The sequence below is a fragment of the Cynocephalus volans genome, chromosome 12 (genome assembly GCF_027409185.1).
Source record: "Cynocephalus volans isolate mCynVol1 chromosome 12, mCynVol1.pri, whole genome shotgun sequence".
In the NCBI taxonomy this organism is placed as follows: Eukaryota; Metazoa; Chordata; class Mammalia; order Dermoptera; family Cynocephalidae; genus Cynocephalus; species Cynocephalus volans.
Genome location: NC_084471.1, coordinates 64,204,460 through 64,348,638, shown reverse-complemented (window position 1 = coordinate 64,348,638; position 144,179 = coordinate 64,204,460). Strand labels below are relative to the sequence as shown.

At 38.6% G+C, this 144,179-nt stretch overlaps 5 protein-coding genes across 5 annotated transcripts; 3 read left to right on the top strand and 2 right to left on the bottom strand.

Annotated features, from left to right (window-relative positions):
* The first annotated feature begins 16,539 nt into the window (after window positions 1-16,539).
* Window positions 16,540-17,475, top strand: LOC134391677 (olfactory receptor 6C2-like). Its single transcript, XM_063115661.1, has one exon. The coding sequence runs from the start codon at window positions 16,540-16,542 to the stop codon at window positions 17,473-17,475; it is 936 nt and encodes a 311-aa protein (XP_062971731.1).
* Window positions 17,476-57,395: 39,920 nt separating this feature from the next.
* LOC134391676 (olfactory receptor 6C2-like) lies at window positions 57,396-58,367 on the bottom strand. The gene has a single exon (XM_063115659.1). The coding sequence runs from the start codon at window positions 58,365-58,367 to the stop codon at window positions 57,396-57,398; it is 972 nt and encodes a 323-aa protein (XP_062971729.1).
* A 16,778-nt stretch (window positions 58,368-75,145) lies between these two features.
* LOC134391675 (olfactory receptor 6C4) lies at window positions 75,146-79,130 on the top strand. The gene is made up of 2 exons (XM_063115658.1): window positions 75,146-75,161; window positions 78,175-79,130. Exons 1-2 carry the CDS (start codon window positions 75,146-75,148, stop codon window positions 79,128-79,130), a joined length of 972 nt encoding a protein of 323 aa, XP_062971728.1.
* Window positions 79,131-95,903: 16,773 nt separating this feature from the next.
* Window positions 95,904-96,842, bottom strand: LOC134361093 (olfactory receptor 6C2-like). The gene has a single exon (XM_063076027.1). The coding sequence runs from the start codon at window positions 96,840-96,842 to the stop codon at window positions 95,904-95,906; it is 939 nt and encodes a 312-aa protein (XP_062932097.1).
* A 37,161-nt stretch (window positions 96,843-134,003) lies between these two features.
* On the top strand, window positions 134,004-134,933 carry LOC134360700 (olfactory receptor 6C4-like). The gene has a single exon (XM_063075391.1). It carries the CDS (start codon window positions 134,004-134,006, stop codon window positions 134,931-134,933), a length of 930 nt encoding a protein of 309 aa, XP_062931461.1.
* Window positions 134,934-144,179: the final 9,246 nt, after the last annotated feature.

Here is a 144,179-nt window from a genome sequence, read left to right as displayed (position 1 = left end):
AACTCAGAGACAAAGAGAGAATCTTAAAAGCTGCAAGAGAGAAGCGTCAAATCACCTATAAGGGAGCCCCAATCAGGCTAACATCAGACTTTTCATCACAAACTGATTCATCTGAATTACAAGGAATCATTCAAGTCTACTGTAAACAACTATACGCCAACAAATTTGAAAATCTGGAAGAAATGGATAAATTTCTGGACACACACAAGCTCCCAAAACTGAACCATGAAGACGTAGAAAATTTGAACAGACCAATAACAATAAAGGGGATTGAAGCTGTTATCAGAAGGCTCCCAACAAAGAAAAGCCCAGGACCAGATGGATTCACAGCAGAATTTTACCAAACATTCAAAGAGGAATTGACACCAATTCTTTACAAACTATTCCAAAAGATTGAAAGGGATGCAAATCTCCCAAACTCATTCTATGAAGCAAACATCATCCTGATACCAAAACCAGGTAAAGATATAACCAAAAAAGAAAACTACAGGCCGATATCCTTGATGAATATAGATGCAAAAATCCTCACTAAAATACTAGCAAACAGAATACAGCAACACATATGAAAAATTATTCATCACGATCAAGTGGGATTCATCCCAGGGATGCAAGGTTGGTTCAACATATGCAAATCAATAAATGTGATACACCATATTAATAAAGTCAAACACAAGGACCATATGATCATCTCTATAGATGCTGAAAAAGCATTTGATAAAGTTCAGCACTCATTCATGGCAAAGACCCTCTATAAGTTAGGTATAGAGGAATAGAATCTCAACATAATTAAAGCCATATATGACAAACCCACTGCCAATATCATCCTGAATGGGGAAAAGCTGAAAGCTTTTCCTTTAAGAACAGGAACTAGACAAGGATGCCCACTCTTACCACTCCTATTCAACATAGTGTTGGAAGTATTGGCCAGAGCAATCAGAGAAGAGAAAGAAATAAAGGGTATCCAGATTGGAAAAGATGAAGTCAAACTGTCCCTGTTTGCAGATGACATGATCCTGTATATCAAACAGCCTAAAACCTCTACAAAAAAACTCTTGGAATTGATAAATGATTTCCACACAGTAGCAGGATACAAAATCAACACACAAAAATCAGTAGCATTTCTTTTCTCCAATAGTGAACTTGCAGAACGAGAAATCAAGAAAGCCTGCCCATTTACAATAGCCACCAAAAAAATAAAATACTTAGGAATTGAGTTAACCAAGGAGGTTAAAAATCTCTATAATGAGAACTACAAACCACTGCTGAGAGAAATTAGAGAAGATACAAGAAGATGGAAAGATATCCCATGCTCTTGGATTGGAAGAATCAACATAGTGAAAATGTCCATACTACCCAAAGTGATATACAAATTCAATGCAATCCCCATCAAAATTCCAAAGACATTTTTCTCAGAAGTGGAAAGAAGTATCCAGACATTTATATGGAATAATAAAAGACCACGAATAGCCAAAGCAATGCTGAGCAAAAAAAATAAAGCTGGAGGCATAACACTACCTGACTTTAAGCTATACTACAAAGCTATAATAACCAAACCAGTATGGTACTGGCATAAAAACAGACACACTGACCAATGGAATAGAATAGAGAATCCAGAAATCAACCCACACACTTACTGCCATCTGATCTTTGACAAAGGCACCAAGCCTATTCACTGGGGAAGGGACTGCCTCTTCAGCAAATGGTGCTGGGATAACTGGATATCCATATGCAGGAGAATGAAACTAGATCCATACCTCTCACCGTATACTAATATCAACTCAAAATGGATTAAGGATTTAAATATACACCCTGAAACAATAAAACTTCTTAAAGAAAACATAGGAGAAACACTTCAGGAAATAGGAGTGGGCACAGACTTCATGAATATGACCCCAAAAGCACGGGCAACCAAAGGAAAAATAAACAAATGGGATTATATCAAACTAAAAAGCTTCTGCACAGCAAAAGAAACAATTAACAGAGTTAAAAGACAACCAACAGAGTGGGAGAAAATATTTGCAAAATATACATCTGACAAAGGATTAATATCCAGAATATATAAGGAACTCAAACAACTTTACAAGAAGAAAACAAGCAACCCTATTAAAAAATGGGCAAAAGAGCTAAGTAGGCATTTCTCTAAGGAAGATATACAAATGGCCAACAGACATATGAAAAAATGCTCATCATCACTCAGCATCCGGGAAATGCAAATCAAAACCACATTGAGATACCATCTAACCCCATTAAGGATGGCTAATATCCAAAAGACTCTGAACGATAAATGCTGGCGAGGTTGCAGAGAAAAAGGAACTCTCATACATTGTTGGTGGGACTGCAAAATGGTGCAGCCTCTAAGAAATATGGTATGGAGGTTCCTCAAACAATTGCAGATAGATCTACCATACGACCCAGCTATCCCACTGTTGGGAATATACCCAGAGGAATGGAAATCATCAAGTCGAAGGTATACCTGTTCCCCAATGTTCATCGCAGCACTCTTTACAATAGCCAAGAGTTGGAACCAGCCCAAATGTCCATCATTGGATGAGTGGATACAGAAAATGTGGTACATCTACACAATGGAATACTACTCAACTATAAAAACGAATGAAATACTGCCATTTGCAACAACATGGATGGACCTTGAGAGAATTATATTAAGTGAAACAAGTCAGGCACAGAAAGAGAAATACCACATGTTCTCACTTATTGGTGGGAGCTAAAAATTAATATATAAACTCACACACGTACACACACACACAAAAAAAAAAAAAAACCGGCGGGGGTGGGGGGGAGAAGATATAACAACCACAATTACTTGAAGTTGATACGACAAGCAAACAGAAAGGACATTGTTGTGGGGGAGGGGGAGGAAGGAGGGAGGGAGGTTTTGGTGTTGGGGAACAATAATCAGCCACAATGTATATCGACAAAATAAAATTTAAAAAATAATAAATAAAAAATTTTTTTTAATTTAAAAAAAATATATTGTTGCTCAGAATTCCTTTTCAGACATTTCAAGGGTTTCCTGCTGTGTTTGTCTGGTCCTTGAGAATTACTGTATTCCTTGAATTGCCTGTCTGTATTATATTGTATCTTTCTAATTTTCTTAAGATAATTATTTTGAATTCCTTTTCAGGTGACTAGTAAATTTCCATTTCTTTGGGATCCATTACTGGACAATTATTGTGTTCCTTTAATGTTGTCATGTTTCCTTGCCTTTTTATATTTCTTATGTTCTTGTGTTGATGTCTACAGTCACTTTTTCCAAGTTTACATAGTGACTTTCGTAATGGAAGACTTTCACCTGCAGATGAGGTAAGCTGGTGTGGTGGCTCTGGTTGCTGGTGGGCACAGTGGCATCATCTCCATGCAGCTTCAACATCAGCATTGGCTGTGGGTGCCTCAGTAGTCTGGGATGCAAGAGTTTGTGGTATTGGCAGTGGCAGCATAGGTAAGGTTTTTATGGGTCTTCCTGTTTTTGACTTCTTCACAGTGAAAAGTCTTACCTGAGTGGATCCCTCTTGGTGTTGCATCTGATACAGCCCACAGGCAGCTACAGTGGCAGTAGGATCCAGGGCACAGGTGCTCAAAGCAATAGTGGAACCAAGGTCCTGACCTAAGGGACTTGTAAAACTACTGTAGCACCTTGGAATTGAGGCATAGGTTCATTCTCTGGGGCATAGGTCACTGCATTCTCCTACAAAGGTTGGGTCTATGACTCTGAAGCACACACCAATTCAGACCTAGTGGGTAGGGATGTAGATGTGACTCTCACCCTGGGGGTAGGGCACAGCAACAGAACAGCTCTGGGGAAGGATGAATGCTCTAGAGGTTTATACCCTGGGGATCAGTGCACAGCTGCTACTTAGATACTGAAGCTAACAGGGTACCGTGGCCGCTCAGGCCACAAGGAATGAGGTACCATGCAGTGATGACTCTGGACCCAGCAATGGTGGGACACAGCAATAGCCCAGGCTTTTTGAGGGCATATGTAACAGCAGCAAGAATCCAGGAATGATGAAATACAGCTTTGGCTTGGGCTTTAGGGGGGCAGGGAGCAGCAGCACAGCAGTGACTCCACTCTCCAGAGAGGTGAGTTGCCTCAACAGCTCAGACTTTAGGGAGCTAGTCTAGTTTCGGGGAGGGTGTGCACTATGACTTTCAGCATGGAGGGCAAGGTGGCACAGCTCAACTAAGGCTCTGATTCTCTGGGATGTGGGATACCACATCAGCTCAGCCTCAAAAGGCACAGCTAATGGGTCCCCAGGAGCAGGGCACTGTGTCAGGCAAGACCCTCAAGGGTGTGACTGCTCCACTTTTCCAAGGCTTTGAGCCCCCATGGGATGGGGCATAACATCAGCTCAGGTGCCAGGAGATGCAACTATTTCCACAGACCAAGGCTCCAGGTCCCCAGGGGGCTGGGTGCTGCATCACCTCAGATCCTAAGGGGTATAACTGTTCCAATCAGCCAGGGCCCTGGGTCCCTAGGGAGTGGGGTGCCACATTACCTTGGACTCTGAGGGGCAGAGTACACCAACAACTTGGATGGGAGGAATGGAGTTGCTCCACAGCACCTTGACCACAGGGGGTAATCCACAGCAGCAGTTCAGCTCAGGGGTTTTATGCAACTGGGCAGGCATACCAAAGTGGTGAAAGACCCTCAGAGACTGAGAGGGGATACTCAGCCTCAGAGACTATGAAGGGATACTCACCCCCAGGACACAGTCTAGCAGTGGCTCTGGTTTTAAAGTGGCACAGCACAGTAATAGCTTGAGCCATGAGGGGGAAGGGCACAACATTGGCTCCCACTTTGGGGGTGATGCAGCATGTGGACTCCGGGCAGCTTCCTCAGCTGGGCTCAGAGTCTATTAGGACTGCAGGAGTCTACAGTGGTGATGGGGGGTTGCTATGATCCTCTTGCTTACCTTTTTGTGACAGGGAGAAGTCCCTCCCAGTTCTGAATTGATCCTGATTGGGGGATGGGCTAGTTAAGGCAAAGTGTTTCCTTCTCCTCTTTATGCTGCCATCCTGGATTTTGGAGCTGTACAGGATTTCTGATGTTATTTTGCTGCCCTCCAGTGCTCTCCTTTGGTTATATTAGTTGAAATGTAGTTATTCATTCTCTGTTTTGTGGTTTTGCTGTGGGGATGGAGGGTATTACTAGTCAGCCATCTTGCTAATGTCCTGTAGAGCTTTTTGTATGTCAATCATACCTCAATAGAGTGGGGTTTTTTTTTTAAGTTATGAAGTATTAATACATGCTACAAACAGAAATAAAAAAATAACTTCTATAATCTGATAAACCATACTCATATCCCCACAAATCCTAGCAAACATCATATATAATGTTGAAATATTGATAGTTTACCTCTGAGTTCAAGAACAAGACAAGGATATTGAATGACATCACTTCAACATTTTACTGTAGCTCCTAGCCAAAACAACAAATCAAGAGAATGGAATAAAATATATGGGAATTTTAAAAGAATGTACAAAACTGAATTTATTTAGAGATGAAATTATTTTTATGTAGAAATGCAAAATAATCCAAGAAATTTTTTTTTAATTTATCAGAAAACTTAAAGTTCATGGATACAAAGTCAATATACAATAATTAATTTTTCTTTTATATACTAGAAATAAAAGATTAGAGGATAAGGATTTTAAGTGATTTCCTTTACAGCAGCACCCAAAAACAATAAATCTAATGAGATTCATGTACAACAATTCTAAACACACAGATGCACATGCACACAACAGCAAAACCTATAAAATATTGAAAATAATTAAAGAATAACTAAATAAATATCGCCATGCCAATGGATGGAAGAAAAATGTGTATGGAAATGCAATGAGCCAAAACCAGAAAAACACTCTTAAAAAATTAAAACTATATTGGCAAGAGTATACAAAATAGATCAGTGGGATAAAGTAGGAAATGCAGTAACAGACCCATGTGAAAGTTCTTTGCCTTGGTTTCTTCAAGCTTGTCTGTCTCTGCGTTTCTGTTTCCCTTGGTCTTTCCTTCCCTACTTCAGCCCATATTTTCCCCTGCCCATTATGAACCCCAGTATTGCTGCTATTGGGGGCCTGTCCTCCTCTCTGTATAGCCCCATATCCATAAGGTAACTGGAGGCATTTCCACAGTAAAAGTGATTGCTGCAATGCTATCAGGGTGTATGGAATTATTAATACTCTTCTTGGATGATGAGAGTGTCTGACAGCCAACACAGGCTGCGTGCACATGTTGATCCTCTGGCTCCATCTCAGACTTCCCAGTTCTTAGCTATTGGACTTTATGAAAAGCTGGCACTTTTGATCATCATGGAAGTATAGGGGTGAACTCTGGATTTATGATTAAATGGTGGGAACTGAGCACAATTCAAGTAAGCAAAATGACATCTTTGAGTTTAGCAAGATCCCTGCACGTTTTGAGTATAAAATAACAGTGATTAATTAATATATGAATACTAATTTGTTCCACCTTAATAGGACCAGTGAATGAACTATAAGATCAGCAGAACAAAAGAAATAAACATTAATTCTTATGATCAGTGAAATAAGACATTTTAAGAACTAATAATAAGATATCTATGATGGACTGACTTGAGTAAGACATGTAAGTGTGTCCTGTAACAGATAAATCATCAGACGAACCCCAGCATTTCCTCAACTAATTTTCTCCTGAATTTAAACTAAGAAGCCAATAGACAATATAAAGACAACATGATGAGAACAATATTGTCACTTTATCAGCTGACATTTTTTCTGGGCTGCGAATAATGCTATTGTTGCATTTCTTAGCTTCTTATCTCTGTGGACATTGTCTCACAGGCACTGGTTAATTTTTCTTTTTTTTTTTTTTTTTTTTTTTGACAAAGTTAATTTCACTATAGATACATTAGGGGTTTGAACAGGGTCAACAGGGACATTTTTGCTTTTTCACTCAATTGTTCCCTGTGCACCCTAAGCACCTAAAACTGATAAAACACATGTCATTTATATTAATGAAAATTCATGAAGAAACCCATTTGTTCACACAGAAGATCAAGCCATCTTCACTCCCAAAGCCAAGAGTTGCTAGGATTTTTTTTGCCATTGTTTGTCCATTCTTTCAGCCACAGAATTAAGGAAAATATTATTTAGTAGTTTAATGAAAGATGGGAACTTTTATCAGATTCCATTTTAGACTTGGTGATGGTAAGAACAAAGGATGCTATTCTCTATGCCATTGCAGTCAGTGGTAATCTTGCATATTACCTTGCATTTGCAGGCACTCTTACCCTGGAAGGGCATGTGGGGCTTAACATTGTGTCAAAGTTAACTCAAAAATATAACAACTAGCATCCAGTGTTTCTCAGATTCAAGAAGGAACTTCAGGTTAAATCTTCCAAAAAGTGACAGCAAACCACCAGAAGGTAAGTACAAAATGGTTGACGTATATATGCCTACATGTTTAGGAACTGAAACCATGGAAGTTATGCAAAAGATCTTTCTGCCAGAAAATATGAGCTAGGAAGTATCTTCATGCTCAGGGAAGTTTTTTGAAAAGTAATCTCTGAACTGTCTCTTTGTTATATATGACACGAAAATAAATCTGAACATGACTCTTGTGTAGTGCTCTTGAAAGGGATCAGAATTAAGGACAAGACCAGTTTTTCACACAACCAGAGAGTGTAGTCACTGGCATCGTACAATGAGAGGGAACAAAAGGTACAAAAAATATATATTTCACCCTTTTTCATAGACTCTTAGAACACGAGGGTTAGAAATAACTTCAAAGGGGAAACCACGATTTTAAACACTCTGCTGTATAGTCTTTTAACTTATTCTTGAACATTTCCAGTCCATCCTTTAGTCTGCCTCAGTCCTAAAAGAATCCATAATAATTAAACTCATGTTAATTATGTTAGACTACATTCCAGGGTTTGGAGACTCTGATATTCATTGTTCTTTTGCTTGTGTGTTCAATCAAATACATCACATAAAAATGTAAAATAAATACATGGTTTTTATTAATTTAAAACTTTATATGATCAGAGCATATAATGGTGATGATTTTGTAGCAAAATGACCATGTACAATAAAGTGGTGTACATCACTTAATGAAACAATTAAGTATCAGTTATGACTATCTTATTAGTAAAAAGTATTTAAAATATTACCCAAAATAATAATATCCAAATCCACAAGTCTTTGGGAAACAGGAATTCATACTTAAAAATGATAGGAATATATTCTGGGACACATTTTGTAAAGGACTAGTTTGGCCATAAGTATCAGAAGTCCTTGATTTACCTTTTTTTTTTTTTCTGTCCAGCTCTTCAGTGTGAAATCAGGTTAGATGTGTACAGAAAAATTTTTATACAAAAGATTTTATATTGTTGTATGAATTTATTACAGACCAAATGGAAGCAACCCGTGTTCAATATTAGAACTATTAATTTTACAATTTTTATTCTTGCATGATGAAATATGATGAGCAAGTAAAGTTTTGTTTTAAATGAATATTTCATAACATGAGAAAAATACTTCATAAGGACTTTAAAAACGATTTAATGGATAAAGTGAGGTTTGGTGAGGAAAACATGAAATATTATTTACAATATATTAATTTTATAAAACAAATAACTGCATAACATAATTATATGTGTACAAACTAGTTATTAATAATGATGGACTCTGTATGGTGTGATTGCAGGAGATTTTCCTTTATTTTAGTTATCTATTGATTATAAATGAGTGTGGTAAATGAATATGTACTCATTTTATTTTGGAGGATTAATGCTATTACCTTTAAACAGAAAATGATAAATATTAGGCTTCATAATTTAAAAATATCCTTGATATCAGGAAGTGAAACAGTAATAGCCTAAAGCTCCAGTGTAACCATTCAAACAATGATGTGAAGTTATTTATAAATTTCATTTCAGCTATTTCCTCCAAATTGAGGACACAAGATTATATATTTTGATGATAGGTAATGGTGTGTCACTCAATAATATTAATAAGGGATCATTGTATTGGCCAGCAAGAAAGCACTGGCTTATGCAGGAAGAAAGAGCTGAAGAAAAAAACATTAGAGACACTAAGTGGAAACATTAGTTTTAGATTAGGAGGGCAATCTCTGCCTGCACATGTGTGATTTAAAGGCGGCCAGCATTGAAGAAAACCACTTTTCCCATAAGCCTAGATCAGCAGCCTTTTTCTATGGAGGTCTTTATAAACTCTGTCACACTATAAAAACTCCTAAACAGAAAAGAAAAAAAATAGTGCCTTCCTTAAGCACAGAGGGGAACAACACTTAGGATATTTTGTGGGGAATATCTTTTTTTATTTTTTTATTTTTTATTTTTTTTTATTTTGTCAATATACAATGTGGTTGATTATTGTGGCCCATTACCGAAACCTCCCTCCCCCTCCCTCTCCCCCTCCCTCCCAACAATGTCCTTTCTGTTTGCTTGTCGTATCAACTTCAAGGAATTGTAATTTTGTGTCTTCTTCCCTTCCTCCCCCAAGTTTATTTGTGTATTTATTTATTTATTTTTAGCTCCCACAAATAAATGAGAACATGTGATATTTCTCATTCTATGCCTGACTTATTTCACTTAATATAATTCTCTCTAGGTCCATCCATGTGGTTGCAAATGGCAGTATTTCATTCTTTTTTCATAGCAGAGTAAGATTCCATTGTGTAGATATACCACCTTTTCCTTATCCACTCATCTGATGATGGACATTTGGGCTGGTTCCAACTCCTAGCTATTGCAAATAGTACTGCAATGAATACTGGAGAACAGGTATACCTTCGGCTTGATGTATTCCATTCCTCTGGGTATATTCCCAGCAGTGGGATAGCTGGGTCATATGGTAGATCTATCTGCAATTGTTTAAGGAACCTCCATATCATTTTCCATAGAGGCTGCACCATTTTGCAGTCCAGCCAGCAATATATGAGAGTTCCTTTTTCTCCACAACCTCGCCAGCATTTATCAATCACAGTCTTTTGGATATTAGCCATCCTAACTAGGGAGAGATGGTATATCAGTGTGGTTTTGATTTGCATTTCCCAAATGCTGAGTGGTATTATGCATTTTTTCATGTGTCTGTTGGCAATTTGTATATCTTCCTTTGAGAAATGCCTATTGAGTTCTTTTGCCCATTTTTTAATTGGGTTGCTTCTTTTCTTCTTGTAAAGTTGTTTGAGTTCCTTATATATTCTGGATATTAATCCTTTGTCAGATGTATATTTTGCAAATATTTTCTCCCACTCTGTTGGTTGTCTTTTAACTCTGTTAATTGTTTCTTTTGCTGTGCAGAAGCTTTTTAGTTTGATATAATCCCATTTCTTTATTTTTCCTTTGGTTGCCCACGCTTTTGGGGTCATATTCATGAAGTCTGTACCCAGTCCTACTTCTTGAAGTGTTTTCTTTAAGAAGTTTTATTGTTTCAAGGTGTATATTTAATTCTTAATCTATTTTGAGTTGATTTTAGTATATAGTGAGATGTATGGGTCTGGTTTCATTCTCTTACATATGGATATCCAATTATCACAGCACAATTTGCTGAAGAGGCCGTCTCTTCCCCAGTGTATAGGGTTGGCGCCTTTGTCAAAGATCACATGGCAGTAAGTGTGTGGGTTGATTTCTGGATTCTGCATTCTATTCCATTGATTGGTGTGTCTGTTTTTATGCCAGTACCATGCTTTTTTGTTTATTAAAGCTTTGTAGCATAGTTTAAAGACAGGTAGTGTTATGCCTCTAGTTTTATTTTTTTGGCTCAGAATTGCTTTGACTATGCATTGTCTATTGTTATTCCATTTAAATGTCTGGATAGTTTTTTCCATTTCTGAGAAAAATGTCATGGGAATTTTGATGGGGATTGCACTGAATTTGTATATCACTTTGGGTAGTATGGATATTTTCACAATGTTGGTTCAAACAATCCCAGAACATGGGATATCTTTCCATCATCTTGTGTCCTCTTTAATTTCTCTCAACAATGGTTTGTAGTTCTCATTATAGAGATTTTTCACATCCTTGGTTAACTCAATTCCCAAGTATTTTTTTTTTTTGGTGGCTATTATAAATGGGAAAGCTGCAGATCCTAAGATGGTGGTGGCTGCGGTGGTTGGCACGGAGTAGCTGAGGTGGAAAAGGCGGCCACTGGGCCTTAGGCAGCCGGGAAACTTGTGGACCTTCCTCTTGCCATCTCTTAAGGGAGGACCGCTGCTGGTGGCCGGTCGTGGGGGCTGACCGCCACTTTGCCCTTGGCAGGAAAGGCTGCCTCATTTACAGGCAACAGCTTTGAAGTATGGAGCAGGAAAAGAACTGTTTCTTAGCTGCAAAAGCTAGTCTCTAAAAAGGGAACACAGCGCCAGGGCCACTGTTGACCCTGCCAGGATCCCGGAGGCCGGGGCTGCGCAGAAGGCGGCCAGCTGCCCTATTCAGGATTCGAGGTGTCAGGCCGGCATAAAAGAAGATTCCTGGGAGCGCCCGAGCCGCACCACGGGATGGAGTGAGCAGCCCGAGGCGGCAGCGGCCAAGGACGGGGATCATGATGACGCAGAGGCAGAGAGGGAGCCACCCGACCCGGCACAGCCCTGTGAGTGACCCCTGGCCTGGCCCTGCTCAGGGGGCGGTTGCCCGCCCGGCTTCTGCCTGCCCCACCAGGCCACTCACCAGCCCCAGGGCTGCCTCCATTTTCTCAGGTGGTGGGGGCTCCAGCCTGGCTCAGCCAAGCCTGTCCTCCTCGCCCGGCTCAGCTCCTCACTGAACTTTCCCACTTCCTTGCCCCAGCGTGGGGCTTCCCAGGGCCTGCGGGCTGGCCTCCCCTCCAACTCCCTCTGCAGTTCTCTGGCGGGGCTGGTGGCATGGGGCATCCCCGGCCAGCATTGGGAGGGCAAGGAAGTATGGGCTGGGCCGACTGTCACTCCACCGCACCCTGGGCTCCAGTCCCCGGTAAACTTCCTGTTACGGAAAGGCAGATACCATCTCTGTGGCCACCAGTTTGGAAAAACGCCTAACCGATTTCTGGTTAGGAATAGCGTGGTCAGAGAGTTCCCGAGTTCAATGGAACCTGCCGGAGAGCTGACAGTGGGTGGGCACCGGAGTCTGTCCGCGCTGGGGGGATTCAAAAGTGAACCGTGTGTGGCAGGCTCCTCCCCCAAGGAGCTCACTTTCTGGTGTGGGAGATAAGAAAATTACACAAATAACCGCGATACCAGGAGGAAGGTGATAAGTCCCGAGAAAGATCTACACAGTGCTACAAAGGCACACAGAGCGACCGGTCGCCTGCGCCTACCAGAAACCTGGTAGACTTCCTGGGCGAGGCAGGGCCAAGCAGGGTCTTGAAGGCCCAGCTGATAGACGAGGGTTGCAGAAGACACATCCAAGCCCAGCCCAGTGCGCACAGAGCGGGGAGACATCCGGTTAGGGAGGCGGAGACTCGACAGAAACCACACACCCTGTGGGGCCGCCACTGCGTGATCCAGCAGCCCAGGCCAGAGTGCATGGAACAGGGAGAAGTCCTGCACGGGAAGTGGAAACTCAGCAGAGACCACATACACTGCGGTACCGCCCCATGATACAGCAGCCCAGCAGAGTCCAAGCTGACCAGAGAGGTGGCTCCCCAGAGAGGCCCAAGACCCAAGGCAACCACACACACAAGGCACTAGAGGCCAGCTGAGCAGTCACGGAAGTAACGATTCCAAATTGGCAACCACAGCAACATCTTAGTTAGTCAATAGTCTCAAACTAGTGGACTCTGAAACCCCCTGCCACAATGAATAAACATCTAAAAAAAGATACCAGAAATACAAAAAATCAAGAAAGTACACCACCAAAAGTTAATAAATCTCAAACTCTAGATCCTATAGAACAAGAAGCCCTTGAAATGACTGACAAGGAATTTCGAGTGATAATTCTAAGGAAACTGAATGAGATACAAGAAAACTCAGCTAGACAACATGATGAAACGAGAAAAAGTATACAGGATCTGAAAGAGGAAATGTACAAGGAAATCAATGTCCTGAAAAAAAATGTAGCAGAACTTGCCGAACTGAAGAAGTTATTCAGCGAAATAAAAAACACAATGGAGAGTTTAACCAGCAGGCTTGTCGAAGTTGAAGAGAGAACTTCTGAATTTGAAGATGGGCTGTTTGAAATAACACAAGCAGACAAAAAAAAGAAAAAAGAATCAAAGACATTGAAGAAAATCTGAAAGAGATATCAGACAACCTTAAGCACTCAAATATCCGAGTCATGGGTATTCCAGAAGGGGAGGAAAACGGAGATTGCATTGAAAACATATTCAACAAAATAGTGGCAGAAAACTTCCCAGGTATAGCAAAAATCACAGATCTTCAGATCCAGGAAGATCAACGATCTCCAAAGGTATTCAACCCAAAAAGGTCTTCTCCAAGACATGTTATAGTCAAATTGGCAAAACTCAGAGACAAAGAGAGAATTTTAAAAGCTGCAAGAGAGAAGCGTCAAATCACCTATAAGGGAGCTCCAATCAGGCTTACATCAGACTTTTCATCACAAACCTAAAAGCTAGAAAGGAATGGGATGATATATTCAAAATACTAATAGACAAAGATTGCCAGCCAAGAATACTCTACCCTGCAGGGCTATGCTTCCGAAATGAAGGGCAAATAGTATATTTCTCAGACAAACAAAAACTGCGGGAGTTCACTACCACACGACCACCCTTACAAGAAATCCTCAAGGGAGTACTGGGTTTGGTTCCTCAAAAATAACTACCACTGCCATAAAAACCCAAGAAAAATCTAACCCCACTAGTATAATAAAAATGGCATTCATGAAGAGAAAACAATCAAACAAAAGTGCTATCTACAACCTAAGGAACCAACAAACACAGAAACTAAACAGTAAATCATAAAGCAAGGAACAAAAGACACCTAAGACAACCAAACAACCAATAAAATGCTAGGAATAAATCAACACCTTTCAATAACAACTCTTAATGTAAAAGGCTTAAATTCCCCAATCAAAAGACACACACTGGCTGACTGGATTAAAAAGGAGGACCCAACTATATGCTGCCTACAAGAGACCCACCTCACCCATAAAGATTCACATAGACTAAGAGTGAAAGGATGGAAAAAGATTTACCATGCAAACAGAAAAGAAAAACAAGCTGGAGTAGCTATTCTTATATCGGACAAAATAGACTTTAAACTAAAAACCATAAATAGAGACAATGAGGGACACTATTTAATGATAAAATGACTGATGCATCAAGAAGATATAACAATCATAAATATGTACACACCCAATGTTGAAGCAGCCAGATTTATAAAACAAACTCTATGAGACCTAAAGAAGGAAATAGACACTAATACCATAATAGCAGAGGACCTGAACACCCCACTGTCAATATTGGACAGATCATCTAGGCAAAGAATCAGCAGAGAAACACAAGATCTAAAAAATACTCTAGACCAATTGGACTTGGCAGATATCTACAGAACATTCCATCCAACAACCTCAGAATATACATTCCGGGCTGGGGATCACTTTGTGGGGAATATCTTAAAGCATCACATAAAAACTATTCATGTCATAAAATAATTATTGTCTCATTGGCAGGTTTTGTTCTAGTAATTTATTAAGGAAGCCCAAATGCTCTAGATATAATGTTTGTGGCTAGAAAATATTTGAAAAGCTAACATTTTAATTAATTGGTGATTATTAAAATTGACTAAGGATGTGCAATTCGTCAAATTGACTAAGGATGTGCAATTCGTCAAATTCCTAAAATTAAAGGTTTCCTGGAAATGCTAAAGCTTTGGATTCAGTTTGATCTGGGTCAAATCTCAGCTATGATGTTTCTTAGAAGTACAATATTGCCCCATTGCTGGGAAGGGTGAATGAATAGGAAGAAAATGTGAGAAACAAAACAGTACTCAAGGGCTTCCTGGAAGGTGGTGACACAATCCTCAGAAAAAGCAACACAGGGTGGCAGTCTTATAAGGTACCTCATTAGGAAGGATTGTGATATTTTGGTTTTTGTGAATATCCATACCTAATAGCCAAGTTTTAAGTTTCATGTCATATTTAATCCTTGTCAGCTATAAATGCCTGGTGATAACCGCTCTCTGTGGGAATAGCACAGTGTCTGATTCCATCCTTTCAGCCACAGTGCTGAAAGGCAGAGAGATGCCCTGAAGCAATGTAGTAGGGGCAGTAGTTAGAGACATTGCCAAGAGCAATGCAAGTCTTTGGAGAAAGGAATAATGACAAAGAGGTCAGCTCTTTCTCCAAGTGGTATTCTCCCTTCTCTGCCCAACTTGGAGGATGTGCAGCAGATTTTATGTTATTAATGGAGCTGGTAGGTGGCATCAGAACACATTTGGGAACTGAAATATCTATGCATAAACTACAGAACTCCAATAAGGATTATGAAAACATAAGGAAAGAATTCTGAGAAAGACCATCATAACATCCCATTTGTCAGTATTCTGGGAAGGCATGGAATGGGTGGGACATAAGGCATCAGATGGATATTGAAACAGAAATTTAGGAAAGGAAAAAAAGCAGAGGCTGTTCACACTGATACATAGGAGGGACACAAACTCAAGTATTTCACTTTATTATCATAAAAGGGGAACAAAGCAGAAATTCTGAAGGAGCATGGGACTCAGAAAACTTCATGGTAACTATGGGGTACTGCCCCAGGTCAACCAAACAATAAATAGAGTATCCCAAACATACTCTAGTATGTGAGGGAGATTGAGAAACTATATTCCTGGCTGCCTAGGGCTATGGGTACAGGGAGATGGGGGTGACAGCTGAGGGGCATGGGATTTCTTTGTGGGGTAATAAAATTGTTCTACAATTGATTGTGGTGGTGGATGCACCATTCTGTAAATATCCTAAAACACCATTGAATTATATACTTTAAATGGGTAAATTGTATGGTATGTGAATTGTATCTCAATAAAGCTATTTTTTCCAAAAAAAAAAAAAAGGAAAAAAGGCAGTATTTGAAGGGAAAAATGGTTGCAAAGAATGGAGGTGGTACAGGTAAGCCACTGGGGGTATCATTTTATGCAGGTTTGAGAACAATTTGCTGATATGCTGTCTTGACAGTTGGAGAAATAAATTTTTATACATATTTTTTCTATCAACACTTATAGATTCCCTACTCTACACCAGGGATTGGGAATGCCATGGTGACTGCCCTAATGAACTGTGAGATCTCCATGGTACTTTCTGTCTACTTTAAAATTGGTCCTATAACTGGGCTGGAAATGAAACTTCAGATGGATATTTTCCATAAACTACATTTTACGACCATAGTGAAGCAGAGTCCAGGGAAATGAAGTGTGATGTAATCACTTCTGCACCAGTGTTATTGATGATCAACTGAAAGTAAAAAAATGTGCTTCTGACCTGTTTGGATTTTCTCTATATACCATATTGAAATATTATTTTCATATTGTATTCCTCAGGTTCAAAGTTCATGATTTATTAACACAGGCTGATTATATATCTGAAAACAGTGATGAAAAATCATTCTACAATAACAATATTCGTCCTCCTAGGATTAACGGATGACCCACAACTACAGATTTTTCTATCAGCATTTCTGTTTCTCACCTACTTTCTCACTGTTGCTGGAAATCTAATCATTATCCTCCTCACACTAGTGGACTCTCACCTTAAAACACCCATGTACTTTTTCCTTCGGAATTTCTCCATCTTAGAAATAATATTTACAACTGTGTGTGTTCCTAGATTTCTATACAGCATGACAACTGGAGACAAAAGTGTTACTTATAATGCTTGTGCTATCCAATTATTTTTTGTCATCCTCATTGGGGCAACAGAATTTTTTCTTCTGACGGCTATGTCCTATGACCGCTACGTGGCCATCTGCAAGCCACTGCACTACACCACCATTATGAATGAAAGGGTATGCATCATTCTTGTCTTTTGCTGTTGGCTGATTGGGTTAATTGTCATACTTCCACCACTTAGCCTGGGAGTTCAGCTAGATTTCTGTAATTCCAATCTCATTGACCATTTTGGCTGTGATGCATCTCCTCTTCTCAAGATTGTATGCTCGGACACTCAATTTATAGAACAACTTGTTTTAATCATGGCAGTGTTGACCCTCATATTCACATTAGTCTGTGTAATTGTGTCCTACACATACATCATTAAGACTATTTTAAGACTCCCGTCTGCTCAGCAAAGAAAAAAGGCTTTTTCCACCTGTTCTTCACACATGATTGTAGTTTCCATCACCTATGGAAGCTGCATCTTCATCTATATTAAACCAGCAAAAGAAGGAGTGGCCATTAATAAGGTGGTGTCATTGCTCAACACCTCAGTTATCCCTTTGATGAACCCTTTCATTTATACTCTACGGAATAGGCAAGTCAAACGAGCCTTGAAGGATTCAATTAAAAAGATTGCTTTTCTTTCAAAAGATTAGGCTACTAAAAAGATTTTTTAATTAAGAATATATACATATCAATACTTCTTTTTTTACTATGCATTCTAATTCAAATCTACAGGATGGTCTGATTAACCCCTCAAAAGCTACCACATATCAAAATTTACATTTTACACCTTCATGCTCATGAAAAATCACTATCCATTATATTATCCCAATTTGAAAACAAAATCATTCTGCATTACGTAGTGTCCACATCCAAAGCTTTAGTGATCAACTTTAACTTCAGTATTCCCAGATATATTGACTCATCAGTATATCTCCCTGCTGTCTCTTAATTACGAACTTCTGAGTAATGTCTTGCCTGTACCACTCTGATCTAAATATCACGGGCTTTGATATATGAAATACTTTTTATCACCATAAAGAACAAACAGACCAAGGAGTGCTGGAAATCACCACAGGCATATTTTAAATTTAGAGATCAGTAGACAAAGTTGTGGAATCACAAAGGAAAAACATCAACATTTGTCTTATTATGCCAGATATAATTTCAGATTATTTCATAACTCTCATACTTCCTCATGAATGAGAAGTTTTAGAGTTGGAAAACACAATGAAAGAAAATATTTTTTAAATTGCACTATGGAAAAGAAACCTATAGGTTCATTTTCACTTTAGTTATTGTCAATTTTGAAGGTTAACTCATTAATATAAACTATACTCAGTCATACTTTCATTAATTCATTCAGCAAATATTTATTGAAGAATTACAGCTTTAGAAAAGTGGATGTATCTACAGAAGCAGAAGTCTGGATAGAGCCACAGTGAGAGAATCAGAGAAAGAGACACTAATCAGCCTGCGTGCAGCACCGGCTCTATCCCTGCCACCAGGGCCACTTTATTCATCATCCCATTGGGAAAAGACAGGGGTAGAAGGAGAAAGAGGCTAATTGATTACCCACAGAATGGATAATTTGATCCACCTAATTTTCAACTTCTTTCTTTGCTGAGGTTGCTCTTTAGTGAATATGTACATGGGACAAAAATATATTCACAATGCTGTGTTCGTTTTGAAGGATCTAACACATGCCTCTTAGTTATCAATTGCATTTCTAAATGAATATACAGAACCTACTAGCTATTTGTTTTAGTCCATTTCTGTTGCTTATAACAAAATATTCAGAACTAGGTAATTTGTTAAAAAAACAAAATTTATTGCATACAGTTTTGGAGGCTGGGAAGTCCAAAGTCCAGGGAACACATCTGAGGAGGGTCTTCTTCAGTGGTGACATTACAGCAATGCTGGGGTCTCACATGGCAGAAAATGATGGAGCAGAGAGAGAGAGACTCTCATGTGCTCTCCTTTTAAAGCCCTCGGAACCACACCCCCAATCACCATTATTAATCCATTCACTACAGCCTTGTCCTACAATCTAATCATCTCTTCAAGGCCCCACCTTTCAGTTACCGTAATAGGATTTCCCACCCTCTTTACATTGTCACAGTGGGGACTAAGTTTTGGGGGTACATCAATCCACAGCATTCCACACTTGGCCCCCCAAATCAAATGCCCTTTTCACATACAAATACATTCATATTGTCCCCAAAGTCTTAACTTGTTCCAACTCAAAAGTTCAAAGTTCAAATTCCCATCTGTGAAATCAAAATAAGTTATCTACTTCCAAGATACAATGGTGGGACAAGCATAGGTTTGGGGCCTGTGAGGACTGGTAGACTCTTGTAGCAGGGATTGCTGGCATTTGTGGTGGCAGTGGAAAAGCTGGGGTTTTTCCTGCTTACCTCTCTCTGCCTGACTCCAAGCTGGTCCCTGTGGGGAGACAACAAGACATAGGCTGGATGCCTCGCTCTGCTCTCTGTGGTGCTATTCCAGTCTTCCATGCTCTACAAGGATTTCATCACTCCCCTGGTGCTCGGCAATGTATTTCTTCTTTCAGTCCGGTTAAAGATATACTTGTTTATTTATCATTTTATCTACTTTTGTGTGGGGAACAAGCATCAGACAACTCCAGTTGGCATCTTGGTCCACTCTCCTCTCCCTTTTTAAGTGTTTTTTAGTAAACAGTTCAGTGACATTAAGTAGGTTCACACTGAAACCGTGCCCTGATGAAAAATGTAGGGAAACTGGACATGGGTGTTTATAGCGTGCTTTTCACAGTATTATTCTTTTATCTGGTGAACGGCCAAATGTCTAGTTATGTGACCCATGACCAGGGGGTCCCTCACACAGGAAACTTGTTTGCACTAGCAGATGCCTTTGTGTCTCTTATACAGCCTCTGTCCAGTTTATGCCTGCCTGACCATTGCTCTGGTGTTGAGAGTTCAACCCTGTGCTCTCCCCAGCATCCCAGGAAAAACTCAGCCTGGAGCAGCCCCTAGCTCTTCAGGTGGAAGGTGCATATCCAATACACCACCACAACAGAAAATAAATTCAAATATTTTTACTACAGATCCTGGGCAAGTAGGGCACAATGAGTCAGGAGAAAAGTTCTCCATCACCCGGTCACTCAAGGTAGAAATAATGAGTCAGGAAGAGAGAGAAAGCATGTGGCAACTAGCAGTATATATATATAATAGGGTGAATCACTTTAAGTTTGCGGGCAAATGCCTGAATGAACTGTTTAAAGGAAGAGGCAGAAAAGCAGAGAGCCCAGACTGCTAGGTGAGAGAGTGGCCTCTAAGTTATTATCTCTTGCCACTGGCTTGAGCTATTTGGGTATAGCGTAGAACTAGAAACTTTCAAGGATGATTGAGCCCTGCTCCTGGTATAAGAAAATTAAACTTGTATTCAAAATGGATGCTTAAGTAATGTAAAACTATAAAAATTAACTACATCACCATTCTACTTTCTGTCTCTATGAATGTGAATATTCTGGGTCCCTCATGTAAGTGAAATTATACAATAGTTGTCATTTTGTGTCCGGTTTGTATCACTTAGCATAATGTCTTCAAGGTTCATGCATGTTGTAATGTGTTACAATTCCACTCCTTTTTAAGACCAAATACTAGTACATGGTATGTATATACTACATTTTGTTTATCCAATTTCTTGTTAATGGACATTTAAGTTGTTTGCACCTTTTGGCTACAGTGTATAATGCTGTTATGTACATTTGTACACAAATATCAGTTTGAGTCTTGGCTTTTATTAATTTTTATAGTTTTATTTTAAATTGACAAATAATTGTATATATTTATGTGACAAGGTGACATTTTGATACATGTATACTTGTACATTGTGAAATGATCAAATCAGGCTGATTAGCATATATACCACCACAAATATTCATCATTTTTTGTGGTACAGTCATTTAAAATCTTCTCTTTTAGTTATTTGAAATATACAATACATTATTATTAACTATAATTACCTTTCAATTCTTTGGGGCATAAACCCAGAAGTGGAATTGCTGAATCATATGGTAATTCTATGTTTGATTTTTTTGAGGAACTGTGGTACTGTTTTTCATAGTGGCTACACCATTTTACATTCCCACCAGGAATGCACAAGTATTCTAATTTCTCCACTATTTTTATAACATATGTACAAGTGACACCTATGAGAACAATAGTACAAAGGTCAGGATAGAAGTCATACACATATGATGCTTAATCATATATGAAGTGAAAATTGACAAGCTATTAGCAAGTCTAACTAAAAAAGAAGAGAAGACCCAAATAACAAAAATTAGAACGGAAGGAGGTGATATTACAACTGATACCTCATAAATGAAAGGAATCTTTAGAGCCTACTATAAACAACTATACGCCAACAAATTTGAAAATCTGGAGGAAATGGATAAATTTCTGGACACACACAAACTACCAAAACTGAACCAAGATGATGTAGAAATCTGAACAGACCAATAACAATAAAAGAGATTGAAGCTGTTATCAGAAGGCTCCCAACAAAGAAAAGCCCAGGACTGAATGGCTTCACTGCAGGATTCTACCAAACCTTCAAAGGAGAATTGTTACCAATTTTCTACAAACTATTCCAAGAGATTGAAACAGAGGCCATTCTCCCAAACTCATTCTATGAGGCAAACATCACCCTGATACCAAAACCAAAGATACAACAAAAAAAGAAAAGTACAGGTCAATATCCTTGATGAATATAGATGCAAAAATCCTCATTAAAATACTAGCAAACAGAATACAGCAACACATTCAGAAAATTATACGCCATGATCAAGTGGAATTCATCCCAGGGATGCAAGGTTGGTTCAACATACACAAATCAATAAATGTGATACACCATTTCAATAAACTCAAAGACAAAAACCACACAATCATCTCTATAGATGCTGAAAAGGCATTTGACAAAATTCAACATTCATTCATGATAAAGACTCTCTACATGTTAGGTGTAGACAGAAAGTATCTCAACACAAAAAAAGCCATATATGATAAGCCCACTGCCAATATCATCCTGATATTGATATAAGAACAGGAACTAGACAAGGATGCTCACTCTCACCACTCCTATTCAACTTAATGTTGGAAGTACTCGCCAGAGCAATCAGAGAAGAGTAGGTAATAATGGGCATGAGGGGTGACAATCAGCTTTGTATGTCATGAATATTCATAATCAATGAAAAAAATTTTTTTTGCAAAAAAAAAGCCATAAAAAATAGGATATTACATTGGTCATAAAAACTTCCCATAAAAGAAAATCTCAAGACCAGATGGATTCAGGTGTGAATACTACCAAACATTCAAAGAAGAAATGACACAAATCTTTCTCATATTTTCCCAAAAATTAAAGAGGAGAAAACACTTACAAACATAATGTGAAGCCTTGATACATAACCCAGATAAAGATACTCCAAGAAAAGAAAAATAAAGGCTAATATCCCTGATGAATATATATACAAAAATTATTTATACTTGTGAACCAAATTTAATAGCACATTAAAAAATATATACATCAAGATCAAGGGGGGTTTATCCATTATATGCAAGTATGGTTTAACATATGCAAATCAGTAAATGTGATGCACCACATTAACATGATGAAGGACAAAAACCATCTGATTATCTCAATAGATACAAAAAACATACTTAACAAAATTCAAGATCCTTTTATGATAAAAACTCTCAACAAATTATGTATTGAAGGAATGTATCTCAATGCAGTAAAGGCCAGTATGATAGGCCCACAGCTAACTCCAAACTCAATGGTGAAAAGATGAAAGATATTCCTGTAAGATGAGAAACAAGACAGGAATGCCCAGTCTCACCACTTCTGTTCAAACTAGTACTGAAAGTTCTAGCCAGAACAATTAGTCAAGAACAATAAAAGAATCCAATTTGAAAAGGAAGACATTAAATTGTCTTTATCATGAAGATGACCTGACTTTATGTATAGAAAGCTCTAGAGCTGGCTGGTTAGCTCAGCTGGTTAAAGTATAGCCTCATTATGCCAAAGTCAAGTGTTCAGATCCCCATACTGGTCAGTGCCAAAAAAGAAAAAGAAAAAAGAAAGTTCTAAAAACTCCACACACAAAAAAATGTTGTTAGAATTACTAAATGAATTCAGTAAAGTTAAACTATAAAAGATTGACATACAAAAATCACTTGCATTTCTATACACTAACAACAAACAATCTGGAAAAAAAATCAAGAAAGCAATCTTATTTACAAGACCATCAAAATAAACAAAATACTCAAGAATAAATTTAACCAAGGAGGTGAAAGATCTGTAAACTGAAAACTATAACACATTGATGAAAGAAATTGAAAAAGATACAAATAAACATAAAGATATCCTGTGTTAATGGATCAGAAAAATTAATACTGTTAAGATGTTCATACTACCCAATGTGATCTATATATTTAATGCACTCCCTGACAAAATTTCAATAGCATTTTTCACATAAATTGAAAAAACAATTCTAAACTTTGTATGAAACCACCAAAGACTGCAATTAGCAAAAGCAACTTTGATAAAGAACAAAGCTGAAGGTGTCACACTTCGTGATTTCAAACTATATTACAAAGATGCAATAATAAAAACAGTATGGTACTGGCATAAAAACAAACACATAGACCAATGGAACAGAATGAAGAGTCCAGAAAAAACCATGTATACACAGTCAACTAATATTTGACAAGAGCGCTAAAAGTGCACAATGGAAAAAGGATAGTTTCTTCAATAAATGGTGCTGAGAAAACTGTATATCCATATGCAAGATAATGAAATTGCATCATGTCTTACATCACTCAAAACTTAACTTCAAAATAGATTAAAAATAGGTTAAGACATGAAACCATAAAAGACACAGAACAAAACATAGAGAAATGCCCCTTTGACATTGGTCTTGGAAATTATTTTGGATATGGCACTAAAAGCATAGGCAACAAAGCAAAAACTGGACAAATAGATTTGCATAAAACTAAGAAGCTTCTGCACAGCAAGGAAACAATCAACAGAGTGAAAAGGAAACCTACAAAATGGGAGAAAATATTTGCAAACCATATATCTGATAAGGGGTTAATATCCAAAATATGTAAGGAACTCAATGGTTAAAAAAAATATTACCCAATTTTAAAATAGGCAAAAAATCTGAATAGACATTTTGCCAAGGAAGACATACAAATGGCTAACAAGTATATGAAAAGGTGCTCAACTTCATAATCATTAGGGAAATGCCAATCAAAACCACAATGAGATACCAATTCACAATTGTTAGAATGGTATCAGAAAGACCTTAGATAACAAGTGTTGGAGAAAATATGGAGAGAAGAGAACCATAGCATACTGTTGGGAATGTAAGTTGGTTCGGTCTTTATTGAAAACAGTATTAACTTTCCTCAAAATATTAAAAATAAAACCATATGATCCAGCAATACCACTTCTAGATATTCACAGGAAATAAAACCAGTATCTTGAAGAGATATCTGCATTCCCAGGTTTATTTCAGCATTATTTACAATAGCCAAGATCTGTAAACAACCTAAATATCCACCAATAGATGAATAAAGAAAATGTGAGATTATATTTTGTGTGTGTGTGTGTGTGTGTGTGTGTGTGTGTGTGTGTGTGTGTGTGTGTGTGTGTGTGTGTGTGTGTGTGTGTGGAGAGAGAGAGACAGAGAGATAAATGAGGACAGTCCTCACCACTGGGGACCCCTGGAGTTTTCATAGGCACTAAGCGCAGCTGAGGGGGCTGCCTGGAGTCCACAAAGCTGTGCTTCCTCCAGAAAAGAAGCCAAACTGTGACCCACTCTCTGTGGCCTATGTGGCTAGTATGCTACACCATCTTGGAACTGAAACTACTTCTAGAGTATGTCTTGTTCCAGGGGTGAGTAGCCATAGAACCTTTTTATTCCAGATGTTAAGCTGCTGCCAAACCACAATAGCCTGGTGGCCCAACACCTCCAAACCAAGCGCAAGCTGTTGAAGCCAAGCTGTGAGTAGTTGTTACACCTGTGGAGCTAAGCAGCAGTGGAAGCTCTCCACCAATCCCTTCTAGTTGCAGCTATACTCCTCCCTCATGGGCCAGAACTAAAGCTATGTACTCTCATTGGGAAATCAGTACCTTGGTAGAGCCACTCTATACTATTCCCAGTTGCTGCTGTAACCTGCACCTGGGAATCAGAGCTAACACTCCCCGCTGCTTCCTGGGATAATGGGGCTTTGGAGGAACCACTCTATATACCCCTCCAAGTCACTGCTGCAGCCTACCCCTGGGAATCAGAGCGAGCATGCCCCATGGCTTCCTGGGATAATGGGACTTTGGAGGAAACATTCCATATACCCCTCCCAGTCACTGCTGCAGCCTGCCCCCTTGTGCCAGAGTTGAAGCAATGCCTGGCATCCCAGGGAAACAGTGCTTTGTCCATCCAGATCGATCACATCCTCTGGACTTGAATGAAGTGGTACATTTTCCCCTGGGGAATTGGTGCCTTGGTTGAGTAGCTGCTTGGCTGAGCCAAACAGCTACACATCTCAGGACTGAGCCGATATAGTACCCCATGCCCCAGGGAAAAAGAGCAGAGGCTGAGCTGAGACATCTGCCCTACAAGCTGAACAACTATAGTGTTCTGCTTCCCTTGAGCTAAACCAGTTCCCTAGAGTATGAGCTGCAGAGACACTTCTTTCTAAAGGGAGTGGAGTCAGTGGTGTGCTGCTCCCTGCCCCCAGGGCCAAATGTCAGCTGTGCTCTGCCATTATGGGGTCTTTGATGCTGCTGCACCTGGCCTCACAGAGTGGGATATTGCCAAGTCCCACCATCACATCATCTAGAGTCACCACTACACAGTGCCTCATGCCCTGAGACCCAACTGACCACTGAGGTTTATTTGCTCTGGTTCCCAAATCGCAGGCATATCCTGCTCCCTGGGCCAAAACTTCAGAGCATCCCTTCTCCCCAGAGCTGTACCAGTGTGGTTCCCTGTCCACCCCCCACCCACCCACCACCCACCCATCCCCCCACTCAGGTCAGGGTCACAGCTACATTCTGGCCCAGTACCTGGAATCCAACACTGGTGCAGATGCTTGTAGGTTGGATCATACCCAACATCAGGAGGAATCCCCTTGGCAGTCTCCCCACTGTGAGGTAAATGAGAATAGGAGGACCATAAAAGCCCTTGCCACTGAAAAATTTAACAACCTATACTGTTGCCACCCCCACTGCAATAAACATCTATAGCCAGGTCACTGAAGCACATACAGTTATTGCTGACTTTGGTTACTGCTAAAGAAGATACACAGAGACTACACCACTGCCTCTATGTGACCACACCCTTCCCAACTGGCACAGTAAGACTCATCTTTGGGTGAGAGACTTTTCTATGAAAGCCACTTTGTGAAGTTTGAAGGAGGCAATTGTTCCACTGGATGTACAAATATCAATACAGGGTTACAAGAAACATAAAAAAACGAGAAAATATAACACCACCAAAGGAACACAATAACTCTCCAGTGACAGATCACAAAGAAGAAAAAAATATATAAACCATCAGAAAAGAAATTCAAAATAATGAACTTTGAAAACTCAACAAGATATCAAACAATACAGATAGGCAACTAAATGAAATTAGGGAAAAAATTCATGATATGAAAAAGAAATTTAGGGCCAGCCCTGTGGCTCACTCAGGAGAGTGCGGCACTGGTAGCACCGAGGCCATGGGTTCCGATCCTATATAGGGATGGCCAGTGCGCTCACTGGCTGAGCGTGGTGCGGATGACCCCGTGCCGAGGGTTGCGATCCCCTTACCGGTCAAAAAAAAAGAAAAAGAAAAAGAAATTTAGCAAAGAAATAGATACTATAAAATAGAACCAAACAAATCCTGCTACTGCAAAATTCAATGAATGAAATTAAAAATACAGTAGAAATCTTCAACAGCAGACTAGATCAAGCCAGAGAGAAAATCTCTGAACTTGAAGATACATCATTTGAAATTACCCAATCAGAGAAAGAAAAAAAATGAAAAAGAGGAAGAAAGCCTATAAAAATAATACAGCAGCATTAAGCAAATATTTGCATCATGGGAGTTCCAAAGGGGAAGGAAACTGGAAAAGGCATAGAAACCCTATTTAATGAAATAATAGCTGAAAACCTCCTAAGACTTGGGTGACATATGAACATCAGATCCAGGAAAATCAAAGGTTCTCAAATAAATTCAACCCAGAAAGGTTCTTTTCTAATCTTATTATAGTCAAACTATCAAAGGACAAAGGGAGAATGCTAAAAACAGCAAGAGAAAAGCATCAGGCCGTGTACGAAGGAATTCTTATTAGACTAACAACAGATTTATCAGCAGAAACCTTACAGGTGAGAAGAAAATAGAGTAATATATTCTAAGTGCTGAAAGCAAAAAATTGTCATCCAAGAATACTATGCTCAGCAAAGCTATCCTTCAGAAATGAAGTCTTTCCAGACAGGCAAAAACCGAGGGAATTTATCGCCACTAAAACAGTCTTAACAAGAAATGCTCAAGGGTGTTTTACATCTGTGACTAAAAGGATGATAACTACCATTCTAAAATCATGCAAAAGTATAGAACTAACTGGTAAAGTAGATACACAGATGACAAAAAGAAAGAAATCAAACCTTTTCACTACAGAAAACAACTAAACTGCAATAATAAAAAATATGAGAAGAAAAAAAATGATCTACAAAACAACCAGAAAACAATCAACAAAATGACAGGAGCAAGTCCTCACTTATCAAGAACAACTTTGGAAATGGACTAAATTCTGCAGTTAAAAGATATAGGCTGAGTGAATGAATAAAAAAAATAAAATACAACTATATGCTGCCTACAAGAAACTCATGTTACCAGTAAAGACACAAATAGACTGAAAGTGAAGTAATAGAAAAATATATTCTATGAAAATGGAAACCAAAAGCAAGCAGGAGTAGCTATACTATAAAAAAAAAAGACTTTAACTCAAAAACTGTTTAAAAAAAAAAAAAAGCAAAAGAAGGTCATTATATAATGATAAAGGGATCAATTTAGCAAGAGCATATAATAATTGTAAACATATATACACCCAAAATTGGAGCACCCAGATACATAAAGCAAATATTTTTAATATGTAAAGAGAGAGATACACTCCAATACAGTAATAGTTTGGGACTTCAACACCCCACGCTAAGCACTGAGCAGATCATCAGACAGCAAAACAACAAAGAAACATTGAATTTAAACTGCACAATAGACCAAAAGGAAATTAAAGACATTTACAGAATATTTTATCTAAGAGCTGTAGTATACACATTCTTTTTATCAGCACATGAGACATTCTCAGGACTGACCACATATTAGGTCACAAACAATTCTCAACAAATTTTTAAAAACTGAAATCATGTTAAGTATTTTCTCTGACAGCAAAGGAATAAAACTAGCTATAAATAACAAGAGGAAGATTTAAAACCATACAAATACATGAAGATTAAATAACATATTCCTGAATGACCAAAGGGACAAGAAGGAAATTTTAAAATTTTTTGAAACAAATAAAAACAGAAACACAACATTTAAAAAGCTATAGGATACAACCAAAGCAGTATTAAGGGGGAAGTACAAAGCAATAAACACATACATCAGAAAAATAGAAACATTTCAAATAAACAATCTAACAATGCATCCAAAAGGACTAGAAAAACAAGAATAAACACAAAAAAGGATGAAAAAAGAAATAATAAAGATGAGAGCAGAAGTGAACAGAATTAAGACAAAAAATACAAAAGATTACGCAAATAAAACTTTGTTTTTTTGAAAAGATAAACAAAATGACAAACCATCAGCTAGACTAACCAAGAAAAAAAAGAAGACTCAGATAAATAAAATAAGGCTTTGTGGAGTGGACTTTATGAAGAAGACTTCAAATCACAAGCAATAAAAGCAAAAGTAGACAAATGGGATTATATCAAACTAAAAAGCTCTGCACAGCAAAGGAAACAGTCAACAGAGTGTAGAGACAATCTGCAGAACGCAAGAAAATATTTACAAACTATTCATCTGACAAGTAATTAATATCCAAAGTATACAAGGAAGTCAAACAACTCAACAGCAAAAAAAACCAAATTATCAGATCAAAAAACAGGCAAAAGAGCAAAATAGATATTTCTCAATAGAAGACATATAAATGGTCAAAAAGTATATGAAAAATGCTCAACATCACTAATCATTAGGGAAATACAAATCAAAACCACAGTGAGATATCATCTCACACCTGTTAGGATGGCTATTATCCAAAAGACAGAAAATAACAAATGCTGGAAGGGATGTGGAGAATAGGGAACTCTCATACACCATTGGTTGAAATGTAAACTGGCACAGCCATTATGGAAAATGGTATGGCAGCTCCTCAAAAATCTAACAACAGAACTACCATAAGATTTAAGAACCCCACTTCTGGGTATATATCAAAAAGAAAGATTATCAGTAAGTAGAAGAAATATTTGAACTCCCACATTTATTGCAGCACTATTCACAGTAGCTAAGATATTGTTACCAGTGCTGAAGTTTGGCTGCTCTCTACTTAGAAACAACAACTCAAAGAGTCCCAAGTGTTGCATAGATAGGAAACAGGCAGGCTAAATCTGTCTCAGAGCCTCAGGTTTTCAGAGGGGTTTACACAGGAAAAGGGACAAAGGGAGATGTGTATTAAAAATGACCCAGGGATGGGGTTGGTGACTATATGCAAGTCAGCAGGTCTTAATCTCTGTCTTTATGCTCAGTCCTGTGAAGCCTGGAGTCAGACTTCTTGGCTCTGACTTTATCTCCTTCCCAGAACATCTGCAGCCTCAGAGAGAAACTACTAGTTCTGCAAGTCACCAATATATGATTTTGCCTTATTATTCCTACAAGCTGAAGTGATTTTTCATTATTCAAGCAGAATTCCTTCCTAAGCAGTAAGTTCTAACATGGCTGTACTTGTACTAAAATTTACTATGCTCTCTCAGTATGGAATCACCCTAACTGTCCATCAACAGATAAATAGATAAAGAAAATGTGATGTATATACTAAAAGAAATACCATTCACCCATTTTAAAAAGGATAAAATCCTGCCATTTGAAGAAACATGAATGAACTTGGAAGACATTATGTTGGGCAAAGTAAGCCCAGAATAGAAAGAGAAATATTGTATGTTCTCACTCATATGTGAAAGCTAAGAAAGTTGATTGCATTGGAGTAGAGAGCAGAATAGTGATTACAACAGGCTAGAAAGGGGAAGGGGAAGGGAGGATAGTGAGAGGTTGGGTGCCTAATACGAAATTACACCTAGATAGGAGAAATAAGATATAGTGTTTTGTACCACTGAAGGGTGACTATAACTAACCACAATTTATTGTATACTTCCAATTAGCTAGAAGAGAGTATTTTTAATTTTTCCAACACTAATAATTGACAAATTTTTGAGATGTTGGATATGTTTATTAACCTGATTTGATCATTAGAAATGCATCAAAATACCATACAGTACCCCACAAATATGTACAATTATTACGTGTCACAAATTTTTAAAAAAGAAAAGAAAAAGAAAAATGGGAGTAATAGAAATCAAATAGTGTTGTTTTGGTTTTTTTCGCAAGAGGATGAACTAGAGGTGCCCAGTGCATGATCCTCCTGCAGAAGGGGTCCAGAGCAAGGAATGGACACCTAGGATTGGTACAGGAGTAATTATCCCTTGCAGCAGAAAGAGTCTACTCAGCCAAGAGAACTTTCCAATGGTAACTCTCCTATTGCTTGTGTCTCAGCCCACCCTCACCACTGGCATGGTCACATGCATCATTGTCTAGTCCCAGGGCCATGGTCCATCTCCCCCACAGAAGTTCATCCCATTCCCAGCAGCAGCCACTAGTGCACCCTGCTATATGGCTCACACTGCCTACAGCTTCAGCCCCAACTACTGGAGCCCCATACTGGGTAGACCCAGCCATGGCCATTCTGTGGCCCCCTACCACAGCCACCAGAGTCCCACACCACCCACCTACAGCCTCTGGAGCCCCACCCTGTGTGGCTACAGCTACCAGAGCCCTGCAACACAGGACTACGTCCTCTGGATCCGTGTCCTGCATGGCCACAGCTGCTAGAGCCCCATGACACCTGGCCACAGCTGCCAGAGTCTCACATACACACAACCCTAGCATCTAGAGCCTTGCCCCATGTAAGCATAGTGGCCAGAGTCCCATGCTATACAGCCACATCCTCTGGAGCCACACCCTGCATGGCCACAGCCTCTGGAGCCCCACACCATGTGGCCGCAGCCAGCTGCCCTTGTACATAGCTGCTCTGAGCCACAGGCAAATCCACCAGTGTCCCCGGGAACTACTGAGTCTGCCCGGAACACCAGACTCTTCTCAGAACTACTGCAACTGTAGAGACTACCCAAAACCAAAACTAAAACACCCCATCCAACAGCTAATATAAAACAATTCTGCAGGAGGGAGTCTTTCTCCTCAAAAGCCACTCCAGACCAGACCCCCACCCCACCCATGCAGAAAGCAGCACCCCATGATGCAACACACTGCCACCAATGGGGGAGACACCCAGGAAGAGAACAGGTCAACCACATGCCAGACCCCTACCCTGCCCACGCAGAAGGCAGGACTCTGCACTCTGCCACCACCAATGGGGGAGGCACCCAAGCAAGCAAGAGAACAAGGTAGCCACCCACCCAGGCCTGCCCACACAAAAAGAAGGCAGGAACCTGCATGCCACACTACTGCCACAAGGCTTCACACAGATTTAGTGGAGGTAGTCCACAATAGCCACCACCACAACTCATAATGTTGCAAGGATGATTCACACCTTAATAATATCCATGACAACTGTGCAGGTGGCCCATTACATATCTGACTTCACTGACACAAGGAGAGTCACTGGACAAGCCTGGGAAAATCTCCTCAAAGTCCACTCCAGAGTAATAGAAGAAGCAACTGATCTATCTGATGACCAAAAATCAATGTAGAGATACTAGAAATATAAAAAAGTCGGAAAATGTGACACCACCAAAAGAATTCAGTAACTCTTAAATATCAGACCCTATAGAATGGGAAACCCTAGAAATGACTGAAAACAAATTTGGAGTAACTATCTTAAGGAAAATCAATGAGATAAGAGGACTCTGTAAGACAACACAATGAAATGAGAAATGAGAAAAAGATATCCAGGATATGAAAGATGAAATTTGCAAAGAGATTAACACCTTAAAAAAGAATGTAGCAGAACTCCTGGAACTGAAAGACACATTCAGTGAAATAAAAAACACAACCAAGAGCTTAAGCAGAAGATTAGAACAAGCTGAAGAAAGAATATTCAAACTAAAAGATGGTCTTTATGAAATAACTCAGGCAGACAAGAAAGAAAAAAGAATTTTTAAAAAATGAATTTCTAAGACAGCCTTAAGCACACAAACCCAAATCATGGGTGCTCATGAATGGGAGCAGAACAGTAAAGGTATTGAAAATCTAATCAAAGAAATAATAATGGAAAACTTCCCAATAATAGGGAGAGATACAGACCTTCACATCCAAGAACCGCAAAGATCCCCAAACAGTTTCAATCCAATAAGATTCTCTCCAAGACAGTTTACAGTCAAACTGGCAAAGCTCAAAGACAAACAGAGAATCCTAAAAGCAGCAAGAGAAAAGCATTAAGTCACCTACAAGGGAGTACCCATCAGACTAATAGCAGACTTCTCAACTGCAACTCTACAGGCAAGAAAAAAATGGGATGATATATACAAAATACTAAAAGAAAAAAACTGTCAACCAAGAATACTATACCCAGCAAGGCTACACTTCAGAAATGAGAGAGAAATAGTCTTTTTCCCAGACAGACAAAAACTGTGGGAGTTCATCACCAAATGACCAGTCCTACAAGAAATCCTCAAAGGAGTTCTGCATCTGGAATCTGAAAAACAATAATCACTACCATGAATAACAAGTAAGAATAAAACCCACCAGTAAAACACAAAAGCAAATGAGAGAGACAAAAGAAACTAAGTCTTACTACCTCAAAAATAACCCACAAACATGGAAGACATGGGAGAAGAAAGGAACAAATGATACTCGAAACATCTAAACAAAAAGCCATAAAATGCCAGAAATAAGTTAATACTTCTCAATAACATCCCTAAATGTAAATGGATGAAACTCCCCATTCAAAAGACACAGACTGATGCACTGGATCAAAAAGCAAGACTCAGCTATATCCTATCTTCAAGAGTCTCATCTCACCAATAAAGATGCACACAGACTAAGAGTGAAGGGATGGAAAAAGATATACCACACAAATGGAAACCAAAAACAAGCAGGAGTAGCTATTCTTATATTGGATAAAATAGACTATAAACAAAAAATCATAAAAAGAGACAAAGAAGGCCACTATATAATTATAAAGGGATCAATCCTACATGAAGAAATAACAATCATAAATATATATGCACACAACACTGGAGCACCCGGATATATAAAGTAAACACTATTAGATCTAAAGTAAGTGATAGACTCCAATATGATAATAGTGGGGACCTGAATCCCCCCCTTTCATCATTAGAAAGATCATCCAGGCAACAAACCAACGGAGAAACACAGGATTCAAACTATAATTTAGAACAATTGGATCTGGCAGATGTCTACAGAACATTTCATTCAATGACTACAGAATATACATTCTTCTCATCAGCACACAGAATTTTCTCCCAGATAGACCACATGTTATGTCACAAATCAAGTCTCAACAACTTTAAAAAAATAGAAATCATCTCAACTAACTTTTCACATGACAATGAATTAAAACTAGAAATTAATAAGCAAAACTCAGGACTCTATACAAATACATGGAAATTAAACAACAGGCTCCTGAGTGACCAATAGATCTAAGAAGAAATTAAACAGGAAATCAAAAAGATTCTAGAAAACAACAAAAATAAAGACATATCATATCAAAACGTGGGATACTATAAAAGCAGTACAAAGTGGGAATCTTATAGCAATAACTGCTTACATTTAAAAAATAGAAAGATTTCAAGTAAACAACCTAAGTCTACACCTAAAAGATTAAAAACAACAAGAACAATCCAAACCCAAAGTTAGTAGATGGAAAGAAATGATAAAGATTAGGGCAGAACTAAATGAAATAGAAACCAAGAAAAGGTACAATAGATCAATGAATCAAAAAGCTGTTTTTTGAGAAGATAAACAAAACAGACAAACCATTCAATGGGTTAAAAAAAAAAAAACAGAAGACTCAAATAACAAAAATCAGAAAAGAAAAGAGGCATTACAATTGATACCAAAGAAATACAAAAAAATTATTAGAGACTAATAAACAAGTATACACCAACAAATTTGAAAACCTGGAAGAAATAGATAACTTTCTGGACACATGCAAACTACCGAGACTGAATCAAGAACAAATAGAAAACTTGAATATACAAATAACAAACAACAATATTGAAGCTGTAATCAGCAGTTTCCCAACAGAGAAAATCCCATGACCAGATGGCTTACTGCTAAATTCTACCAAACCTTTAAAGAGGAATTAACACAAATTCTCTTCAAACTATTCCAAAAAATTGAAACAGAGGTCACTCTCCCAAACTCATTCTATGAAGTCAGCATCACCTGTCACCAAAACCAAAGATTGAACAAAAAAAGAAAAATATAGACCAATACCTCTGATGAACATAGACATAAAAATCCTCAGTAAAATACTAGCAATCAGAATACTACAACACATCAAAAAAATTATACATGATCAAGTGGTATTTATCCCAGAAATGCAAGAAAGGTTTAACATTTGCAAGTCAATAACTGTGATACATCACATCAACAAAATCAAGGACAAAAACCATACACTTACCTCAATAGATGCAAAAAAAGCATTTGACAAAATGCAATATTCCTTCATTATAAAGACTCTCAACAAATTAGGTACTGAAGGAAAGTATCCAAACACAATAAGACCCATCCAGAATGGGGAAAAACTAAAGGCTTTCCCCTAATAACAGGAATGAGACAAGGATGTCCACTCTCACAACTCCTATTTAACATAGTACTGGAAGTACTAGCCAGAACAATCAGGTAAGAGAAAGAAATACAGGGCATCCAGATTGGAAAAGATGAAGTTAAACTGTCCCTATTTGCAGATTGCATGATCCTATACATAGAAAAACCTACACAAAAACCTCTTAGAGCTCGTTAATAATTTCAGTAATGTTGAAGGATACAAAACTAAGGCCCAAAAATAAATTGTGTTTATATTTTCCAATAATGAGCTAACAGAAGAAGAAATCAAGAAAGTAAGCCAATTTACAGTAGTAATCCAAAATATAAAATGCCTAGGAATCAATTTAACCAAGATGGTAAATGGTCTCTACAATGAGGACTACAAACCACGACTGAAAGAAGTTAAAGAAGACACAAAAAGATGTAGAGACATTCCATGATCTGGGATTGGAAGAATCAATATTGTTAAAATGTCCATACTACCCAAAGCAACCTACAGAGTCAATGCAATCCCCATCAAAATACCAATGACAATCTTCATGGAAATAGAAAAAAGAATCCTAACATTCATATGGAACAACAAAAGACACCAAATAGCCAAAGCAATTCTGAGAAAAAAAAAAAAAAGTTGCAAGCATAACACTACCTGACTTCAAATTATATTACAAAGCTATATTAACCAAACAGCATGGTACTGGCATAAAAATAGGCACTTGGACTACTGAAACAGAACAGAGAACCCAGAAATCAACACACATACTTAACAGTCAATTGATATTTGACAAAGGAAACAAAAACATACATTGGGGAAAAGACTGCATCTTCAATAAGAGGTGCTAGAAAAATTGGATATCCATATGCAGAAGAATAAAACTAGACATGCACCTTCACCTTATACCAACTTAAAATGGATTAAAGAATTAAGTATAAGACCTGAAATTGTAAAACTACTTAGGAAAAATGTAGGGGAAACACTTCAGGAACTAGGGCTCGCAAAGACTTTATGAACAAAAGCCCAAAAGCACAAGCAACAAAAGAAAAAATAAACAAATGTTACTATGTCAAACTAAAAATTGTCTGCACAGCAAAGGAAACAATCAACAGAGTGAAATGACACCCTACAGAGTGGGAGAAGATATTTGCAAGCTATACATCTGACAAGGGATTAATACCCGGAATATGCAAAGAACTCAAGCAATTGCACAGTAAAAAAGCATATAACCCAATTAGAAAATTGGCAAAGGAGCTGAATAGACATTTTTCTAAGGAAGACAAACAAATGGCCAACATGAACTTAAAAAAATGCTCAACATCACTAATCATCAGGGAAATGCAAATTAAACCATATTGAGACATCACCTCACCCAAGTTAGACTGGCTATAATGAAAAAGGCATAGAATAACAAATGCTGGCAAGGATCTGGAGAGAAGGGTACTCTCCTACACTGTTGATGGGACTGTAAATTAATACAACCACTTTTGAAAACAGTATGGAGGTTTCTCAAACAATGACAGATAGATCTTCTATACAATCCAGCAATCCCACTTCTAGCTATATACCCAAAGGAATGGAAATCATCATTTCAAAGGGACACCTGCACTCTCATGTTCATCACAGCTCTATTTACAATAGCCAAGATAGAGAACTAACCTAAATGTCCATCGATGGATGACTGGATAAAAAAATGTGGGGTGTGTGTGTGTGTGTGTGTGTGTGTATTATATATATACACATACATACCATGGAATACTACTTTGCCATAAAAAAAGAATGAAATTGTGCCATTCACAGCAACATAGATGAGCTTGGAGAAAATTATGTTCAGTGTAATGAGCCAGGCACAGAGGGAAAAATACCACATGTCCTTACTCATAAGTGGGAGCTAAGAGAGAAAGAAGGAAGGAAAGAAAGACCAGAGTAGTGTGTTGGACTTGCAGAGGGAGAGAGCATACCTAGGGTTGCAGAGTTGGGTGATGAAGGGGGGATGGTGGAGGGGGGTGGGATTAATTGGATGGTGGACACAGGGAATAATCTCAATTTGTGGCAGTGGGCATGCTGATAGTATTGATCTGGCCATCACATCTTGGGCACAAGAGGTGATGCTCAGCTTTGTACTCCATGAATATGCATAACCAATAAAAATTTTTAAAAAGCCACTCCAAAGTCTTAGACGAAACAACTGCTCCACCAGATAACCAGACATAAATGCAGGGATAGTAGAAACATAAAAAAATAAGAAAATATAACAGCACCAGAGGAATACAATAATTCTCAAATACCATATCCCAAACAACAGGAAACCCTTGAAATGTCTGAAAAAGTATTCCAAGAAACAATCTTAAGGAAACTGAGTGAGATGCAAGAAGACTCAGATGACGCGATGAAGTGAGAAAAACAATCCAGGACATGAAGGACAAAATTTACCAAGAGATAAATGCCCTAAAAAAAATGAAGCAGAACTCCTGGAACTGAAGGACTCATTCAACAGAATAAAAACTTCAATTGAGAGCTTAAGCAGCACACTAAAGCAAGCAGAATAAAGAATTTCTGATCACAAAGAAAGACTTTTTGAAATAACCCTAGCAGAGAAAAAAGAAGAGAAAAGAACTTAAAAAGTAAGAAAATCCTTGATAGCTATCAGACAACCTTAAGTGCACAAACATCTGAATCATGGGCATTCCAGAAGAAGAGGAGAAACGAAAAGGAATTGAATACCTATTCAGCAAAATAAGCGGAAAACTTCCAGCTGTTGATAGAGATACTGACTTCCAGATCCAAGAGGCTAAATGAGCCCCAAACAGATTCAATCCAAAAGGATCTTCTCTGAGACACATTGTAGACCTACTGTCAAAAGTCAAAGACAGAAAGAAAATCCTAAACACAGCAAGAGAAAATTGTCAAGTCACCTGTAAGGAAGTCCCCATCACATGAACAGCAGACTTCTCAGCAGAAACCCTACACACCAGATGAGAATAGAATGATAGATTCAAAGTACGTAAAAACAGAAACCAAACAAACAAACAAAAAAACCCAGCCAGCCAGTACTTACTGAGTACTTACTATAACCAGTAAGGCTATCCTTCAGAAATCAAGGAGAAATAGTGCATTTCCCAGACAAACAAAAACTGAGAAAATATCACCACATGATCAGCCCTATAAGAAATCCTCAAGAGAGTCCTTCATCTAGAATCCAAAAACTGATAATCACCACCATGAATACATGAGAAAGAATAAATCTGAATTGTAGAGCAGATATGCAAAGAAGAAAGAGAAAAAAACTATATCATACCACCTCAAAAAACAATGAAAACTGAAGACAAATGATACAATGGAAAGAAAGGAACAAAAGATTTTAAAAACAACCATTCAAAAACACTTAAATGACAGTAGTTACACAATAACTTTCAATAACAACCCTAAATGTAAATGGATTGAACTCCCCACACAAAACACATAGACTGGCCAGGTAGATTAAAAATCTAGACCCAACTATATGCTGCGTACAAAATCCCAACTCACCTGTAAAGATTCAAAAAGACCAATAGTGAAAGGATGAAACTGTAAAACTATTAAAAGAAAACAGGGGAAACACTTCAAGGTGTGGGACTGGGCAAAACTTTATGAAAACAACCCCAAAAGCACAAGCAACAAAAGGAAAAATAAACAAATGGGATTATATCAAACTTATAAGCTTCTGCATGGCAAAAGAAACAATGAACAGAATGAAAAGACAAGCTATAGAGTGGGAGAAAATTTTTACAACTATGCATCTGACAAAGGATTAATATCCAGAGTATACAAGAAACTCAGACAACTTTAAGAGTAAAAAAAAAAAGTAACCCAATTTTTAAAAATGGGCTAAGGAGCTGAATAGGCATTTCTCAAAGGAAGATATATACAAATGGCCAAGACACATGAAAAAACGTTCAACACCACTCAACATCATGAATGTTTCATCAATGAAACAATAATTAGTTTTTTGAGAAGATAAACAAAATAGACAAACCATTAGCTAGTCTACCTAAAAAAAGAAGACACAAATGACAAAAATCAGAAATGAAAATGGACACATTACAGCCAATACCACAGAAATACAAAGAATCATTGGAAACTATTATGGGCAACTCTATGCCAATAAATCTGAAAACCTGGAGAAAGTGGATAAATTCCTGTACTCCTACAAACTACAATGACTGAACCAAGAAGACACAAAAAACCTTAGTAGACCAATAACAAGCAATGAGACTGAAGCAGTAACGTCCAGTCTGCCAACAAAGAAAAGCTCAGGACCGGATGGTCATCACATATTGTATACAGCATGCATAGTCAACTCTGTACGTACCCCACAAATATGTATAATCAACTATGTTTCGACAATAATTAATTAAATAGTTAAGTTAATACCAAAAAAAATGTATAAAATTTTATTGACTTAAAAATGTAAAACAAATATGTGCATAGAATTATAACCTTGCACTATTTGCATCAATTTTTAGTTTTGGGTGGACAGCAACTGACCTTTATGTTTAAATCAAACATGGAGACTTTCTATCAAAATCGTGGAATAGATGGTACCCAGCATCACCCTCTACCACAATCAAGCAATTTACAACTAATAAAAAGCAATGACTGTCAAGCTGGGGCCACTAGATCTCAGGGGAGGTGGAGGAGAGACCTGCAGAGTCCATGAAGGTGGGAGAAGCCATGATGAGAAAAAGAAAGGATTCCTCTGACCATTTCAAGCCCCAGCCACTTCAAGGCTGGCCCTGGTGAGCACATTGAGCAAGAGTTGGTAAAAGCTGCTGCTGTGCTCTTCATGTGATGCTGCTTGGAGACTGCAGGGGAGAAGAGGGCCTTCGTGACCCCCAGGACAGCTAGACCACTCACAGGGTTCCCATGGACCAACATAGGATTGAGGAGGCACAGACAACTGAGAAAAAGGAGCCACTCAGAGGCCAGTGAGTCATCACAATGGACCAGCACACAATCTGTCGCACGTGACGTTTTTGGAGTGCAGGTGGTGGGGGAGATTGGCCCTTGGGGAACATTGGGGCACAGCAGGAACAGCTGATCTGCCCTCCGGTCAGCACAGACAAGTCAATGGAGACTGGTCAGGAATATAGAACTGCAGCGGTATAATTTGCCAAAAAGCCTGATGCCCAGACCAGAGTTTCTACACAACCCAGGTGTACTGGACCTCACAAGACCCAGAAGAGCTTACAAGGTCGACAATTAAAACTTGAGCTGCACAAAAAGCCTTCCCAGAGAATCAGCAGCAAAGCAGCAATTTAGGTCAACGACAGGGCTCAAGCGCTGGTACCCAGAGGAAGTTCCCCCATTTCAGAAGTAACCAAAGGACAACAAATTAGTTCCAGTGCAGAGTTTAAGTGGTGGGAATGGCTGACAATCCAAACCAGAACTGAAAGGAAAAACAAAAAACCCACAGATCAGAGACAAAGTTCTGATATTAACCAGTAAAGGTCTAACACCACCAAAGAAGACCTATAGAACCTGGAAGGACTGGAAGCCCCCTGAGCTCCCAAGCCCGAGTGGAGAAGGCCTTGGGCCTCAGCCACGCCCCCCCAACGTCCACCTCCAGCCCAGCAACAACCACCAGGCTGCCACCAAAAGCACCCTGAGCTCCCAAGCCAGGACAGTGGGAGACCAAGTGCCTTAGCCATGCCCTCCACCAACATCCACACCCAGCACAGCAATGACCAAGCCACTGCTGGAAGCACCCCAGACTGCCAGGGTTGGGGGCCAAGGGCCACAGCCACACTCCCCACAAAGTCCACATTCAGCCCAGCCATGACCAAGCCACCAGTGGAAGCCCCCTGGGCTGCCCTGCTGGAATGAGGAGGGTTGCCACAGGCCTCAACCATGCCCCCCTTCTTCCTTCTCCTCTCATCCTATCCCTGTTCCCTTTCCCCTCTCCCTCTCCCCCCAACTGGTCCACAAGAACATCTTAGAATGTAAAAAATAATCATAATAATAAATAAATAAAATTTTTAAAAAATAAATTAATAAATGAACTGTGGAAAAACTGAACATAAATTCCACTAACTATTTTTGATGTCTCATATGAAGAATGGTCACCAGGAGAGAAAGCTGCTCAAAATAGAGATAGAGTGACTGTTTTTTCTGTGGCTTGGGATAACAGGACTTCATCCAACTCTGGCTTCCCTCAGGGAATACTGAGCACTTCCTCCCCTGAGTTTAACCAAAATATCCTTAGGCAATGTGCAGAGAACCAAGACTCTTGTCATCTGATTCTTATTGTTTTGCTCATGACCTATTGTTTCATCTTCCTGTCTCCAAAGATACTCTCCCCACTGACATATGTTTAAAGCTTTTATGTGAAAAAGTCCATTCCAGTTCATTACGCTATAGATTAATTAGTGACTTTTAAACCTGGGCTCCTAAGAGACTCTTTGGTTTATTCAGTCAGTTGATTCATCCACACCTGTTGCAAACTACATGGATATATCTATTGCTATTCATGTAAATGTAAAATTTAATGGGAGACCTGCCTGCCTGTTCAGAAAGGCATATTTTTTCCAACCTGAAGAGAGTTCTTATCATTTTCTACAGTCTTTCCATTTTCTAAGTTAACCACAATACATGGACATTTTTCCTCCTAATAGGGTAGAACAATTTATATGGAATTTGTTTCTAGTAAAGTTCTTAAGAGGAAAAGTGACAAGCACTTAATGGGTATTGGTTACTAAGGAGAATTTTTCCACTTGCAGAATTTTTGTGAGTACTATTGGGGTGCACAAAAAGAATGTGGTTAGGTCTACACTTACTTGCTTCCAGTCATCCATTTCTGCCCATCTTTGAGTCACACTAAGGACCATTGTGGTTCAAGTGTGCTCAGAAACCATGAAGGACCATCAGGAAGGTGAGTATAATTAAGTTTGTTATGACAGATATCCCCTTAGAGGATCAAACTCAGGTCCTAAATAATGTTGATTAATACTCCAGAAGAGGAATCAGATAATTCTGAAATATCACCTTGTCCTATGACATGTGACATGACTTTGAACAAGATCTTTGATTGATGTTCATGGTAGGGAGAAGGATTAAGAGCAGAAACAAATGATTTCTAGAGGATAAAGTCTATGAAAGGTCTGAGAAAACCCTCTTCTTCTCAATCCAGTGAAAATGTCTCCCCCCCGGTGATTTGCACTACACAATTTGAATCACCAAGTTGAGTATATAACCTTCTTTAATGGGCTTTATTTTTACAACACACTGTCCCCATTAGACTACCAATGGACACATTAATTTAAAACTTTTATATTCTATTGTGTAAGAGTTTATTAATTTCTTTTCCTGGTAATATTGAGATATGGATAAAAATTCTGACTGAGAACTCTGCATTACCTGAGATGGAACCAGCTAATAGGTAACAAGAGGCAGAGGCAGCTCCAGTTCCCTGCTGTGTTGTCTGAAAACACATAGCAGGGGCATGGTCCATCCCTCACTGGAAAGGGAAAAGCCATATTTTCCTAGGCTCAGGGGAAACACACTTCAAAGCTATTTGTGGGAAATATTTTCTGAAAACCGAGTCAAAACCATTCTTGCAAAAAACTAATAGGAGTCTTCTGGGAGGATCCTGTCCCATTTAATTAATGGAAGAAAGAAGGAGCCCTGGAGACTTGAGTACAAATGGAAAACATTTGAGTAGCTACAATGTGATTAATTATAGATTGTTAAAGAACCATTGTTTGCCTGTTATTGGCCCTGATTCAGATAGAAATAATTGACAGATACTTTAGTCAGGCAGTCAGAGGTGGCACCATATAAAAGACTGATTATCTCCTTGGAAGATACGGGAAACAAGACTAGGGAAAAGTCAATTATCCATGTCCTCACCATTTGTCCAATCATGAAAAGCTTATATATGGGTAAAATAGACAGGTAAAAGGGCAGTTATTTTGAAATATTTAGGACTAAGTCTCTACAGTCAAGCTGCTTTCTTGCATCTCCCTACTTTACCACACCCTACATGGATAATATTTGAGGTAGATAAGTTTCAGGTTGCCTAAAACTTGTGAGCCTCGGGTTTCTCACCTGTAAAATGTGGATCATAATACTACATCCCTCAGAGAGTTGATGTGAGGATTATCCAATATAAACCATGTAAAGTGTTTAGCACAGTATCTAGCGCATAGTAAATGTTCCAGAAATGTTAGCTGTTATCCTAGTAAGATCTGCAAATTAATCTGAAGAGAGGAAAATAGATCTCCTTATCCAGAAGCATCTTTTATCAGATGGAATTTTATCATCAGAAATGTATTTTTTGATTAAAAACAAAATATCTCTAGAATCAATAGTTCAACATTATTGCCAAGTTTGAACACTTAGTATTGATCCATTTTTCAAATTTACGAGAAAGATATCTGACAACAGCTTTCCGAATAATAAGGCTCATTCATTTATTAAGTGGATACCCTTTTATTAAGTAAATTACTCATTTATTAAGTTTTTCAGAATTGTATAGACTGAGGGACAGAAATAGGTAAGCTAGTTATCATCAAAAGCTAGAGAACACATTTGAGTTAGAAAATATGATAATCAGAAAACGGACTCAAAGCTTTTTTTCCTACATTTGTATAGTATAGAAAATATGTAATTAAGATTCAAGAGAATCTTATTTTCCATTTATTTTCCTGCCACTAGTAACTTCCAACTATCTGTTCTCAACTTCAGAATAGGGGGATTGAACAAAATGGTTGACAATATCAGCTGCATTTAAAATTTTATCAATCTGTTCATAATCTGGAAGAAATAGCTAGATTAGTAGGGCAGTTTAAATGGAGGTATCCTGAACTGGCACAATATTTTAAAAGGTCGGGGCACCAAGACAAGCCCAGAAGAGAATTTGAAGGCTGTGTGCAGTTGAGGAGTGAGCTCAAGGAGAGATGGATGAATTAAGAAATTTTGTCAGGATACCATTCTACAAATTGCAATGAAATGACGAGTCTAAATATATTTGGAAAGAAGGGAACACACAATGTATTACAGCTATAAGAGCTCTATTAAGGATGAATAGGCTTGCCAAGGAAGCACTACTTGTGAAATTCAGGAAGTCTTTAAAATTTTGAATTTAGTTGTGAGTAGACAACCTTAGGGACATCTTAAAGAGATATTGCAAAGGGCAGAGCTATGATTGCAGTAAAGGAAAGAGTGAAAAGGAAACCAAACTTTACTTAACCTAAGAGGGTAGGATATCAGCACTATGGCAGGAACAACTCCTGTTCAAGTTAAAATGTCCAGCCTTTTTGTAATATTGATAATGTGTCAAAAACTAGGCTAAAAGCTTTGTTTTTAATATTATATAATCCTCACAACGATTCAATGAGGAAAGTGGTATTATTTACTGCAGAACCATTATTTGCATTCTGATCTGACTGATTCCAAAGCCCCAGACCCTCACCACCACCATTTATAAAACAGCCTAAGCAATTGCACTCTGCCTATCCAGTAATTAACTTTCCAGCAGCCTCAACCAACCTCCTGGAGAAGAATTACGGTTGTGGGGCTCAAGGGCTGACATGGACCTCATGAAATCCAACCTTCTAGCTTCTCATTTCCACAAAACAATTCTGCACACTAGCCCATAAAAATGTAAAAATTAAGTCTGATTTACTCTTAGACCCAGCCAAAGAGACCTGGTGTCAGTTCAGGAACTCACTCCCAAAAATTATCTTTTTATCTTACTGATGCCAAAAATAGCTTCAATAAGTTTAGAACCTTATTGGAGATAAGTAACTAAATGGAAATAGGTGAATAATGCAAGGCTTCCAAGTGAACGTGTTTCAGATACAGTGTAATCAGCCAATTGATTTTTACACATAAAATGCTTGGTCATACTTATTTACTTACCAAATATTTATTTAACTCCTCCAGAATACCAGACACATTGCTAGGCAATGCATTGAGAATAGTGAATAAAACAAGCAAGGCCTGTGTCCTTTGAGACTTGCAATGTAAAGGGGACAAAAATTAACAAGCTGAAAAGAAAATACATAACTACAAAGAGTAAAGGAGTGCCATAAGAAAAACATAAGAACACAGAACTGGAAACCCAGAGTTTGCAGGTGTTTTTCAGAGAACATAGCCAGGTGGGACCTTTATGTAGAGGTCACAGTCATGGTGTCACCTAAAAATTATAAAGAATAGGCATATGTGAAGTTGGAGGAATGAAAAAGGCCACTATAACTGGGACATGCTCAATTAAGGCAAAGCTGATATGGGAGTGGTATGCCGGAGCCAGATCATATGGGAATTTGCAGGCCAACGTAGGGAGTTTGGCTTTTACTCGAAGTATGGAACAAAGCCATTGAAGGGATTGAGGCAGGGGAATGACATCATTCAATGTATCTGTTTAAAAGATTACTTTGGTTGCTGTGTAGAGAGTGAATTTGAGATGATGTTTTGTTTTGTTTTTCCAGTTTTGAAAGTAAAGTGACAAGAAAGGTAATGGTTATTTTAAATTATTTTAAATGAGTATATTTGGCTGCACTGTTGAAAAAAGGCAGACTAAGAGGAGAAGCTTCAGAAACTTCACATCTTTGTAATCAACTCTTTATATTCCACTGCAAGAAGATACATACACAGCGAGGCACACCACGCCAGCACCTCGTGGCTTGCCCAGGGACCCACGGCATGGAGAAGGGGACCAGACTGCCCTCCCTCAACCAGGCACACTGAGCCCACACCTTGGGTCCTGCCCAGTGACCTGAGGCACAGAACTGGGGACCAGACCCTCCTCCCACAACCAGGCACACCACACCAGCACCTCAGGGCCCACTCAGAGACCTGAGGCATGGAGAAGAGAACCAGACCCTCCTCCCACAATCAGGCACACGGCACCAGTGCCTCAGGGCCCACCCTGGGACCAGAGGCATGGAGAAGGGGACCAGACACACCACACAACCAAGCACACCGCCAGCACCAAGGAGCATGCCAAAAACATCACGTCCATGTGGGTGGCCCACCACAGCCACTACAATAACCATGGCTGTTGCAAAAGCAGCTAGACATCACAATCACCATGCAGGTAGTCCGCCAGCCACTGGAGTGCATTGACACAAGGAGAGTCACCAGCAGAGACAAAGAAAAGAAGAGGATGTCTCTTTCCACAAAGCCCATTTCAGAGTGACAGAAGTATCTGCTCTATGATAATATTGGGGGACCTGATCACACCTCTCAGCATTGAACAGATCATCTAGGCAACAAATCAACAGAGTAACCATTATTCTTTCAGAAGGAGAGAAGAAATCTAGGATAATTAGAGGGGGAAGAGGGGAGGGAATGGGGGAAGGGGAAAGATTGGACAAGAGGCAGAAAGAATAACTATGATTTGTAATAATACATATGCTAGTAATATTGATTCGATCAACGTATCTCAATGTTTGACCCCAAAAATATGTATAATCGATTTTGATTCAATAAATACGACAAATTTAATTTTAAAAAGAAGATACATAGTATTTATGACTAGAAAGAGTATTACCCTTAATTCTAAAACTCTGTATGTGAGGTTTTCAAGATGGCGGTGGCTGCGGTGGTTGGCGCGGAGTAGCTGAGGTGGAATAGGCAGCCACTGGGCCTCAGGCAGCCGGGAAACTTGTGGACCTTCCTCTCGCCATCTCTTAAGGAGGACTGCTGCGGCTGGCCAGTCGTGGGGGCTGACCGCCACTTTGCCCCCGGCAGGAGAGGCTGCCTCATTTACAGGCAACAGCTTTGAAGTGTGGAGCAGGAAAAGAACTATTTCTTAGCTGCAAAAGCGAGTCTCGAAACAGGGAACACGGCACCAGGGCTGCTGTGGATGCAGACAGGATCCCAGAGGCCAGGGCCACGCTGAAGGTGGCCAGCTGCCCTATTCAGAATTCAAGGTTTCAGGCCGGCATAAAAGAAGATTCCTAGGAGCGCCCAAGCCATGCCACGGGACCGAATGAACAGCCCGAGGCGGCAGCGGCTGAGAATGGGTAAGGCGACAAAACAGAGGCAGAGAGTGAGCACCCGACCTGGGACAGCCCTGTGAGTGACCGCTGACCCAGCCCTGCTCGGGGGGCTGATACCCACCCGGCTTCCGCCTGCATCACTGGGTCACTCACCGCCCCGGGGATGCCTCCATTTTCCCAGGTGCTGGCAGCTCCGGCTTGGCTCGGCTTGGCTCCTCACTGAGCCTTCACACTTGCTTGGCCCGGCGCATGGCTTCCCGGGACCTGCGGGCCAGCCTCCCCTCCCACTTCCTCCGCGGTTCTCTGGCGGGGCAGGTGGCGTGGGGCATCCCCGGCCAGTGTCAGGAGGGCAAGGAAGTACAGGCGGGGCCGACTGTCACTCCACCACACCCTGGACTCCGGCCCCCGGTAAACTTCCTGTTACAGGGAGACAGATATCATCTCTGCGGCCACCAGTTCGAAAAACTGCCTAACCAATTTCTGGATGGGAACAGTGTGGTAGGAGAGTTCCCAAGTCCGCTTGAACCTGCCGGAGAGCTGGCTGCAGGCGGGAGCTAGACTCGGTCCATGCCGGGGGGATACAAAGGTGAATAAGTCCCAAGAAAGACCTACACAGTGCTACAAAGGCACCCAGAGCGACGGGTCATCTGTTCCTACCAGAAACCTGGTAGACTTCCTGGGTGAGGCGATGCCGAGCAGGGTCTTGTAGGCCCAGCTGATAGACGAGGGTTGCAGAACACACGCCCCAGCCCAGCACGGTGTGCACAGAGTGGGGAGAAGTGCGGCCAGGGAGGCGGAGACTCGACAGAAACCACACACCCTGTGGGGTTGCCACTGCACGATCCAACAACCTGGGCCAGAGCACACGGAACAGGGAGAAGTCCTGCACAGGAAGTGAAAGCTCAACAGAGATCACACACCCTGTGGTACGTGATCCAGCAGCCCAGCAGAGTCCAAGCGGACCAGAAAGGTGGCTCCCCAGAGAGGCCCAAGACCCGAGGAAACCATACACACAAGGCACTAGAGGCCAACTGAGCAGTCACGGAGGTAGCCATACGAAATTGGCAACCACAGCAACATCTTAGTTAGTCATTAGTCTCAAACCGGTGGACTGTGAAACCCCCTGCCGCAATGAATAAACATCAAAAAAAAGATACCAGAAATACAAAAAATCAAGAAAGTACACCACCAAAACTTAATAAATCTCAAACTCTGGATCCTATACAACAAGAAGCCCTTGAAATGACTGACAAGGAATTTCGAGTGATAATTCTAAGAAAACTGAATGAGATACAAGAAAACTCAGCTAGACATCATGATGAAATGAGGAAAAGTATACAGGATCTGAAAGAGGAACTGTACAAGGAAATCAATGTCCTGAAAAAAAATGTAGCAGGACTTGCTGAACTGATGAAGTTATTCAGCGAAATAAAAAATGCAACAGAGAGTTTAACCAGCAGTCTTGTCGAAGTTGAAGAGAGAACCTCTGAACCTGAAGATGGGCTGTTTGAAATAACACAAGCAGACAAAAGAAAGAAAAAAGAATCAAAGACATTGAAGAAAATCTGAGAGAGATATCAGACAACCTTAAGTGCTCAAATATCCGAGTCCAGAAGGGGAGGAAAATGGAGATTGCATTGAAAACATACTCAACAAAATAGTGGTAGAAAACTTCCCAGGTATACCAAAAATCACAGATCTTCAGATCCAGGAAGCTCAACTATCTCCAAATGTATTCAACCCAAAAAGGCCTTCTCCAAGACCTGTCATAGTCAAACTGGCAAAACTCATAGACAAAGAGAGAATCTTAAAAGCTGCAAGGGAGAAGCGTCAAATCACCTATAAGGGAGCCCCAATCAGGCTAACATCAGACTTCTTATCAAAAACCCTAAAAGCTAGAAAGGAATGGGATGATATATTCAAAATACAAAAAAGACAAAGATTGCCAGCGAAGAATACTCTACCCTGCAAGGCTATCCTTCCGAAATGAAGGGCAAATAGTATATTTCTCAGACAAACAAAAACTGCGGGAATTCACTACCACACAACCACCCTTACAAGAAATCCTCAAGGGAGTACTGGGTTTGGTTCCTCAAAAATAACTACCACTGCCATAAAAATCCAAGAAAAATCAAAACCCACTAGTATAATAAAAATGGCATTCATGAAGAGAAAACAAGCAAACAAAAATGCTATCTACAACCTAAGGAACCAACAAACACAGAAACCAAACAGTAAATCAGAAAGCAAGGAACAAAAGACACCTAAGACAACCAAACAACCAATAAAATGCTAGGAATAATCAACACCTTTCAATAACAACTCTTAATGTAAAACGCTTAAACTCCCCAATCAAAAGACACAGACTGGCTGACTGGATCAAAAAGGAGGACCCAACTATATGCTGCCTACAAGAGACCCACCTCACCCATAAAGATTCACACAGACTAAGAGTGAAAGGATGGAAAAAGATTTACCATGCAAACAGAAAAGAAAAACGAGCTGGAGTAGCTATTCTTATATCTGACAAAATAGACTTTAAACTAAAAACCATAAATAGAGACAATGAGGGACACTACTTAATGATAAAAGGACTGATCCATCAAGAAGACATAACAATCATAAATATGTACACACCCAATGTTGGAGCAGCCAGATTTATAAAACAAACTCTATTAGACCTAAAGAAGGAAATAGACACTAATACCATAATAGCAGGGGACCTGAACACCCCACTGTCAATATTAGACAGATCATCTAGGCAAAGAATCAGTAGAGAAACACAAGATCTAAACAAGACTCTAGACCAATTGGAATTGGCAGATATCTACAGAACATTCCACCCAACAACCTCAGAATATTCATTCTTCTCATCAGCACATGGATCATTCTCCAGGATAGATCACATATTAGGTCACAAATCAAGTCTCAATAAATTCAAAAAAATTGGAATTATCCCATGTATCTTCTCACACCACAATGGATTAAAACTAGAAATTAATAACAAATGAAACTCTGGAAACTATACAAACACATGGAAATTAAACAGCATTCTACTTAATGACATATGGGTCCAAGAAGAAATCAAGCAGGAAATCAAAAAATTTATTGAAACTAATGAAAACAATGATACATCATACCAAAATCTGTGGGATACAGCAAAAGCAGTATTGAGGGGGAAATTTATAGCATTAAACCCTCACTTCAGAAGAATGGAAAGATGGCAAGTGAACAACCTAACACTTCACCTTAAAGAACTAGAAAAACAAGAACAATCCAAACCTAAAGTTAGCAGACGGAAAGAAATCATTAAGATCAGAGCAGAACTGAATGAAATTGAAACCCAAAAAACAATTCAAAAGATCAATGAATCAAAAAGTTGGTTTTTTGAAAAGATAAGTAAAATTGACAAACCATTAGCATGGCTAACAAAAAAAAGAAGAGAGAAGACTCAGATAACGAAAATTAGAAATGAAAAAGGCGATATTACAACTGATTCATCTGAAATACAAGGAATCATTCGAGACTACTATAAACAACTATACGCCAACAAATTTGAAACACTGGAGGAAATGGATAAATTTCTGGACACACACAAGCTCCCAAAACTGAACCATGAAGACGTAGAAAATTTGAACAGACCAATAACAATAAAGGAGATTTAAGCTGTTATCAGAAGGCTCCCAACAAAGAAAAGCCCAGGACCAGATGGATTCACAGCAGAATTTTACCAAACATTCAAAGAGGAATTGACACCGATTCTTTACAAACTATTCCAAAAGATTGAAACAGACGCAATTCTCCCAAACTCATTCTATGAAGCAAACATCATCCTATTACCAAAACCAAGTAAAGATATAACCAAAAAAGAAAACTACAGGCCGATATCCTTGATGAATGTAGATGCAAAAATCCTCACTAAAATACTAGCAAACAGAATACAGCAACACATACGTAAAATTATTCACCACGATCAAGTGGGATTCATCCCAGGGATGCAAGGTTGGTTCAACATACGCAAATCAATAAATGTGATACACCATATTAATAAACTCAAACACAAGGACCATAGGATCATCTCTATAGATGCTGAAAAAGCATTTGATAAAGTTCAGCACTCATTCATGACAAAGACCCTCTATAAGTTAGGTGTAGAGGGAAAGTATCTCAACATAATTAAAGCCGTATATGACAAACCCACTGCCAATATCATCCTGAATGGGGAAAAGCTGAAAGCTTTTCCTTTAAGAACAGGAACTAGACAAGGATGCCCACTCTCACCACTCCTATTCAACATAGTGTTGGAAGTACTAGCCAGAGCAATCAGAGAAGAAAAGGAAATAAAGGGTATCCAGATTGGAAAAGATGAAGTCAAACTGTCCCTGTTTGCAGATGACATGATCCTATATATCGAACAGCCTAAAACCTCTACAAAAAAACTGTTGGAATTGATAAATGATTTCAGCACAGTAGCATGATACAAAATCAACACACAAAAATCAGTAGCATTTCTATTCTACAATAGTGAACATGCAGAACGAGAAATCAAGAAAGCCTGCCCATTTACAATAGCCACCAAAAAAATAAAATACTTAGGAATTGAGTTAACCAAGGAGGTTAAAAATCTCTATAATGAGAACTACAAACCACTGCTGAGAGAAATTAGAGAGGATACAAGAAGATGGAAAGATATCCCATGCTCTTGGATTGGAAGAATCACCATAGTGAAAATGTCCATACTACCCAAAGTGATATACAAATACAATGCAATCCCCATCAAAATTCCAAAGACATTTTTCTCAGAAATGGAAAATCTATCCAGACATTTATATGGAATAATAAAAGACCACGCATAGCCAAAGCAATGCTGAGCAAAAAAAATAAAGCTGGAGGCATAACACTACCTGACTTTAAGCTATACTACAAAGCTATAATAACAAAAACAGTATGGTATTGGCATAAAAACAGACACACTGACCAATCGAATAGAATAGAGAATCCAGAAATCAACCCACACACTTACTTCCATCTGATCTTTGACAAAGGCACCAAGCCTATTCACTGGGGAAGGGACTGCCTCTTCAGCAAATGGTGCTGGGATAACTGGATATCCATATGCAGGAGAATGAAACTACATCCATACCTCTCACTGTATACTAAAATCAACTCAAAATGGATTACGGATTTAAATATACATCCTGAAACAATAAAACTTCTTAAAGAAAACATAGGAGAAACACTTCAGGAAATAGGACTGGACACAGACTTCATGAATACGACCCCAAAAGCACGGGCAACCAAAGGAAAAATAAGCAAATGGGATTATATCAAACTAAAAAGCTTCTGCACAGCAAAAGAAACAATTAACAGAGTTAAAAGACAACCAACAGAGTGGGAGAAAATATTTGCAAAATATACATCTGACAAAGGATTAATATCCAGAATATATAAGGAACTCAAACAACTTTACAAGAAGAAAACAAGCAACCCAATTAAAAAATAGGCAAAAGAGCTAAGTAGGCATTTCTCTAAGGAAAATATACAAATGGCCAACAGACATATGAAAAAATGCTCAATATCACTCAGCATCCGGGAAATGCAAATCAAAACCACATTGAGATACCATCTCACCCCAGTTAGGATGGCTAAAATCCAAAAGACTGTGAACGATAAATGCTGGCGAGGCTGCGGAGAAAAAGGAACTCTCATACATTGTTGGTGGGACTGCAAAATGGTGCAGCCTCTATGGAAAATGGTATGGAGGTTCCTTAAACAATTGCAAATAGATCTACCATACGACCCAGCCATCCCACTGTTGGGAATATACCCAGAGGAATGGAAATCATCAAGTCGAAGGTATACCTGTTCCCCAATGTTCATCGCAGCACTCTTTACAATAGCCAAGAGTTGGAACCAGCCCAAATGCCCATCATCAGATGAGTGGATACGGAAAATGTGGTACATCTACACAATGGAATACTACTCAGCTATAAAAACGAATGAAATACTGCCATTTGCAACAACATGGATGGACCTTGAGAGAGTTATATTAAGTGAAACAAGTCAGGCACAGAAAGAGAAATACCACATGTTCTCACTTATTGGAGGGAGCTAAAAATTAATATAAATTCACACACACACATACACACACACACACACAAACCGGGGGGGGGGGGGAAGAAGATATAACAACCACAATTATTTGAAGTTGATACAACAAGCAAACAGAAAGGACATTGTTGGGGGGGAGCAGGGGAGGGAGAAGGGAGGGAGGTTTTGGTGATGGGGAGCAATAATCAGCTACAATGTATATCGACATAATAAAATTTAAAAAAAAAAAAATGAAAAAAAAAAAAAAAAAAAAACGAATGAAATACTGCCATTTGTAACAACATGGATGGACCTCGAGAGAATTATATTAAGTGAAACAAGTCAGGCACAGAAAGAGAAATACCACATGTTCTCACTTATTGGAGGGAGCTAAAAATTAATATATAAATTCACACACACACACACACACACACAAACCGGGGGGGGGGGGAGAAGATATAACAACCACAATTACTTGAAGTTGATACGACAAGCAAACAGAAAGGACTTCGTTGCGGGGGAGGGGGGAGGGAGGATGGAGGGAGGTTTTGGTGATGGGCAACAATAATCAGCCACAATGTATATCGACATAATAAAATGTTTTTAAAAAAAAAAAAAGAAAGGAATTAGAGGAAATAAAAAAGATGCAAAGGCAATTTATTGGAGATTGGATAGTCTTTTGAACAAATGGTGCTGGAAATGTTAGATATCCATGTGCAAAAACAGTTTGACCAGTACCTCACAGTATGTGCAAAAGTTAGCTTATATAAATGAGAGATCTAAAAATAAAATTTAATGTTATAAAATTTCCAGAAAAAAAAAAATAGAAGAAAACCTTTGTAATATTGGGTTAGGCCAAAATTTCTTGGATATGACACCAGAAGCATAATGTGTAGAAAGAACAATTTACTAAAAGGCATAAGTAGAATTAAGAACTTCTGTTATTTGATAAGGACTGTTAAGAGAAAGAAGACAAGCTATAAACTGGGAGAAAATCATTGCAAAGCACGTATATGATAAAATATTTGTATCCAGAAAATACAAAGAATTTTCATTTATTAGTAATAAGGAGAAAAAAACTCAATGAAATTAGACAAAATATGTGAACTGACACTTCATCAAAGAAGACATACAGATGGCAATTAAGCACATAAAAGATGCTCAGTATCATTAATATTTATGAAAAGTCAAACTAAAGCCACAATGAGATACCATTTACACATACATCAGCATGGCTAAGATTAAAAACAAAACAAAAAAAAACATGAGCCAACCATTTCACTCTTAGGTATTTATCCAGGAGAAGAAAGGCATATATCAAACAAAAACTTGTACACAAATTTTCATAGCAGCTTTATTTTTAACAGCCCCAAACTAGAAACAAACCAAATATCCCCTGGCAAATTAAGAAAAAAATTTTGGAATTACACACAATTAAATACTATTAGCCAATAAAAAAGGGATGAAATAATGATATACACAACAACATGAATGAATCTCAAAATAATTATGCTAAGTGAATGAAGCCAGACAAAAAAAGTATACACTGTATGATTCCATTTCTGTAAAACTCTAGAAAATGTAAACTAATGTATTGTAACAGAAAGCAGATTAGTGATTGCATAGGGACAGGTGAGTAGGGAGGGATGAGCCCGAGGTACTACAAAGGGGTACAAGGAAGCTTTGTTTTACTATTTTCATGTGGTGATGGTTTTGTTGGTGTTTCCATATGTCAATACTTATGATATTTTAAAATATATACCTCAATAAAGCTGTTAAAAATACTCAACAGGTCTTCTTGACAGGATTAGGGAGACAACAGTGGAAAACTGAATCCTCAAGGTAAATGCAGGAATATTATTGCTTCCATTGAAGCATCACAATTTGCTCAAATCCTGAAAACAATAAACGGTGAGAAAAATCAGTAATTTGAACTCCACTTTACAGAGGACATCTACGCTTCACAAGATCTGTGAGGCACTGTATTTCTAAAAATGTATCAAGGATATTATTATAAATGACAAAAATGAGAAAATTGCAATGGGAATTTCCTGTTAGAATTTGTATTTTAGAACTGAAAATTACAGAGAAATAATCACCAGATTTTCTGGATCAAGCTGTAATAATATTGTCTTTGGGATATACAATCTTTTGCACTTGGTATGTTCTTATGCAGAAGCTTCATGATATTTCTCCACTTCCATGCAAGTCAGTGACTTCTGGATCAATGCTCAGGTGAGTTTGTTTTGAAATCTGATGAATATTCAATTTTCAAATAGTCATAATTAGGAGAGTTCCAGATAAAGCCTCTTTCCAAGATATCAGTGAATACAGTATGCCATTTCTATAAGTAATCGAAATTTTTAGCATCATAAATTATTATATTAAATAATGTTAATTTGTTAAAGTTTCTCTTAACATTTGCATGATTTAAAACATTCGGTATTATAAATAAAAATACATTTTCTTAAGATGTTCTTTGAGGTAACGTGATAATTATGTGTGCAATCCTGAAAAGGCAGTGCCATGTCCTAAAGCAATCACAGACCTGGAATCATAAGAAACAGGATTGAACCCTGGCTCCAACACCTACTACCATTACTTTGTATTCCCACACCTCAATTAGCCTATCTATAAGCAAAGATTAAAGGCAAGTTTCAGGGACTCTTGGAAGATTACCCATTATAATATTAAGCACATATTATACATATATATGTACTGTACACATATATATGTATTACACACATGTGTACATATAGAGAGATATAAGTAAATATATAAACTGATGATATTATAGATATGAATAAAGTTGGCCTAAATTGATTGCTCATAAATTATAACTCTTGTTAATCTTTGTCATATCAAAATATAAATTAAATCTGGCAGGATAGTTAAATCCTGTTTCAAAATCTTTTTAAAATATATAGCATATCATATCAATTTGAATCTTTTATAATTTTTTATGTCAGAAATATTTTTCTTCAATAAATAATTTTTTGCCAGGGTTGTGAGACTTTTTTATTCAATATTATTGGAAGGTAATGTATTCAGTATCACTTATTTACTAGGTTTTTTTAATACACTGCAGGGCATAAAAATAAAGTATTTGACTTTATGGCAGATTTTAGATATACAGTACAAACAAAATTTAAGTGAGATTGGTGCTATAGAAGAGAAAATTTATGTGAGAACAGCAGGTATGATACACAATTTTTCTAGACTGGGTTTGTGTGCTGTGTGATGGGGGAGGAAGAAATAGTCTTTAAGTAGAAATGAAATTTAAGTTGAAATGTAAATGAAGAATAGAAATAAGATGGAAGAATGAAGGAAAGAGCATTTTTTACAGAAGTAACAGCAAGGGTAAAATCTTGGAAATACCAGAAGAGACCATTAGGCCTGCATCCCAGAAAGAGGGGAGGAAATCTATCGGTATCAAAATTTATTTGATAATTTTATGAGCTCTTTCGAGAAAAATTGATGGACATCTTATGTTCTAATCTATAAGCCATTCATTTCACGAAAATTTTTAATTAAACTTTAATTATACCTTTTTATTTGGACTTCCTGTTAAATTATCTAAGAGTTCCATATATTGCTGGTTTGGATTTTTTGATTTCTATTAAAATTGTTAGTTTCCATGATATACCAAAATTTATTGTTTAATTTAGCTACAGTTTGAGTTAAGTAGTCCCATTCTATTTTAGCAACTGGATTTTCTTCATTGTTAATAATTTAATTCTTCAACTGCATTAACATTTGACATTGAACTATAATTTCATATCCTTTTAGAATAAAGCCTTTTCTCAACTCATATTTAATCTGTATGATCTATGAATCTGTTAATTCTAAAATTTCAGCATTTTATAATGTGTATGTATATGTATATGTATATGTGTATGATTAAACCTCAGGATCCTAAACATCAAATTCTGCTTCTATTTCAAACACATTTATTTGGACATACATTTGTTTTTGTTTACTTTTCAATTATATCATGTTACTTCTTGATAATGGTGCTTTTAAAGACAATTTAGATATATAGGGGTATTATCAAATTTTTTTGTCTTTTTCTGAAACTTGGCTTGTTAAGAACTAGGCAGCAAACAAATTTTAATTTAATCCATTAAAATATTTAGCAATGTTTGGACCAAAAGGGTAACAAGAAGTTTAAATCACTTATTTTCTTGCAAATGAAATTATGTGGTGGAGGGTATTTGTTCTGTGTGCTATTAATGTTTGAGAAAGTTAATGAGGGAGGAATCGGTAAGGGGATACGAAAATCGACTACATTGTATATTGATAATATTTTTTAAAAATTAAAAAAGAAAAAAAGAAAGTTAATGTGAATAGAAAACAGATCAAGAAGAGACAACAGATTTAGAACTGAATGATTTTTGTTCAGCTCAATGTTTTATTTCTAAACTTGAACATTCTCTTACGTCTTTGAAACCAATGCAATCTTTTGAAGGAGTCACTGAATGCTTGTCTCACTTGTTTGTTTCTCAGGGTGTAAATGAATGGGTTCAACATGGGAGCAATGGATGTCGTTAACAATGACACACCCTTATTAATAGCCACAGATTCCTTCGCTGAAGGTTTGATATAGATAAAGATACAGCCTCCATAGGTGATGGAAACCACAATCATGTGAGACGAACAGGTGGAAAAGGCCCTTTTCCTTTGCTGGGCAGAGGGGAATCTGAGAATGGTCCTGATAATGTAGATGTAGGAAAGAACAACACACAGAAGGGTTGTGATGAAGGTCAGCACAGCACAGAAAAGCACCAAATGCTCTATGAGCCATGTGTCTGAGCATGAGATCTTCAAGATAGGAGATGAATCACAAAAAAAGTAATCAATGACATTGGAGTCACAGAATTTCAAATTTACGAAGAGGCTAAGTGTTGGGAATATGATCAATAAGCCAGCCAGCCAACAGCCGAGAACAAGCCTCCTGCAGACTTGGCGGCTCATGATGGTCACATAATGCAGGGGTTTGCAGATGGCCACGTAGCGGTCATAGGACATGATGGCCAGAAGAAAAAATTCTGTTACTACAAAGACATCAGCAAAAAACACTTGAATTATACAAATATGATAAGAAATTGACCTGTCACCTGTTGCTATGTTGTACAAATATCTAGGAATACAAGCAGACGTAAATGATATTTCTAATAACGCAAAATTTTGTAGAAAAACGTACATTGGTGTTTTCAGATGGAAGTCCACTAAAGTCAGAAATATGACAGTCAGATTTCCAGTTATACTCATTATATAAGTAAGAAATAGAAAAACAAAAATTGGAATCTGAAGTTGAGGGTCATCTGTTAGTCCCAGCAAGATGAAGGTTGTTATTGTGTGGTTTTTCATCTCCAACTACTGAATTTTATCAATCTTGATGTAAAATTTAGAGATATTTTACTTGAGTAGAGTGGTACCAAAGCCAGATAGCAATAAACAGTGACTACTAGAGACAGCTAACTAAATTCACAAATAGTTTCTTCTACAGGTAGTGATCGATATCGCTTATACTCTATGGGCTTGGCTACTCAACTGTTTTTTATTTTATTGTTTTGGTAGTTTGTGATAGATTTTTAAACATATTTTAAATAATTATTCGTTCAATCCAATATCCTCCTTTATGTCACATTTGTAATCTACACCCTGCTGAATTTTCCCATGTTTTTAGATTTGATCCACAATGTGTTGTGTTTCAACAAAATTATGATTTCTTTTTATGTCTAAGATTTCTTCTGTATTTTAAAGGTGAATATTTAAATGTAATCGTTTTCCCATGTCTTTCCTGGAAGATTTGGTAGTTGATAAAATTATATTTGTTCTAACTCATTTGGGCTCCATGCACAGGCATCGTTGATTCACTTACAACTTGTAATCTTTTATTTTACCACTGTGACCAAGCAGGTGTTTATGTTGTTTTGTTTAGTGTTTTAAAATGCAGCTCCCACATTGTTGGCTCCCTCCTCTGATTCTCCTTATGCTTCTCTGCTAGTATGTAATTGATACTCAGTGTCCCCTAGGATACACAATACAGGGAGTATTCTCGTGCACAATTTATTTGCTAAATGTGAAGAAATGTTCAGTCCAAGGATATACAGCTGGAAAAAAAAACATAATTATTTTATGAGTTCAGTCTCTTTAGTTAAATATGAAAAATACTCTGAAAACTTGCTGTCACTATCATCAGATTCAAAATCAAATTTAATATGCTAAATATACTCTCCAGAACTGCCTGTGTACAACTACTTATTTATGATTTTCAATTTGAACATCACTTTTACTGAAAAGTTCTCTAAATCTCTGTTGTCTCTGTTGACTGCTTCTCATTGTGCTACCATGACAAGTAATTGTTATTTCCAGTTTAGCACCTCCTCTAACAAAGTAAGTTTGTTGAAATCAGTGACTGTTGCCTTTTTTTAACCAGGATAGCTACCAAAACTAACACAATCCTAGATTTATAGTCCATATGTAAGAAATATTCTTGTGCAAATACATATATATCTAATTCATTGGCCTACACATTTCAACTTCTGTCCTGCTTGGGTTTCATCTTGAATCTGCTTTGTCACTGATTTTAATTATTTAAATCATAAATGCCCCTGTATTTAACATTTTTTTTTTGCATTTGAAACAGGAGTTTTGCTAGTAAATAAAGTCATACCATGAAAGTATCATTTTTGCTTTTGTTATTACCTTCCATGCTGACCAAACTGTTTACTAGCCTCTCCTCCTTTTTTATGCTCTCAAGCAAGTAAATAGTCATATGGTGATTTTTGCTTTCTTGAGGAATCTATCAGTAAGATATTCAAACCAGAGGTCAAGAAATGTACATATTTGGATGCAGAATTTTTACATGTTATTTGTCTTTTCTTGATGGGTTATAAATTGTTTTTATTTCTTTTTACTTTTTTTACATCTTCTTGTGTAAATACAGTGACCACTATTATTCTTAGAAAACAATTTTCATTAAGAGAAAAGAATGTTTGAATACATCACAATCAACTCGAGTCAATAGTATTGATTAATATGACTTACCACATTCTTCTGGCTTATACACACTTTAACAATATCCCCCTTAATAATGTAATGGGTTCAAAAATCAAAACAAAGGACAATAAAGATAAATTCTTCTCAGGCATGAAGGAATCAACAATTATATTTGTTGCCAAATTGTTCCCTTATGAGTCCTTCCTGCTTAGATCTTTTATTCCTTTAAAAATGGTGACCAAAAATGGACAAGTCCTTAGGCAAGCTACAATCAAGACGGGTCCAGAGGCAATGGAGCAGACAGCTAGAGGGACAGAGGAGGCTCACCAGCTGTTCCCAGGATCCGTAGAGCCAATCTGTGGAAACATTAGTTCAGAGCTACGAAAGGTAGAAAATAGATACAGAAGGCTGTATTTGACATGCTATTCATCTTAAAACATACTGTAAATATTTTTACATCTCTGTAAGTGCACTTAATTTAATTCCATTTAATTTCAACCCACTGAATTTTTTAAATCTCTTTTTTAAAATTCTTTTTATTGCAATATTTCACCTATATTAAAATAACTTTATGGAAGTCCCGCAAGTTTTAAACCAATTTCTGACATGTTGTTATGTATCTCTTTGATTTCTATAATTGTTAAAATGTCTACAAAAAGCACATTTTTATAAACATTATTGCACAATTCATAACAAATCCTATACATGTAATTTCAAAGCTGAATGACCTATTTATTTAGAATATTTGTATACATTTACCAAGGCATCATCTATACAGTTAATATCACTGTTTTTCTTCATCTCACTCTGTGACTGTGTAATTGTATCCACACTCAAATCATTTAATGTATCATGTGACCTTTTTCCAAGATCACCCTTCACTATATGACCAGTTATTACAGTTAGACCCCAAGGTTTTCTGTCACCATCACTGGGAAGGAGAGCTGTGACAATCCTAGAAATTATATGGACACTCTATGACAACTACAATAAATAATTTTAATTGAAGAAAAGGATACTCTTTTCAGCTTTCCTACAGTCCCCAAGCCATTTCTTCTAAACCCAGTAACTCCTAGAGCTATGACGTGATAACATACTCTTTCCTGCACCCTCTGAGTTCCAGTAATAGACCTAGTTCCAAAATACCCTTCATTTATTCCATTCACTAATACTCCTAGCTATTAAGAGGCAAAGTTTAAGAAAATTGTTGCATGTTCCAAACATTTTTATATTTTAAAAAAGTGAAGGGATTAACAATAGTTTTGTCAATATTATTAGATAAACTTTCATATTGGGCGATTTTAGTACAGATATACATTATTTTTCCTTTAAAGATATGAGTGAGGGCATGGCAGAGATAACTTCTCATCTATACATTCACATTTACTTTATGTAACTATAGAAAGCAGCATTCAAAAAATACAACTCAGAAAGATCTGTGGATTTTTATATAATAATTCAAATAATTACATCTAGGGCCGGCCCGTGGCTCACTCGGGAGAGTGTGGTGCTGATAACACCAAGGCCACAGGTTCGGATCCTATATAGGGATGGCCCGTTAGCTCACTGGCTGAGCGTGGTGCTGACAACACCAAGCCAAGGGTTGAGATCCCCTTACCGGTCATCTTTAAAAAGTAATAATAATAATAATTACATCTATCTGATTTTGGTAAATCACATCAAACCTGCTTCTTGGAGAAAATCACCATACAGATTTACCAAAAGTGAAAGTAAATGAAATAGCCACTGTACTTACTCTTCTGAGAGTTAGTAATAGCTTCTGCTGATTCTTTAACAAGAGTGTTCAAGGCTAATTTCATGAAGAGGACGTAGCACACAGTCTTGTTTGGGATGTTCTTGTCTCTCAGTTTATGACCCCACTTACTCTGACAGGTGTTCTGGGAGGACCTAGAACTCTTCAAGTTTTTCTTTTTTCTTTTTTTCTTTTTTTTTTCTTAAATTTCCAACACACTGGGAAGATTTTCCAACCAAGGACTTTGATCTCTTTTACACCTAGGAAATGTTTTCTAGCTCTCTTTTCCCTGAAAATAAAAATTGTTCAAATATTGCCATCTCACTATCTTAGCACTGATGTTATGATATCTCTGGATAGAGTGAGAGGCTTTTATACTATTACGGTTTACATTTGATTTATTTGCTAAATCTGAAACTAAATAATAGATGACTGGGTCCTTAATATATATAGGATCCTTAATATACATAATAGATGTGGGTCCTTAATGACCCACATACAAATGTTTCTAATGAGTCTTCTTTGTAATGAACTTGGGTAACAATCCATAAAGATGCAGCAGTGGGGACAGTGTCCTTAGGGACACAAAGATGCAACAATAGCAACTGGCACAGGTCAAGATACAATAGTAAAAAAACTAGGTGGTTAAGAACAAACAAATCTGCCTTTCCTGCATTTTTTCTCTACCATGTATGAAAGTTGAAAGATCACAAAACTAACCCACTTGCTATTTTTTCAATCATTAAAAAAGATAACAGATAAATATTAGAAAACCCAAAGCAAGTGATAATTCTTTTTAATATTTTAAAGGAATATTTGAATATTTATGTGAATATTTTAAAAATAAAAATACTATTCCATTATTTACATTTACTACTTGCTTTTTTACCTTATTGTATAAACTATTATCATAACAATAATCATATACGTACACTATGATGTATAATATGTGTTTTTGAACATCCATTTATATTTTATACCATTCTTACTAGTTTTAAATGTATGTGCAATTATCACTATTACTTAAAAATAGCTTCATCAAGTCAAATGCACGTTTGTATCATCTTATATATTTAGTTTGGCCTTTTTTATAACAAACAATTGCTAGAGAAAGCACACAGATGAATTTCTAGAGGCAGAATTTCAGAATGAAAATTAAAATATATTCATACTTTGAGGTTTTTATGTTAAACCACCAAAGTGCCCTCAGAAAGGTTATACAAATTATGTGGTCAAATTGTACTTATGGCCTAGCTTTGCATCCACACTTAATTTAATACTTATGGTCACATATGCTGTCAAAATTTTTTCATCAGTTATTCATCTATTAATTTTGTGTTTATGCTATTGTAATTTATAGAAACTCATGTTTCACAAATATTTTTTACATTTTTCTGAAGAGATCAGATGTTTCCACATTAATTCTTATGAGCTTTATATGTTATTGTTATATTCATAGGATCTTACCTTTTAATGAAAAAGGTATTATTTATTAATTTTGCACCTTTACCTGTGTATAATTTAGTTGCATCTAAGCAGAATTTACCTATTTCATTGTTGCATGTTTGTACTTAAGACTTTTTAAAAATTAATATTGTCATTAACAAACAAAATCGTAACTGTTTACATTTATGAGATGCAATGTGATGTTTTGACATGTGTGCAATGTAAACGATTATATCAAGCTAATTGACATACCCATCACCTCACTTACCTATCATACAGCCTGTAAAAATAGTTTCTTATGTGTAAAAGTAGTTAGTATACTATTTTTTGTTTTGTCTTGCACTTTTTTGCTTTCTTTCTCATATCCCCTATTTGGCACTTCCTATGATGTGGTCATATATGGATTCATGTAAAGATATACATTTTTTTTAAAAAAGGAAACAATTGTGGATACTATGGAATATAGTTTTTACATGAAGATAGTCATGCTTTCTTTATATAATAAAAACTTTTTTTGGTTTTGGTGTTCACTGCTGCTTCTCATTCTTTTGAATACTGAAAACTTTCCTGTTGAGTTCTTTTGAATATTGAGCTGAGATATATGACAGAATGTCCACTCCCACGACTTATATTTAACACTGCCTTGGAGGGCCTAAACAGGGCAATAAAGAAAAGAGAATTTTAAAAAGTATTCTGTCATTCTTTGCAGATTATTTGTTTATGTATGTTGTAATATTTAAAAGATCCTATGAGTAAATTATCTGAATTAATTAGTAAATTTAATAGTTTAATTACTAAATTTGGAAAGGTTGCCAGACAAAAGTCAATATACAAAAACAATAGTACCAGTACATAGCAACAAGCAATTAGAAAATAAAATTTTTAATTCTTATAAAATAGCAACAAACACCTAGGAATAAATCTACCAAAATACCTATTAATAAGTCTGTCAATTTTGTGCAAAGCCTCTCTACATTTAAAACACTGAAATATTTTCAAAAATAATTAAAGACTCAAACAGGAGGGGATATACCCTGTTTTAATGGATTAGAACTCTCAGCATTGCAGGCATTAATTCTTCTTAAATTGGCCTATAGACTCAACGCAATCTTTATCAAAATCGCTGTAAGAAAATTTTTGTTGGGGTTCCAGTTCGGCTCCTGGCACTCCTCGGCTTTTCGCCTTCCCCCTCCCCCGCCCCTCTGCCTCCTCTCCTCCCTCCCTCTCCTGGGAAAGAGAGAAGCCGCTGCTGCAGGTGGTTAGAGAAGCACTCGGCGCCTCCGGGAGGGGACCGCGCCCACCCCATTTGAGCCTCGGAGCCCGGCCGGACAAAATATAAAACTGATTTTGGGCGGTTTCAAGATTCCGGTGGCTGCGGCCGTTGGCGCGGAATAGCTGAGGTGGAAAAGGCGACCACTGGGCCTCAGGCAGCCAAAAAACTTGTGGACCTTCCTCTTGCCATCTCTTAAGGGAGGACCGCAGCTGCTGGCCTGTCGTGGGTGCTGGCCGCCACTTTGCCCCCGGTAGGAGAGGCTGCCTCATTTACAGGCAACAGCTTTGAAGTGTGGAGCAGGAAAAGAACTGTTTCTTAGCTGCAAAAGCGAGTCTCGAAACAGGGAACACGGCGCCAGGGCTGCTGTGGATGCAGACAGGATCCCGGAGGCCGGGGTCCACGCTGAAGGCGGCCAGCTACCCTACTCAGGATTCGAGGTTGCAGGCCGGCATTAAAGAAGATTCCTGGGAGTGCCCGAGCCACGAGCCACGCTGTGACTGAACAGCCTGAGGCGGCAATGGCCGAGAATGGGGAAGGCGACAAACCAGAGGCAGAGAGTGAGCACCCGACCTGGCACAGCCCTGTGAGTGACACCCGGCCCAGCCCTGTTCCGGGGGCTGACGCCCACCCGGCTCCCGCCTGCATCACCGGGCCACTCACTGCCCCGGGGCTGCCTCCATTTTCCCAGGTGCTGGCAGCTACGCCCGGCTCGGCCGTCACTGAGCCCTCCCACTTGCTTGGCCCGGCGTGGGGCTTTCTGGAGCCTGCGGGCCGGCCTCCCCTCCCACTCCCTCCATGGTTCTCTGGCGGGGCTGGTGGCGTGGGGAGTCCCCGGCCAGTTTGGGAGGGCAAGGAAGTATGGGCGGGGACAACTGTCACTCCACCACACCCTGGACTCCAGCCCCTGGTAAACTTCCTGTTACTGGGAGGCAGATACCATCTCTACGGCCACCAGTTCGGAAAAAAGCCTAACCAATTTCTGGTTGGGAATAGTGTGGTAGGAGAGTTCCCAGGTCCGCTTGAACCTGCCGGATGGCTGGCTGCAGGTGGGTGCTAGACTCGGTCTATGCCGGGGGGATACAAAGGTGAACAAGTCCCGAGAAAGATCTACACAGTACTACAAAGGCACCCAGAGGGACCGGTCGTCTGTGCCTACCAGAAACCTGGTAGACTTCCTGGGCGAGGCAGTGCAGAGCAGGGTCTTGAAGGCCCAGCTGATAGACGAAGGTTGCAGAAGACACGCCCCAGCCCAGCACAGTGCACAAAGAGTGGGGAGACTTGCAGCCAGGGAGGCGGAGACTCGACAGAAACCACACACCCTGTGGGGTCACCACTGAAGGATCCAACAGCCTGGGCCAGAGCACACGGAAGAGGGAGAAGTCCTGCACAGGCAGTGAAAGCTCAACAGAGATCACACACCCTGTGGTACATGATCCAGCAGCCCAGCAGAGTCCAAGCTGACCAGAAAGGTGGCTCCCCGGAGAAGCCCAAGACCCGAGGCAGCCACACACACAAGGCACAAGAGGCCAACTGAGCAGTCACGGAGGGAGCCATACAAAATTGGTAACCACAGCAACATCCTAGTTAGTCATGAGTCTCAAACCGGTGGACTGTGAAACCCCCTGCCACAATGAATAAACATCAAAAAAAAGATACCAGAAATACAAAAAATCAAGAAAGTACACCACCAAAAGTTAATAAATCTCAAACTCTAGATCCTATAGAACAAGAAGCCCTTGAAATGACTAAAAAGGAATTTTGAGTGATAATTCTAAGGAAACTGAATGAGATACAAGAAAACTCAGCTAGACATCATGATGAAATGAGGAAAAGTATACAGGATCTGAAAGAGGAAATATACAAGGAAATCAATGTCCTGAAAAAAAATGTAGCAGAACTTGCTGAACTGAAGCAGGTATTCAGCAAAATAAAAAACACAATGGAGAGTTTAACCAGCAGGCTTGTCGAAGTTGAAGTGAGAACCTCTGAACTTGAAGATGGGCTGTTTGAAATAACACAAGCAGACAAAAAGAAAGAAAAAAGAATCAAGGACATTGAAGAAAATCTAAGAGAGATATCAGACAACCTTAAGCGCTCAAATATCCGAGTCATGGGTATTCCAGAAGGGGAGGAAAATGGAGATTCCATTGAAAACATATTCAACAAAATAGTGGCAGAAAACTTCCCAGGTATAGGAAAAGTCACAGATCTTCAGATCCAGGAAGTTCAACGATCTCCAAACGTATTCAACCCAAAAAGGCCTTCTCCAAGACATGTCATAGTCAAATTGGCAAAACTCAGAAACAAAGAGAGAATCTTAAAAGCTGCAAGAGAGAAGCGTCAAATCACCTATAAGGGAGCCCCAATCAGGCTAACATCAGACTTTTCATCACAAACCCTAAAAGCTAGAAAGGAATGGGATGATATTTTCAAAACACTAAAAGAGAAAGATTGCCAGCCAAGAATACTCTATCGTGCAAGGCTATGCTTCCAAAATGAAGGGCAAATAGTATATTTCTCAGACAAACAAAAACTGCAGGAGTTCACTACCACACGACCACCCTTACAAGAAATCCTCAAGGGAGTACTGGGTTTGGTTCCTCAAAAATAACTACCACTGCCATAAAAACCCAAGAATACCCACTAGTATAATAAAAATGGCATTCATGAAGAGAAAACAATCAAACAAAAGCGCTATCTACAACCTAAGGAACCAACAAACACAGAAACCAAACAGTAAATCAGAAAGCAAGGAACAAAAGACACCTAAGACAAACAAACAACCAATAAAATGCTAGGAATAATCAACACCTTTCAATAACAACTCTTAATGTAAAACGCTTAAATTCCCCAATCAAAAGACACAGACTGGCTGACTGGATTAAAAAGGAGGACCCAACTATATGCTGCCTACAAGAGACCCACCTCACCCATAAAGATTCACACAGACTAAGAGTGAAAGGATGGAAAAAGATTTACCATGCAAACAGAAAAGAAAAACGAGCTGGAGTAGCTACTCTTATATCTGACAAAATAGACTTTAAACTAAAAACCATAAAAAGAGACAATGAGGGACACTACTTAATGATAAAAGGACTGATCCATCAAGAAGACATAACAATCATAAATATGTACGCACCCAATGTTGGAGCAGCCAGATTTATAAAACAAACTCTATTAGACCTAAAGAAGGAAATACACACTAGTACCATAATAGCAGGGGACCTGAACACCCCACTGTCAATATTAGACAGATCATCTAGGCAAAGAATCAGTAGAGAAACACAAGATCTAAACAAGACTCTAGACCAATTGGAATTGGCAGATATCTACAGAACATTCCACCCAACAACCTCAGAATATTCATTCTTCTCATCAGCACATGGATCATTCTCCAGGATAGATCACATATTAGGTCACAAATCAAGTCTCAATAAATTCAAAAAAATTGGAATTATCCCATTTATCTTCTCAGACCACAATGGATTAAAACTAGAAATTAATAACAAACGAAACTCTGGAAACTATACAAACACATGGAAATTAAACAGCATTCTACTTAATGACATATGGGTCTAAGAAGAAATCAAGCAGGAAATCAAAAAAATTTATAGAAACTAATGAAAACAATGATACATCATAACAAAACCTGTGGGATACTGCAAAGCAGTATTGAGGGGGAAATTTATTGCATTAAACACTCACTTCAGAAGAATGGAAAGATGGCAAGTGAACAACCTAAAACTTCACCTTAAAGAACTAGAAAACAAGAACACTCCAAACCTAAAGTTAGCAGACGGAAAGAAATCATTAAGATCAGAGCAGAACTGAATGAAATTGAAACCCATAAAACAATTCAAAAGATCAATGAATCAAAAAGTTGGTTTCTTGAAAAGATAAATAAAATTGAAAAATCATTAGCATGGCTAACAAAAAAAAGAAGAGAGAAGACTCAAATAACAAAAATTAGAAATGAAAAAGGTGATATTACAACTGATTCATCTGAAATACAAGGAATCATTCGAGACTACTATAAACAACTATCCGCCAACAAATTTGAAAATCTGGAGGAAATGGATAAATTTCGGACACACACAAGCTCCCAAAACTGAACCATGAAGACGTAGAAAATTTGAACAGACCAATAACAATAAAGGAGATTGAAGCTGTTATCAGAAGGCTCCCAACAAAGAAAAGCCCAGGACCAGATGGATTCACAGCAGAATTTTACCAAACATTCAAAGAGGAATTGGCACTGATTCTTTACGAACTATTCCAAAAGATTGAAATGGACGCAAATCTCCCAGACTCATTCTGTGAAGCAAACATCATCCTGATACCAAAACCAGGTAAAGATATAACCAATAAAGGAAACTACAGGCCAATATCCTTGATGAATATAGATGCAAAAATCCTCACTAAAATACTAGCAAACAGAATACAGGAACACATACGTAAAATTATTCATCACAATCAAGTGGGATTCATCCCAGGGATGCAAGGTTGGTTCAACATACGCAAATCAATAAATGTGATACACCATATTAATAAAGTCAAACACAAGGACCATATGATCATCTCTATAGATGTTGAAAAAGCATTTGATAAAGTTCAGCACTCATTCATGACAAAGACCCTCTATAAGTTAGGTATAGAGGGAAAGTATCTCAACATAATTAAAGCCATATATGCCAAACCCACTGCCAATATCATCCTGAATGGGGAAAAGCTGAAAGCTTTTCCTTTAAGAACAGGAACTAGACAAGGATGCCCACTCTCACCACTCCTGTTCAACATAGTGTTGGAAGTACTAGCCAGAGCAATCAGAGAAGAGAAGGAAATAAAGGGCATCCAGATTGGAAAAGATGAAGGCAAACTGTCCCTGTTTGCAGATGACATGATCTCATGTCAGTAGCAGGATACAAAATCAACACACAAAAATCAGTAGCATTTCTTTTCTCCAATAGTGAACATGCAGAACGAGAAATCAAGAAAGCCTGCCCATTTACAATAGCCACCAAAAAAATAAAATACTTAGGAATTGAGTTAACCAAGGAGGTGAAAAATCTCTATAATGAGAACTACAAACCACTGCTGACAGAAATTAGAGAGGATACATGAAGATGGAAAGATATCCCATGCTCTTGGATTGGAAGAATCAACATAGTGAAAATGTCCATACTACCCAAAGTGATATACAAATTCAATGCAATCCCCATCAAAATTCCAAAGACATTTTTCTCAGAAATGGAAAAAACTATCCAGACATTTATATGGAACAATAGAAGACCACGCATAGCCAAAGCAATGCTGAGCAAAAAAAATAAAGCTGGAGGCATAACACTACCTGACTTTAAGCTATACTACAAAGCTATAATAACCAAAACAGTATGGTACTGGCATACAAACAGACACTCTGATCAATGGAATAGAATAGAGAATCCAGAAATCAACCCACACACTTACTTCCATCTGATCTTTGACAAAGGCACCAAGCCTATTCACTGGGGAAGGGACTGCCTCTTCAGCAAATGGTGCTGGGATAATTGCATATCCATATGCAGGAGAATGAAACTAGACCCATACCTCTCACCATATACTAAAATCAACTCATAATGAATTAAGGATTTAAATATGCACCCTGAAACAGTAAAACTTCTTAAAGAAAACATAGGAGAAACACTTCAGGAAATAGGACTGGGCACAGACTTCATGAGTATGACCCCAAAAGCACGGGCAACCAAAGGAAAAATAAACAAATGGGATTATATCATACTAAAAAGCTTCTGCACAGCAAAAGAAACAATTAACAGAGTTAAAAGACAACCAACAGAGTGGGAGAAAATATTTGCAAAATATACATCTGACAAAGGATTAATATCCAGAATATATAAGGAACTCAAACAACTTTACAAGAAGAAAACAAGCAACCCAATTAATAAATGGGCAAAAAAGCTAAGTAGGCATTTCTCTAAGGAAGATATACAAATGGCCAACAGACATATGAAAAAATGCTGAACATCACTCGGCATCCGGGAAATGCAAATCAAAACCACATTGAGATACCATCTAACCCCAGTTAGGAAGGCTAAAATCCAAAAGACTCTGAACAATAAATGCTGGCGAGGTTGCGGAGAAAAAGCATCTCATACATTGTTGGTGGGACTGCAAAATGGTGCAGCCTCATCAAGTCAAAGGTATACCTGTTCCCCAATGTTCATCGCAGCACTCTTTACAATAGCCAAGAGTTGGAACCAGCCCAAATGTCCATCATCAGATGAGTGGATACAGAAAATGTGGTACATCTACACAATGGCATACTACTCAGCTATAAAAACGAATGAAATACTGCCATTTGCAGCAAAAGGGATGGACCTTGAGAGAATTATATGAAGTGAAACAAGTCAGGCACAGAAAGAGAAATACCACATGTTCTCACTTATTGGTGGGAGCTAAAAATTAATATATAAATTCACACACACACACACACACACACAAAAAAAAAAAAAAAAAAAAAAAAAAAAAAAAACCGGTAGGGGGAAGAAGATATAACAACCACAATTACTTGAAGTTGATACGACAAGCAAACAGAAAGGACATTGTTGGGGGGAAGGGGGGGAGGGAGAAGGGAGGGAGGTTTTGGTGATGTGGAGCAATAATCAGCCACAATGTATACCGACAAAATAAAATTTTTTTAAAAAAAGAAAATTTTTGTTGGTTTGCAGAAATTGCCAAGGTTTTAAATGTTTTATTAAAAACAAAGGGCTGAGAAGAGCCAAGACATTCTTGAGGAAGTAGAACAAAGTTGTTCAATTTACACTACCTGATATGAAAACTTATTAAAAAGAAACCGTAAGTAAAGCAGTATAGTATAGATTCAAATATGGGGGAAACATTGTCAATGGAATTGACTAAAGAATCCTGAAAAAGATTCACTTATAGTACAAGAGTTAATTATAACAAAGTTGCCACTGAATGCAACGAGAAAAGGGTGATATTTTTAATAAATAATGTTAGATTGTTTGTATATCCATATGGAAAAAAATTAATATTTTTCTCCACCTCAAACCATGGACAAAAGTCAACTTAGATGGTCCATTAACCTTAATTTGTAAGATCTATGAATGAAACTTATAGAATAGAACATAGCTAACTACGTTTATGATATTAGGCTAAGCCGAGATTTCTGAAACAAAAGACAAAGAGCCCTATCGACAACAGAAATGAAACAATGAATTGGACTTAATCAAAATTGAGAAATTTTCTATTTCAAAGTTAACATAACAAACATAAAAAGACAAGACACTGATAGAAGATAATTTTAAGGGGCCGGCCTGTGGCTCACTCAGGAGAGTGCGGTGCTGATAACACCAAGTCAAGGGTTAAGATCCCCTTACCGGTCATCTTTAAAAAAAAAAAAAAAAAGATAATTTTAATGCATACAACATATAGAAATTCGCAAAATTCCTAAAAATAAATTTTAAAAAGAAAGACAATCTATAAAAAGAAACAAATTATTTGAATAAACACATCACAAATAGGATATAATCAACATGCAAAAATTGGTAGCCTTTTTTACCCCAATAACAAAGAAGCAGAAAAAGAAATCAAGAGAGCAAGTCCATTTTCAATAACTACAAAAAAATAAAATACTTAGGAGTAAATTTAATCAAGAAGGTGAAACATCTCCACAACAGCAACTACATGTCACTGCTAAAAGAAATTAAAGAGGACACGAAAATATGGACATTACACACTCTTGGATTGGAACAATCAATGTAGTGAAAATGTCCATACCACCCATTGCCATCTACAGATTCAATGCAATCCCCATCAAAATACCAATGACATTCATCACAGAAATAGAAAAAACAATCCTAGCATTCATATACAATAACAAAAGACCACAAATAGCCAAAGCAACTTGATGAAAAAATAAATAAAGTCAGAGGCATTACACTGCCTGGCTTCAAATTATGCTACAGGACTATAGTAACCAAAACAGCATGGGGCTGGCATGAAAACAGACATTCAGACCAATGGAACAAAATAGACAAACTAGACATCAATCCACATACTTACAGCCAACTCATCTTCAACAAAGGCACCAAGAACATACGTTAGGGAAAGAACAGCCTCTTCAATAAACGTACTGGGAAGACTGGATATCCATGTGTAGAAAAATGAAACTAGACCCATATCTCTCACCATATTCCAAAATCAACTCAAAATGGATTAAAGACTTAAATATAAGACCTGAAACTAAAAAACGCCCAGAACAAAACATAGGGGAACACTTCAGTATGTAGGACTGGGCAAAGACTTTATGAATAAGACCCTAAAAGTACAGACAACAAAAGCATAAATAAGCAAATGGCATTAGATCAAACTAAAAAGATTCTGCACAGCAAAGGAAACAATCAACAGAGTGAAGAGGCAACCCAAAGAATGGGAGAAAATATTTGCAAACGATATATCCAACAAGAGATTAACAGCCACAATATACAAGGAACTCAAAAAACTTAACAGTAAAAAAAAAAAAATCCAATTAAAAATTAGGCAAAGGAGCTGAATAAACATTTCTCAAAGGAAGACATACAAATACCTAACAGATACATGAAAAAATGCTCAACGTCACTAATTGTCAAGGAAATGCAAATCAAAACTACATTGGGATATCTCATCCCAGTTAGAACATTATCAAAAAGACAGAGAATAATAAATGCTGGCAAGGAGGCAGAGAATGGGGGAACACTACCAAACTGTCAGTTAGACTGTAAATTAGTATTATGGAAACAGTATGGAGGTTTCTCAGACAACTAGAAATAGAACTACCATATGATCCAACAATCCCACTACTGGGCATATACCAAAAGGAATGGAAATCATCATGTCGAAGTGATATCTGCACTCCCATATTTATTGCAGCTCTATTTACAATTGTCAAGATATGGAACCAGTCTAAATGTCCCCATCAACGGATGACTGGATAAGGAAAACGTGGTATATATACACAATCAAATACTACTCATCCATAAAAAAGAATGAAATTCTGCCATTTGCAGCATCGTTGATGAACTTGGAGAAAATTACGTTAAGTGAAATAAGCCAGGATCAGAAAGAGAAATACCACATCCTCACTCATAAGTGGAAGCTAAAAAATATTGCTCATTCTTTCAATAAATTTCCATAACTAACCTCTCATTCTTTTTCTTCCTATCTGCCCATTAAGATAATGCCTCTGGCTATATGCCTAAGGTTTCTTTTCAGGATCTTGGAAGTTAGGCTGGTCCAACCCCAACCAGGCTAGGGTGGCTAAGCATGCAGACAGGGATGTCTGTTAGGGATACTGAGTCTGCAGGAATGTCTGACCTTTAACTTCAGAGGGTGATGGCTCCCCCTCCAGACCCTGTTGACACCACCATCTTTTGAATATGCAGAAGGCAGGTGCAGATCATTAAGGGGCTCCTTCAAACCCTTTGACCAACTGCAATCCCCCACACCTTACACCACTTCTAAACACTTCCCCATAAATGTACCACCTTCCCCATTGCAGTGAAGGCAGACTGAGATGCTAATCTCCCACCTTCTCACTATGGCTGCCTTGTAATTAAACTTTCTTTCTCTACCGCAAAGACACATGCTTCAGTGATTGGCATGGGCAAATGAATCCCACTCAGTGCGGTAACACAGGCACTCTCACAGCTGACCACCAGCACCCACACAAGGATTACTCAAGCCCATGGAAATGATGCTGCCCATATTGCTCAGTAGAACTCTCTGAACCTCTTCTGGGTCTGAGTGCTGCCTGATTCAAGAATCATTCTTTGCTCAAATAAACTTTGTCAAATATAAAAAATAAAATAAAATAAAAAGTAAGTAAATAAGAAAGAATCAAACAAACAAACAACAATCACAATAATACATTGAACTTTCAAAAGGAGAGAACAGAACCATCGTTACTAGAGGTTGAAAAGGAGGAGTGGGAAGGGGGTTAAAGAAAAATTGACTAATGGACACAAAGAATGATTATGTTTTGTAATGGTGAATATAGTAATTATCCTTATTTGATCACAGGTATTGATATTCAACTCTGTACCCCACAAATACGTTTAATCAATTATGTTCCGATAAAAATAAATAATAAATAAATAAATAAATAAATAATTCTCCCCAAAAAAATGAGACATGAAACTTTACAACACATCTCATGTAAAGCATCCAAACCATTGCCTGTCTGTTGCATGTACGTAGGGAGTATCTTAAATTTTTCCTGGTTGGCACTAACAATGTGTTTCATCTCCAGAATGGCCCAGTATCAGCTAATAGCTGCCACCCTAATGGTGTGTAGGACAGAGCTGAGGAAGGTAGTTTCTTGCAACTGAAGCCCATGAACAATCTGTGGCCATCACAGCTGATGCAGAGACTGCACAAGGAAACAGAAGATGTTAAAGCATCTACAGTGAAGGAGTCTCTGGGAGGCACTAATGCACGTGCCTGTTGTATACAATTTAAATGGATTCTAGAGCCGTATGTTCTTGGGTGGCCCCTTCTAACTGGGATGATTTGTAAATTACCAGCATAGTGAACTTAAAAAAATTTTTTAAATGAGGGATGTATTGCCTCTGAAACCCAAATAAACACAGCAAGTGTTGAGTCCACTTTAAAGCAATGGGTGCTGATGAAGGTGAGGAGTTGATTACTCACTGGGTCAGGTATGGATCATGCCCAGAATATTTTTTTTTATGATAATCATAGACATGAAAATATTTGCTACAGAGAGAAATTAGGTATCAACTATTTTACATGATAAAGCAATTATTTTCTTTACAAAATGGATCTCTGATTTACAAAGGGGGTTACCTCATGAACTTTTATAAAGGTAGATTCCTTATTACAGTGATAAAATGACTTGATCTACAACAATGTTCCTTGAGGCATGCTACTTAAGAATTTTTTTTATTGTAACACAGTTGATTGCATTAGAGTTGAGTTATCATAACCTGTGTGCAATATTTAATGCTCAAATCAGGACAATTAGTATATTAAACATTATATAATGTAATCATTTTTCGTGGCCCTTTATCAATTCTTCCCTTACTCCTCCCCTTCCCCTTTTCCCACCCCTGGTAACCTCACGACTGTGCTCTCCTTTCGAAAGTTCAATGCATTATTGTGATTGTTGTATCTTTCTATTTTTCTTTTTTTAAATTTATTTGTTCATTTTTTAGTGCCCACTTACAAGTGAGGACATGCGGTATTTCTCTTTCTGTGCCTCATGCTCAGAAATTTTTCTGCTGAGTCAGGGCCTTGAATGTTATGGGACACAGTGGCCCAATCCCAGTTGGAAAATTCTATGACAAGTGTTTGTATATCCCATTTGAGTGTATCCTTTGAATTTCCTCATATGAGGATGTTATCAATATAATGTTATACGTGTGCTCCTGGGAAAAGTTGGATGTGGTTAATATCTTGCCTGAAAGACTCTGTGTGCTGGCAGATCTGTTGAGCTATCCCATGGGGAAGTGAGTAAAATATATTGTTCTTTCAAATGTGAAGGCAAATTGCTTCTGAGAGGCTGTTGAACTATGCATTGAATAGAACACATTAGCCAAATCTGTAACAGCAAACTATTTTGCAATTGTTAATTGGATGGAGTCAGTAATTTAGGGATGTGGCTTTTAATGGAGGATACCACGGCATTAAAGTTATGATAATCCACTGTGAAGAGCCATTCACCTATACCAGATTTGAGCACTGGCCAAACACAGCTATTAAATGGTGAGACAATAGGAACAATGACTAGGACAGACATACCCATCCCCAGAGGTCTCTCTCCATTGCTCTCGACTTCACAAACCTCATGGCTGTGGCACATTCTCTTACAGGAACCCTTATTTCATGGTCTCTCTGGAGCCTCTCTTCTCAGCCATATGTTTACGATTTGTTCTCAAAGTTGTCAACAATTGAGGTTCATTAGCAGGTTTTGAACTTGGGTCCACAGGGCTTCTTCAGCTTCTTCAGGAAATTGATTCCCATGTGCCTGCTCTAAAAAGAGCAGATAAAACCTGTGTCACTCTAGCTAGTACAGAAACTGCAAAGAAGCCCCTACTGTGCCTTCTCAGGACTTCAACATAATCTCTCTTAGAACAGAAACGCTAAGGAATTGTCAGTCTGTTAAAGTGTTCTCTTCTAATTCTATAACTGTTGGGGGGTGTCTGTTTTTCCTTTTTATTATGCATGTGAATGACTGTGTCTCTCAGGAACTGTGATTTGATTCTGGCATGGATTCTTAGAATGGAAGATAATATTCTTCTTTCCTAGTTAAGCCCCGTGAACTTGGATATTTGCATTAAGATAAGGGTAGAATGTTGATGAGAAGCCAATAAAAACAAGTTACAGTTTACACTATTCAGAGATTCACATGGCATATCTCACCTTTAATTTACCTCTTAGGAACAACAATGTAAACAGCTCACTGCAATCATTCAGATTGTCAAAGGTGTGAGCATTATGTTTTTAAAGTCACTGATGTTATCATTCTATAAACATGGATAATAAAATCAACCAATTGTGAAAATCTGGAAGAAAATGCAATATTTGCCAAAGACAACAGGTTAGTATAAAAAGGGAAGGAAGGGCTGTGGGAGATCCAAGTCAATGTTTAATATCACCTAGTATCTCCACAAGCTGTATTTAAAAAAAATGAGGAGATTGACAAAAATGATTATGATGATATGATTTTTCTAACCCATATGCATGCAAATTAGAGGGGCCCCTTTAGATTATCTTTGCCTCTTAGAAAAATCTAAGATGTATACAGGACACCACCACCAAAGTTTCTTTCACTGGGAATTACCAATTTATCTGAAAAGGACTCTTAATTGTCAAAAACACAGATGTCTCTCTTCCTGGTTTCTGTATGCCTGCCAAGAATAGAGGACAGGGAAATTTGGGTCATGATGAACTGTCACACTTAAATGCCACTGAGGACTCTTTAAGACTTTGAGCAAAATCCACTTTGCAGTATTGCCTACAGATCTATAAAGATCTCTGTTCTCAGGGATATATCTCAAACCAATACCTGGGAGAGTCTGAATGTGGCAGAGAAGCATATCAGAAAATGCTAAATAATATGACTTATTAATGCCTGAGCCTTACTTCAGCATTGCCTGTGTGGGGAAATTCCTGCTTTTTTCTGAAAGAAGAATGTCAGAGGTTTGGACATTAAACAAGAAAGCATCAAATAGTGCAGGGAGAGAAAAGAAAGAAACAGAAAAGCACAGAAAACAGAAGCAGGTAGAGATATTTCTACCAAGAGAACAGAAGTAAGAGAGATGAATGGAGTCAGAGGAAAGTGCTTTAAACGTGGAGATTTCATAAACATTTTCAGACGAAAGAATAGGTTCAAAAACTCACTCTTCTGAAAAAAATTTGAGTGATTATTCTATAATACATTTTGTTAAGTGCCCAGGAATAGGTCAACTTGCAGAATTACAAAGACTGTAGGAATCAGGTCACTTACATAGAAGATATAGGGCTTCCATGGAGCCAAGTGCAGTCCAGTGGGACACTGGTTTGGGCCAACTGGGTGGACAGTAGTGTATTACCTGATTGATCTGTTGGTTAAAATCAGATCAGTTTTATCTCTCCTACTCTGATAAACTCTTGTCTTCATCATTGTCACCTTTTCCCTTTAGATCTACTGAAGGTCAACAATGAAAACAGGACCATGTTTACTGAGTTTATTCTGTTGGGCCTTACAAGTCAACCTGAACTACAGGTGATGATATTTATCTTTCTGTTCCTCACCTATATGCTAAGTGTCCTAGGAAATCTGGTTATCATCATTCTGACCTTACGAGACCCCCACCTCCAGACCCCTATGTATTTCTTCCTCCGAAACTTCTCCCTCTTAGAAATTTCTTTCACATCCATTTTTATTCCCAGATTTCTGACCAGTATGACAACAGGAAATAAAGTCATCAGTTTTGCTGGCTGCTTGACTCAATATTTCTTTGCTATATTTCTTGGAGCAACAGAGTTTTACCTACTGGCCTCCATGTCCTATGATCGCTACGTGGCCATCTGCAAACCCCTGCATTACCTGACCATTATGAGCAGCAGGGTCTGCATACAACTTGTGTTCCTCTCCTGGCTAGGGGGATTCCTAGCTATCTTACCACCAATCATCCTGATGAGCCAGGTAGATTTCTGTGCCTCCAATGTTCTGAATCACTATTACTGTGACTATGGGCCCCTCATGGAGCTTGCCTGCTCTGACACAAGCTTCTTAGAACTGACGGTCATCCTCTTAGCTGTTGTGACTCTTGTGGTTACTCTGGTGCTGGTGACACTTTCTTACACATACATTATCAGGACCATTCTGCGGATCCCCTCTGCCCAGCAAAGGACAAAGGCCTTTTCCACTTGTTCATCCCACATGATTGTCATCTCCCTGTCTTATGGCAGCTGCATGTTTATGTACATTAATCCTTCTGCAAAAGAAGGAGGTGCTTTCAACAAAGGAATAGCTGTGCTAATTACTTCAGTTACCCCCTTGTTGAACCCCTTCATTTATACTCTAAGAAATCAGCAAGTGAAGCAAGCCTTCAAGGATGCTATCGAAAAGACTGTAAAGATTTTTAAAAAATAGAATACATTTTAATGAAAATATATTTTCACTTAATAAATATGTATTTTCTTCTGTATCTCAAGTACTGGACTGGCCCTTAAGGATAAAAATATGAAAGTATATGTCCTAATTTCAAGGAATCTACAGTCTAGAGTGAAAGAAAGGTATGTTAACTGTAAATTTATCTGATAAATTTACAAAAAACAAAATAACATAGCAAGTGTTATTAGAGAAGGGTAAATGAGAATCCATAAAAAGAACAATTAGAAAGAATGGACTGTTTTCCAGAAATGATTTAAAATTTAAAAAGCAAAATATATTGCTTATTAAGGAGAATAGGAGGATAAGAATTTAGAGTGAAAAAAAAAAGGTCAGATCATAAAAATACATAACTACAAACTATGGAGTTAGTTGGGCATTGGTGAGTCAAGAGAAGTTTTAAGAAAGAAGAGATATTATTAGCATTGTTTTGAGGGGAATGTAGAATTGGCACAATTCTTCATCATAGAGCCCTGAAGACTGTTCTTCCATCCAAGTGTCAATAATTATCATTCTCCTCCCTTTTTTTATTTATGTTTCAATTGTAGCCATTGCAACTTCCATCCTTTCATAAGATGTTGCTTTGCCTCCCATGGATTTGTCACCCCTTTTCCCCTGGGTGACAGAGCTGCCAAAGATTACTCAAAGCCCATCTCTTCTGAGCAGTGAGAAGCCCCAAAAAGGGGTTAATCTCCCAGAACCCTCAAGAGAGAGGCATTCCTTCCATTTGGGAAATTAACCACAAATTAGGGTTCTCTTCCTGCATTTATTCTTCCAGGAAGTTCCGGGAAGAAAACATAGGCAGGGTTTTTGCTAAGCATAGTTTAACAAGTTTAACAATAGAAGCTGGTAACATTCAGTAAGGTGACATTCTATAATGCAGTTAAATCAATCCACTGACAAAAGCTTGATTTTAGCAAACATTCTCTTCTTACAGCAATTTCCCAGTATCTTTACATATCAATCAGTAACCTGTCTGTCTTTGAGCCAGCAATCTTGCTGTGTTACAATTCTTTATCTTACAACAGAGACTATATAGCCTGGGGAAATTTTCCTTTCCTTTGCAAAGTCAATATTTGAAACTGCAAGGCTTCGGAAAACCAGGCCCTGTGAAGTACATTTGTTTTATGCATACTTCACAATAAGAGGAAAATTTTTTTAAAAGAATATACATTTAGTCGACTTTTCTCCAGATGAGGAAAAAGTTATCAAGATTTTGTCAACTTAACATGTCTTTTTTCTAGAGGTTATGGTTAGGTATATGGCCATACCACCCTGAATGCATCACATCGCATCTAGACATTATGGTTAGAAGAGGCCTCTAGAGGCAAGGTTAGAAGCCTCTCACTTCTCCTAGACAGAATCTATTGTTTCTTTTCTTAGCTGACATCTTTTTGAGTTAATGGCATGCAATCAGCTTCCTCTTCTTTGGTAGTTTCTGATGATTTTTTTTCTTCCTATTATGATTTTACTTTCACCTTCTAATTTACTTTTAATAGATATTAGAAAAGACAAATTCTGTGATATGGCTCCATTTCTTTAACTTTTTCCTAAATTTCTGCTTTTTATTTACACATATCATGGGTAACTGTTTTGTAAAATGAAAAAGAATATAAAGTATCAACACAGTTTTATATCTAAAATGTGCCAAAATATGAGTCTTGAAAACCAACTGGGAATAGACTACCCTACCAAAAACTCTATACATGTATTCAAAGTAATAACAACTCAGATTTGATTAGGTGGTGATAGCACCTCAACTTCAATGGAAGTAACAACTTTTTTAAAATCTGAGCACTTCTACATAGTTTAATAATATCCTAGGGCCAACCTGTGGCTCACTTGGGAGAGCGTGGTGCTGACAACACCAAGTCAAAGGTTAAGATCCCCTTACCAGTCATCTTTTTAGAAAAAGAATAAAAATAAAAATAAATAGTATCCTAACAGGTAGGATGTTGGTTACTTTTGGGATATGAGAGAAACATAATCTAGTGTATGTACATGCTTTATAAATTAAGTAGAATTATGTTTTTCAAGCATTTAAGGAACAAGGTGGATTGGACTGATCATGAGAGCAAATTTTCAGAAGCACAATAAATATTGGAGACTGTATTATATTTTTAATTAAAAGTATTTTATGCAAAGCTGCTGCTATTTTGAATATCTGGTTTTCTTTGATTGCTACAGATTAGCGATAACTTTCAACATATTCCCAATCTACTGAGCTACCTTTCGATTGGCACATAAATGTTCTTAAACAGCCACACCTGAATTATTAAGTTCCCCTACATCCACATTTCTACCAAAACCTATGGTAAAGTAGAAGCAATGCCATACAATGGTTTAAAACATAGACTATAGTTCAAATCCCAGATTCTCAACTTTCTCCCAGAGTCACCTGGAGATACTCACTTGATTTCTCCAAGGCTCACCTTTCTCATCTCTAAAATGTGGATAATAATAGTGTCAAACTCATAGGGTAGTTTCAAGCATTAAATGAGATAACACATGTAAAAATATTAAAACAGAGCCAGTACTTAATGTTTAGTGAATAATATCTAGTATAATCACATGATAACAATATCCTTTTTAAGTAATTGGGCTTAACTGGAAAGAATAGGTATTTAATTTGAGATAGTATCTCAGAACAATCTAACAAATGTGAGGTCTGCTGAATTTAACAGGTCCAGGGAGACATAAGCATAGGGCTTCAGTCACCCCTCCCTCACCTTTGTCTCGGGTAATTACTAAATTGCACATTTTGGTAACTGTTTCCCAGACTAGTCGCTGCCCCAATGGTTACAAACTACCCAAATGTTACTACAACTTGTACAATAAAACCCTCACACTTTCTTTGTTGCAATGTTTCTGGAATTTATGTCATAAAGACCAATGTATAGCCAATCAGTCTTACGCTATTTTAGTAAAGCAATGTAAATTCTTGGTAAACAACTTTGGAACCGCCCATTTAAATTTTATCTTTTTTTCTTTAAGTATTGCTGACTTCTCTTGGCAACTTGGGTTTGTGTTTCCTGGGTTGGAATCCTAAATTTTGGCCCAAATAAACTCTTTGTTTTATATTTTTGCCTCAGTTTCTTAATTGATTGGTTTGATATAACTGGGACTGTGAAAATGATGGTCATTCTACTTGAAATTCTTCTGAAGCAAGGCCAGCCAATTTCCACTCCTCTTAGATCCAGTTGCATGCTTGGATAGCCAGGTCAGTGAAGGTCTTACCTACACTTATAAAGCCATCTGAATACTTGGCAGTAAGTTTTTAAAAATGGGCTAACATCAACTCCCTGTGCCCTGGATATATGTGACAAAGAAGGAATATATGCCGAGACAGGGAAGGAGGGTACTTCATGCAAGTCAAAGTTTAAGATAGCTAGGCAGGACTTCACCCAGCCTTCATAATCTAAGCATTTAGAAATGAATTTGTGTAGGAATATATCACCTTCTAAATGAGCTTGTCCAAAAAAACAGACAAGTCATACTGTCTCAGAACTATTCATCTAGGCTGGCTTTGTGTTAATACACACTTGGAATGCAGTCTATGTCATAGATAAGGGCAAAGAATGACTTCACTGGTTTTGAGGCCGAGCTACTGGAAAGTTCAGTATCTAAGTATATAAATTGGTGAGTTTTATTCCTCCTGTTATTACTGTGACAAGAATCAAAAGAAACAGCTTTAGCTATCTAGTATTTTCAGGGTAATATCATAGCACTGCTGGGGTGAGATGATGAATCTGAGTGAGGACTGAGCTGACATACTTGGGCATTCATCCTTCTGTTGCCTCTCCTTAAAGCCCCCAGAGCTTGTGGACTCATGGACTATGAATCTAAAGAGGTAGCGTTCTCCCAATGCCACTTATTGCAAAGAGATTTAAGTAAAATTCAAAAGAAAAAAGGAATTTTTTAAACCATTTTATAAAGTGTAACAAAGAGATGGTTAAGAACAGCTCTGTAGTGACTTGATTTGTCTGGTCTAAGGATCTTCTTCACCCATTTCTTTAAATTAACCTAGAATGTCACAAATCAGGAATTAAGCTTCTACTCATACAAATTACTAGATGATAGGGTCATTTGCTCTGAAGTTAAAACAACCACCCATCTGAGGAACAGATCCACTCGGAGGATAGGGGGAAACAGGATTACATACTGGACAATATATAATATCAAGAAGAATCATTCAAACAGAAACATCAAGAATTTTAAATAAGTATAACTTCCTAAGAAAGATATGGAAGATACTGGTAAAATTAAGGACAAAACATTATAAAATAATGACATGAAAAATACTGTTGAAAAATGGAATAAGTGAAATAAGAAATAAAACAAGTGAGACTAATACCATCAGAGGTAGAGCCAAAGCAAAAAATAATGAGATAGAAGATCAACTCTGATAAACTCTCCAATAAGACAACAGAAAACAATAAAGAGATTAGATGAAGAGAGAAATTTGATGGATAGATAGACAGATACCAAAAGACAAGTGCCAAATTAAATATAGATATTAGGAGTCACTGGTGGAAAGAAGGGAAAAAGAGAAGAAATAATAATATGTTTCCTATAATATAGAAATATGGCAATTGACAAAATACCATAAAATGCCATACAGGATAGAGAAAGAAAATATATACCTTAAAAAAACAGACATTTAAATGTGGGAAAAATATAATAGAACACCTCAGAAGACTTGCCACACAACAAACCTGAAAACTATTTAAAAGAAATACTCAAATAAGAGGAGAAATAAACCTAGGAGGATGCTGCAAATAATATGAAACATTAAAATGATAATTATATTATATTGTATTAACCATATGAAGTATTTTTTGAAAATCTATAAAAAAAAAATCTATATCCATAACCAGAAATAAAAGTTTAGAAAACATATGCATGGTGGGGTTACAGAGGAAGACCAAAGTAACGTACAAGAAAGACAATACATTTGTTGTGGTCAAAGGAAGAAATAGAAATGTATAAGTTTAAGACAACAGCATTTGAAAATAGACAAGCATGGGTCTTAAGGTATCCATCATGAACATAAAATGGAATTTATAATTTTTAAATTAACAGAAATGCACTACCCAGTGAAAGATGGGAAAGGATTTAAAAGTAACAAAAAGTAGAATAAATTGGTAGTGATATCCACAAGATAGCAGAGTAGGAGAAGCCTTCCACCCCCACAAAAACTAACCAACAGACAGTTATCCACAAATGATAATAGCCTCGAAAGGGCCCAAGTGTCCATTTAGGAATCTGCGGCAGCACAGTAGAACCAAAAAATGGAGAATAACCACACAGAAAGAATCACTGGAGGTATAGAAGTGCCTGAGACATCTGGAAATGTCTAAGAACAAAGAAGGGCAAGGGCTCTCGGTATCAGCCACACAATGGGTGCCATCACAGTCTCCAGTGGCCTCCACTGCAGAGAACACCAGTATTTTTCACTGAGGTAAGAAACAGTGTCCCCACCACAGCACTCCTGGAGAGGGAGATGCTGCTTCACCCTCCTGTCCAAGAAGGAGCCTCTACCGTGCCTCCCCAGGGCTGGAGGCTCCAGTTCTCACAATCCCTGATCCTGGAGCTGCAGCCACTTCATCAGGGCCCACACTCCACACCCGGGCTCCTAGACTGCTCCATACTTCCGGCATTTCAAACCCTGGCTCTGCAGCCTCACCACAAAAAAACTGTGCTTCAAATACCGAAGCTATCACTACTGTGGGCTAGTCCTTCCCTGGCCTTTTAGCCCCAGTTGCTCTGCATACACTCAAGATATAGACCCCAACTACATGGCCACACTGTGAATGCCCATGCCTCAGATACCAAGATCTGCATACCAACACCCAGAGGTGCAGTCTTGGTGCACACATTCTTGGGACATCAGCTATGCTTCAACAGTGAGATCTTCAACCTAGAAGATGCTGCAGCTCTGTGCATGCCCAAGCACTGGACCTTGACTCCCTGGCTGTTCCACAAGAACCCAAGCCACACATACCATTATCAACTTGGCAGTGAGAGCACCTGTGCCCCAGACCCCAAAGCCTTGGTCCCTTCATACTTACCCATGATTCAGATCCACACTCTATGTCCACTCCACAGGCATCTTGCATCAGACACTGGTGCCACTGCCACTGTGAGCACATCTGTAGCCAGAATTAGTGCCAAGAGAAATCCTCTTGGCCATGACTTCCCCAGTGGAAGAAAAAGAGATCAGGAGAACCCTGGATGTCTATGCCACCAAAGTCTCCAATAGCCTTCACAGCCACTGTGGACACCCACAGCCTTGGCTACTGTGGATCTTTGCATTCTTTGCAAGTGCTATACTCAGCTGACAAAGCTGTATAGAGACTACACTGCTGTGCCTGCCTCAGAGCCAGAACTGCTATACCTCACCTAGCTGGTACCTTCACACTCACCTATAGAGGAAGGTCTTTTCCCACCAAATCCAGTCGGTAATGTCTGGAAAAGATTACTGCTCCAACAAATGTGCAGACATCAATGCAAGGCAACAAGAAACATGAAAAACCAAGGAATCATAACACCACCAAAAGAACACAATAAATTTTCATTAACTAAACAAAAGAAATGGAGATCTCCAAATTTCCTGACAAATAATTCAAAATAATTACTTTACGGAAGTTCAGCAAATTTCAAAAGAACACAGACTAATTGAATGATACCAGGAAAACAATACATGGATAAAATTAGAAGTTTAACAGAGAAATTGAAATCATAGATAAGAACCTAACAAATTTGGGAGCTGAAGAATACAATCAATGAAATGAGAAATGCAATAGAAAGCATCTATAGCAGAATCAATCTGATCAAGCAGAAGAAAAATCTGTGAACTCAAAGACATTATTTGAAAACATACTGTCATAGGAAAACAAAGAAAAAAATAATGAAAAGTAATGAAGAAAGCCTACAGGATGTATGAAACAGTATCAAGAGTAATAACATGCACATTATAGGAGTTAAAGAGGGAAAGAGAGAGAGAGATAGGGGCACAGAAGGCTTACATAAAAAATAATGGCTGAAAACTTCCCAAATATGAAGAACGATATAGGATCCTCCTACACAGGCAAAATTTTTAGAGATCCAGTCACCAGGGGCATTTGAAGACATCCACTTCAAGGGTAATGGACAAGTGATTACCTCCTGCACATCACATTTGGTAGACCTCTTCACATGTTAGACACAGCCTTACAACATTTAGGAATACAATGCTGATGAATTTATCAAGTTATTCAGAATGATTAAAATTCTGAGTAGAGCCCAGTGGGCACAAGAAGTCTTTGCAGCATGAACAGACTGCTACTAGGCCATATGATCTGGCAGATCGCCTTCTGCTAGAGTTCACCATAGATAAAGATGCTATGTGTAATATGTGCAAGTCCCAACAGGAAAGATGCTACTCAAATGCCAAAAGCTCTGGAACAAGTTTATTCCATCACACCAAAGAATTATGCACTGTTCAGAAATAGGTTCCTGGAGTGCAACTAAGACTTAGTAAAAAATGAGCACTGAGACAAAGAAGGTTGGAGAAGATGCATGTGGATGAACCTATGGGATAGGCAAAAAGTGTCCAAAGCTCTGTATTCCAAATCAATGGCCATCAGAAAGCCATATTGCAGATGAGGCCCTGAACAACCTGATGTATAGTCTCCTGGCATGAATAGTCTAAAATGATCAGGCAACCGTTATGGTTTTAAGTTCAATGGAAAACTTATTTTGTTCCCTTGTAGAAATATTTCTCCATTCAAATATATAACAAGCATTTCTAGTCGAGTAAAGACTAAACTGTCAGGAAAAAGAAGCACAAATTCAACAAATGCTTCACTGACGAGAGCGGAACTGGCAACTTTCTATGTCTGTCTATTGAATCCTAGATCTGTGTATTCTACCTATCAGGAATCAACATCTCTAATGATCATTGTTTTAAATAAATATTGCAATCTGAGGGGCAGTGCCCTACCCTCACAGAGTGTCATCTGGTACCCAAATGGTCTACCTATGCTTTTATGAAACCTTTACAATGCTCTATAAAGCTGACAGCTTCTGGGTTATGCAGTATGTGATAGGAAAGGAGTTCCCATGGTCATGTGTCCATTGTGACACCTCTTTTGCCATAAAGTGGGTCCATTGAAATGAGGTGATGGTATGGAGGATTCGATGAAGAAAATTCAGACAACATACGACCCCTCAGACAGTGGTGATGAACAAGGAACTGTGAGCAAGAAAGGCAAACCCATAATGTGCAATATGTTACAATCCCAGTAGGGCTGAATTGCTATTCTACTTCAAGATATACAGAGCCCAGCATAATCATCTTACAACCATTGGCTATTGTTTTTCTCAAGAAATGTTAACAGGTGAAACAATGGCACCAACAGCAGCTAGATAAGACTTGATAGAAACGAGTCCATGCTTTCAAGCTCATGTACAACTTCCATCTTTTGCCCATCGTGGGTAAGACTGCTGCTTTCCTGGGCCCATTTCACAAGCACTGGGGTTGACCTCTACTGAACCTTGTTGTTCAGTAACTCTTCTGCAATAGAGGCTAGTGTAAATTGGTGTGGGCCACAGAGATCAGCACACTTTGTATCTATACTCATAACTCACCTACATGCTTCTCTCCCAAATTTCATTATCTGCAGTCTTCCAGTATTGCTCCTGCTAGTAACCAAACCATTTACCACCACCCACGAATGTATACATATCCTAACATCTGTGTTGCCTCCACACAAAATTAATGAGAGGGTATACAGCATGAATCTTTGCCCAGTTGGAAGATTTTATTCTCCATTTCCTTTATGGACCACATATATAGGAATCTAGTAAAATAGACGGCCCATTTTTTAATTATTTGTAAAATTTCTGAAGCTTTCACAATTTCATGAATTAGAAATGACAGGTTGTCTCTGTACAGCACCTTCCAGTGTACTTCCATTGGCACCTCCGCCTTACCTTAGACAGAACTGCACCATATTTTTATCATAATCAGTCACCATACTTTGAGGAAAGAATGAAGTAGAAGGGAGGAAATTATTTTAAAGATGGATATTAATGAGAGATTTAAAACATGTTATAGATAGGGCCAACTAATCAAAAAGTTAGGTACTTCAAAAAATAAGGGATATTGATAAATCCCTGCTGAAATTGATCAAAGAATAAGTGAGATGGTACAAATAATATCAGGAATAAAAATAGGAAGTTCAAAACAAATGTCAAAGCCAAAAAAAAGATGAACATATGGTGTTATAAACAGCTGCATGCAAATAATTCTAAGAAATTAAAAATGCATAATTTCTTAGAATGCATTTTAAACAATAATGAAACAACTAGGAAATTAAACCAATTAAGAAATATTTTAAAAATTGAGACTATAATTAGAAAACTTAAAATATATTAAGAGTTTGAGAAATTATGTTCAGTTACCACCTTGAAAAATCAGAGCAGAGAACACTGTTTGTGGTCTGCCCAATACCATTTGGCCTTACCTTACATTTTCAGAGAGCTCTAGCCAGATAGCCATCTGTCGGTTCATGCTTTCCTCTCCTGATGGCTTTCTTTAGCTGCTGAAGCTCATTGTACTCGTGTGCAAAGCAGCCAAAACTGCTGTGGAATCAGCACGTCCCTGGAGCTGTCCCCAAACAATAACAGACAAGAGTCAGGGGTATAAATATCGCAGCAGCTTTGCTCTTTGCATGGTGTCACTCTAAGGCTCTAAACTCTGCTTCTCTACAGTGGTGCGGTACTTTGATAACACACCTTCATTATCAGCACTCTCTTCTCTGTCTCACTTTACCTGCCACTCCTCTACCAATGTTTCTTTCACCTCCTAAATAAACTACTTGTGCACGAATTGTTGTCTCAGCTTCTTCCTCTTGGAGGAACCCAACTTAAGACAGGAACCACTAAGAGAAAAGCAAAAGAATGTATAATTACCAAGATAATAGAGCTGATATAATAGAATAACAAGATAATAAATCCAAAAAAACAAGAAAAGAGAAAAATAGAACATAGGAGATATATTAGTAATAATCTTTTCCAACTCTTCTAGCCCTCTGAAATAACTCAACAACAGTGTTTGATTTCTAGTTGCTATGCATGTCAACCTCGAGATGAAATTCCATGAAGCTGTATGTTTTAAAATGTTTAAAATTGCAATCCTTATGTTATACATCTTTTACCACAATAAAAATAAATTAACAAAAATTTAAAATAATGAAAATAAAGTGGTTTTATAAAAATATTTTTGCATTATAAATAAAGTATACTTTATTATTTGAGGTATGCTGGAAGAAAACAAAGCCATTTTACATCCCTAGACCCTGGCTTGTTGTTGGGCACTGGTTGAACATGCCCAAGACTAATGAAGTGGAATCCCTTTACGCATGTAAAGTTTTAAACAGTCATCTCTGTAACTGGACAATCACAGCAGCCTAGTACCTCCCACTGGCCTTTAACTTAGCTGATCCACCTGTGAACAAGGCCCAGGCATCCTCAAGGACTTTGATGTGCTGACACCCCCAAGAAGCCCAAGGTACTGGCAGACTCCACCTGTGTGGAACAGGAGCACCTTCCGAGGTGGCAGCCCACCATGCTACTCAAGTGGGAAATTCAATTCAAGTCTGGTTTACTCCTTTCTATATGTACCTTTTGTATTTAAAGTTTGGTAGGAAATGCCTATTTATTGGTGTTTTTGCTCCAGATCCACCCATGGTGTCAGGACATAACATCTGTGGCTAGGTAGTTAATAATTGCTGCTCAGATACGTTGTACAGAGTGGTGGTGGTGTCAGGCAAGCACCCTGTCCAAAATCCAAGTGAGTGCATTTGCCTAACGGCAATGTCCTTCTGCCACAGGCTCCAGTTTGCATAACTGTCAGCCCCTGACACTTGTAATTCAAAAGGCTCATTATGACTAACAGGCCTGAGTGGGAGGGCAGAATGGCGGCAGTTTCTTATGGGGAACATCTCTTACAATCAGGAGAAATATTGCACACACTTAAAACATCTAGTCCCACAATACATTCAGCAGTATTGATTACAACCCTTTGGGTATAGGAAATGTCCAAGTATTTTGACTATCAGCCCATTGCCAGGTGGCTTTGTGACAAAAAGTGCATTATTGTCAATCTGTGGATGGTCCAAAATGCTGATAAAATGACAGCTAGTTTCAAGGACCACAGTGTGCAGCCACTGTTGACTGATTATCCTGGAATAGCAACACTGTAACCTAAAAAAAAGTGTAAGGCATTATCAGTAGTCCCTAGAGGAGTCCAGCATAATCAGTCTGCCGTAAGTGGGCAGGACCAGTATCCTGTATGATGTGATCTCTCTCTCCTTCACCTCCAGGCAAACAGGCCAACTTTGGACAGGAGTTACAAGTCTGGCATGCAGTAGTGACTTCTGCATCAGAAACACTGAGTACTCTCCTTTGTAAAAGTTAGCAGTTTTCTTGACTGCTGAAGGGATTTAGTGTTGTTAATCTGCCCAAATAATCTCAAGAAACTTTCCTTTGCAAGAAGCCATCTTCATTTTGGGGGGATGTTTCAACCACCATCACAGGAGAAGGAATGACACAGACACACTGAGAATTGTGAGTTGCCAAGCAAACAGGCATCATCTATAGAGGGAATACAGAGGACAATCTACAGATGAATATAGAGGACAACAGAAGAGGCACTCACAATATATCTTGACCCACCCACTGGTAGTAAATGGTGGAGGAGTTTGTCACCTTAGCACCTCTCCATCTGGGCAGTGCCCTGAACAGGAGAATCTGACACTTTATGAGCTTCTGACACATCTGCCATTTTATGAACATTCATAGAACTAGCATAGAATGCAACAAAATTTAACTATACATTTAGCAGTGGAATCTGTAGTAAGAATACACTGAACCAGCCCAAAGGCATCACCCATAAGGTCACTTTAACTTTTTTCTTGTTGTTGAGTATTGCCTAAATCCTATCTGTAGAATTCGGGCACTCTTTCTATAATGCACACCAAGGTGTTATAACAATTATGCCTTATAACAGCTGCCAGGAAATCACGGTATCTCCATCTGGGAGTTTAGGGAGTTCAGGGGGTGGGGAAATGTTCCCAAGGAGTAAAGCGATGGCCAGACAGACAGCAAGGCTTTCCTTCCTTTGGCTTTTCACCCCAGGGTCAGTGCTGCCTCCTTTTCCAGACACCTCTCAGAGTCAGGAGAGCAATGGAGCTCATGAGCTCTTTCTTTTGGTCCCTCTACACATGCTTCCATGGCTTTTCTCCGCATTACTTAGAACAGTCTGCCAAACTTTCACCAGATACCTCTTCCTCCATGAGACTGGGTAGGATGCAACTTTGTCCCCTATACCCAACATATCTATAAAAGTTTCAGTCATTTCCCTTTCATTGTGAGGATATTAATCTAAATTGCTCCACAACTGACCTATCCATATAGAAATATAGAACACTGTTTCTGAGAGGTAAAACGAGTGTGCTGTCCAAGATCAATATCCAATTTGGGAATTTTTCTGGGAGACATCTCTTGGGTAAAGGATTTGTGATTAAGTTTAATCATGGGACATTGTTCACACAAAAACCTACACTTTAAGGGAAAGCCCAGTAGATTCTAGCAGTAAAGCCCAAATATCTCCTCTTTCCTCATTTTCCCCCAGTTGCTGAGGGAGCAAGAAAACTCAGCTAATCAGGACAAAGAATTGCAACTTTATACAGAGAGTCTGATGGAGTGAAGATAGAATCTAAAAATTGTTTAGCCATTGCATTTAGTAGGATATAAAGAGAGTGTGTATTTTTTTCTTTACACTTGAAACATGATCAATTATGTATATTTATTAGGTACAGAGTTGACTATCATTACTTGTGTATAACATGATGATCAAATCAGTATTATTAGCATGTTCATCATTACAAATCATAATCATTCTTTGTATCCATTACCCAATTTCTTCCTAACCCTAATCCCCCTTGCCCACCTCTAGTGACCATAGATCTATTCTCTTCTACTGAAAGTTCAATGCATTATGGTGGTTGTTCCTTCCTTTACTTTTTTCTTTCCTCCTTTCATTTTTATTATTTTTATTTATTCTTGATTATACATATTTATGGGCTGCAGAATTGATTATCAGTATTTGTATACAGTATGTGATGATCAATCAATATTATTAGCATGTTCATCATTACAAATTGCAATTACTTTTTGTGTTCCTTACTCAATTACTCACTATCTGCCTTCCCCTTCCCTCTTTCCCATTGCTAGTAACTATAGGTCTGTTCTCTTCTTCTGAAAGTTCAACGTTTTATTGTGGTCTTTCTTTCTTTGCTCCTATTCATGAGTGAGGACATAGTATTTCTCTTATTGTCCCTGGCTTATTTCACTTAAAATTTTTTCCAAGCTCATCCATGTTGCTGCAAATGGGAGAATTTTATTCATTTTTATGGCTGAGTAGAATTCCATTGCGTATATATACCACATTTTCCTTATCCAATCATCCATCGATGAACATTTAGGTTGGTTCTATATCTTGGCTATTGTAAATAGAGGTGCAATGAACATGAGAGTGTAGGTATCCCTTCGACATGATGCTTTCCATTCCTTTGGGTGTATATCCAGTAGTGGGATTTCTGGATCACATGGGAATTTTATCTGTAGGTGCCTGAGAAACCTCCATACTGTTTTCCATAATGGCTGTACTAAATTACAATCCCATCAACAGTGGTTCCCCTTTCTCTGCATTCTCACCAGCATTGTTATACTCTGTCCTTTTTATAATAGGCAATCTAACTAGGGTGAAATGATATCTCAAAGTAGTTTTAATTTGCATTTCCCTGATGATTAGTGATGTTGAGCATTTTTTCATGTACTTGTTGGCCATTTGTATGTCTTCCGTTGAAAAATATCTATTCAGCTCCTTTGCCCATATTTAAATTGGATTATTTCTTTTTTTACTACAGAGTTGTTTGAGTTCCTTGTATATTCTGGATATTAACCCCTTGTTGGATGTATAGTTTGCAAATATTTTCTCCCATTCAGTAGGTTGTTTTCACTCTATTGATTGTTTCCTTTGATGTGCAGAACCTTTTTAGTTTTATATAATACAATTTGTTTATTTTTTCCTTTGTTGCTTGTGCTTTTGGGGTCTTACTCATAAAGTCTTTGCCTGGTCCTACCTTCTAAAGTGTTTCCCTTATGTTTTCTTCTGGGCATTTTATAATTTCAGGTCTTATATTTAAGTCTTTAATCCATTTTGAGTTGATTTTGGAATATGGTGAGAGATATGGGTTTAGTTTCATTTTCCTACACGTGGATATCCAGCCTTCCCTGCACCATTAATTGAAGAGGCTTTCCTTTCCCAGTATGTGTTCTTGGTGGCTATGCTGAAGATGAGTTGGCTGTCAGTACATGGGTTGATTGGGTTCTGTTGTTGCGCCATTGATCCATGTGTCTTTTTTTATGCCGTTTTTACCATGCTGTTTTGTTACTATAGCTTTGTAGTATTGTTTGAAGTTAGGTGGTGCAATGCCTCTAGTTTTGTCTTGATTTTGGGGGGGTTATTTTTTGAGTTTAGGGGGGTGTTGCTCAGGATTGCTTTGGCTATTCAAGGTCTTTTGTTGTTCCATATGAATTTTAGGATTCTTTTTTCTATTTTTGTGAAGAATGTCATTGGTAGAGTGTGAGATTTGGAAAGGCCATTTAAAATTTCTTATGCTAAAACAGTGATTTATTATCTTAAATAATTAGTCTTGGACATTTAAATATGGAAAATTGTTCTAAAATTTTTTGGTATTGTCATGGTTTAAATTTTGCTTATCTCAGGGAATTTAGGTTTTCTTGAATTAGCCTTCAAATTACTTTATTAATAAAATGTGCTTCTCTAAAGCAATATCAGGTAATGGAATTAAACCCAGATAAAAGTGGATTTGATCACAGATTCATCACTTATAAAACTACTTAAGCTACAGAATTTTTAAATTACCTTGTAAAATGTTGTTTTGAGGATTAACCATAATATATAAAATAGCAGGCACATAACAGTGTGACTGAAAACAGTAGCTTTCTTAATCAATTTGGAGTCTCTTCATTGCAGGTATTTCTTCTAGGCTCCTATCACTTTTCTCATAGTCTTTGAAAATGCAGTATATATTCATTGAAGCTCAGTTGATTCTCAGGACCATTACTTTTATATCTAAGTTTTTGGTTTCAAAAGTTTTTACTTAACATTTTTTGAAATGTATATACAGAAAGGGAAAAAAACAAAATTCTACTGCTTGAAGATTTTTCATTCAGACCCTCAAGTGTCCAGTATGTTTTCTCCAGCCTGCAAGACCACCCAGAGTTCTGCTGGTTCGCTGGCTGCTCACTGCTCAGGCCAAGTGTTTTATCTGCACCCTTTTTTTTTAGTTATCTATTTCTCTGCGGCATATCATCCCAAATTTTAGTGGCTTGAAACAATTTTTATCACTCATGGTGCTGGGATTAGGCAGGGGTCAGTTAGGCGGTTCTCAGTTGGGTCATTTATTTAGTTGTGATCAATGGTGACTGGATTTGGAATCATGTGAAGGCTCAATTGAGCTGTTTGTCCAAGACAGCTACTTTACACACGTCTGCTAAGATAGCTGGATGGTATGGGAGATGACCAGACATCCTTTCTTGCCCTCTCTCTCTCTCTCTTCCTCTCTCCCTCCCTCCCCAGCCTCTCAGTGCTACTGGGTTGGCCTTCCTCATTGTGTGACAGTCTCATGTTATTCAAACTTCTCACATGGCATGTGGATTCCCTGAGTACGTGTTCTCAAAAAGAAGGTGGAAGCTGCAAGACTACAATGACCTAATTTCTGAAGTCATACAACTTCACTTCTACCGCATTCTAAAGGTCTAAGTCAACTCATAGGGCCAGCCAAGATTAAAGGGGAAAGGAAAGAACTTACATCTTTTGGTCAGGGAAGTAACAAAAAGTTTACCAGTATCTTTAATCTACCACGGTCATAAATCTGAAAATACCCTCAATGGCAAGAGCAGCTACATACAATCAGTTCACTATTCCATAGTTCTTTCTACCCTTTTCACAATCTTGGCCCCTCTGGTCCTTGTTGTTTCAGCTACAATTTTGCACTTTTAGTCAATGATTCTTGTGTTTTATCTGACTTTCCTAGTTGTTTTTGGAACAGTTAGAAGAGGAAGTCTATCAATTATCCCTGAAGACTATCTAGTTACATTTTTGTTTATCTTAATGATTTTTTGCCATATGTTTTAATAAATTCAGATCAGAATGGGCGAAGAATATTATATTATAATTTTGTGCAAATCCATGTATCATTTATTGTAAGGGCATCTCTGACAAGGCTAAGTTGAAGATGAAGGTAGCTTTATAGTTCCTAAAAATTGATGTTCTTATGAGCTTGAAAAAAGAAAGCACTTTGAAACAGGTTGTATTGAAGGAGGAAAAGCAGTGATACAGAGAGAATTTTCAACACAGGAGACTAATGACTGGTGCATATTTGAGTAGACTAAAAAGAATTGATTGAATTATAAATCGAGAAGTCAGAGAAGTTTCAGAAGAGTAGAAATATTCATCTGCATAATACTTGGTCCCTCACAGTTTTTTCTTAGACTTTCTTCTCAATTCTCCCTATTGGACCACAACATTATGAGACTGCACAGTTCCCACGGCTTTAATTTCCATCCATATGCTGATGACTTATTTTTTCTTTTAATTTGAATTCCCATTAAGGTAATCTAATATTTTCTTGAAAGAAATGCAAGTCTTTTGAGGGTGTCATGAAAAGACTGCTTTACTTGTTTATTTCTCAGAGTATAAATAAAGGGGTTCAACAAAGGGGCAACAGATATAGTGAGCAGAAAAACTCCCTTATTAATGCTCACTTCGTCCTTTGCTGAAGGTTTGATATATATAAAGATGCAGCTGCCATAGGTGATGGAAACCACAATCATATGGGAAGAACAGGTGGAAAAGGCTTTTTTTCTTTGCTGGGCAGAGGGTAATCTTAGAATCATCTTAATAATGTATAAGTAGGACAAAACTACACAAACAAGAGTCATTATGAAAGTCAACACAGCACAGAATATAACTAGCTGCTCTATGAACCATGTATCTGAACAGGAATTCTTTAGTATTGGGGAAGCATCACAGTAAAAATGGTCAATAACGGAGTCACAAAATTCCAGATGGAGGCTCAATCCGAGTGGGGGGAGGATAATCAATAATCCAGAGACCCAACAACAGAGGACAAGATTCCTGCAGACTCTGCTGTTCATGATGGTCATGTAATGCAGGGGTTTGCATATGGCCACATAGCGGTCATAGGACATCACAGCCAAGAGAAAAAATTCTGTAGCTCCAAAGAGGACAGTAAAAAATATTTGGCTGAAGCAGGCTTTAATGGTGATGGTTTTATCCCCAGTCGATATAATATATAGGTATAGGGGTACACAGGTAGTTGTGAGTGAGATTTCTAAGAAGGAGAAATTTTGAAGAAAAAAATACATAGCTGTTTTTAAATGAGAATCCACCAAGATGAGAGAAATTATGGTCAGATTCCCAATTACACTTAATGTATATGTGATAAACAGAAAGATAAAAACCAAAATCTTTAGTTGTGGGTCATTTGTCAATCCCAGTATAATAAATGTTGTTACTGCTGTATGGTTTTTCATCACTGACTTTATACAATTGCCCAATCTTCCATAAAAGTCACAGAAATTGGACCTGAGGAATAATGTCAAAATACAACAGAATCAGACAATGTCTATAAGTACCAAGCAAACCCAGTCACATGCATTTCTTTGATAATCTGGTTTTGATGACGTATGTCCTCAACTCCACTAAAATGTACCACAGAGAAGCCAAGCTTATGTAAAGTTTCTCTTAGAAATTCTACTACAGAAATTGTTTAAAATATTCAAGGATCTGCCAATTCACAGTAATATTTTCAGTTCATTTTAAGTCTACTCTTTGGTTGAGATTTTCCCAACTGGGTCAGGAGTTGACCACTTTTGAGCTGTATTTTCTCAGGTCATAGTATCTTTATTCTCCTAAAACTTTTTATTCAATAGCTAAATCCTAAAATTCCTTTACTTTAGGTGGTGGTACCTGATAAAATGCAATATATGGAAAATAGTGAATATATCTTACCTAGACTCTCCAGATCCCTCCTCTAGTGAACTAGGCATTATTTAAAGGTCAAGTTAGATTTCTCCCAGAAAACAGTCATTCAATGGCTCTTGCTCCTAACTTTCTCTAAATTTCTCTGTTATTCCCTTGTTTTCCATCTCTGCCCTTGGCAGATAGGGCTTAGATGCATGATTAATTTAACCTAATTTGAAAAACTGGGTAAAAATTATAAATAGCTGAGGGATATCAAGACATACTTTGTCTTTCCTCTTTTATTACCCAGAAGTGTACTACATGTTTCAGTAATGCACAGGGGTTAAGTGAGGACCTTGGAGTAGTTTGTCCAGAATCAAATCATAACATGGTCATCTACTAGCTGAACAACCTTGGGGAAATCATTTAATCTCTGTGTGTGCCCAGTTTCCTAATTTGTAAAAGGGGGTAAACAGGAGCACGAAATCATAGGGTTATGTGACGTTTAAATGAGATAAACCATGTAGCATCCTTATGATAGCCGTTAGTTCATAATAAGCATTATACATATATTTGATGTTATTTTTCTTATTTTCTGAAGCCAATCTCTGATTATCTCAAGAAGGCACTTAGCTCTACAAGAAGCATCTCTCTGTCCCTCTTTCTCACCATTAACAATTTCTTCTAATTTTCTTGACCAAATACATCAGCATAAACATATTCTCTCATTTTCCCCTGTATTAAAAAGTAAAATAAAATAAAAATACTATTATGGGGTGATACTTCTCATTAGTTTGTTTCCTATATGGCTTCCACTCTTTTTTAAAATATCCTACAAATATCTATGAAGTGTATGTTCCCTGGGACTGAGAAAATGAAGTTCTTTTTTGCCTTCGTGAGATGGGCGGTATCAGTTCCCATCAAGTACAGAGTGCCCACAGTACGTTGCCAGGTTACAGACATCATGATAGAAAAAGGGACATTTGTCTGAGATTATGATGCAAATAGTTTACAAGTAGTAGTACTGGTACTGAAAGTAAGGGGGATTAAAAAAAAAACTCTAAATGTTAACCAGTGATAAGTGAGATAGTGGGATCTAGGTAGACAGATGGATACTTGATAAAGAAATGAGATAAAGTGACAGTAAGACTGAAGGAGAAATGGGGAAAGAGAAAAAAATTAGAAAAAAAATTTCTGTGTATTAATTAAATCATTGAACCTGTGAATACACCAACTTAATAATGCATAAAATGCATCCTGCCCACATTTTAAATCTGATAAAGAATCTCTTTAAAGAATCTCAGAAGTTACTAATTCTCTTAATAAAATATCAAAAATGAATAAATATTGAAACTATTCATTTGCTTTACTAGAATGAAACATAATCACAAATGTCTTCTCTATAAATTATAACAAAAAAGTGCCTGACTTGAAAACATCCCAATATTTACCTTTGACATTCTTCATTGTTTCACCTGGAGGCTGTACATCAAATACATCAAATGACCTGAGTGAGACTCACAGCTGAACAAAAACATACTAGTAAGATCACCTAAGTGCATTTTTAGCCCCTTACTCTTAGGAACATATATGCAGCATAAATATACACATTGTTTATGAATGTATAAGAAATTCCATTCTAATTTAAAATAGGAAATATTTCTTTGCACTCTGGGTAATTGAAAGGAAGATAAAAATCCAAAGAACAAGGAGGAGTAAAGAAGACTCTGGCTCTGCAAAAGTGGATGTTCTGATTTTCTCTGGACAAACAGGTTTTACACTTAAGATTTTATTTTCTCCATCTGCAACAGGTATGAAGAAAACAAGTGAATAAAAAAGTCCTTGGGGTCCTTGATTCAAAAGTCCCCAATGTACTTAAAATGAAATGTACCTTGCAAAAAAAGTCCTAACCCAAGTACTAATGGGGATAATGTACTTGGAGAAAAAAAGATCTAATAATAGCAACAAAATCAAAAGTGTAGAAAAACAAGATTCCAATGACAAATCAGAAACCCATTTATTATTTGTTCATACATTATTTATACAATATAACAAAAAAGAAGACATTCTTCATACATAGAATTACAAACATAATACATATTTACTATAGGAAAATTCAAAAATAAGAAAAATGGAAAAAAAATAGAAACTCTAACATCCAGACATAAACATTATTTTGGTATTTGTTCTTCCAAATATTGTTAATATTAATATATAAGCACTTTACTTACTATTACCAGTTGATCATAAAGGAACAACTCAGGAACAGCCAAATGGAAGAGATGCACAGAGCAAGGTATGGGGGAAAGGGCGTGGAGCTTCCATCCTCAGAAGGTGCACCACCCTCCCAGCACCTCCACTTGTTCACCAACCTGGAAGTTCCCTGAATCTCCTTGCTCAACAGTTTTTACAGATCATAAAGTAGTTCTATTTTTAATTTTTTGAGGAGCCTCCATACTGTTTTTCATAATGGCTGTACTAATTTATATTCTTTAAAAGAGTGTGCAAGTGTTCCCTTTTCTCCACATACTCACCAGCACGTAGCATGTTTTGTTCTGATAATAGCCATTATAACAGAGCTTAATTTCCAGCTTCCCTTACCCTCGCTGGAGATCAGTGAATGGGGCTGAAATGTCAAACCTTGTAATCACTTGATCTTTCTGGTGACCAGCCCTATTCTAAGGCTATATGGAGTTCCCACCCTGTGCACCTCATTAGCATAAACTTAGTTGTGATTGACAGGGGCTCACTATGAATAACAAAAGACACTCCTTCGGGCAAAAATTATATGATATTCTCAATAGATGCAAAAAAAGCATTTGATAAAATTTAACATTGCTTTACACTTAAAACTCTCAACAAATTAGGTAGGGAAGGGACATATCTCAGCACAATATAGATCATGTATGACAAACCCACAGCCAATACTACACTGAATGGTGAAAAGCTGAAGCTTTTTTCCTAAGAACAGGAACAAGACAAGGATACCCACTTTCACCATTCTTATTCAATATAGTACTGAAAGTTAGCCAGAGAAATTAGGCAAGCAAATGAAATAAAGGTCATCCAAATTAGAAAGGAGAAGACCAAACTGTCCCTTTTTGTATATAACATGATTTTATATAGAGAGAAACCTAAAGACTCCACCAAAAAACTCTTAGACCTGATAAATAAATTCAGTAATGTTCCAGGATATAATATCAACATACAAAAATCAGTAGCACTTCTATACACCATCAACAAACCAGTTGAAAATGAAATTAAGAAAACAATCCCATTCAAATTAGCTCAAAAATAACCTAGAAGTAAATTTAACCAAGGAGGTGAAAGATGTCTACAATGAAAACTATGTAACACTGACAAAACAAATTAAAGAGGACTCAAAATAATGGAAAGACATCCCATGTTTATGTATTGGAAGAATCAACATTTTCAAAACAACAAAACTACTCAAAAAGCAATCTATGGAATCAATACAGTCTCTATTAAACTACACATAACATTTTTCACAGAAATAGAAAAACAATCCTGAAATTCAAATGAACCACAAAAGAGCCCAAATAGCCAAAGCAATCTTGAGGAAAATGATTATAACATTGTCAGTGTTGCATAGTTTTCATTGTAGAGATCTTTCACCTCCTTGGTTAAATTTATTTCTAGGTTATTTTTGTAGCTAATTTGAATGGGATTATTTTCTTAATTTCTTTTTCAACTAGTTTGTTGATGGTGTATAGAAGTGCTACTGATTTTTGTATGTTGATATTATATCCTGGATTTTAAGTATGTAAGAATAATCACCTCATCCCAGTTAGAATGGCTAATATAAAAAAGAAAATAAATAACAAATGTTGATGAGTTTGCTGAGAAAAAGGTACTCTTATACATTGGTGAGGGGGAATGTAAATTAGTACAGCCATTATGAAAAACATTATGCAGTTTCCTCAAAAAACTAAAAATAGAACTACCACATGATCCAGCAATCCCACTACTGGGCATATATCTAAAAGAAATGAAATCAGTGTGTTGAAGAGATATCTTTACTCCAGAGTTTATTGCAACACTGTTCACAGTAGCCAAGATACAGAATCAACCTAGGTGCTTGTCAACAGATGAATGGATGAAGAAAATGTGGTATATTTACACAATAGAATACTACTTGGCCATAAAAAAGAATAAAATCCCATCATTCAAGGCAACAAAGATGAGCCTGAAGAGCATTATGTTAAATGAAATAAGCCAGGCATGAAAAGACAAATGCTGCATGTTCTCACTCATATGTGGAAGCTAAAAAAGTTGACCTTATAGAAGTAGAGAGTGGAATAGTGGTTAGTAGAGGCTGGAAAGGGTGATGGGGGCTGGGACTTGGGCATAGAGAGAGGTTGGGCAACAAATACAAAATTACAGCTAAATAGAAGGAATAAGCTCTAGTGTTTTATAGCATGGTAGGGTGACTATAATTGACAATAATTTCTGTATAATTTCAATAGCTAAAAAAAAGGATTCTGAATATTCCCAACACAAGGAAATGACTAATCTTTGAAATTACAGATGTGCTAATTACCCTGATTTGATCATTACACATTGTATATATGTATCCAAGTATCACATTATTTCCCATAAATATGTACAATTATTATGTGTCAATTAAAAATAATAAAAAAGACACTCCTATCACTCAGGAAATTCCAAGGGTTTTAGGAGCTCTGTGTCAGGAACAGGAGACAAGACCAAATATTTCTTGTACCAATGTCTGTGTGTGTGTGTGTGTGTGTGTGTGTGTGTGTGTGTGTGTGTGTGTGTGTGTGTGTGTGTGTGTGTGTGTGTATAAAACTACAAGGTGAAATAGCCAGATCCAACAATGGAATGAAAGATTTTTCATGCCTTTTCTCATAACTAATAGAACAAGAAAAACATATGAGTATGTAAAATGAAGATTTAATCAACACAATTAACAAGTTGGATAATGCTATTAATTAAGAATAAAACAATATGAGAAACACATTTTTTGTTTGGGAAAAAAACTCAAAGCACCTCATAAATCAAAGAAGAAATAATAATGAATATTAGGAAATATGAGACCTGAGCAATAACACAAATGTTACATATGAAGATATGAGGGGAAATTTCTTGTCTTAAAAGTTCATACTACAAAAAAAGAAAGGATAAAAATTAGTTATCTGTATCCATCTCAAGAGGTTATATAAAGAATGGCAAAATAAACAAAAAGAAACTTGAAGCAAGGAAGGAATAAAGATAGAAGCCAATTCGCAGCAATATGGATGAGCTTCGAGAAAATTATGCTAAGTGAAATAAGCCAGGCACAGAAAGAGAAATACCACATGTCCTCACTCATAAGTGGGAGCTAAAAACAAAGAAAGAAAGACCATAATAAAATGTTGAACTTTCAGAAAGAGAGAACAGACCTATAGTTACTAGAGGTGGGAAGGCGGGGATGGGGTTAATAAGTCATTGGGTAAGGGAGACAAAAAGTAATTATGATTTGTAATGATGAACATGCTAATAATATGGATTTGATCATCACATCCCATATGCAAATACTGACAGTCAACTCTGTACCCCATCAATATGTATAAATAAAGCTTTGTTTAAAAGAAAATAAAACATTTTCTTAAAATAGAGACCAAAATTAAAATGGAACTTAAAACACAATAAGGAATATCAAAAAAGCCAAAATCTGGTTCAATTAATTAATTTATTTATTTATTAAATTGCTAAAATTACATTGAGATTAATCAGGGAAGTAATGTAGGCATTAAAAAAATACTACAACATTTAAATTTTGAAAATGTATAAATGTCATTCACCATATTGACAAATTAAAATTGAAAAATGATTTTTAAATGGTCTAAAATTCAGTCTTTTTTTTAATCATAGGAAAATAGAAATGAAAGGAAACTCATTAAATCTTATAAAAGTAATTAATCAAAAACTGACAACAAATTGATTATACTTAACAGTAAAACAGTAGAAGCAAAGTCAGAGACAAATTAAGAATGCTTAATTACTGCTTCTGTTTAACAGTGTTTCAGAGATCCAGGCCAACACAGAATATAAAAATAAATACATAAAACTATAAATATTTCTAACTGGGGCAAGATGATATCTCAATGTAGTTTTGATTTTTATTTCTTTGATGCTGAGTGATGTTGAGCATTTTTTTATGAGTCTGTTGGCCATTTGTATATCTTCCTTTGAGAAATGTCTATTCAGTTCCTTTGCCCATTTTTTAACTGGGTTACTTTTTTTCTTACTGTTGAGTGCTTTGAGTTCTTTGTATATTATGGATATTAGTCCCATTTGTTTATTTTTTATTTTCTTGCCTGTGGGGTCTTATTCGTAAAGTCTTTGCCCAGTCCTACATCCTGAAGCGTTTACCCTATGCTTTCTTTTAGGAGTTTATAGTTTCAGGTCTTAATCCACTTTGAGTTGATTTTTGAACATGGCAAGAGGTACGGATCTAGTTTCATTCTTCTACATATGGATGTCTAGTTTTCCCAGCATCATTTATTGAAGAAACTTTTTCCCAATGTATGTTCCTGTTGCCTTTGTCAAAGATCAGTTGGCTGTAAGTATGTGGGTTGATTTCTGGCTATTATCAAAAAGAGTGAGAATAACAAATACTGACAAGAATGTGGAGAAAGGGGAACTCTCACACTGTTGGTGGGACTGTAAATTAGTGAAGCCATTATGGAAAACAGTATGGAGGTTTCTCAAACAGCTACAGATAGAACTGCCAAATAATCCAGCAATCCCACCACTGGGTATATAACCAAAGGAAAGGAAATCATCATATCAAAAGGATAACTGTGCTCTCATGTTTATTACAGCTGTATTTACAATAGCCAAGAGTTGGAACCAACATAAATGTCCATTGACAGATGACTGGACAAGAAAAATGTGGTATACATACTCAATGGAATAGTACTCTGACGTATAAGGGAATGAAATTCTGCCATTTGCAGCAACACAGATGAACTTACAGAAAATTGTGTTAAGTGAAATAAGCCAGGCACAGAAAGAGAAATACCACATGTACTCATTCATAAGTGGGAAAAGAAAGGAAGGAAGGAAAGAAGGAAGGAAGGAAGGAAGGAAGGAAGGGTCACAATAATGCATTGAACTTTCAAAAAAATAGAACTGTCATTATTAGAGGTGGGAAAGGGAGAGCAGGAGAGGAATTAGTGAGAAATTATTTGAGTAACAAAGATCAATTATGATTTATAAACACGTATGTACTAATTATCCTGATTTGATCACCACATTTTGTACACATGTATTAATATTCAAATCTGTATTATACAAATATATATGATCAATTATGTTTAATTAAGAGAAAGAAAAACTATAAATATTTCAAATAAATTACTTGTCATTATGTGAAAATATATGATTATCTATTAGTAACCCTAATATTATACACAGACAAATTATTAGAATTGAGTCAAACAAAGTAGTTGGATATAAGATTAATATATAAAAAGTGTATTTCATTTCTGTCCAAAGCAAGAAAAAAATTAGGAAACATAAATTTTAAAATATGCCATTTATAATATCAACAAAAATATAGTATATGTAAGACCAAATCTAATAAAGCTTTGCAAAATTTATGTGGAGAGAAATGTAAAACATAATTTGAAAAATGTTCTATAACAGGCAAAACTACTGTCTACTGAGAGAATCTGAGCAATGGATTCCACCTGGAGAAAGAGATTGGCCAGAAAGTGACATGAAGGAATTTTCTGAGATGATGGAACCATTTTACTATATCCTCGTGAAGGTAACAATTACTCAAGTGTATGCATTTATCAAACTCTACTGAACTGTACATGTGAAATCAGTGCATTTTATCCATGTAAATTATACAATAAAAATGCACTAAAATTTTAAAAATCAAGGAAATAATAAACTCAAAATGCTTCTTCTAGTATGTTTAAAGAACCCTTTCACATCAACAAAGAAAAGACAACCCAATAAACATTTGTTCAAAAGACTTTAAATGGTGTTTTACAAAAGAGCACAGACAATGGCCAGTAGACATGCAAGATGTTTAGCTTCATTATTAATAAGGGGAACTCAAATCAAAAAGGCAATGAGATACACCTGCACACCCATTAGAATATCTACATTCAAAAGACTGTAAGTGCTGAATACTGAGAATTTAGAACTGTTGGACACAATACATTTCTAATAAGTATATACCAATATAAATTAGTATTACCACATTGGAAAAAAGTTTATATTATCTAGTAGAATTAAAGATATGAATATTCTGTGACCCGTCAATTCCTTTCATAGCTAGGTACCCCACAGAAATGGATATAAGAGAGAGGCCACAAGGCTGCCAGGCCTGTGCACCCCTCGAGGCACCCGTGCCAGACCAGGTAGGTGCTGCCACAGGACACCCAGCCCAGGCCAGTATGCACCACCCAGAGAGGCCCTAAAGCTGACAGACTCACAGGGCCCTGAGCAAACTGCATCAGAACAAGTAGGCACTGCTGTGGGACTCCAAGCCCAGGCCAGTGCCATCAGCCCAGAGAGGCCCGAGACTCCCACCCACAGGCACTGAAACAGCCTGCCAAATCGGCAGTCCCAGCAGGATCATAACCAGACATTAAGGTCAAATGAGTGGACCATGAAATCCCCTGCCACAATGACTAAACACCAAAGGAACGATACCAGAAATATGAAAAATCAAGAAAGAATACCAACAAAGGGTAATAATAACTCTCAAGCTCTGGATCCTACAGAACAGGAAGTCCTTGAAATGACTGACAGGAATTTCAAGCAATAATTCTAAGAAAACTGAATGAGATACAAGAAAACTTAGACAACACAATGAAATGAGAAAAAGTATACAGGACCTGAAAGAAGAAATGTACAAAGAAATCAATGCCCTGAAAAAGAATGTAGCAGAGTTTGTGGAGCTGAAGAATTCATTCAATGAAATAAAAAACACAACAGAGAGTTTAACCAGCAAGCTAGAACAAGCAGAAGAGAGAATTTCTGACTTTGAAGATGGCCTGTTTGAAATAACACAGGCAGACAAAGAAAAACGAATTTAAAATATTGGAGGAAATCTAAGAGAGATAACAGAAAACCTTAAGTGCTCAAATATCCAAGTCATGGGTATTCCAGAAGGGGAGGAAAAAGGAAATGGCACTAAAATATACTCAATAAAATAATGGCAGAAAACTTCCCAGGTATAGGGAAAGACACAGATCTTCAGATTCAGAAGGCTCAAAGATCCCCAAACATATTCAACCCAAAAAGGTCCTCTCCAAGACATGTTATAGTCAAATTGGCAAAACTCAAAGACAAAGAAAGAATCTTAAAAGCTGCAAGAGAGAAGCATCAAGTCACCTATAAGGTAGCCCCAGTCAGACTAATATCAGCCTTTTCATCAGAAACCCTAAAAACCAGAAAAAGAATGGGATGATATATTCAAAATGCTAAAAGACAAAGATTGCCAGCCCAGAATACTTTACCCTGCAAGGCTATCCTTCTGAAATGAAGGGCAAATAGTATATTTCTCAGATAAACAAAAACTGTGGGAGTTTACTACCACATGGCCAGCCTTACAAGAAATTCTCAAGGGAGTACTGGATTTGATACCTGAAAAACAACCATTACTGCCATAAATACTGAAGAAAAAACAAAACTCACTAGTAAACAAAAATGCTAACAATAAAGAGAAAAAAAAATTATCTACCACACCAAGAAACCAACAAATACTGAAGACAAACAGTAAACCAGAAAAAAAGGAACAAAAGATGCTTAAGACATACAAACAAAAATCAGTAATACGCTAGGAGTAAATCAACACTTTTCAATAACAACTCTAAATGTAAAAGGATTAAATTCCCCACTCAAAAGACACAGACTGACTGACTGGATTAAAAAGGTGGAACCAACTATATGCTGCCTTCAAGAGACTCACCTCACATGTAAAGACACACATAGACTAAGAGTGAAAGGATGGAAAAAGATATGCCATGCAAATAGAAATGAAAAACAAGCTGGAGTAACTATCCTATATCAGATAAAATAGACTTTAAACCAAAAACCATAAAAAGATATAAAGAAGGCCACTATATAATGATAAAAGGATCTATCCATCAAGAAGATATAACAATCATAAAAATATACACACCCAATGTCAGAGCAGCCAGATTTATAAAGCAAACACTATTAAGACTTCCGGTTAAGATGGTGGACTAGATGGTTCCCAGCATCACTCTCTCCCACAAATCAACCAATTTACAACTGTAAAAATGTAACATCAGCCCAGTTGGTGCCACTGAGGCTCAGGGGAAGGGGAGGAGAGACCTACGGAGTCCATGAAGGTGGGAGAAACCACAATGAGAGAAAGAAAAAACTGCTCTGAGCATTTCAGGCTGGGGCTGCTTTAAGGCTTGAGCTGATGAGCACATAGAGCAGGAGCCAGCAGGAGCCACAGCTGTGCCCTTCAGATGGTGTTACTTGGAGGCAGCAGGGGAGAAGAGGGCCTTGGCGGCCCCCAGGACAACAAGACCACTAATAGGGTTCCCGTGGAACAATGCAGGAGCGAGGAACCAGAACAACTGAAAAAAGGGAGCCATTCAGAGGCTAGTGAGTCATCACAAGGGACCAGCACAAGGCCTGTCCCATGGGAAGTGTTTGGAGCACAGGCAGTGGGGGAGATGGGCCCACAGGGAGAACACTGGGACACAGCAAGGACAGCCAACCCACTCCCCAATCAGTGCAGGACCACTCAGAGAAGACTGGTCAAGAATGCAGAATTGCATGGGATGCAGTTTGACAAAAAAAACTCAGGCCCAGTTTAGAGTTCCTACACAACACAGATCCTCTGGGTCTCTGGAGAGCCAGAAGTACCTATAAGATCAACCATTAAATCCTGAGCTGCACAAAAAGCCTTCCCTAGGGAAACAGCTGCAAAGCAGAAATTTAACTCAACCACACAGCTCAAGTACTGGTTCCCACAAGAAGTTCCCCCATGTTAAAAGGAAGCAAAGGACAAAAAACAAGTTCTGGACCAGGCACATCACCAGAACCTTGGGGCCTGCCTGGGAACCAAAGGCTTGGAGCAAGGGACTGGACCCGCCTCCCACAACCAGGCATGCCATGCCAGCACCTCAGGGCCCACCCAGGGACCTAAGGCATGGAGAATAGGACCAGCTCCTCCTCCCACAACCAGGCACACTGTGCCAGCACCTCAGGGCCCACCCAGGGTGCCAGGGCATGGAGAAGGGGACTGGACCTGCCTCCCACAGCCAAGCACACTGCACCAGTGCCTTGGGGCCCACTAGGGGTCCCAGAGCATGGAGAAGGGGACCAGACCCCTTCCTATAGCCAGGCACACTGTGCCAGCACCTCAGGACCTGCCTGGGGTCCCAGGGCATGGATAAGGGGACTGGAACCCCCTCCCACAGCCAGGCATACTGAGCCAATGCCTCAGGGCCCATCCAGTGACCCAAGGCATGAATACAGGGACTGGACCCTCCTCCCACATTAAGGCACACCGCACCAGCACCTTGGGGCCAGCCTGGGGTCCCAAGACATGGAGAAGGGGACCAGACCCCCCTCCCACAACCAGGCACACTGTGCCAGTGCCTTGGGGCCTGCCTGGGGCCCAAGGGTATGGATCTGGGGAGTGGACTGCCCTCCCACAACCAGGCACAGGGCACGAGCATGGAACCAGGGCACGAGCATGCCCATCCAGGAACCAGAGGCATGGAGAAGGGGACCAGACACACCCCACAACCAGGCATGTAGAGGATTCATAAAACAAATGTACCTCACAGGGCCTGGTTTTCCAAAGCCTTGCAGTTTCAAATATTGACCTTGCAAAGGACAGGAGATTTTCCCTAGGCTATTGAATCTCTGTTGTGAGGTAAGAATTGTAACACAGCAAGGTTGCTGGCTCAAAGACAGACAAGTTACTAATTGATATGTAAAGTTACTAAAAAGCTGCTGGAAGGAAAAGGAATGTTGGCTAAAGCAAGCCTTTGTTAGTGGATCACTTAATTGCCTAACAGAATGTCATCTGACTTGTTTTTACTGAATGTTACCAGCTTCTATTGTAAAACTTGTTAAACTGTACTTAGCAAAACCCCACTTATGTCTCTTCCTTTAACTTCTTGGTCTGGAGAATAAATGTAGGAAGAGAACCCCAATTCATGGTTAATTTCCCAAATGGATGAAATGCCTTGCACTTGAGGAAGTTCTTGGATATTAACCCCTTTCTGGGGCTTCTCACTGCTCAGAAGAGATGGGCTTTGAGTAATCTTTGGCAGCTCTGTCACCCAGGGGAAAAGGGATGACAAATCTGTGGAAGGCAAAGCAACACAGGCACACTGCCAGCACCCAGAAGCATGCCAAAAAATTACCTCCATGTGGGTGGCCCACTACAGCCACCACAATAACTATGGCTGCTGCAAAAGTGGCTAGACACCACAATCACCATACAGATGGTCCGCCAACCAATGGAGTACATTCACACAAGGAGAGTCCCCAGCCAAGATAAAAAAGAGGATGTCTCACTCCACACACCCCATTTCAGAATGACAGAAGAAGTATCTGCTCTACAATAATATTGGGGACCTAATAACACCACTCAGCATTGGACAGATCATCTAGGCAAAAAATTAACAGAGTAACCATTATTCTTTCAGAAGGAGAGAAGAAATCTATGGTAACTAGAGGGGGGAGGAGGAAGGGAGATGGAGAAGGGGAGAGACCGGACAAGGGACATAAAGATAATTACAAATTTGTAACAATATATATGCAAGTAATATTGATTTGATCAATATAGCTCAATGTTCAACCCCAAAAATATGTATAATTGATTTTGATTCAATAAATAAAATAAATTAAAATTTTATTAAAAAATTATCACATAAAATTTTTTTTAAAAAAAGCAAACACTATTAGGTCTAAAGAATGAGATAGACACAACACTATAATAGTGGGGGACCTAAACACCCCACTCTCAACATTCGATAGATCTTATAGGCAAAAAAACAATAGAGAAACACAAGATATAAACAACACTTTAGACCAAGTGCACTTGGCAGCTATCTACAGAACAATCCACCCAACAAACTCAGAATATTCACTCTTCTCATCAGCTCATGGAACATTCTCCAGGATAGACCACATTTTAGGTTACAAAGCAAGTATCAACAAATTCAAAAAAATTAGAATTATTCCATGTATTTTTTCAGATCACAATGGATTGAAACTAGAAATCAATGACAAACTCTAGAAACTATACAAACACATGGAAATTAAACAGCATTCTACTTAATGACATATGGGTCCAAGAAGAAATTAAACAGAAAATCAAAAAATTTATTGAAACTAATGAAAATAATGACACATCATACCAAAACCTATGGGACATTGCAAAAGCAGTACTAAGGGGGAAATTTATTGCATTAAATGCTTACTTCAAAAGAATAGTAAGATGGCAAGGAAACAACCTAAAACTTCACCTTAAAGAACTAGAAAAACAAGAACAATCCAAACCCAGTTAGCAGATGGAAAGAAATCATTAAGATCAGAACAGAACTTAATGAAATTGAAACCCAAAAAATGGTACAAAAGATCAATGAATCAAAAGGTTGGTTTTTTGAAAAGATAAACAAAATTGACAAACCATTAGGAGGCTAGCTAAAAAAAGAAGAGAGAAGAGCCAAATAACAAAGTTAGAAATGAAAAAGGTGACATTACAACTGATACTTCAGAAATACAAGAAATCATTAGCGACTGCTGTACACAACTATATGCCAACAAATTTGAAAATCTGGAGGAAATGGATAAATTTCCAGACACACACAAACTACCAAACTTGAGCCAAGAAAATGTAGAAAATCTGCACAGACCAATAACAGTAAAAGAGATTGGAGCTGTTATCAGAAGGATCCCAACAAAGAAAAGCCCAGGACCAGGAGGGTTCACTGTAGAATTCATTCAAACCTTGAAAGAGGAATTGATACCAATTCTCTACAAACTATTCCAAAAGATTGAAACAGAGGCCATTCCCCCAAACTCATTCTATGAAGCAAACATCACCCTGATACCAAAATCAGACAAAGATACAACAAGAAAAGAAAAGTACAGGCCAATATCCTTGATGAATAAAGATGCAAAAATCCTCATAAATAAAATACTAGCTAACAGAATACAGAAAGACATACACGAAATTATACACCATGATCAAGTGGGATTCATCCCAGGGATGCAAGGTTGGTTCAACATATGCAAATCAATAAATGCAATACATCACATCAATAAAATCAAACACAAAGACCATATGATTATCTCTATAGACACTGAAAAACCAGTTGACAAAATTCAACATTCGTTCATGATAAAGACTCTCTACAAGTTAGGTATAGACAGAAAGTATCTCAACATAATTAAAGCCATATATGATATGCCTACTGCCAATATCATCCAATATTTTAAGAACAGGAACTACACAAGGATACCCACTCTCACCACTCCTATTCAACATAGTGTTGGAAGTACTAGCCAGAGCAATCAGAGAAGGAAATAAAGGGCATCCACATTGGAAAAGATGAAGTCAAACTGTCCCTGTTTGTAGATGACATGTTCCTCTATACTGAACAGCCTAAAGCCTCTATAAAAAAACTCTTAGAGAGTTGATAAAAGATTTCAGCAAAGTTGCAGGATACAAAATCAACACACAAAAATCAGTAGCATTTCTATACTCCAACAATGAACATGCAAAAACAGAAATCAAGAAAGCTAGCCCAGTTACAATAGCCACCAAAAAAATAAAATACTTCAGAATAAAGTTAACCAAGGATGTGAAAAATCTCTATGAAAAGAACTACAAAACACTGTTGAGAGAAATTAAAGAGGACACAAGAAGATGGAAAGCTATCCCATGCTCTTGGATCAGAAGAATTAACATTGTGAAAATTTCCATACTACCCAAAGTGATATACAAATTCAATGCAATTCCCTTCAAAATTCCAATGACATTTTCCTCAGAAATGGAAAAAACTACCCAGACATTTATATAGAATAACAAAAGACCACGCATAGCCAAAGCAATCCTGAGCAAAAAAAATAAAGCTGGAGGCATAACACTACCTGACTTTAAACTATATTACAAAGCTATAATAAACAAAACAGCATGGTACTGGAATAAAAGCAGACACATGGATCAATGGAATAGAATAGAGAACCCAGAAATCAACCCATACTCCTACAGGAATCCAATCTTCAACAAAGGCACCAAGTCTACACACTGGGGAAGAGACTGCCTCTTCAGCAAATGGTGCTGGGAAAACTGGATATTCATATGTAGGAGAATGAAACTAGACCCATACCTCTCACCATATACCAAAATCAACTCAAAATGGATTAAAGAATTAAATATACATCTAGAAGCAATAAAACTCCTTAAAGAAAACATACGGGAAACACTCCAGGAAGTAGGAGAGGGTAGAGACTTCATGAATATGACCCCAAAAGCATGGGCAACAGAAGGAAAAACAAACAAATGGGATTATATCAAACTAAAAAGCTTCTGCACAGCAAAAGAAACAATCAACAGGGCCAACCACGTGGCACACATGGGAGAGTGTGGCGCTGGGAGCGCAGCAGCGCTCCCACCGTGCAGGTTTGGATCCTATATAGGGATGGCCGGTGCGCTCACTGGCTGAGCGCAGTACGGCCGGTCACAAAAAGACAAAAAAAAAAAAAAGAAACAATCAACAGAGTGAAAAGATAAACAACAGAGTGTGGGAAAGTATTTGCAAAATATACATCTGACAAAGGATTAATATCCAGAATATACAAGGAACTCAAACAACTTTACAGAAAAAAAATAACCCAATTTAAAAATGGGCAAAGAAGCTGTATAGGCATTTCTCAAAGGAAGATATATGGATGGCCAATAGACACATGAAAAAATGCTCAACATCACTCAGCATTCAGGAAATGCAAATCAAAACCACTTTAAGATACCATCTCATTCCAGTTAGGATAGCTAATATCCAAAATACTGTGAATAATAAATGCTGGTGAGGTTGCAGAGAAAAAGGAACTCTCATACACTGCTGGTGGGACTGCAAAATGGTGCAGTCTTTATGGAAAATGGTATAGAGTTTCCTCAAACTATTACAGATAGATCTACCATATGACCCAGCTATTCCTCTGCTTGGAATATACCCAGAGGAATGGAAATCATCATGTCGAAGGGATACCTGTACTCCAGTGTTTATTGCGGCACTATTTACAGTAGCCAAGAGGTGGAACCAGCCCAAATGTTCATCATCAGATGAGTGGATAAGGAAACTGTGGTATATCTACACAATGGAATTCTACTCTGCTATTAAAAAAAAGAATGAAATACTACCATTCAGAACAACATGGATGGACTTAGAGAAAATTATATTAAGTGAAACGAGTCAGGCACAGAAAGAGAAATACCACATGTTCTCACTTATTTGTGGAAGCTAAAAATAAATAAATAAATAAACACACAAACAAATAAGGGGGGTTAGAAGACACAACAATCACAACAATTCCTTGAACTTGTTAAGACAAGTGAACAGGTATAATGTATTGGACAGGGAGGGGAGAGAAAGAGGGGGGAAAGAGGAATGAGTAAAGGATAATAAAAATCAACTACAATGTATATTGAGAAGTTAAAATTTTTAAAATTTTTAAAATTAAAATAAATTTTTAGAAATACAGATTGTTGAAGCCTGAGCCCAAGCCATGCACAGGGATGACTCAAAGTTCAGAATTACTCAGTCTTAAGCCAGACACCTTCAAATCCTACCTGGTAGACAGGGACAAAGAACCCACTGAGAATTCACCTAGGGTGACAGGTGTGGAGATAACAGAAATCAATTTTGGAGATCAAATGTCTTAACTATAAGCTGTTTTGAGGGAGGAGTTGCACTAATTTTTCAAAAGGGATTGGCCTAAAACTGGGCAGAAAGAAAGATAAGGAACTATAAAAGTACCAAAAGGAGGGGAGAGAAAAAAATAGAAACTTGAGGAAGTTTACCTGAATTTCCTGCCAAAACATAGGAGAAATGAGAAAAGTTAGAGGAAAGGAATGCAGATGAAAGAAAATATGGCATGTGGAGACTCACTAATACAACAAGGGTGTCTGACTACCTGCCAAGTAGCAGAAACTCAAGAGGTGCTGGTACAAACGATGAGGAAAAGCATTGCTGGTAGTTACATTCCAAAGCTACTACTGTGAGAGAATAGCTAATATTACTACAAAGGCAAAGTTACTGAACACTAAGGATACATCATTTTAGAGACTGTTTTTCTTAATATTGTTTTTAATTGATAAATCATAATTGTATACATTTATGGGGTACAACATAACATTTTATTTATGTATACAATGTGCCATGATTGAATCAAGCTAATTAACGTATACATCACATCACATTTTTTATGGTGAGACATTTGAAGTTTACTCTCTAAGTTACTTTGAAGTATTAATTCAGGGCTTAAAGGAAAGAGAACTCTCTCTACCAAGTGATAAGTATAGAGTCCTGCTTATCACCACAATGAAGATGCACTGACACAAGGAGGAAAGGGCACCCAAGAGAAATCATAGGATTCTTATATTGGAGAAGAATTCAAAATATAGCAAGTCTTTACCACCACATTTGAGAGATACCATGCACCACATTTTAGAGTGCTATTCTGGCCCATTTACTAAGTTATCCATAAGACTTTTCATGAGAGAAAGCCTTTCAGATGGCTCAGACTGCAAGCACAGTCCTTATGATTTTATGGATTTACCTGTATTCAAAGTGTCTGTGACAGATCAGGACTCTGTGCAGAATTTGTGATATGCCCTAGGAGGAAAATCTCAATCCAAATCCCCTAAAGTTTTCAGGTAAATCCATGCGATCTTTTGCAAATAATTTGTCATTTTGAAAAATTAGTATTTTGCTTGTTACTGGGCCTGGCAGAGACTGAATGCCTATTTGTGGGGCAACCTGAAAACATACATCATGAACTACTCATAATGAACTGAGTGTTAAATGTTCATTAAGTCATAAAAAACAGAAGTATCTAGAGATGATACATCAAATAGAAATGGTACATAAGAGAAGAAGCTCATGTACATTCCAAAGGCAGAAGCAATTTGCATGAGCAGGAGGCTCACACTCCCAATACACCAACTCTTCCTCCAATGCCTCTTCTTCATCAAACCACATTTATAACCTCATAGGAGGAGGGGGGAGCTCCAATTACTAAATGACTAGGGAAGAAAAATAAAGCCTTCTCTACAGAGTCTCTGCACAGTATACTGACATCAACCAGAACTGAACTCCTGTGGTTTTACAGCCCTACTGGGGCATGGCCATGAAAAGTACTTAGGAATGGAAATCCTCCCCACCAGAAGAACTTTGATATAAACAGTCTACTTCGTCTGGAAGGAGAAAGGCTAGAAGTATAAATCTATGCCATTTCATGATGAGAGGATAATGGTATGTCTATATTATCAGGGATTTAGAATGGGAAAAATTGGAGAACTGGCTAACTAGGAGATTTGGGGTAGAGGAATACAGATGGACCTCTCATAATGTGAATAGAATTGAAGATACTTAAATAAGAGTGCTCACCATAAGTCTTCTCTGGCAAACACACACACACACACACACACCTATCAGAAACTTGGTAAATGAGCTGACTTTTTCTATTTTTCTTTACCCATCACCTTAATGCTTGCTCACTGAATTTGAGAACAAAGTAACTGTAACAGCAGAACTGCAGATTATGCATGGGCCTTTCCTTGCTGAGATATCTGGTTACTGTAATTGCTGTGTCCATTCTCCTAATAGCAGAAACCAAAGCCACACCTATGGCATGGCACCTGCTAGTTCCACATGCAACTGACAATCTGCTAATCAGTTAATTTCACAGGACCCTTTCTACTACAGTGGAAGCAGCATTTGTCTTCACTGGAATGGGCCTTCATTACATATAGACTAAGAAAAAGAGAGAAATTCAAATCATAAATGAAAGAGAAGACATTACAACAAATGCCACAGAAATACAAAGGATCATAAAAGACTATTGCGAATGATTATATGCTAACAAATTGGATGACCTGTAGAGATGGATAGATTCCTAGATACATACAACCTACCAAGACTTAATTATGAAGAATTAGAAAATCTCAACAAACCAATAATGAATAAGAAGATTAAATCAGTAATAAAAAGTCTCCCACCAAAGAAAAGCCCAGGACCTGATGATTTTGCTGCTGAATTTTACCAAACATTCTAGAAAGAGCTACCACAAATTCCTTCTAAATGTTTCCAAAAACTTGAGGAGGAGGAAATACTTCCAAACTCATTCTACGAGGCCAGCATTACCCTGATACCAAAAACAGACAAGGATACAACAAAAAAGGAAAACAACAGGCCAATATCACTAATAACATAGATGCAAAAATCTTCAACAAAATACTAGCAAACAGAATTCAATGGCACATTAAAAAGATCATTCCCCATTATCACATGGGATTCATCAGAAGGATGCAAGGATTGTTTAACATATGCAAATGTGTTATAACCAGAGCAATTAGACAAGAGAAAGAAATAGAAGGCATCCAAATTCAAAAGGAAGAAGTTAAATTGTCCCTGTTTGCAGATGACATGATCTCATATAGAGAAAACCCAAAAGACTCCACCAAAAAAACTGTTAGAACCAATAAACAAATTCAGTAAAGTTGTTGCAGGATACAAAATCAATGTACAAAAATCAGTAGCATTTCTACATACTAAAGCAAACTATCTTTAAAAAATAAAGAAAACAATTCTATTTACTACAGCTACCAAAAAAATAAAATAGGAATAAATTTAACCAAGGAACTGAAAGATCTCTACAATGAAAACTGTAAAACATTGATGAAAGAAACTGGAGAAGGCATAAATAAATGGGAAGATATCCCACGTTCATGTATTGGAAGAATCAATATTGTTAAACTGTCCATGCTACACAAGATAATCTACAGATTCAGTGCAATCCCAATGAAAATACTGATGACATTCTTCACAGAAATAGAAAAAGCAAAGCTATAATTCATACGGAACCACAAAAGACCCTGAATAGCCAAAGCAATCTTGAAGAAAGAGAACAAAGCTGGAGGCATCACATTGTCTGACTTCAAAATAAACTACAAAGCTATTATAAACAAAACAGCATGGGACTGGCATAAAAAGACACATGGGCCAATGGAACAGAATAAAGAGCCCAGAAATGAATCAATGAATTTACAACTAACTGATTTTTGACAAAGGTGCCAAGAACACACAATGGGGAAAGAACAGTCTTTTCACTAAATCATGCTGGGAAAACTGTAAGCAGTTTCTACATGCAGAAAAATGAAATTGACCCGTACCTCAAACCATATACAAAAATCAACTCAAAATGGATTAAAGAATTAAATATAAGACCTATAAAATTAATATTTATATAAGTTGTTTCAAACTATGAAACTACTAGAAGAAAACATAGAGGAAAATCTATGTAACATTGGTCAAGGCAATCATTATTTGGATATGACCACAAAAGCAAAGGCAACAAAAGCAAAAATAGACAATGGGATTACATAAAACTAAAAAGCTTCTGCACAACAAAGAAAACAATCAACAGAGTGGAGAAACAACTTATACAATGGGAGAAAATACTTGCATACTATAATTCTAAGTGATTAACATCCAAAATATGTAAGAAACTTAAACAACACAATAGCAAGAAAACAAATAACTTGATTAAAAATGGGCTAAACACCTCAATAGACATTTCTCAAAAGAAGACATACAAAGAGTCAACAGAAAAAATGTTCACCATCACTATTAGGGAAATGCAAATCAAAACTGCAATGCGATATCACCTTTCCCCTGTTAGAATGGCTGTTATCAGAAACATAAAAGATAACCAGATGGGGAGAAAAGGAAACATTTACACACTTCTAGTAAATGTAAATTAGTACAATTATGGAAAAGAGTATAGAGGTTCCTCAAAAAACTAAAATTGAAATACCATATGATCCAGCAATCCCACTACCGGGTATATATCCAAAGGAAATCAGTATGCCAAAGAGATACCTGAATTCCCATGTTTTTTGCAGCACTGCATATTCACAACAGCCAAGAGATGGAATCAGTCTAAATGTCCATCAACAGACGAATGGATAAAGAAAATGTGGTATGTATACACAATGGAATACTATTCAGCCATACAAAGTAGGAAATCCCAACCAGCTCAAATGTCACCTTCTTCCTAAAACTTCTCTCCCCACACTTGCAGCAAATTATCTCCTGTTCTCTTAAGATTCTAAGCCCTTTGTTTCTACCACTTATTATAAGATCTTATGTACAGTCGTATGCCTACATGCTCTTTTTCTAGATTAAATCTAAACTGCTTGATAGCAAAAATAAATAAATAAATATAGTAGAAAACTCTGCCATTTGCAACAACATGAATGAACCTACAGGACATTTTTTTAAATGAAATAAGCCAGGCACAGAAAGACAAATACTTCATCATCTCACTCATATGTAAAATCAAAATAACTTAAACTCAAAGAAATAAAGAGTCGAATGGTGGTTATCAGAGTCTGGGGTGGTTCGGGGAGTGTGTGGTTGTTGGGGAGATGTTGGTCAAAGGATACTGTAAGATTGTAGTAGGATTATAGAAATGACAAAAAAATATAACACTAACCTGCACAATTTGCTAGTATAGCTTTAACCTGCACAATTCTGCAAACGCTTGCTAAAACGGGGAAACATATCTAAAGGCATTTTAAGTAAAGCAGCTTCTAAGAGTTCAAGAAGAGGTCAGGCAGACTTAAACACACATTCCAGGAACCAGTTGGTCCCAAGGACTGAAGCAGCCCCCCTTATCTTCAAGACACCTGGCTGGACCAGGGAAGATAAATGAAAAATGTATCATCTCCTTATCGGGGTGCAAGCCTGTTGAGCCTAACCATAAATCTTAAGGTGCCTCAGTTAATTAGCAGCTATTCCTGTTATAAAAAAACTGTCTAAAAAACTGTATAAAAACCTTGATGTTAAAGAACTCGGGGCCGCTTAAGTCCGGAAGACAAAGCGACCCAGCATGCTGAAATAAACTCCTCTTGCTTGATTGCAGCGATCTCTTGTCTCGTGGTCTTGGTGAAGTGAGCCACCCCTGACGTGTGGGATTTGTGCTTAGTGCACAGGTCTTACATTTTGGGGGGCTTGTCCGGGATTGGCTCGCTCTCCCTGGGACCAGTGACTACAGAATGGAGGAGAACTCGAGCATGTACTGCGGTTGTTTGTCTGACTGTGTCTGTTTCTTTTGTTGTTGGCTGTAAGCTGTCTGTTATAATCTGGTTTCAGTGGCTCCAGGATGGAATCACCGGTCTGATTTTAGATTCTCTGAGGCTCCAAAGTGGAGCCATCTGTAGTGGTCAAGCGGCGGGGCAGACGTGCGGGCACGCCGCAGCCACAGGAGTCCTGGAGGATGCTCCAGATTCCTCTGCAGGAGATGAACAAGTTCGGCTCCATGGGAGATCTCTAGGAAAGAGACCCCTCCCGAGTTCTCTGATAATCTGGTTGTGGCACTCGTGGCAGGGGCGCATCTGTGTTTTGTTCTTTGTCTGTCCGGTTGTGTGTGTGTGGGGACTGACAATTTTCTGTGGCAACATGGGGCAGACTGTCTCAACCCCTTTGAGCCTGACTTTGAAATACTGGTCTGACATGAAGGACAGAGCTAATGAATTGTCTGTGCTGATTAAAAAGAATAAATGGGTAACACTTTGTTCTTTGGAATGGCCAACTTTCCAACTCAGATGGCCTGCTGAAGGTTCCTTCTCTCTGCCACTGATCAAAGCAGTAAAAAGAAAATTTTTCAAATTTGAAAATCTCTTAGGCCAGTCATCTTATATCATTGTCTGGGAAGATTTAGTCATAGATCCTCCTCCATGGGTCCATCCCTTTGTTCCCTTAACATGTCCAACGGCTGTGTTTGCTCTCCAAGAGGTAAAAAAGAAACCAGAGGTCCTGCCATCCACCAACCCAGACTGGCTTCTTTCTGACCCCCCTCCCCCTCCCAATCCCCCTTCTTTCCAATCACAGGCAGCCCGGCCGTCAGCTCCACCAGAGGAGGACCCACCAGAAAATGAATCAGAGGGAGGGCCTGCTCAAGGGACACGCAGTAAACGAGTGGCCCCTCCAGATGCTGTTCCTGTCTTCCCCCTGCGGACTTATGGCCCCCCTGATGAAGAGGGCAACCAGCCCTTACAGTACTGGCCTTTCTCTTCCTCCGATCTTTACAATTGGAAGTCTCAAAATCCCCCTTTCTCTGAAAACCCCCAGGGTCTCACTAACCTTGTAGAATCTCTCCTCTTTACTCATCAGCCCACCTGGGATGATTGCCAGCAGCTTCTCCAGGTCCTGTTCACCACCGAGGAGAAACAACGAATCCTCCTGGAGGCTCGAAAGAATGTGCCAGGAGACGATGGGTGACCTACCCTCCTCCCTGATGTTATAGATGCAGGGTTCCCGTTGATCAGACCAAACTGGGACTTCAACTCGGCAGAAGGTAGGGAGCACCTGAAGGTCTATCACCAGGCTCTAATGGCAGGTCTCAGAGGGGCAGCAAAACGCCCCACCAATTTGATTAAGGTAGGAGAGATAACTCAGGGGCCCGATGAGTCTCCATCAGCATTCCTGGAGAGACTCATGGAGGCATTCCGTCAGTTTACCCCATATGATCCTGGTAGTGAAGAGCATAAGGCTACAGTGATGGTTGCTTTTATTGACCAGTCTAGTAGGGACATCAGGAAGAAACTGCAGAGGCTTGAAGGGTTGCAAGATAAGTCATTAAGAGAATTAGTGCAGGTGGCTGAAAAAGTTTATCATAACAGGGAGTCAGAGGAAGCTAAAGAAATAAAGAGAGAAAAGCGCCAAGAGAGAAATTTTCACAAACTTCTGGCCACTGTAGTTAGGGAGGCTAGGGAGCCCAATAAGATGATGCCAGGCAATAAGAAGGGATCCCTGGTGAAGGATCAATGTGCATACTGTAAGGAGAGAGGACACTGGGTTCGAAATTTCCCTAGGAAAAAGAAAGAGCCTCAAGCCCCCAAAGTCTTGGCCTTGCAGGAAGACAGTGTTTAGGGGGGACGGGGTTCGGGTCCCCTCCCCGAACCCAGGGTAACTCTCAAAGTGGAGGGGAAGCCTACTCATCTCGTAGTAGATACTGGAGCTGAAAATTCAGTGTTGCTGCAAGCAAATGGACCTCTTCTCGAGAAAAAGTACTGGGTACAAGGGGCCACAGGATACAAAGAGTACCCATGGACTACCTGAAGAACAGTGGGCCTAGGCATGGGCCGGGTATCCCACTCGTTCATAGTCATTCCTGAGTGCCCCTACCCACTGCTGGGAAGAGATCTCCTCACCAAAATGGGTGCTCAAATTTATTTTGACCCTGAGGGACCTCGGGTGCTAAATCGTCAAGGAAAGCCTCTCCAGATACTAACCCTCAGGTTAGAAGATGAATACCAATTGTTTGAAAAGCAAGGGCAGAAGTCTAGACAGATAGCCTGGTGGTTAAAAAACTATCCCCAGGCATGGACAGAAACTGCAGGGATAGGGAAGGCTAAAAACCGGCCCCCCGTCCACGTAGAGCTGAAGGCTCAGGCCAGTCCTATAGCTGTCCGACAATACCCAATGTCTCTAGAAGCACGTGAAGGCATCTGACCCCACATTGCCCATCTGCTCCAGCTGGGAATCCTACGGAATTGCCAGTCAGCCCAGAACACGCCCTTGCTGCCGGTCCAAAAGCCTGGGACTAATGACTACTGACCGGTCCAAGATCTCTGAGAGGTAAACAAACGTGTGGTTGATCTCCATGCCACCGTCCCTAATCCCTATAATCTTTTAAGTTCTTTACCTCCAGACAGGACCTGGTATTCAGTACTGGATCTCAAAGATGCATTCTTCTGTTTGCCACTGACTGCAAAAAGTCAAGATTATTTCGCTTTTGAGTGGAGAGATTCAGAGACTGGCCTAGCAGGGCAACTCACTTGGACCCGCCTGCCTCAAGGATTCAAAAACTCACCCACAATCTTTGATGAGGCCCTCCACCAAGATTTGACTATGTTCCAGGCCTCTAACCCACAGGTAACTTTGTTGCAGTATGTGGATGACCTCCTCCTGGCAGCGACCGATGAGGAACTGTGTTTGGAAGGAACAAGACATCTACTTATGGAGTTAGGAGAGCTGGGATATTGAGCCTCCGCCAAAAAGGCCCAGATCTGCAAGCGACAGGTCAGTTACCTGGGGTACCTTCTTAAAGATGGGAAAAGATGGTTGTCTGAGGCCAGAAAAGAGACAGTGTTTCACATTCCGCCACCCTCTAACCCAAGACAAGTCAGAGAATTTTTAGGTACTGCCGGGTTTTGCCGCCTGTGGATACCTGGTTTTGCTGAGATGGCAGCCCCATTATATCCCCTCACTAAAAACAGTCCACCCTTCAAGTGGGGAAAAGAGGAGCAACAGGCTTTTGATAACATTAAAACGGCCTTAATGTCTGCACCGGCTCTGGGACTCCCTGACGTAACTAAGCCCTTCCACCTGTATGTGGCAGAAAATAAGGGGGTTGCAAAGGGTGTCCTAACTCAAACACTGGGGCCCTGGAAAAGGCCCATGGCATATCTGTCCAAGAAATTAGACCCAGTAGCCTCAGGGTGGCCAGCTTGTCTAAGAATCATAGTGGCAGTTGCAGTCCTAGTGAAAGATGCTGATAAATAGACTATGGGACAGAATTTAGTAATCTCAGTGCCTCATGCCTTAGAGAGTGTTGTCCGCCAGCCTCCCGACTGCTGGCTCACAAATGCTCACATGACTCACTATCAGACTCTCTTACTGAATTCAGACCAGGTTACTTTTGCTCCACCAGTGAGCTTAAATCCAGCCACATTGTTATCAGACCCGGACTTTGACCCTCCCATTCATAACTGCCAACAAGTGCTTGCTGAGGCACATGGATGGCGGAAAGACTTGTCAGATCAGCCTCTGACGGATGCTGAAGCCACCTGGTTTACTGGCGGCAGCAGTTTTCTGGAGGAAGGAGTATGAAAGGCAGGGAGCTGCTATAGTAGATGGCCAGAATCTGATATGGGCACAGACTTTACCTGCCGGGACGTCCGCCCAGAAAGCAGAGTTCATCACCCTCATGAAAGCCCTTGAACTAGGAGAGGGCAAAAGAATCAACATCTATATGGACAGCAGGTATGCTTTTGCCACTGCTCATGTGCACGGTGCTATATATCAACAGCGGGGTCTGCTAACTTCTGAAGGGAAAGAAATCAAAAACAAGGCAGAGATCATAGCCCTGTTGAAGGCCCTTCACAGACCACTAAAAGTGAGTATTGTACACTGCCCGGGCCACCAAAAAGGGGATTCCCCCATCACTAGGGGAAACAACTTGGCTGATTCAGAGGCAAGGGCGGCAGCCCACGGGTCCTTGACTATTTTGTTAGTTGACGTCCCTGAGCCAGAAAAGCCCAAATTTAAATACTCAGCTGAGGACGTAGCAATGATCTCAAAGGACTCTAATAATCACTTTGATCAGAAAACAGGGCGTTGGCATGCAGCGTCAGGCAAGCCTATCTTGCCACAAGATCAAGCCCATGCCATGATCAAACAGATGCATCAATGGACACATCTGGGAGTGAACAAACTGGCCCAGACTGCCCTGAACACAGAATATTATATCATAGGGCTAAAGCAATTAGCAGAGCAAATAGTTAAAAGCTGTGTACCTTGTCAAAAAGTAAATGTCTGTAAAAATACAGCAGGACCTGGCAAGAGACTCAGAGGAGACAGACCAGGGGTAAATTGGGAAGTAGATTTTACTGAAGTCAAGCCAGGCAGATATGGTTACAAGTATCTCCTAGTCTTTATAGACACCTTCTCCGGATGGGTGGAAGCATTCCCAACAAAACAAGAAACAGCCACCGTCGTGGTCAAGAAAATCCTGGAAGAAATCTTCCCATGCTTTGGGGTGCCCAAGGTAATCGGGTCTGACAATGGACCCGCTTTCGTTGCCAAGGTAAGTCAGGGAGTGGCCAGACATCTGGGGGTCGATTGGAAATTACATTGTATTTACAGACCCCAGAGTTCAGGACAGGTAGAAAGAATGAACAGAACTCTAAAAGAGACTCTGACTAAATTAACCATGGAGACTGGCATGGACTAGGTGGTGCTCCTTCCCTTGGCCTTGTTTAGAGCTAGGAACACTCCTTCCAAGTTTAACCTGAGCCCCTTTGAAATTCTCTATGGTGCCTCTGCCCCCTTGACTTTACTGGGGAATGCCTTTGAACCCACTTGCCACAGTAACAGTGACTTATATGCCAGGTTGAAGGGGCTGCAGGCAGTACAGAAGGAGGTTTGGACACAACTGGCGGCCGCCTATGAGCTTGGGACCCCCGAAGTTTCTCACCGGTTCCAGGTTGGAGACACAGTCTACATGAGATGACACTATTCCCAGACTCTAGAGCCCCACTGGAAAGGACCTTACCTAGTGCTTTTAACAATCCCAACGGCTGTAAAAGTGGACGGAATCTCCGCCTGGATCCGTACCTCACACGTGAAACCAGCGCCACCAGAGGATCAAAGATCGGGGGACACCACCACCTGGAAAGTCCAAAGTTCCAAAGAACATCCCTTAAGACTGAAAATTGTTTGGACACCTTGACTGTTATAAGATGAAAACTCTCTTGTACCTCTTATGCCTAACCATTCTCTTCCAGAGCACAGGAGCTGACAGCCCACATATTCCTAAAAATTTCACTTGGTATGTTGTAAACGGGGCAGGAGATACGATCTGGAGTCAGTCTAAAATAACTACAGGAGGCTGGTGGCCAGACTTATTTCCAGATGTGTGTAAACTGGCTTTAGGAGCCCCAGGCAACTGGGGTTTAGAAGGATACTTTGATGCTCGCAGGCCCCCTTCTATTCCCTCACCTCCGGAGTGCCATGGACTTGATCCATGGGGGGTTGCTCTACAGCCAAGCGGAGGAGTATGCTGAGTGCCCTCACCTCCTATGTGTGCACCTTCCACCGTAGCAGAGCACTAAACTATCGGTGTGGGAGCAGAGCAGATGTTTTCTGCAAAGATTGGGGCTGTGAGACCACCGGAGACACTTATTGGCATCCTTCATCCTCCTGGGACTTTATAAAGGTAACTGCTAATTATACCCACCCCGCTCCCCCTGCTGTAGGGTCGGCAGGCCGATCAGGAAGCAACAACTTTCGGTGGACAAAAGTCCCTACCTGCAATGGGTGGTGTCACCCCCTTAGAGTGTCTTTCACAGAAGCAGGGAAAAAGGCTAATGGTTGGGACAAAGGATTTACATGGGGTTTAAGATTTTATAAAGAAAGGTATGATGATGGGCTATTGTTCACCGTCAGACTTAAGGTGGAGATTCAGTACACCGCCGTAGGCCCCAATAAATATTTAGCTCCAGGGAGACCTCTAGTGGTCAGACCAAAGACTACTTCAGCACCCCTGCGTACCTGACCAGAGTCCATAGCTCCCACTAAAAGGTCCAAAGCCAGGCCACAAAAGAAAAGGCCTGAGCTTCCTAAACCTAGGCTTCAAGAACAATCTGGGTTATTTCATATAATCTCTGAGGCCTTCAAGGTCTTAAATAGTACCAACCCCAATGCTACCCACTCCTGCTGGCTTTGTTATGATGTTGCCCCCCCATATTATGAAGGAATAGCCTTCAAAAATAGAATTAAAACAACATCAGATGTCTCCAACTGTCATTGGCAGCAGCGGCAGGTCAAACTCACTCTGTCACCTGTTACAGGGCAAGGAACATGTGTGGGAAAAATCCCCTCCTCACACAGCCAGCTGTGCAATCAGACACTTGACTAAGTGGTCAGGTGACACATATCTGTTGCCTCCATGGGGGGGGCTTGCGCTACCAGAATTACACCCAGTGTTAGCTCAAAGGTCCTGACAGAAACCCAGGATTTCTGTGTTTTAGTTCAGCTGCTGCCTTGGCTCGTTTAGCATCCCTACGAGGAAGTATTATCATATTGGGATAAAAATAATGGAAACTACTGGACTAAAAGAGAGCCCCTGAGTATCATGCTCTCTGTCCTCCTAGGTTTGGGATTGGGAGCAGCTGGGGCAGCAACAGGAGCCTCAGCTCTAGTTATTCAGCATCAGAATTACCAAAGTTTGCAGGCAGCCATAGATGCTGATATTAAAGAAATAGAAAACTCCATTACTAAGTTACAAGAGTCCCTCACCTCCCTTTCTGAAGTGGTCCTGCAAAACAAAAGGGGGCTAGATCTCTTGTTCCTTCAACAAGGTGGGCTCTGCGCTGCATTACAGGAAGAATGTTGTTTCTACATTGATCATTCAGGAGTAATTAAAGACTCCATGGCTAAAATTAGAGAAGGCTTAGCCAACAGAAAGAGAGAGAGAGAACAAAAATAGGGGTGGTTTGAGTCATGGTTCAACTCCTCCCCCTGGCTCATGACCCTCATGTCTACCCTAAGAGGGCCATTAATTATATTAGTATTGATTCTAACTTTTGGCCCTTGCATTTTAAATCGCCTAGTAGCTTTTGTTAAGGACTGTGTTAATACCGTCCAAATTATGATGTTAAGACAACAATATCGGGAATTAAATCAACAAGAAACAAGTATTTCATGATTGAAATACGCACTAAAAAAGGGGGGGGATTGTAAGATTGTAGTAGGATTATAGAAATGACAAAAAAATATAACACTAACCTGCACAATTTGCTAGTATAGCTTTAACCAGCACAATTCTGCAAAAGCTTGCTAAAACGGGGAAACATATCTAAAGGCATTTTAAGTAAAGCAGCTTCTAAGAGTTCAAGAAGAGGTCAGGCAGACTTAAACACACATTCCAGGAACCAGTTGGTCCCAAGGACTGAAGCAGCCCCCCTTATCTTCAAGACACCTGGCTGGACCAGGGAAGATAAATGAAAAATGTATCATCTCCTTATCGGGGTGCAAGCCTGTTGAGCCTAACCATAAATCCTAAGGTGCCTCAGTTAATTAGCAGCTATTCCTGTTATAAAAAAACTGTCTAAAAAACTGTATAAAAACCTTGATGTTAAAGAACTCGGGGCTGCTTAAGTCCAGAAGACAAAGCGACCCAGCATGCTGAAATAAACTCCTCTTGCTTGATTGCAGCGATCTCTTGTCTCGTGGTCTTGGTGACGTGTGGGATTTGTGCTTAGTGTACGGGTCTTACATTACAAAATTACAGGTAGATAGGAGAAATAGGTTTAAGAGATCTATTGCACAGCATGATTACTATAGTTAATGATGACATATTGTACTCTTGAAAAATGCTAGTAGAGAGTGATGTTAAGCATTTTCACCACAAAAATAACTATGTGAGGTAATGCAGATGTTAGTTAGCTAAGCTGAACAATTCAACAATGTATATACACTTCAAAACATCATATTGTACATGATAAATACATGCAATTTTATCTGTCAATTTAAATAAATTTGGAAAAACATGTTCTTATTCTATTTCCTGTGATTATTTTTAATCATTATTATTATTACTGCAATTTCCATAAAGTTTTTGTACTATAATGATATTCTTCTCTTTTTAGCTTCCTCAGAATCTCTGTATTTCTTCCCCAATCTCCTATTAGAAGTTCAGTCCGAGAGTTCTCAACAAACAGGGTTCATTAGCTTGTTCTGAATGTGGTTCTCCTGGGATCTTTTATTTCTTTCCTCAGCTGATTATGTTGAGGTCTCCACTGAATAGAACATTTAAAATATACTCAGCTTGGTGTAAAATGAGAGAAGAAACACATATCCAGGCTCAAACTAGTTGGAACAAAAGAAATAAGGCTTTGAAAGGAGAGTGCCTCTTAGGGTTTTATTATCACTACTATGTGCATAACTTAAATCAGTCACACCTCAACGGATTACTTACAGGCCAGGGTGCATTTAAATTAACGTGGAAATAAAAAGTGGCAAATGAGAGCTAAATTGCTAAGTAGCAGAATGAGTAGGATTTTTCCTATCAATTTTCACAAGTTTGTGAGCATTTGTGAATCATTATATCAACAAGTAGAGGTGGAAAAGCAAACAAGTTCAATGTCATGCAGCCTTCTATCCACATCTGACTTCTAAGTTGTGATTCATCCCACGGACATCTACGGTTAAAATTCCACAGTATTTGCCCTGAAAGTCAAGTGTAAGTATATTCTCAGCTTACAGTTATATCAATCTTACCTTTTTGTGATTGTGGAGCATGAAATCATATAAGTGTAATTTTTCATTTTTTAATTAAAAAGTAACATATGCTTGTTTTACAACACTTAAACAGTATAGACTGTATGTTTTATAACATTTAAACAGTATAGGTATAAAGTAAAAAGAGAAAGCTTCCCATATGTCCCCCACTTGCCCATCTAACTCCACAGAAATTGTTACTGTTAACAATTTGTTTCCAGATCTATGACTGTATACATAAAACTTAGTCTCATAGCATATATACAAATATATGAGATAGATATAGAGATATGGATAACTTTTTAGCCCATATGGGACCATACAGTACACTATTGATCAACAGCTTGTTTTATTCACATAGAAGTATATCAAATACATTTTTCCAAGTGAGTTCATGTAAATCTTTCCCATTCATTTTTATTGGCCTATTGCATTTTGTAGTTTGGATATGCCAAAATTGTTAGTCATTTCCCTACTGATGGAAATTTAAATTGTTTCCAACTTCTTACATTTACAAACAAAGCTAAAATGAACAGCTCTGTAAAATTATTGATGCAGAATTATTAGAGAATTTATGTGGAATATGAATGTGAAGTTTTGAATGATAACATAGAGCTGTTAGCCAAAAGACAAAAATTAATTATTAGGAAATGCCAAAGCCTGGACATTCAGGTCAACAGATGACATGGCCTCATTCTATAAATCCTAGGATTAGGACATTCTTGGGGGCAACAGAAAGACAGATCCCTTGTGTTTCAGACATGGCCCAGGGGTACAGGGAGGGTGGCTTAGAATTTTTTTATTTCTTGGATCTTAGAAAATCAGAACAATATGAAGAATCCCAAAGGATCCTTGGTGTTTGGGGCCTCTTGGGAGAAACACTGACTGTTCTGGAAAAGAATATTATGACTAATAATCTGGTAGTCCCTTTTCTAATTGTCTGTGCGAGACTACATCTGTATCCCAAGGAAAGTGGCCCAGCTCATCCAGAAGGCTTAGAGAATACAGAATGAGGGGGCCCAAGTACAGATGAACACTTTTTTCTAAGTGTCAGTGGGGAGAATTTAAAGTGGTTCCTGAAAGCCCCTCCTGAAATCATTTCATGTCTGAGGTTTCTCTTTCCATCAGTGACAGATAGCTAAATATCCTGAAAAATGAGCATAAGGGACAGTTCTGTGCCCAAGCCTTACGCACATTAAGACATTATTTAGTAAATCCCACAATGTACATATACTTCAAAACATCATGTTGTACATGTTAAATACATACAATTTTATCTGTCGATTTTTTTAAAATAGAACAACAAAACCCTAAAAAAATAAAATGCAATTATTGTATTATCCTCACCCTCAATGACAAATAGAGCAAATACAGATTTGTATTATTTGGTGACAGAGGAGTACCAACTATGTACAAGAAAAATCTCAAAATACAACCTGCTGATAGAGGCCTGGTTCTCAGCCCTTCAAATCCCAGCAGAGATGAGGTAACACGTGACTCACTCACCATTCATCAGTAGAAGAGAAAAGGGAAAGGTAAAATTAAGTTATATATTTAAGCACCTTTACCATAGTCTGGCTCTTGAAATTTCCTTTTAGTTGCTAGACTAAAAACCTAGGGGAAATGTACAATTTATATGATAAATAGCCAATGATAAAGTGGCAAATGGGGAACAAAGAAAGGGTGTAGGAGAGAAAAGAACACTAATTCTTTTCTCTATTTAACAAATATTATTTTGCCCATTCTGTGTGATTTTGCTGTTGTTATTGGCAGATAAAAGAATACCAAGAAAGAGGAATAATATATAATAAAGAGTCCAGCACAAAACCAATACTATAATCATTCTGTAAGCGTCGATTCTCTTGCCCTCTCCCTGCTCTTAAGGAACTTATTATCTAGCTAGGAGTTATAACATCAAGTTCAAGGGTTCAGATCCCTGTACGAGCCAGCTGCCAAAAAGGGGCTGGCCAGTTAGCTCAGTTGGTTAGGACCACAGTGTTAAAAATCCAAGGTCAAGGGTTTGGATCCCAATATTGGCCAGCCACCAAAAAAAGAGAGAGAGAAAGAGAGGAAAGAAGAGAACTTACCATCTGTTTTGGGAAAGATGATATATACACATAAAATAGAAAAGTAGTTAATACCTGAATAGAATGCATCATTATGTTAATTATTATCTTAGAATCAGACATCTGTCTGCATTTATCCTGCATCACAGATATTCAGATATTCGTTTTGATGTAAAAATTCCACATAGAATGCAGCCACCATGGAAAATATGTGATAGTTACTCAAAACCCTAAAAATAGTATTATGATATGATCCAGTAATATATGCTCTTGGATATATATTCAAAAGAATTGAAAGGAAGTTTTCAAAGAGATATTTGTACACCCATGTTCATAGCAGCACTATTCATGATAGTCAAGAGGTGGAAGCAACAAAATGCCCATCACTGAATGAATGGATAAACAAAATATGGTTACATACATACAATGGAATATTACTAGCCTTGAAAACGAAGGAAATCCTGTCACATGCTACAACATGTATAAACCTTGGCAGCATTATAATAAGTGAAATAATCCAGTTACAAAAAGACAAATATTGTATGATTCCATTTATTCGAGGTATCTAAAACAGTCAAATTCATAGAAACAGAGAGTAGAATGGTAGTTTCCAAGGGCTGGGGGAAGAGGAATTGGGAAGTTGTGTCTTAGTGGGTATAGAGTTTCAATTTTACACGATGGAAACATCCTAAGATTTGTTGCATAAAAATATGAATATACTTTAACATTACCGAACTGTACACTTAAAATGGTTAAAATAGTAAATTTTATGTTATGTGTTTTTTTTTATTTTGGAATTCCATACATCACTTCACAAATGCTAATTACACGTTGTTCAGGTTGTCTTACTCAGATGACAGTGCTTAGCTGTCGGATCCAATTCACTGATTTTCTACATCTTTCAAAAGGAGATAGGCTAAAAGTGATGTCAGAGACAACCTATCACATATACCTGTAGTTTTTCCCAGCCTTATGGCTGCAAAATCGGACAGAGATGCTAGTGGCCTGAAGCATGGGTTTTCCAGGGTGAATGTGAGGACTATCTTTCAATTAAAAGTTTGCCTAGAAAAATTAGAAATCCCCTTTTGGATGTATTTGACTAAATACTCTGGAAATAAAATTTGGGTCAATGTTCTATTAATAACAGAAATTTTTCAACTGGCTTCTAATAGAAAACTTGGAATTATGAAACTGCCATTTTAATAATATTTCTGAGTCACTGATTTTCAAAAGCAAATTTCTTTTTTGTCTAAATGACATTTTACCCCCCCCCAAAAAAAAAACTACCAAAGAATTTGAAGATTTAAAGTGGTTTTATCACAGGGTAGAAAGATTCTGAGATATATTTTAACACATTAAGTTTAATTTGAAGGGAAAACACCCAAAACAAAAGGTATTATAGAGAGCTAAAGATATGGGGCTGAAACAAGAATTCAGACCTAGAAATATCCATTTGTGAGGCAGAATGAGAGAGCTGTAAGACGGATCATTTCACTGATTTGGAAACCAAAGCAGACTAAAAACTTCTGAAGAATGATTGTTATGAGAAAGAACAGCTAGAGTAAGAGATAATTCACTAGAATCCAGAGAAAGGAGAAAAAAATAGGAAGGAGTTGTTGGTTTAAAGGCAGAAACTAAAAAGACATTAGAAGGAAAAAAATCAGACATTGCAGAGGTAAAAAATATTCAGAGATATTTTTAAATGTGCAATTAGTGTTTAATAATTTTGTTAAATAAAGAAGCCAGTTTGGTCTGCATGTATTTTAGAATTAGAAGAATTTCCTACCTGTGTGCTGTTGGCCAAATCACATAAATTTTCTAAGTCTCATTTTTGCCATTATCACCCTTATTCCCCTCACGGTATCATTAATGCACAGTACCTTATCTGTAAGGTTGAGATAACAATCGAAATCACTCTGCCCCTGGGTGAGGATGGGAAATCAGCACAACACGGTCATTAGGTGTGTGGACTATGGATTTAGAAGGCACTAGGTCAGAGTCCTGGCTCCACATTTACTAGCTGTGGGATTTGAAACAATTGATCAACCACTGCAAACCTGTTTCCTTATCTGCAAAAAGGGGATAGAGATAGTACCTACCTCAAAGGACTATTACAGGAATCAAAGAAAATAATGACAAGGTTTGGCATATAATAAGTTCTCAATTAATGATAGTCATTATTATTATAATGGTTATAACCAAATAAAGCAACATATGTAAAAATACATTTTAAATTATAAGAGGGTAAAAATACTTGTTACTCTTTTCTGTTTTCAAAAGTCAGAAAGGAACTGATCTTTCACATGAGAAGAGTTATCTACTCTTTTGAACAGAGGTATGAGAAGATAAGTTTAGAAACAGAAATGTCTGGAAGAAGAAAGGTAGAAAGGTGGAAGAAGAAATAAAATTTAACTTACAAGTAAAATTTAACTTAAATTTAAGATTTAAGTTAAATTTTATTATAAGAGCTATGTAAATACTCAGAAACCTGCTCCTCATTTATATGATAAAAAATAATTACTCAAATCCTCAAAGCATGGTATAAATAGCCCCCCATTCATTCAAGTTCTTCATTAGAAATTTCTAAATGAGGCTTGCAACTTTTGATTTCAATTTTATCTTTATAGCTAGAGCAAAATTAAATACTTATTAATAAACATTGATCTGGAAGAAAAATGATTACAGGAATTGGAGAGTTGCTATCTCTTCCTCTGCTGAAACCATCTACGACAGAAGAACTGGAACCTGAGGGAAAGCAGACACTGGCAGCAGATATTTGGAGATTCATTATGTCAGTTATCATGACCCACAAATTCAAAAAATAGAAGGGATGTTGGAGAATCTTTGGTTGCCACAGTTCTAATGGCATTGCTGATTCCCTCCTAAAGATTCCTCAACTGTGAGCTAGCCTATTTTCATCTCCCACTGAGACCAAGAGAATGACGGAAATGAGACATCACTGCCTAATTAGTGGATACAAGGCAAGAGCAAAATAGAGGTATGTTCAAAGTGAAAATAAAAACAGAAAATGGAGAAAATAATAGCTTAAGCATTGGTTTAGAGGTAGGCTTGGAAAAATACATAAAAATTCTGAAAGGAAGCCATAGAGAAAATCCTCCTACATGGGAATTTCAGAAAATAGTTCTCATGAGGAACCAGCTCATATCTAACAGAAAATCTCATCTGAGTCAGATTGACAGAAAAAAGACACTTGATCCTATTCAACAAGGAAAACAGCCTCTCCTCATTGTTCCTGAGCTCCTCTTCCATCTCCATCATTGACTTCTTTTCTTTGTACCTTCATAGGCACCAAAGGTAAGAAATGAAAAACCAAACTCTTCTGACAGAGTTCATTCTGCTGGGACTAACAGACATTCCAGAGATTCAAGCTGTAATTTTTATACTTCTCTTCCTCACCTACATATTCAGCATTATTGGAAATCTGATCATCATCACACTCACATTACTGGACTCCCAGCTCCAGACTCCCATGTATTTCTTCCTCCGGAACTTCTCCTTCTTGGAAATTTTCTTTACAACCACCTTTACTCCAAGGCTGCTGTTCAGCATCTCATTTAGAAATAAAACCATCAGCTTTGCTGGATGCTTAACTCAGTATTTCTTTGCCATATTCCTCGGGGCCACAGAGTTTTACCTTCTGGCTGCTATGTCCTATGACCGCTACGTGGCCATCTGCAAACCCCTGCATTACACCACCATCATGAGCAAAAGGGTCTGTATCCAGCTGGTTCTCTGCTCTTGGTTGGGTGGATTCCTAATCATCATATCCCCAATCATCCTGACCAGTCAGCTGGACTTCTGTGACTCCAACGTGCTGAATCATTGTTACTGTGACCATGGACCACTCATAGAAATATCCTGCTCAGACACAAGTCTACTGGAAATGATTGAATTTATCTCAGCGATAGTGACCTTGGTGGTTACCCTGGTGCTGGTGATTCTCTCCTATACAAACATAATCAGGACCATTCTGAAGCTCCCCTCTGCTCAGCAAAGGAAAAAGGCCTTTTCCACATGTTCTTCCCACATGATTGTCATCTCTCTCTCTTATGGCAGCTGTATTTTCATGTATGTAAGACCTTCAGCAAAAGAAGGAGTTGCTTTCAATAAGGGAGTAGCTGTGCTCAATACCTCAGTTGCCCCTTTTCTGAACCCATTCATTTATACTCTAAGGAATAAACAAGTAAAACAAGCCTTCAAGGATGTGGCCAGAAAGATTGTGAGTCATTAGTGAATTTAATGACCTCAAACTCAATGGAAATGCTGCATAATATTCATCAAGTTCCTCCCCACAAAAACGTAGGTAGAGCTTCTCAAATCCTCTCTTTTTTAAAGCAACAGCTCAGATGAATTTATCATAAAGAGGTGTCAAAGTTACATTTCAAATTTGCCAATGAGAAGAAAATATTCCCAGAAGACAGTTAAAATATTTCTAATAGATAGATTTTTGAGCCAGATATTTGAAAAATATGAAAAAATATAAAATACCACTCTTCTGACAACTTTTTTAAAAAGTTATTTAAAATAAAAATACATGTATTTATATTCTAAAGAAAATGTGTTTCTTATAGTTATTTTAAAACAAATTAATTTATAGACTTTTTAAGTTCTCAGTTTTAATTTCTAATATGCTAAAAACAGGTATAACTATAGCCCCTTAGTAGACAGATTTTTCCAGGGGGAAAAATGTGGCTAGATAACATTGTTAGTCTGAATACAAGCACGGAATATCTGGCAGAAAATTACCATAATTCTCACTGATGGTTCTGGGCATACTGGTAATGTTTAGCTTTACAAATGAACTCTTAATTCTATCAGCATCTTTTTTTAAAAAATGTTCATATTTTTTATTGGACTTCCCAAAAGGAGCCAGTAATTACTTCTTCCAATAAAGCTCTACTCTTCCATTAAAGACCATCTTTTCTCAAGTTTGAGACTATTTTCTTTCTCACTCTGACAACTGTAAAACTGTTTCTTCTTTAGATACTTATTACAAAAAGGAGTTCCAGTTACAGCATTGATATTTCTGACTCTATCTCTCTCAGTCATGAAACAGGAATGAAAACTATTACTAGGGGTATCCTAAAAAGAATGAGTATCCAATATCCTTTTAAGGAAAGATTCAGGAGAGGAGGAATCTTGGGCCCCATTGGCAATGACCAAAAGCTGTAGGACTCTGTGAGTGTACCTAAGCTTTATGGGACATAATTTGGAAATAAACCAGAAAAGGCTGAGAGTAAAAGTCTCTCTAATGATACCTTAGTAAATAGCATCCAAAATGTTTAAAGATTGTTTTTTATTTATTTTTTTTTTTTTAGAAACTATGTATGTATTTTATTTATTTTTTTCCTTAATTTTATTTTGTCGAAATACAATGTGGTTGATTATTCTGGCCCATTACTGAAACCTCCCTCCCTCCTCCCTCTCCCCCCTCCCACCCAACAATGTCCTTTCTGTTTGTTTGTCGTATCAACGTCAAGGAATTGTAGTTGTTATGTCTTCTTCCCCCCCCCTCCCAGGTTTTATTTTGTGTGTGTGTGTGTGTGTGTGTGTGTGTGTGTGTGTGTGTGTGTGAATTTATTTATTTATTTTTAGCTCCCACCAATAAGTGAGAACATGTGGTATTTCTCTTTCTGTGCCTGACTTGTTTCACTTAATATAATTCTCTCAAGGTCCATCCATGTTGTTGCAAATGGCAGTATTTCATTCTTTTTTATAGCTGAGTAGTAATCCATTGTGCAGATATACCAACTTTTCCGTATCCACTCATCTGATGATGGACATTTGGGCTGGTTCCAACTCTTGGCTATTGTAAAGAGTGCTGCGATGAACATTGGGGAACAGGTATACCTTCGACTGGATGATTTCCATTCCTCTGAGTATATTCCCAACAGTGGGATAGCTGGGTCATATGGCAGATCTACCTGCAATTGTTTGAGGAACCTCCATACCATTTTCCATAGAGGCTGCACCATTTTGCAGTCCCACCAACAATGTACGAGAGTTCCTTTTTCTCTGCAACCTGGCCAGCATTTATCATTCACAGTCTTTTGGATATTAGCCATCCTAACTGGGGTGAGATGGTATCTCAGTGTGGTTTTGATCTGCATTTCCCGGATGCTGAGTGATGTTGAGCATTTTTTCATATGTCTGTTGGCCATTTGTTTATCTTCCTTAGAGAAATGCCTACTTAGCTCTTTTGTCCATTTTTTAATTGGGTTGCTTGTTTTTTTCTTGTAAAGTTGTTTGAGTTCCTTGTATATTCTGGATATTAATCCTTGGTCAGATGTATCTTTGGCAAATATTTTCTCCCACTCTGTTGGTTGTCTTTTAACTCTGTTAATTGTTTCTTTTGTTGTGCAGAAGCTCTTTAGTTTGATATAATCCCATTTGTTTATTTTTCCTTTAGTTGCCTGTGCTTTTGGGGTCATATTCATGAAGTCTGTGTCCAGTCCGATTTCCTCAAGTGTCTCTCCTATGTTTTCTTTAAGAAGTTTTATTGTTTCAGGGTGTATATTTAATTCTTTAATCCATTTTGAGTTGACTTCAGTGTATGGTGAAAGGTATGGGTCTAGTTTCATTCTCTTGCATATTGATATCCAGTTCTCCCAGCACCATTTGCTAAAGAGGCAGTCTCTTCCCCAGTGTATAGGCTTGGTGCCTTTGTCAAAGATCGGATGGCTGTAGGTGGATGGGTTGATTTCTGGATTCTCTATTCTATTCCATTGATCAGTGTGTCTGTTTTTATGCCAGTACCATACTGTTTTGCTTATTATAGTTTTGTAGAATAGTTTAAAGTCGGGTAGTGTTATGCCTCCAGCTTTATTTTTTTTTTTTTTTTTTTTTTTGCTCAGCATTGCTTTGGCTATGCGTGGTCTTTTGTTATTCAATAAAAATGTCTGGATAGTTCTTTCCATTTCTGAGAAAAATGTCATTGGAATTTTGATGGGGATTGCATTGAATTTGTATATCACTTTGGGTAGTATGGACATTTTCACTATGTTGATTCTTCCAATCCAAGAGCATGGGATATCTTTCCATCTTCTTGTATCCTCTCTAATTTCTCTCAGCAGTAGTTTGTAATTCTCATGATACAGATTTTTCACCTCCTTGGTTGACTCAATTCCTAAGTATTTTATTTTTTTGGTGGCTATTGTAAATGGGCAGGCTTTCTTGATTTCTCTTTCTGCATGTTCACTATTGGAGAAAAGAAATGCTACTGATTTTTGTGTGTTGATTTTGTATCCTGCTACTGTGCTGAAATCATTTATCAATTCCAACAGTTTTTTTGTAGAGGTTTTAGGCTGGTCGATATATAGAATCATGTCATCTGGAAACAGGGAGAGTTTGACTTCATCTTTTCCAATCTGGATGCCCTTTATTTCCTTCTCTTCTCTGATTGCTCTGTCTAGTACTTCCAACACTATGTTGAATAGGAGTGGTGAGAGTGGGCATCCTTGTCTAGTTCCTGTTCTTAAAGGAAAAGCTTTCAGCTTTTCCACATTCAGGATGATATTGGCAGTGGGTTTGTCATATATGGCTTTAATTATGTTGACATACTTTCCATCTATACCTAACTTATAGAGGGTCTTTGTCATGAATGAGTGCTGAATTTTATCAAATGTTTTTTCAGCATCTATAGAGATGATCATATGGTCCTTGTGTTTGAGTTTATTAATATGGTGTATCACATTTATTGATTTGCGTATGTTGAACCAACCTTGCATCCCTGGGATGAATCCCACTTGATTGGGGTGAATAATTTTATGTATGTGTTGCTGTATTCTGTTTGCAAGTATTATAGTGAGGATTTTTGCATCTATATGCATCAAGGATATCGGCCTGTAGTTTTCTTTTTTGGTTTTATCTTTACCTGTTTTGGTATCAGGATGATGTTTGCTTCATAGAATGAGTTTGGGAGATTTGTGTCCGTTTCAATCTTTTGGAATAGTTTGTAAAGAATCGGTATCAATTCCTCTTTGTATGTTTGGTATAATTCTGCTGTGAATCCATCTGGTCCTGGCTTTTCTTTGTTGGGAGCTTTCTGATAACAGCTTCAATCTCCTTTATTGTTTTTGGTCTGTTCAGATTTTCTACATCTTCATGGCTCAGTTTTGGGAGCTTGTGTGTGTCCAGAAATTTATCCATTTCCTCCAGATTTTCAAACTTGTTGGCGTATAGTTGTTTATAGTAGTCTCGAATGATTCCTTCTATTTCAGATGAATCAGTTGTAATATCACCTTTTTCATTTCTAACTTTTGTTATTTGAATCTTCTCTCTTCTTTTTTTTGTTAGCCATGCTAATGGTTTGTCAATTTTACTTATCTTTTCAAAAAACCAACTTTTTGATTCATTGATCTTTTGTATTGTTTTTTGGGTTTCAATTTCATTAAGTTCTGCTCTGATCTTAATGATTTCTCTCCGTCTGCTAACTTTAGGCTTGGATTGTTCTTGTTTTTCTAGATATTTAAGGTGAAGTGTTAGGTTGTTCACTTGCCATCTTTCCATTCTTCTGAGGTGAGCATTTAATGCAATAAATTTCCCCCTTAATACTGCTTTTGCAGTATCCCACAGGTTTTGGTATGATGTATCATTATTTTCATTAGTTTCAATAAATTTTTTGATTTCCTGCTTGATTTCTTCTTGGACCCATGTGTCATTAAGTAGAATGCTGTTTAATTTCCATGTGTTTGTATAGTTTCCAGAATTTTGTTTGTTATTGATTTCTAGTTTTAATCCATTATGGTCTGAGAAGATACATGGGATAATTCCAATTTTTTTGAATTTGTTGAGACTTGATTTGTGACCTAATATGTGATCTATCCTGGAGAATGATCCATGTGCTGATGAGAAGAATGAATATTCTGAGGTTGTTGGGTGGAATGTTCTGTAGATATCTGCCAATTCCAATTGGTCTAGAGTCTTGTTTAGATCTTGTGTTTCTCTGCTGATTCTTTGCCTATATGATCTGTCCAATAATGACAGTGGGGTGTTCAGTTCCCCTGCTATTATGGTATTAGTGTCTATTTCCTTCTTTAGGTCTAATAGAGTTTGTTTTATAAATCTGGCTGCTCCAACATTGGGTGCTGAGATGCGCTGAGGCACCGCAGAGCGTGTGGTCTCTGCTGAGCTTCCCCTTCCCCTGCAGGATGTCTCCCTGCTCTGTACGCACTAGGCCAGGCTTGAGATGGAGCCAGTTGGCAGCAGTGAAGCCTACCTGCGGCTCGATCGCGTGGCAGCAGCCCCCCACAGGGTGTGTGGACCCTACAGAGCTTCTATCTCGCTTGCTGGATGACTCTGTGCTCCGTACACATTGTGTCAGGCTGCTGGATTGTGCAGCAGCAGCGTGGACCCCATGGAGTTCCTGCCTCCCCTGCCAGATGACTCTCCACTCTATGTGTACTGGGCTGGGCTGGGAATGAAGCCGGGTGGCAGCAGTGAAGCCTACCTGTTGTATCATGCAGTGGCGGCCCCTCAGGGCATGTGGTCTCCGCAGAGCTTCTGCCTCTTCCACTGGACATCTCCCTGTCTCGCCTGTGGGTTGATTCACTTCCAGCTCCAGGGATGGGTGGGTGGGGGCTGGGGGTCAGAAGCTGCAGTCACTGCTGCAGCCCGGGGTGACACACACCAGCTCAGGCCTCCTTGTTTCTGCGTAGTTTCTGAGGCTGGGAGGTCCAAAGTCCAGGGAACAGATCTGGTGAGAGCAGTTTCAGAGTCTGGGCTGGGTAGTCCATGATCTGGCAGGTATATCTACTTCCAAGGGGTCCCAACGGCCTGAGCCTTCTAAGGATTGTTTTTTAAGGGTAGTAAAAGGGGGGAATACAAGAAAATCTATAAAATTGTAAGGTGTCCACATTCTATTTAAAGTGATAAAATGTTGATTCTAAGTGGACTGGTAAAAGTTAAGAGGGCTATTTTTTCTTTTGGCAAGATGGCTGACCAGAGGCAGCCAGCCAGGCCTCTAATGCAAAGAAAGTCCAAAGCAACAAGTAGATAGTCACCTGCACAGTAGAGTGTATAGGTGAAAATGACGAAATCCAGCAAAATAGTGAAGAAGACCCCTCCAAGATCTGGAAACTTGAAACAGAAACATAGAAAGACAAAAGAAACACCCAACCAAGACTGGGGAGGAGGGTGGAAGACTCCATACTCCTGGGACAAGGTAGGCTGGGGTCTGCAGTCGGCACTACCACCATAGACACCTGCAATTCAAGCTGCAACCTAACTTCATGGGCCTTGTGGGCAGTGAGCCCAGTGTGGGGAGCTGCTAGGAGGCCACTTGACTGCAATTTTTCAGAGGGGAAATGTACGCTGAGTCCCCCACCTGCCTCAGTTCTGGGCTGCTGCTAGACATCACCATTTTGGGATAGGAGTCAGGACACACAGACCCACCCAATTCTGCCAGAGCCTCCCACCCTAGCAAAGAGGGTGTGAGGAGTGCACTGGGCCTTCCCAGGTGCACACAACTCCGCACATCCCTGGTAAACTTGCTTAGATCCACACCCTCTTTCTTTGCTCCAGGATCTCAGAGACCCACCCAACTCAGTGAGCCTACTGGAGCATGCCAACTCAGTGAGCCCACTGAATCATGCCACCCCAGCAAAGAGGGTGCAGGGAGTGTGCCAGTCCCTTCCAGGTACACACAGTCTCATGCATCTCTAGTAAACTTGCCTAGATCCATGCTCACCTCCCCTCAAAAACTCAGAAACCCTCCCAATCCAATGAACCCACTGGAGTATCCTACACCAGTAGAGAGGGTACAGGGAAAGTGCCAACCTCTCCAGGGTGCACACAGTCTTGTATGTCTTTGGTAAACTTGCCTGGGTCCACATACTTCAGTGTGGAAGCTTCAGAGAGCCCACACAACTTGCTCAGGGACACAAAGAAGTGCCCAAGAGCTTCTCCCAGGGATGTGCAACCCTCTCAGTACCCTGGCAACTCTATCCACATTATCAGAGGAACAGCTCATTGGCACAACACTTACCCTAGACCTCATACAGGGTCACTCACCTCAGCTTAGGAAGAACTGAATGCACCAGCACACCCCCAAGGTACTTGAGGCCATACTCATGGCCATTGCAGTGTCACCCACCCCAATAAAAACTGCCAAAGGCCCACCACCTTGGCTATGAAGGTATCTACCGACAGCTACAAGGTTGAGTACAATCAGAGAAATGACCCAAAGACTACATTACCATGCTTACCCAGAACCAAACCTAAAATGTCCAACCTAACTACCAATATAAAACACTTTGGGTTTCAAGATGGTGGTGGCTGCGGCGATTGGCGCGGAGTAGCTGAGGTGGAAAAGGCGGCCACTGGCCCTCAGGCAGCGGGAAACTTATGGACCTTCCTCTTGCCATCTCTTAAGGGAGGACCGCTGCTGGTGGCCGATCGTGGGGGGTGACCACCACTTTGCCCCCGGCAGGAGAGGCTGCCTCATTTACAGGCAACAGCTTTGAAGTGTGGAGCAGGAAAAGAACTGTTTCTTACCTGCAAAAGCAAGTCTCAAAACAGGGAACACGGCGCCAGGGCTGCTGTGGATGCAGCCAGGATCCTGGATGCCGGGGCCGCGCTGAAGGCGGCCAGCTGCCCTATTCAGGATTCGAGGTTTCAGGCCGGCATTAAAGAAGATTCCTGGGAGCGCCCAAGCCGCGCCATGACAGAACAGTCCGAGGCAGCAGCGGCCGAGAACAGGGAAGGCGACAAACCAGAGACAGAGAGTGAACACCCGACCTGGCAAAACCCTGTGAGTGACCCCTGGCCCAGCTCTGTTTGGGGGGATTACGCCCACCCAGCTCCCACCTGCATCACCAGGACACTCGCCGCCCCGGGGCTGACTCCATTATCCGAGGTGCTGGCAGCTCCGCCCGGCTAGGCCCCTCACTGAGCCTTCCCACTTGCTTGGCCCGGTGCGGGGCTTTCCAGAGACTATGGGCCGGCCTCCCATGCAACTAGCTCCACAATTCTCTGGCTGAGGTGGTGGCGGGGGGCGTCCCCGGCCAGTGGCGGGAGGGCAAGGAAGTACGGGTGGGCCGACTGTCACTCCACCACACCCTGGACTCCGGCCCCCAGTAACCTTCCTGTTACTGGGAGGCAGATACCATCTCTGCAGCCACCAGTTCGGAAAAAGGCCTAAACAATTTCTGGTTGGGAACAGCATGGTAGGAGAGTTCCCAGGTCCACTTGAAACTGCCGGAGAACAGGCTGCAGGTGGGAGCTAGATTCGGTCTATGCCAGGGGGATACAAAGGTGAACAAGACCCGAGAAAGATCTACACAGTGCTACAAAGGCACCCAGAGAGACCGGTCGTCTGTGCCTAGCAGAAACCTGATAGACTTCCTGGGCGAGGCGGTGCCGAGCAGGGTCTTGAAGGCCCAGCTGATAGAAGAGGGACGCAGAAGACACGCCCCAGCCCAGCACAGTGCACACAGAGAGGGGAGACGTGCAACCTGGGAGGCGGAGACTCGACAGAAACCACACACGAGGTGGGGTCGCCACTGCACGATCCAACAGCCCGGGCCAGAGCACACGGAACAGGGAGAAGTCCTGCACAGGAAGTGAAAGCTCAACAGAGATCACAAACGCAGTGGTACATGATCCACCAGCCCGGCAGACTCCAAGCTGACCAGAAAGGTGGCTCCCCGGAGAAGCCCAAGACCCGAGGCAACCACACACACAAGGAACTAGAGGCCAACTGAGCAGTCACGGAGGGAGCCATACGAAATTGGCAACCACAGCAACAACCTAGTTAGTCATTAGTCTCAAACCGGTGGTCTGTGAAACCCCCTGCCACAATGAATAAACACCAAAAAAAAGATACCAGAAATACAAAAAATCAAGAAAGTACAGCACCAAAAGTTAATAACTCTCAAACTCTAGATCCTATAGAACAAGAAGCCACTGAAATAACTGACAAGGAATTTTGAGTGATAATTCGAAGGAAACTGAATGAGACACAAGAAAACTCAGCTAGACATCATGATGAAATAAGGAAAAGTATACAGGATCTGAAAGAGGAAATGTACAAGGAAATCAATGTCCTGAAAAAAACTGTAGCAGAACTTGCTGAACTGAAGAAGTTATTCAGCGAAATAAAAAAAAAACAGAGAGTTTAACGAGCAGGCTTGTCGAAGTTGAAAAGAGAACCTCTGAATTCGATGATGGGCTGTTTGAAATAACACAAGCAGACAAAAAAAAAAAGAATCAAGGACAATAAAGAAAATCTGAGAGAGATATCAGACAACCTCAAGCGCTCAAATATCTGAGTCATGGGTATTCCAGAAGCGGAGGAAAATGGAGATTGCATTGAAAACATACTCAACAAAATAGTGGCAGAAAACTTCCCAGGTATAGGAAAAATCACAGATCTTCAGATCCAGGAAGCTCAATGATCTGAAAACATATTCAACCCAAAAAGGCCTTCTCCAAGACATGTCATAGTCAAATTGACAAAACTCAGAGACAAAGAGAGAAT

Bases quoted from the DNA above. Each gene is read 5' to 3' on its own strand.
- LOC134391677 (XM_063115661.1), top strand. From the start codon at position 16,540: ATGAAAAATCATTCTACAATAACAATATTCGTCCTCCTAGGATTAACG.
- LOC134360700 (XM_063075391.1), top strand. From the start codon at position 134,004: ATGAAAAACCAAACTCTTCTGACAGAGTTCATTCTGCTGGGACTAACA.
- LOC134361093 (XM_063076027.1), bottom strand. From the start codon at position 96,842: ATGAAAAACCATACAGCAGTAACAACATTTATTATACTGGGATTGACA.
- LOC134391676 (XM_063115659.1), bottom strand. From the start codon at position 58,367: ATGAAAAACCACACAATAACAACCTTCATCTTGCTGGGACTAACAGAT.